The 144,179-nt window shown below is 40.8% G+C and overlaps 5 protein-coding genes and 1 long non-coding RNA gene across 6 annotated transcripts; 3 read left to right on the plus strand and 3 right to left on the minus strand.

The window, feature by feature from the left end:
• The first annotated feature begins 421 nt into the window (after positions 1-421).
• On the plus strand, positions 422-10,682 carry fam83c (family with sequence similarity 83 member C). The gene is made up of 5 exons (XM_079578335.1): positions 422-1,095; positions 2,669-2,836; positions 3,279-3,403; positions 8,192-8,431; positions 8,686-10,682. The coding sequence occupies exons 1-5, from the start codon at positions 586-588 to the stop codon at positions 9,497-9,499; spliced, it is 1,857 nt and encodes a 618-aa protein (XP_079434461.1). The 5' UTR covers positions 422-585; the 3' UTR covers positions 9,500-10,682.
• Positions 10,683-21,092: 10,410 nt separating this feature from the next.
• mmp24 (matrix metallopeptidase 24) lies at positions 21,093-67,357 on the plus strand. The gene is made up of 10 exons (XM_079578336.1): positions 21,093-21,370; positions 39,994-40,142; positions 40,263-40,379; positions 46,002-46,101; positions 46,195-46,399; positions 54,290-54,451; positions 56,005-56,204; positions 61,813-61,951; positions 63,334-63,600; positions 65,698-67,357. Exons 1-10 carry the CDS (start codon positions 21,245-21,247, stop codon positions 66,060-66,062), a joined length of 1,830 nt encoding a protein of 609 aa, XP_079434462.1. The 5' UTR covers positions 21,093-21,244; the 3' UTR covers positions 66,063-67,357.
• Positions 67,358-73,134: 5,777 nt separating this feature from the next.
• LOC306979368 lies at positions 73,135-74,498 on the minus strand. Its single transcript, XR_013793950.1, has 3 exons — positions 73,940-74,498; positions 73,331-73,450; positions 73,135-73,255 (listed from the first exon to the last, which is right to left on the minus strand). It is a non-coding gene; the product is annotated as an uncharacterized lncRNA (long non-coding RNA).
• Positions 74,499-78,159: 3,661 nt separating this feature from the next.
• On the plus strand, positions 78,160-81,605 carry eif6 (eukaryotic translation initiation factor 6). Its single transcript, XM_079578170.1, has 6 exons — positions 78,160-78,319; positions 78,652-78,737; positions 78,878-79,053; positions 79,146-79,322; positions 80,257-80,441; positions 80,838-81,605. The coding sequence occupies exons 1-6, from the start codon at positions 78,213-78,215 to the stop codon at positions 80,845-80,847; spliced, it is 741 nt and encodes a 246-aa protein (XP_079434296.1). The 5' UTR covers positions 78,160-78,212; the 3' UTR covers positions 80,848-81,605.
• A 3,184-nt stretch (positions 81,606-84,789) lies between these two features.
• Positions 84,790-87,332, minus strand: map1lc3a (microtubule-associated protein 1 light chain 3 alpha). The gene is made up of 4 exons (XM_079578346.1): positions 87,161-87,332; positions 85,884-85,939; positions 85,650-85,756; positions 84,790-85,118 (listed from the first exon to the last, which is right to left on the minus strand). Exons 1-4 carry the CDS (start codon positions 87,198-87,200, stop codon positions 84,956-84,958), a joined length of 366 nt encoding a protein of 121 aa, XP_079434472.1. The 5' UTR covers positions 87,201-87,332; the 3' UTR covers positions 84,790-84,955.
• A 1,728-nt stretch (positions 87,333-89,060) lies between these two features.
• Positions 89,061-102,614, minus strand: uqcc1 (ubiquinol-cytochrome c reductase complex assembly factor 1). The gene is made up of 9 exons (XM_079578343.1): positions 102,388-102,614; positions 101,847-101,951; positions 101,452-101,559; positions 97,985-98,057; positions 97,843-97,900; positions 97,645-97,753; positions 92,743-92,820; positions 92,390-92,503; positions 89,061-89,969 (listed from the first exon to the last, which is right to left on the minus strand). Exons 1-9 carry the CDS (start codon positions 102,460-102,462, stop codon positions 89,835-89,837), a joined length of 855 nt encoding a protein of 284 aa, XP_079434469.1. The 5' UTR covers positions 102,463-102,614; the 3' UTR covers positions 89,061-89,834.
• Positions 102,615-144,179: the final 41,565 nt, after the last annotated feature.

Genomic DNA, 144,179 nt, shown 5'->3' on the forward strand with positions numbered 1-144,179 from the left:
GGTGTTCTGTTCCGAGCGGACAGACCAGAATGACAAGAGGAGCAGAGAGGAGGGGGAGGGGGGCACCCAGTGGGCGGGGCTTGTCCTCAGGAGCCAATGGCGTGCAGGTGGCCACAGGTGAGCCTCGCGTTCACTGTGCTCGCGGAGCCACGCAGTGAGAGCTGAGAGGGAAAGAGTTGTCCGCTTGCGCACCGAGGCTCCTGGGATTTCACACAGACGGGCAACTGGAGAAGCCAGTCCCATTACGGCTCACACGGACTCAGGGCTGTTTGTTTTGGATTATTTTCTACATTTCAGCTCGACAGAGCCCAGTTGTTTTTTGTTTTGTTTTTTATCGGAGGAGACGTGAGAGTTTAACTTATTCACATTATCTCGAGCTAAACTTTGGGTTTACTCTGGTCTCTTACTTACAGACTGACTTTTGTAGCGATCGTTTTGAAACAAGTCATCTGCTTTTGTTTCCCACCGCCTCCCAGAATGAAACTTTTACTTTGTTTTTAATGATGTCCTTTCAAGAGGGAGTTTTGTTGCAAGTCTCGGGAGTTCGTTCCTTGATTATTTGGACTTTTTGAACAGTTATTAGCGATGATGATAAGCTCGGAGGGACTGCGGCCGTCTTCCAACGGGCGCAAGCCGCTGGGGAAGCTCGCGTCACGGTTGGAGGAGGTGAAGAACCCCTGGCGCCAGGGCTCCACTCTTGAGCTGAGCCATAATGAAGCAGCGCGCCTGGCCACGGACGCATTGCTGGAGCACGGGGAAAAGGAGTACCGTCGGGTACTGGCCGAGGAGCGCGAGGTTACGTTCCTGTCTCCTCTGGAGATCCGCTACATTTCGCAGCACGCGGCCAAAACATGCTCAGACTCCAACGGCACCGGACCCAACGACCGAGACTTTGGGGATGGGGATGCGGTATCGGAGCTCACCTCCGGGACGTACTTCCCCATGATGTCAGATGAGGAGCCCCCCATGCTCGAGCTGGGCTGGCCCGAGCCACCTGCGCGCTATGGACCGTCCGAGACACAGATCTACTTCCAGAGAGACAAATCTCATAATGTAAAGGACCTAATAAGGTCCCTCATCAACAAGGCAAAAAAGGTAGGAACTGTACCGTGTGTGTCCCACACAGATCAGGTCACTGCCTGCAGACTGTTGCGGTAAACGTCTGTGTTCAGCCCACACCACTGCCCTCCAGACAATAGGTTATTAGAAGTGGCAGACTCTTGCTGAACAGACCGGCCACTATAAATAGCACACGAGACTCAGATTATCTGTGGATGGTTAATGCTGTAGTTGCAGAATTGTGCTGATATCAAGTGTAGCTACTGTACATCACGTGTACACTTGACTTGTGTCATATTGTTGCTTCATGGTTGGAGCTTTGAGATTATTATTTGCTTATTTGAGTGATAGTATGTTGGCACTCAATAAGCAACAAGCAGCAACATCTATGTCATTGACTTTTTCCTTATTATTCTGGTCTAAGAAATCGATATCAGTAAAAAGTCATATTGAAATTACACTGCTTTAATATGTTTATTTCTGTGAAGACTGTGAAGTGGTGTTGATGGAATAAGCAACACAAGTTCTGCATAACAATTTGATACTTTGTCACAGTGGGAATTGGTGTCTCAAGTGGTTTCCACTTGGTTTGCTTACAAACAAATCGATGTTTGACCAGCTCTTATTTGCTCTGACAAGGCCAGCCCTCCCTGTCAGGTCAATGTTGACACTAACTGATGCAGTAAAAACCCAATGATTATCTTCAAACATCACGATAGTGCAGTTTGAACTTGTCTGGGTTGATGAAGCTACAACAGTTAAATAAGAACACAGTTGGTGAATTGGCAGAACGTCCAGCACACACTGTATGAGTCACCTCTTCTCAGACACCTCTCATATATTAATAAATCATCCTGTGGCCAGAGCTGATAAAATAGTCTTACCTTTGAGGACTGAAAACAAATGCAGCTGTATGTGTATTCTGTCAAGCACTTGTGGGCAACTCATTGTGCAGAGTCAGCAGCTGGCACGGTCATGTGACCTATAGGCATACACACCACCGTGGGCTGTATCTCCTGTCCAGTGCACAGTCTGAATGATACTCACTTTACATTAGCATCGTTTCATCTCGTCCCAGTGCTCTCATCAGTATTAATCACTATTCTTGTGCACACTTGTTTGTGCAGCTGTGGACCTGGGCATGTCTGCACCTGTCTGTGTGTATGCATGCATATGCATCCTTGTTATTGATTCTACACTCATGTATTTTACAGCTCACAGTCTTGAGAAAATTCGTCCACAGAACATTTATTTATTTTATGGGCACAAGACCTCACTGAATAGAATGTGCTGAGCACTGAAGTCTGGCTTGGCCTGTTTTTTTTTGTAACTATTAGGCCTATACTTAAATAAAAAACTAAAAAAACTACTGCGTTCAATAAAGCAACATAAATGTTCATAACTGGTTAGCTGTCACTTACTAATTTAATGTAATCAGTCTACCTTATAATTTAAAACATTGTGTGAATAATGGTGTAATTATGTTGCAAGAGAAAATGTTTTTGCATGATGTTTTAACTTATTTCATAATAACCAGGATCTGAAAGCTTCTACTAATCAACATCGTAAAGTGTATGATTGTAATGTGTTGTGGTTTGTGTTGCTGTAGGTGATCGCGCTGGTGATGGACGTGTTCACAGACGTCGACCTGTTGTGTGACCTCATGGAGGCGTCCAACAAGCGAAAGGTGCCGGTGTACATCCTGCTGGATGAAAAGAATCTGAGCTCCTTCACAGACATGTGCTCTGCGCTCGACATCCAGAACTCGCACCTGAATGTAAGTGCACATTCACACTCACACTACAGTGTCCAGTTAAGTCCTGTGCTACCTCCAGAACTTTACTATGAGTGGCAGAAAGAAGTCATGGAGAATCTTGCGTAACTTGTAGCAAAACCCTCCGACTGTGTTTCCAAATGTGGAACAGTAGCTTGTTGTTTAGCAGCCTGAGTGCAAGCCTTGGCAGGCTCACAGTACTTTTTTAACAGTTGCTGTTTTACTCATATAAAAAAGCCCAATGAAGTTAAGAACTTTCTGGTGGTAAATGCACAATGTGCTGTTGCTCATACCTCCCGAAGCAGAGCAAAAGAGAGCACTGAGCCTCGGTACAGACTACTGTTGACCTGTTTTGACAAAATAGTCCAATAAAATGATCAAGCAATTTATTTTAACACTGGTTGAAATGTGACGTTTTTCCTGTTTGTGCTTGTGTGTTGAATAGCACATGAGAATTCGAAGTGTGTGTGGAGACACGTACTGCACCAAAAGTGGAAAGAAATTCACTGGTCAAGTGCTGGAGAAGTTCCTGATCATTGACTGCGAAGAGGTCATTGCAGGCTCATACAGGTATGAAACTCATCTGTTCGCTCTCATGTCCCTACTAGAGCAGTGTGTACAGGCTACATACTTCTGTGCGCTTAGTTGAATCAGCCACACCTCACACATGTTCCGAGGTCTCTCACTTTTACTTCAGAGATTATCATTTACATTCTGCGAATAAGCTACATACTGTATAATTATCTGTTACTGTGAGAAAAATAAGTTGGGACTATAATCTTCAGATGGACAGACTCGGTCTGGTTCTGACACAAACACCATGCCTGGTGTTTGTGTCAGAACTGAATGTGTGAGGACTGTTGGCCCCTTACTTGTGTCACTGTGCAGGCGCAAACCTGTTACCCCCGGCTCTGGCAGAGAATGCACATGAGCTCAGTGGATTTATGCAGTGTTGCTTGGACAACAGGCTGCAGTGCATGGAGGTACTATATCGGCAAGGGGAAAACAAAGGACTTTTTATCTAAACATAACAGTTTTTAAAAAACTACAATAATGTATGTATTGTCTTAACTGTTTAAGCTGTGGCCTTTAACGTGGAGGCTGTTGAATCGGGACAGGCAGGAGGTCACAGTATTTGTTACATATTTGATTATGCACTACAGAATCATACTTAAAAATATCACGTACAATATTCTGCAGAGAAGAAAGCACCATTTTATTCACTGAATGAAAGTTGGTCCTCAATCCTTCTCAGTTTAAGGGCCCTGGTCTTAAGAAACATTGAAATGTTAAGATAAAATCTGTGTTTATATTGATATAGCTATTGAGGAAACATTTTTCTAAAACCTTCCATATATTTTGCTCTCTGGAAGTACTTTCCACATATTGACTGCCACGTACTTTGCAGTCATTTGCATCCAAAACCCACAAACCCAAAAGCCTCACAATGCATATTCCACAGAGAAGTGGAAACAGATGCTGATATGATTTGTTCAGATCCTCATTACCTTTATTTCTTATTATTATTTATTTCTTAAAAATAAAGACAACTGGGACACACTGAATTAAAAGCTTGATCTAAATGATCTTTGCAGTTGCTGAAAAATGAACTTGTCTTGAAAACAAACAGAGGCCAAGTCAGATGTTCTGCAACATTCCTCTGCAGTGGTTTGACTTCGACATTTGGTTTGAATGTGTTCACTGCTGCTGGCTGAATGACAGTGGTGAATTAGAGCTGGAGCAGCCCCGATCTCTGATTTTATAGTCCAACAATGTGCTATGGAAAGCAGCGAGCTGCTCTTCTGGATATACCTGAAACTGAGTATACTTGCCTGCATGATAAAAACAAACAAATCACTTAATTAATTTCAAAGACTTAAAACTGACAAAATGCTGTACCTTGTCCGCTCAATAATTTTGTGAAGAACAAACATGGTTGCCTATATTTCATGCTCTTGCCATAACACTAACCCCCATTATTTCACTGTAAAAACAATTGGCTGTGTTAGACGTTAACAGTGTAATATTTAGAAATCAATCATTTATTTGTTTTATTTATTTGAGCAGTTTATTTTTATTTTTTTAATTACTTTATTGTGTGGTTTTACATTTCAAATGTGTTCATTTTTACATTTCTGTTATTACACACAATATTTAGTCTTTTTTTTTTTCTCCCCTTGTGTAGCAAATAAAATCGACAAACAAAAGGAGCTATTACATACCTGATGCGCTGTGACAGTGGTTCGAATTCATACAAACCGCCAAACCGCCTTTGCTCTGCCCAATCCCGTCAGACCTTGGAAGCTAAGCAGGGAAGGGCCTGGTCGGTACTTGGATGGGAGACCGTTTAGTAACACCAGGAAGCCTAGTGAATGTAGTGAGTGAGTGAGTGAGTGGTTGGTGGTGGTCGGAGGGGCCGATGGCGCAGACTGGTTGCCTCGCTTCCGTCAGTCTACCCCAGGGCAGCTGTGGCTACAATAGTAGCTTACCACCACCGGGTATGGAGTGAATGAATAGTGCAATGTAAAGCGTCTTTGAGTGTCCAGAAAAGCGCTATATAAAACTGATGCATTATTATTATTATTATACATGATAGCTAGAAAGAAAGAAAAAAAACAACAGAAAAAAAAATAATAATAATAATAATTCCTCGTTTTCTATTCTAATATATATATATATATATATATATACACCTACATACACAGTTTACATTCTTAATCTCGCACAGTTACACAGTTATGGAGACTCAAAGGGCTGAAGCAGTAAAGCTCATGGTGATGTTTATTTGTTGTTTGGTACAAAGGCTTTGCTGAATATATTGTTCTGAGAAGTCTGGCCTGACCCTGTGTTCAATGTAAATTACATTTGCATTTCAGAATCTTACAGTTACACATTACATTGACATTAGGTGTAAACCTTTTCTCCTGAGTTTATCAAAACACCCAGCTGCCCAGACTAGTTGACACCTCTGCTGTGATGCGTTAAAAGGCTCTATTCTTCTTCTTTTTCTGTTGATAAGTACATAGTTATCAAATTAGATGCTTCATTCATTCATTTCATATTAAATTTACAAATCACTTGGCTGCAGTGTTGTTTTGTAGTTTGTTCTGTGGCCTTGGGGGACGTGTGTGACAGTGAAGAAGTCACACACAGGCCTGCTGAACTTGAGAAGGATTTTCGCAAGCTCGTGTCACAAGCAGTGCTGTTGAAAATAACTTGTTACTTTGTCATTTTTTTCTTTGTCACGCTTGCTTGCCTCTGATCGCTTTAATCTCCAGTCGGTCTGGTTTTAGGAGTGCTACTAAAAATCACATTCCATATTTTAGAGCTTTCGCTGTTTGAAAGAGAAACTTAATGAAGTAGTGTGAGCTGCAAAGTACACAGCATACTGTCACAGTGTACACGGCTCAATTCATTCATTGTTGTTTATTGAGTGAGTGCTTGTGGCTCTCGTGAATACAGATAAGGGAAGGTCCAAGGTGCAAAGGCTAAGCACAAAGTGGGTTAGTGAGTCCTTTGATAATCCACATCAAATATCCAGGCGTTTCAAGTGCAAAACGCATCAAAGATCGCAATTATGAGTATATGCATAGGCAATATCAGTGACTCATAACTCATTGCATTATGCTTTCACCAGAAAAAGATAAAACATCATACTTTAATACAGAACAGTACCCATAGTAATTTCAGTATGTTGTAACATTTTTAAGAGTGTGATAATAGCTTGTAAGTAAGTAAGCATTTTGTTTATTGTATGTTTGCCGCTTTTCTCATTAAAACATGACTTTGCTTAGTATCTGCTTCTGTTGAATATGTTTTAAAATCCTTAAAAAGTGTTGGAAATGAGCAGTTTTGCTTTTGAACCTAAACCTGTTCATCTGGTTCATTATCATGTTATTGTTACTTACATATCTACTATATCAACATTGTCATATCCACCCACATTATTTGAAGTGGGTAATGGGCACAGGTTGGACTGAGGCCGGTGCTGTGGTCAGGTAGAGCTGTTGTTATGCAGCTATATGATGTGTTAATCGCTTTGAGGGTGGGACTGACAGGCCTCGTGTCTTTATGCTGACGATGGAATGATGGGCGAGGTTCTGGAGCTGTGCCAATTAGTTCAGGCTGGCCAAATATTGTTCTGTCTCTCCTGAATGCTGCTTCACTGCTCATGTACCATCAATATCTGGTAACTCCTACATAACCTGCTTGATATGAACTGTAAAGGCTTTTTAGAAAGAAAATATACATTTTAAACTTGTCACTATATTACTATAAATAAAGATAAATGAAATCAAGCTCCAAACGGACAGTGATTATGATTGTATAAGACATCACTGGGGACTGTCATTCTAACTCAGCGAGCACTGAGTGATTTACTGAAAAAGCGGCTCTGCCGGTCGGAAGAGTTTCTCTGCTGCCTCTGCTGTTCAAATGTCCCTGTCTCTGCGTGTCTCACTCGTAAAACACCTAAATCATGTTAACTTATGTATTCATTGGAACTGCAGTGAAAGCGTCTGTTGGAGCTTGAAGGAGGTTTATCCCAATGAGACTTTGCTGAGTTGCAGATACTTGAAGCAAGTAACTACAGACGCTCCAAAAGGCTCCAGGGCTAACTGCTGCTGTATGTGACATAGGCGTCACTTTATGTAAATAGATACCCAACGGTTGAACTACAGCTGGAAACTTTTCATCGACTTTTACGGGACTTGCCTCACACATGTGCCGTTAATTGTCTAGTTAGTCTAAGGGGAAGTTGGCGTCTTCAAAAGACTGTTGGGAACTTGAGTCTATAGTAAAATGGTGTGTCAAGAAGACTACCTTCAGCCTATAGGTCCATTGCTGATCCAGAGCCAATTATTTAAATCTGAGGGAGCTTTTTAAAGCCGCAAAGCATCTAAGTTCTGAGAACAAAGCTGACCCCAAACTTTGATGTGCTCTCTAAAAAGAGTGCCCGACAAAACAACATTGTTTTCTCTCACGTAAATGAATAATAATAACAGGATACATTTTTGTGTGCAGTTTACACTATTTGTAAACCCACAAACTGCTGTAGAGGGAATGCAAGTGTGCCAGTCACAACATAACAACAGCATTGCAACAGAAACCAAATGAGTGTCATGTACATTATTCATTGTTGTTTTGAATGAAAGATGAATGTGCCAGTGGGCCAGTGTCTGAGATATGAAATACTCAAGTATTGATCAATAAATTGATTACTCAAAACCTTACATTTCTCTTAAGTTGCTATGTTCTGTTACATAATTAACATAATAATTATGTACATATTTTATTTTCTCATGTGGTCAGAAGGAGTTGCTGTTAATGCTAATGTTGTGTTCTTGTGCTCTCCTTCAGTTTCACCTGGCTGTCATCTCAGGTGCACAGTAACATGGTGATGCACTTCTCGGGCCGAATCACCGACAGCTTTGACCGGGAGTTTCGCTGTCTGTACGCAGACTCTCAAGTTGTCGACTGTTTCTTTAACCCAGAGGACGAGGGCATGCCTTACTACCCTGCGTACCAGGCTATGCTCCCTGGCATGGGCATCAACATGGGGCTGGGTCCAGTCATGGGACTCGACCTGCTCTCTGACAGGTAATAAAACTATTCTACTATGACAGGCTTCTTATATAGGCTACACTAGGCACTAGAAGATTTACAGTATGTATATTGCAATGTCTGTTTAAAATGTACTTAATATAGTGGTTAATTCAAATGTAAGAGATTACAACAAGTCTAGATGGTAAACTGGGTAAGCACTTACATGTAAACCAGAACACACAACATTGCTCTGTTCTGTTTTAATGTTCATTTGGTGGTTTTGCTGATCTTCACTGTGTTTGTTGCAGCCGGCAGAGGGACAGGGACAGGGTGTGCTCTGAGAACTCCAGCAGCCAGTCCAGTAACAGTGTGTCCAGTGTGAAGGCTGCACCAGGAATGACCACTAACAACATCTACAAGGTCACACAAAGTCACGACAAGAAGGAATCGAACAGCAACCCCCACTTGAGCCCTGAGCGAAGGAGCGGACAGTCCAGCACTAACCAAACCCCCATTACCCCTGTGTCACGTGTCAATGGTGTGGCCAATCACAACCCTACTCCCGAGAGGCCTTCGGGAGTCTATCAGCCCATGGGCATTGAGTGGAATAAGCCCAGTGCGGTGGACATGATGCGCTCCAACATCGGAGGAGCTTCCTCCAAATTTCAGGCTCTGGGTTTGTACGAGCACAAGCCCCCTTTGTTTCACAACAGCGGCTATGTGCCCAACAACCCCAACACTAATCTGAACTCAAAAACACCTACCCCATCCCCTGTCCCAGACCCAAAACTCAACCCCAAGCACCGCACTTCCTCCAACCAGTTTCTTAATAAACTGTCGGACCTCTTTCTGCCACCCTCCAACAAAGATAAAGACAACTACAACTATCGTAGGTCACCCTCTCCCCTCGGCCCTTCACCCTGGGGTGGCCCAGACCTTTCCCAGACTGAGCCTGAGAGCCAGCAGAGCCCCCCTCCCCCTCCCTCGCCGGGCGTCCTCATGAATCGCCAGGATCAGAAGCGCATGACACTGGGACACAGCAAACTGGACCTGGTCAACCAGTACAATAAGATGAAGTCCAGAAACGTGTACAGTCGCTTTGAGCTAAAGAGCTCCAACTGACCCACTCACACAGGTTCACAGAGAAGCTAAACAGACAGTAGCGCCTTATTTCTGTCAGGATTTCACTGTATTGTATCGCTCTTTTGTGTTAGACCAGAGTCCTGACATACTTTGCAACGTCACAGTCAGTTGAAGTCTTATGTTTACAGAATATGATCTTAGTACTTAAAGTTCATGTATCATCTTGATAAATGACATTTTAGGAAATTCCACTGGTTTTCAAATTAAGGCATTTTCTTTCTGTTGCGTATTAAGCAATATTGTATAGATAATGAAGATTGCTCTATATCCATGGTAGATTAATATTAATCTTTAAATGTCAGTCATTATTAGTGGCTGCTCAGGACAGGATGTAATGTGAGTCATTGTCCTGAATGAACCCAGTCACAAACAGGACAAAGGTGCCCGTGTTTTTTTTAAAGACTTTGTGTAAAATTGTTATATTGTGTATGTTGTGCTCTGTCTGGATGACCCTCAATGTGTGATTAGCTTGACACCACTCAAAGCTCGACTTCTAATAACAATACCTTACCTTTTAAAGTCTTTTAACAATTGGATTTACACTCCAAGAAAAACTCTTCCTAAATCTGTGCCTTTACTCTGCCTTAAGATTCATATCCACAGGTGCACACAGCACATTGTAAATACACTACATTCCCGGTGCTTGTGCTTCCACACACTTGTATGAAATTTGTTGTAAATATGGATATGCCGAGCTCTTTGACACTGGAAGGTCATCTGGGCAAAAGCGGTTTGAATATTGGGAGTCTTGAATGAGACGTATCACTGGTTTGTTGTGATAGTAAGTGTACAGGTTACTGTGATGATAGTTTTACAGTTAAATGTGTATTTACCTGCATTGAACACACAATGGGAGGATACTTCCCGAGTAATTCATATGCAGTTACCAGTTACTGTGGGACTGCAATAACACAAGACAAAGTGTACTTGAGAAGGAGCATTCTCCTCACTTGAGAGAAGCACAAAGATCGTTTGCACTTCAAGCAATAAGCACATTCTGTAGTACCCTTTGGACTTCTGTTTCAATTATATTTTGTCTTTAAAGACAAATGTACTATACAGTGCATATTGTACAATACATGTGGGTTTACAGTATGTCAAAGAACTGTTATATTACCATGAGAGGATGTTGTTCAGTTGAAAATGTGAATGTAAAGTTTAATATTGATGTGTTTGTCCTAACTTTTAGGATAAACTAAGATTATGATTAAAGGTTATACAAACACAAATGGTTTCTTTTTAATACAACTCACTGAATGACAAAGAAGATCTCCCCTGAGCTGACTTCAAAGTAGTTTCGTTCTTGACGTGGGTGTGATGACAAAGGGCTGCGCCTGACCAATAAAAGCTCTTCAGAGGAAATAGGTTGTGTTTTGCATTGATCTATCTTTCAGGGAATCATTTTACAATGTAAATAAGCAAAGAGTTTTGAATATTTTGTCACATCCTTCACCGTTATACTGGCAGTTTACTTGTAAAATGGGCAATGGGACTTTAGAAGACACTTTTCAGAAGTGTGTCGGCCTCGGTCTATATTGTAAAGGTTGCCTCTGCATATAGAACAAAAAAAGAACAAGGGACCTTCCTGTCAGGAAATCCCACCCATACCAAGAGTGCAGTCAAAGAGTCAACAATGTGGCTGAATGAATAACCCCAGGTGCAGACAGTGAAGAATCCCAGAAACAAATCCTAAGAGGATGACAGCAATTGACCTATATGTGTTTGATTGTTAAAAAGAAAATAGTGTCTGAGAGACAAAATATATAATATACAGCGGCTACTACATGTTAGGATATACTGTCATTTTTATCACTGGTGTATACAGTTTACTATCTGCTCCAGGGCCAAGGTACTGTATTGGCCTTTCTGAAATATGCCTATAATATTGTATAGTAGAAAATGCCCCATTTCAAACTGTAATGTGTACTCTAATTGGGAGAGCAAAAGACCAAAGTATTCTAATCCAGAACAATCTCTTTATATTATACAATCTCAATACAGTCTTGGGACATTGTTATCAGAATCTCACTGACCCAATCACGAGGAGATGAGGGTTTGTTTGTTTTTACTCAGGAGGAATCCAGTGGCAGAGTGGTTAGTCCATATGACCCACAGCTGTGTTTCCATAGGTTCAGCACAACATTAACCAGCTAACCAGTTACCCCTGTGTTTGTGCCGTTGTCACAGTAACGGGCCCAGATCCTGACCCCTGTTGGTTTTACAAGCCTGGTTTTGTTGGGCTTTTTTTACCCCCCTTTTCAGACAGTGACGCAGCATTGTTTAAGAGGTTACAGTGGAAAGAGGCACAAGCTTAATCTTATTTCAAAGGCCATACTTTCTTTTGTCAAAATCTAGGTGCGACTGCCGTGCAATCAACAGAGCAGCCATTCGAAGTGTAGTACAGCAAGTGTGGAGTTTTAAATAGACCTAGCACTGGCAAGTTAAAGAGTTTGTCTTCGTCACTCTCTTGTTCCAATAGGTCGGCTAATCTTTGATCCTAAAATAAAGGACAATACTGCCAAATATATACGATTAGGCTGGCTCAGTAGCTGGCTCAGTATCTGTAGCTTCATGATGTCATCACCAGAAATAGTTCTGACATGACCGACTGTTGGAAACCATTTCAGATGACGACCTTATGAAACTCATTAAGAAAATGCCAAGAATAAAGGGTGGCCATTTTGAAGAAATTTAAAGATAAAGCATATTTTGAGTTATTTCACCCTTTTTTGTTTCCCACATAATCCCATGTGTTCATTCAGAATAAGAGCTGGTTTTAATGCCATGGTTATGAGCAGGTTCACAACTAGGAATTTTTTTCAGTCGATTGTGCAACAAGAAACATAAAACATATAACACATAACTTACATAATAAACTATAAAAAAAACATTAAACTATAAGACTATAAGACTTGCATGCTTAAGATTAAATTTAAACTATGATAAAGACAACAACAATTTGACATAGTACAACAGTGTGAGTGTATTTACAGATGTACAGGTGCTTTGAGTGTTCAATGTCTTCATTGAGGATCACACAAAGTAAATAATGTTGAAAATAATAATAATAATAATAATAATAATAATAATAATAATAATAATAACAATAATAATAATAATAATAATAACAATAATAATAATAATAATAACAATAATAATAACAATAATAATAATAATAATAAGAGGCCGATGCATTGAAAATATTTCCAAACTTTTGAGGTACTGTATGTTCCTGTTCCTGTTTTTACAGAATGCACAACATATCTGTGGGCAGGGGTTCAATCACATAACCGGCTCCTGTGTTAGATGCCATTTTGAGTTTTTGGCCATGATTGATTGATTTAAATACTTAACCAAGTAAAGAACCATGTACAAAGTGGGCACATATAGGAAAGAGCCGCATCCTGATGGGCCATGTTGGTTTGTAGGCCAGATAAGGTAACACAAGCCTGACGGTCATGTTTCAGACTTGAACACTGTCGACGGGAGAGGGCCGCTTTCTCAAGTCATTCTGTAACCATCCGCACAGGTAATGGCCCTTTGTGTTTTGACAGAGGTAATAACTAGTTCCATTATTAGGAGTTTAACAGACAACGATACTTCAACAAGCATTGTCTGCAATACACAGGTTAGGGTTAAAAAATTACACATAATATCTATTCTTTTAACCAGCACCATATGAGAGAACCAAAACACTTGATTATTTTTGACTGTCATTAGTGTTTTATACTTGATCAGATCATGACTCTGCAGGTGCACTGTCTCCTCTGTGAAACCTGAGAGCACAAGTGTCCGATTCAGAGTTTCTCCCTCTGCAGCAGGGGCCAGTGTGGTGCAGGAGTGCAGGCCTTCTCACCACTATCGCTGACACAAAGGGAGTCATTTTCTGAAGACTGACAAGGAGAGCTCTGTGAAGACACTGGTGTGGCAGGACTGTATCTTTTGATCTCATATTGTCTGTGGTCTATCGTTGGCTGGGTGCACGATGTGTTAAACTTTATGATCTCTCAACACATCCGCATATCATTACTTTAAAAACAAGTTCTTTCAGCCTGGCCTGCACGGTAACTTTCCGCAGTGTACCGACTGCACTGCATTTTGTGTTGCGTTTCAGCAGTTCTTCATTACTTGTATCCAGATGTTCTGAAAGGAAATGATATAGTTTCTTTCGCAACCCTTTGCCCCATTTGAGAAGAGGTCACCGCATTCTTCTTTTTAATTTCCTCTCATAATAATAATAATCTTCACATCATTATTGTTCTCTAAGCCAATAATAACAGACCTACTTTATGACTGTCAAATCGCGCTGCAGGTTACATGGTTAACTATAGCAATAACATTAAAGACATACAGGTCTACTACTTATGATTTTGTGTAAGCACAGAAAGTCTTATACTTATATGCAAAACAATCTAGTCATGAGAACTAAAACTTTTACTGAGAAAAGCTGAATGGTCGAGCAGTGAGTATATGGCTGAGAAACTGACCTAGTTGAATTGAGATAAGCTTATTGTTGGAGAGACCGGCAAACATACAGAATACTGTTATCTGCAGATAGCAGTGCAAAAGAAAAGAGCCCCTGAACAATGATGGAAGTTTCTACGATTACAGAGTTTGGCTCATACAGAAAATACTTTTCATGATAGACAAAATAATGACTAGAAGCTATCTGGTAAATAAGGCTATAAGGAAAAGGCCACCTCTTTTCCATACTGAGATGTTCTTTCCTGAGTTAGAGGAGTTGATGTGTATCTGTCTGGTCTTTGTGCGTGCGCTCAGTCACGTGAAATGACCTAGGATGTTGTTAGCATTTAGCCTCTCCTCCTCTCCTCTATGGACCTAAACGGGGGTGAAGTTAGAAGCGACCAAGCTCTTCCACGTTTTCCCTATTGAAATACAGTTACGTGAAAGCTTACATGATCCAAGTAGTCACACAAAATTAAACATATTGATTAGTAATAAGGAGGAACGTTTAATTTGGTGTAACTATACCTCGTGTGACCGCTCACGTTACTGTATTTCAGGTGGGAAACTTCATCCCCGTTTGGCCCCATAGAGGAGAGGAGAAGAGGCTAAATGCTCACAACATCTTTGGTCCTTGTGCGTGACTGAGCGCACACACAAAGACCAGACAGGTACGCTATGCATCAACTCGTCTAAGGTCAGGTAAGAACATATCTGGAAGACGGCGGCCTTGTGACTAATGGCAGGTTTACATTCACAAACTAATCTAATACCGGACTTTAGCCTCACCCATACTATTAAAGAAGCTCTGACAGGTCTATTTATTAGGACCACATTGTCCCACATACAGTATGAATGCATCTTTCGTCTCGGAAAGCAGCATTTCCTGTAGCCTCTCGCTGTTAACCATTATCTTCAGGATGCACAGCTCTTCCGGCCAGAGACTATTCTCCGCTGAGACTGTTTAACTGTGTGTAAACTGTAAAAACCTTCAGACTGTCTGGGCCATAATTATGCACATTGTTGTTTTGTTAAAGGTACGTCTGAGACCCAACACATTGTCTTTTCGAAATTATAGCGGGGAGTCAAGGTGCTAGATTGTTTTTGGTATGTTCTGTTTAGTTTTGTATCAGTCTACCAGAAGAAAAACATATTATAGTCTACAGCCACTGTGTTTTTTACGTATGCTTATTATTCTGTGGATGTATCGTATGACTCATAAGTGTCATTCATCACCAAAAGATTTATCAAATACAACTTTTGGCATTTGCTCCAGCCGTCTCACCCGCAAAGCCCTCAGCATTGCATAAACAGCAATTTCACAAACTTCTCGCCAGACCCTCAGGGACAATGAACTCTGACTTGATGTATTTAGTTGAGTTTGATATTTGATATTGATACACCAAATCAAAACCCCTCACGCCTGTTGTTGGATCCTTACTATTTTACAAGAGGCTTATCCAGACCATCTCTATTTGTCTAACCCTAATCCTAACAAACCATAATATCTGAGGCAGGTCCCTATTAGCCACAGACTGAAGCTTCAGCAGAAACAACATCTGTCCACATTCAAGAACAGGTTCCTCTTTCTAAATTGTCATCAGATCAAAACATTGGTCGCACGCACGTCGGAACTACAATTACTCAGCTTTGTGGCATTGATCATTTCACAACATGGAATTTATTTTGAGGTTCCATAGAAATGTCATTTACACTCTGACTATGCGCAGATGTTCAACACACTCAGTTTTGGTGCCAAGGCCTGAATACCTGAACAAGCACAAAGAAGAAGTTTAAAACTACAATATCCCAGTGGCAAAAATGTCAAAATGTTGTTTACTATTATTCAATTATCCGGACTCAAAACACATCTAAAAAAGAGACCAAAAGATATATCCTTATACATTCTCATAGCCTGCTCTAATTTATGTTTTTGTTTCTTGAGCGTCCCCTATACTTTGAGGTCTCATTGTGGATGCACAGACAGAAAAGCTTCACAACAGTTTGAGTGTTAACTTAAAACATTTCTGGCTGTGGTTTGGCAGTAAAAAAAAATAATTTCTTTATTGTGTAACAGGGTAGTTTTCAGGTGTGCTGCATAGTTCAGCAGAAGCTGTGACAGCTTGATGGATAGAGCAGCTGTAAACATTCAGGTGTGTTTATTGTTGATGACACATTGAAAATAAATGGTCAAACTTGAAAGCCCTGGTTGATAAGGTTAATAAGCCCGGGCTATAAACAGCAACAGTGGCTTTTCACGGCAACCAACTGCACCAACAGGAACCAGGAAGTGTTTGGATAAGGAAAGATAAGACTAGTTACCTCGTTAATGTTAAGTGATATTGTTCATTTTAGATGATATTATAACAATAAAGCATCACTAAGACAATCATACAACCTCCTTATAAACAGAATGCTGTATTTGCACGATAGAAGTGAATCATAATATACCACACTGTAAGCAAATTATTGTGAAATATCATAGGACCTTTAAAAACATTTTCTACATGTCATCCGTGTCTACTCTAGCCTACTTTTGTGTCTGCAGGTGTGCTGTTTTGTTCGTGGTACAGACTGTCACAACAGAAGATCGTCTGGTCCACACTCTGTGTCTGTCTGTGTTTATCTGGTCTCTCTCAAATACTTTGTTTCTGTGTTTCCACAAAAACCTAGTGTTCATGACTCATTGTTTGTTCATCTGTCACAGGCAGAGAGCACGTGGCTCGACGTACTTCTTATAAGTGTAACTGCTTGTACTTGAAGAGATGAACCATACAGGAAAATGTTGGACTTGGCTTAACAACATTGCAACAGCCCCCTCGTGTGTTCAGAAAGTGTAGCGCACCAAGAAAGTAACAACTCAGAAAAACGTCACACTAAACAAATAAACTACGCAAATCTCTCTCATGTGAGCATATCGCTTAGGCTATATTGAATTGAATACACATATTCATACACATATATGCCCAGCCCACATGGGCTTAAGACACTATAAACATCATTTGGATGAGGACCATCATAACAATATGTCCAATGCAACAAACCATGAATCCAGATTCTGGATACAAAGCTTTCACACTCATTGTTCATGCTTTCTCTATCTTGCCATGCAACAAAATGTCATTTCTAAATAACTCAACATATCACCTTCTCCTGCCAGCCAAAATAGATTATTACATTCAACTTTCTCACACAAACCAGGTCTTAAATCATTATGCAATGGACAATAGAACACAAAGTGAAATTCATCCTCCACCAAACAGGTCACAAACATTACAGTCCCCTCTCTTCAGAGACCTCTCTGTAACGACCCACCTCCACCTCTAGAGGCAGCACTCCTGCTCTGAGCTGAGCACACAGAGACGTCCGTCCTCTTTTTAAATTATTTAACATAAATCACTGTAGAAAAACATTCTCTAATCTGAATTTAAGTTCTCAATTCCACTTTCCTCTGCTCCATATGTGTCAGTGACAAGCCAAAAATTCTTATGAAATTAAGTTTGAAATATCAGACTTTTCACATTTCTTTGTGTTTAGCGATGAACAGTTCAAGAATAAAACATAAATTACTCTTTAACGTTCCAACAATAACCCAGTCAACTGAAACAGGCTGTCACCAAACATATTTATTGGAATTAGTGTTTGTGCCATTATTTTTAACTTCTAGTGTAACTTATTATTGTCTACTCAATTTAATAAATTACATTTACAGTAAATACTCTGGCTAATCTACATACCGCTATAGATTTTAGTAAGTAAGTAAGTAAGTAAGTAAGTAAGTAAGTAAGTAAGTAAGTAAGTAAGTAAGTAAGTAAGTAAGTAAGTAAGTAAGTAAGTAAGTATTTCTAAAGCGCTTTCACATAAAAACATGTTAATGGCTGCACAGCTGTCCTTTATTGTCCAGGATATATTTATTACATTAGGCCAGACACTCATCTTCCTATTAATCACTTTAAATTAAGCAAAATGTAGTCTATAAAAGATGTACAGTGCTGCCATCTAGTGACTTGAGAAAATATTGCAAAACAAAAGATACATTTGGAGCATCTAGTTGCTGAGTTTCGTACCTGTTCAGAATGTATTTGGTTCAGTGGGGCACCTCTCAGCAGGAGGTATAGCCTTTATGTGCTCAACATCAGGAGCTAACTTTACACTCCCGTGGTTTGTAAGAGACAGGACACCACATTTTTCATGGTCAGAACAGTCTCTGGGGATTCATGTCAGCAGTTTCATGATAGAGCTTATGTTGTGCACAGCTCGATCTAAAAGGCACTCTTTAATAAAATGATCTATAGTTATGTTTAACCAGCAAAGGCAGAGTCAAATGATCAGATCATAACCAGGTAACCAGGAATCTAGACCCTTTCCTTGTGTGCACTCTCTTATCCCATCATCCTGCTATATGCACAGTAAGCTAATCTCCCAGCTGCATGAAGAAGATCCTTTAGAGCGAGTAAAGGATGGACCGAAAATACAGAGGAAATTCCCGTGAGGACAATAAAATGTGTAGCCTCAAAAATACAACAGCTGCCTTCACAATATATAGTGTATGCTCTTATAGATGCCAAGTTTGGAGCAAAGACATCCCAGACGATTCCAAAGGAGATGGATATAAGGTACTGAGGATATGGCTCACTCTTGTTCCCAAGAAAACGACCAAACGACAAAGACCAAGAACACTGATTTAAAAAAATAATATATTTTTTTTAATGATCACTTACATCCCCAATGACACTGATGACTCCGGGAATAAGGGGAACCAAAAGTGGACGGGAATGGAGCGCCAGCTGCCCAAATGTGGGTCATAAACCAGAACGCCAAAGCTGTTATAGCTGAACAGACGGGAGAGGGAGGTGTGAACTGTCTAAGCTGGGAGCAGAGACATTTGTAGGATTCATAAAGATATCAGAGTAAGCTCTCAGTCACCCGACATAGGGCTGCACAATAAATTACAATACAAATCAAAATTGTAGTTTCATAGTTGCAGTAAGCACAATGCAAATACTGCAGGCATTCAGGCATTAAAATATTACGTGAAAGAGCAAAACATTCTCCATTTAGGGTTTGTTTAGTGTTCCTCTCCTTGTGTGATTCTTGTAGTTCTGCAGTTTATTAACAACATGCTGAAAATGTGCACACTGAATTGAATCTTGATTTACAAATGTAGTTGCAATGAAAAAAGAACAATCATTCATTTTTCTAACATCGTGCAGCAACTGCACAAAGAAGTAGTAATACGGACATGGTCATGTTTGAGTTGAAGATATTCACCTTTGTCAAATGACAAACGACAAAACCTCCTGGATGGATGACAAACCTTTTTACTCTTTTCAAAAGTCAGAAACACCATACTTTGTCTGGCACAGACAATAGTAGGATGTGTGAGAAGATGGCTGGATTATTGAGCAGACTGATGATGTACGGGGAATGAAGTGTTGCGAGGGTGGACAGCTGACTGCGAGAGGTGTGGAAAGAAAGGAAGAGGAGGTGGAAAATATGAGAGAAGAAAAATACCATCAATCTGCACAAAGACACATCGATATTACACGTGTGTGATTTTGCCACAGCTCTGATGGCTCCCCACACTTTTGTAATAGTGTTTGTTCAACCATTGCTCTGTATGCAAATGAATTAGAGAGGATTTTGGATAGTTTTAGTTCACACATACAAATAAATAGTCCAGGGTGGTGAGGTTATAAATAGTGAGGATGACATCATTGCATGGTAAGTCCTATAGCAGGTTTATAACCATCTGCACTCACTGAAGTCTCATAGCTTTCCACAACTGCAGTCAAAATAATGAATCTGTTGCAAGCATTCAATAGTAGATAGAAAGAGAACAATACTTGAGATTTATTATGGACCATTAGGCAGTTGTGTCTTCACTTCAGGCTTCTGTCCACAGAGTAACTGCCTATAGTTTATATAAAACTCTGGCGGTCTTTTTTAAAAGGTTAGGGTTAGATCTAGTAGATCTAGGGAATGGATTTGTCACATTGCCATGAAATACAAGGTTATTTCACTTCTCGGAACATGTGCTGTAAAGCGCTGCTGCTTTTAGTGCAAATCTTTTTTTCCCCTGTACCTTACTCTACATTCCCTCATCCGAGTTGTTGAGATTGATGCCGTCAGATGTGAAGATGCGAAAACAAGTGGCTTTGGCGTGACTCACATCCACGTCATGTGACTTTGGGTGGCGCTCTGCAGCTCCAGAGGGTGTCACCGTGATGAGGCCAGACGTGGGTGCAGGTGCCACATCCTCCAGGCTCTGCGCGACTGCAACAAAGAAGAAGAAGAAGAAGAAGAAGAATGTACAGTGTTCATTTAATGTTGACATGCTGCATATTTGAAGACTTGGCGCACAACGATGCATTATGGATAGGAAGGATATGTTATGAGAGATGCTGCGTACAATAAGTGATAATAACTAGCCTGTGCAAAGGAATCACTATCTAGACACATTCCCTATAATGGTTTTCATAGATTCCCAAATGCTTGAACTTTAATGGGACTATTGATACTGATTGACTCTGTGGCAGTGTGACCTTTAGTGACAAAAGTGTGACCTTTAGTGACAAAAGGTCACACTGTCACAGGTTCAATCAGTATCAATAGTCCTGCAAATAAAGGGCCAGTTGTGAGGGAGATCGGTGCATCACTGTTTATTCACTGGGTGCAAGGATCAGCAAGTTGTTTGAGACTGTTTTAAGAGGTACAAGAGTGAGACGACCACGTGGCCTCTAGTGCATGTGCATGCGAATCTCTAAAACAAGTGAGTCTGTTATAGCAACACATACATTAGAGTGATCTCCTCGCTTCTGGTGTGAGAGGACTGATGTTTTCTTATACCCTCATCCTCCTCGGCCCCTCCCCCTTTCCCGCGTTTCCAATGACATTCAATCGCTCTGACCAACCTGCGCGCGGGGTCCATTGTAGCCAGGCATCCCCAGCTGTTCTCCTACCGTACCTTGAAGGAGCGTGCGCAATGGGAGCGTAGCGTAAACCAATCGCGCGTCTTTCCTCGCGCTCTCAGTGACGACACGGGGGCGAGAGACAACACAGACGCGGGGACGAGTGAGGGGGAGGAGAGGAGAGGAGAGGAGAGAGTGAGAGGTACGAGGAGCAGAGATAGCAGTCAGGAGTCCAAGTCCGATCCCGGGATCATGAGAACGTGGTCTCTCCCGTAAACAAAGCGCCGATTCTGGACAACCCCCGGAGCGCAGAGGCGGAGGAGGTGGGGGGATCACGGGGGACGCAGCCATGGCGGGAGGTGGAGGTGGACTGAAGCGCTGGAAGAAAACAGGGCTCCCCGGGTTGTGCTGCTACTTTCCAATTCTGTTCTGGGTGGCATCTGTGTGCGGGGAGGACAAGACTTTTATTGTGGAGGTGAGCGTCTCTAACATCATAACATCCCATGAAGAAGCGCCCCGTTTCCTCCGCACACTTTTACTGTCTCCATCCCTGTATTATTATTTTTTCCCCACTGAACGCACGTTGCGCTAAGTGCTTTTGCTGCTGCTGCTGCTTCTGCTGCTGTTGTTGTTGGTGCGTCTATTATCCTCAAAGTGATACCCAGCATTCCTTGCGATGGGGAGCGAGAAGAAAGAGTGAAGAATCAGGAGTCAGTGAATTGAATAAATGAAACAGTTTGAGTAATAATAGGGCTCTTTTAAGATGGAATTTGCTTGAAGATCATATTTTCTATTTATTTTTTCTTGATGTAATATTTTTCAAGTCGACATATAGCTTTTAGTCAAGTCTATTTGGGACATTCCCCCCCCCCCCCCCCCCTACAGTATTATGATCACCAATTATTGTCTATTTCCACTGGTATTTTTCAAGGGAAGTTTAACAACTACAGCTTGTTTACAAAAAGCACAAAAGCCATTCTCCCTCACTGAGCAATTGAACCAAAGGACAAAGTAGGCAGGGAATAGTAAGTAGGCAGCAATCGATTGGGAGATGTCCATATTCACTCGTCAACACATTTGCACGCACGGTGCAGTGGCAGCTGAATGAACATTTACCATTTATGTTATGTGTGAGCGCGACAAAGCATTAGCAGCATTCATTCTTCTCCCCTTTTACCCAGTCCAAATATAGCCCTCTTCTATAATTGATGGAAATGGCAGGAGTTAGAGCAGGGGAAGGCAGAGGAGAGGTCTGAAGAGGCACAGTGAGGAACGGATTTGGAAACATCTAATAAATCAGAAGCGAATGCCCCTCTTGTTTTGGCAGTGGTGAACAAAGCAGATGCTCAGCCGCCGTGATAAATATTGTGTGGATGTGCCTGATTCATACAGTATATGTGTGATGATAATAACAGGTTTATGGGAAGTGCTTTGTTTTAGCTGCGGGAAATACTGGAAGAAAGCAGTTTCGTACTGTACTCGTAGTAGCCGGGTTATTCTGTGATGTTTTCGTCGCTGGTGACACTTTCATTCAGACAAAGAGAGCGCCTGTGGCTGTGCAGAGCCATGCTGCTCGGGCGCCCATGTCACCGCTCACACGAGGCACCGCTTTTCATACAAAACAGTCGTTTCTGATGCCGCACAGGAGACAGGCTAAACCGGGGGAATATGTTGTTGAGAAAGAAATGCACATTTTTATTGCCATGTGATCTGGGCAGCATCAAAACAAGTGCTCGTGGGTAATCTGTTGCTGAAAGACAAAGGCGTCTGGCACTTTGGCACTGTTTACTCCAAAAACGTTGGTGTTATTTCTGTAAAATATAAGAGTAAGGCATATGTTTATCTTTCTTAGTTCAAAGCTCAAACAAAGGACAAAAGTCTGAGAGTGAATACATGTTACAACACAGATGCAGTTAGTTTATTGTACATATTGATATTTTCGATGTTGCTAAATAAACATATAATATCCTCCAACTAGACGTCTATGAATTCATTTTAATCACTATTACAGCATCAGTTATGGCAGTATGAAAACATGGTAATGAAAATTCCTCGTCCTCAATAAATAAACAAACTGTAAATTCATTAGCAGGGAATTTATCATGAGATTATAATCGTATAAAAAAAAGGTGACATCAAATTTTAATGTATAACTTGTTATTGAAACCTGTTCTTGCTACTTCGAAGATACAATGTTTCATCACTATTTTTGTAATCACAAGCCAAGCTAAGTTGCATAATCCTCCACATTTTCTGAACACAACCATGTGCTGTTACTATGTGAAGTCATATCCAGCCAATCAGATTCTATTGCCAGTGTTTTCTTTGTCTGCTCTTAGCAACTACAGAGGCATCGGAGCTGGCAGTGCACGTCATAAATCACAGATATAGACATAATAATCAATCAGGTATTCTATTTTTACACCCAGGTGACAGGTGCCAATAGAGACGGTTAACATGCGGCTTGTTTTAATTGCTTATAATGGCTGTGTAAAGGCTTAAAAAGTGCCTGCATGCAATACGCCACATGCCATTATCATTTATGTTTTCGTGGTCGCCTTGTCGCCTCATTGAAGACCACGCTCCCCTCTGACATGATTATGTGCCGACACACTGCCAGCTTCGTTTTACGGGCGCTTTGTGGCTCGTATCCGGTGGCAGAGAGAGTGAGCAGACCTTGATGTTTTGTGTGAAGCGGCAGAAATAAAAGGGGTTTTTGATCACAACTCCGCTGTCATTTGAAGCTCGCCGGTGCACGATGTGGGCCAGGCCAAGTTAAGCCGTTTGTGTATCATCAGTAGTGTTTGGGAATGAAGGAGAATGGGGGGAACATATGGGAGGCACTGATATGTCTTTTGCGTTTAGATGACTGTAAATTCACACTACAAAGCATTTTAAGTGTATGTGTCATCTCTAAAAATCACTTGCAGCTTTGAAAAACATAGCAATAGTGTTTCGGAAGGAGTGCGCAGGGCAGTCCCCCAAAGGAAAGTCCGACCTACAGTACCGATGTGCGTTTGTAAAAAAGGCAGGATTTGGGGAAACCTGAGTTGTAAAATGTTTGACATGTTTTTCTGCTCCCGCCATATTTGTGTTCAAGACGCTAACATGACACTGAAAATTAAACACTTAATGAGGAATGTTGGGAATAGAAACGTATGTAACCCATTAATCTGATGCAGTTTGTCCAGTCATGTCGTAAAATGGAGATACTTTCATATATTCAAAGCCCAATGTGTTCTGTGATGTGAAGTATTCAATTACTATTACGCTGTTATAGTTAAGCTCATAGTAATGTCCTTTTTATAGCTCGACATGTTGCAAAAATGTCATCATCATTCCCTTTAATAGACAGACGCTCCACACTGGATGCTTCTTCGCTGCTCTACTCTCTGTCTTCTTTTAATACAAACAAGATGAATCTTTGGCTTCTATTTTTGGAGGAAAGGTCTGTGTTGCACAACAGGACTCCCGGTTCTTGACTGAAAAAGCAGCTTTTACACTACTCCAGTCCCTATTTTATTGGCTTTAGTGTTGCAGTTTATGTTTCCTTTATTCACCAGTGTGTTTAGTTTTGTATGCAAATGATTAAACACATCACACACATTGATAAGGGAAAGGTTCCCTTTAAAGGTAACTGGGCCAAACTCTCCTGACCCAAGTCGTGCTAAACCTCTTCAGTGGGAGCATCACCTGACCTGAACACTCGCCTCTGTAATGTCTGTCCATGAAGATAATGGCAGTGGCTCTTATGGTGTTCGTGACATTGAAGGGAGTGACAGGTTTGACGGCAGTAAGCACTGGAGAGCAGCGGAGGGAGATGAATGTGATGTTACTGGCAGAAGGGATGATTATGATGCATTTTTTTTTTTTTATAAATGGGAGATGTTTTTGACTCCCCCCCCCCCCCCCCCCCAAGAGTGCCACTGAAAAGCTAAGCTGCTGTAAATGACATTACACTCAAGTATGAGGCCAAGCAAGGCCACGCACATGTGGGTGGCAGTGAAGTCAGGACAGACCTGTGCGTCACAGCAGAGGCAGCGGTCACGACTTTTCCCAAATTAAAAACCTCTCCCAGACTCAGCTTGATCTAGCATCCTACTGCACAAGTTCTTTATTTTGTCATTCATCAGTATTTTTTAAGGGGCAAACGAACACAGAGAAGTACAAATATGTATAGTCCTGTCCTAATATTCCATAGCCGTAGGTTAATAGGAGAAACTGGAGCAAGTAAAGTAAGAGGGGATGTTCATGGGCTGATAAAATAGCCTCTGACGATGTAATGTGGAAAATGGATTGTAGATTGTGCTCTCCAGCCTCTGTGATCACTGGTAATGGACTGGAGTACGGTTACAGGCCTCTCAGAGCATCCGAGATGGTCAAGCAATGTTCAGTATATTCTACAAGTAAAGTGTTGTGATGTGTGTTCACTGATACAACGTTTGATTTGCTTTTTTTGTGTTTTATCATGGAAAAATAAGACACGCGGTCCCAAATGTTGTTGTATATATTTCGCATGTGTGCCTGTTTACCCCGAACTGTCAAACAGAGAGACTCGCTTTGCAGAGCTTCACAGGAATTGCTGATTTGATCAAATAGAAGAGATTGAAAAAAAAGTTGATGAGAAATGTCCAACTGTCGACAGTGAAGCAGCAGATGGATAATTGTCCTTAGACCGTCTGTCTTGTTGAGAATTTGTCCCTTTTAAACATGGGGAAAAGAGAAACTTCGGACAACATTGCAGGAGAGATCCACTCCCATGGACGGACAGCCTATCGATGCTAAAATGCAAATGTATAAGGGGAAAGGTTGTCACTTATTATATGATACTGCTGAGTTGGCTGAACTCTGTCTGGTTGTATGGCCATCCTGGAAGCCATCGATCGCATGTCCAGTACATGCTTCACATGTGTGTGTTTTACTGTGCCCCTGATTTGTGGTCATTGTGTCATATGATACTCCAGACATGAGCTCATAGCTGCGCCCCATCTGTCCCACCTGCACCCTCACAAACGCACTCCCCGCCGACAGGATTTCGCTTGTAACCTTTCTGTTGCTCTGAATTGGATTTTTCTTTTCTTTTTTTCTCCGTCACTGCACATTTGAGTTGGTACTTTCAAAATAATCTCAACCACATGCATATGGTTTGATTAATAGCTACGTTTATGAAAGCTTGTTGTGTTCTCCCGGCGCGCATGAATAAATGATTAGTCAACATTGAGAAAGCCCCTTCCTTCCTTTCAGGGGTTACCGTTGTAAATTATTCACACATGGATCTTTGCCATATGCCTTTCCTTACACAATCTCTGCACAATCTTACTTCACTATCTTACTCCTGCACGGTCTGTATTGCCTTTGAGGACTCCCTCATTCCTGCACTAGATCTTCTCGTGGTCAAGGCACTTCACCGATTCAACTGCAGTACATCTGTAGGGTTGGACAATCACGATTTCAATACCTGAACTTACTTACTACATACCTTTTATTCAAACTTTAGCTTGAACAAAACGCTTTCCTCCAGTTTCATTTACACACAAATATCTCAAATTGTCTCATCGAAACTCCAAAACGAGCAGCTGTTTCTGCCAAAGAAACGTCTCTAAACTCATGACGATCATTGAGATTGTACGTGCAATATATTTTAAGGATTTGTTGGGCCCGCGGGTTTTATTTGATGTAGGACAACACAGAGGGGGGGAAGAACTGGGAGAGACATTCAGCAAATTGTCGGAACTGAATATCAAACCCATGATACTTAACCTCTTAACCCCCGCTTTAAACGAGTGCGTTTTCTCCAGTTCAGCTTTTCCCAAATCGAAAAGCTTCTTGACTGGAGTTTACAGCCTATAGACCAGAGTAACGCCTCATTTGAAAGCTACAAAACCTTTCAATCAAAACCTTTTCATTGCATTATTCTTGTTGATTTTTTGTTGATTTTTCATCGCATTGTGTCAATTTTTTTGTTGCTTTGTTGTGGTGTCTTCATCACCCTTTAATCATGTGTTTTAGTCGCTTTGTTAACGCTCCTGGACATGCTTTAAATGTGTGCAGCAAACTCAATCTGGATTTTTCAAACTTAAATCAAAGTACTTGTCACATAAAGCACTTTTTTTCTCTCTTAATGATCATGGCAATATGGCAAATCAAAACAACACACAGCCTCCATCGTGGCCATTTACCCAGTGGAGTCACACATTCTCCTCTGAGTCCTGCTGCTCTCGTCTAAACCCTGTGAAGCCACAAATCAAGCCCACAGCCAGATCCCTCCACACAAGCTCTCACAAACTCCTGACACGCCAGAAACAATCACAGGAGGCCCGACGCGGCCCTAAGATCTGCTTGAGAGAAAGCCTTTGCGAACAACTCTGACAAATGTGTCCCTGCGGCACCATGGGACTTCTGCTGCTGCTGTTGTTGTTGTTGTTGTTGTTGTTGTGGCTTCTGAGAGTTAAAAGCTCAGTGGAGGGAGACGAGCTCGACCAATGCCTTTTTTATCCATCTAGTCAACCAGTGTGCTGCGTTTAGACTAGTGATGTGGCGTTCATGACTCTTTTGAATGGCTCTTTAAAGTGAATGGTTCGAACCGGATCTCAATTGTGAAAAGAGCCCCATCTTTTTTTTCCGTCAATTTTACCCATGAACTCCCCCTGATCGAACACAGGAACCAGCCCAACAATGGAGCGGGCAACAAAAGTGAAAGCTTTTTGCACTAAAAATGATTTGTCAGACAGTTGTAGCCTCCTTTTTTATTAGTTTTGGCACAAGATTTGATTCACAAACATGTTTTTCAAAGCATCCATTTTACATCAATACTGAAAAAAAAATACGATATCGGGTATCGGCTAAATATCCGATACAGAACCAATACCAGTTTTGGCTCTCAACACCTTAAAAACAAGGTTTACCAAGTGAATATGGGCATGCTGCATATCATTTGATAGCTAAGAACTAGAGAATTCAATTGCTGATTTAGTTTTTACCTCCACAAATGTATTTTTGATCGCCGCGCAAAATGCCGCACTAGCAATAGCATGCTAAAGCTAGCGCTGATCCTTGTTAAATGTTTATCCACTAGTTTATCAATAAATAATTGATCTGTAAAATCAAAACAATAAAATATGAGAAAAGAGTAAGTTTTTCACATTTTTCACTCAGAGAAAGTCACTTTTAAGAAAGTCTTGGTATCGGTAAATATGCTGCCCTCACAACACGTGTCTCTGTTGTGTGCTGCTAGACAGCCAGCGAACCATCAACAAAAACTCCAGACAAGGCTTTCTTTTCTTGTTTAGCGTTGTATTTGTTGATATAAATGGTAACTGTAATAAACAGAAAAAATAAAGAGGCCATTACTGACGTTGCGTTTACAATAGCATATTTAGCTAGCCGTATGACACAGTAATAACAAAACATAAAAAAGTGATATAACTTAAATAAAAGTAAGTCTTAATAAGTGTTCTGTACACAAACAGATACTCACAAAGACGGAAATCTTCCCAGGCCCAACATACGGAGCGACACAGCGCGTTCATGACTGGCTTACAGGCTTGTTTTCTGCCGTGTGGGTTAGCTAACGCGCTACGAGAAAAAACATCAAAGACTGACTGTGCGAGAGGAGCACTCACTCTGCACCAACAAAAAAATACGATCCTTACTGGAGACGATTACTTACTTTGTTTTATAATGGCTTTTTAACACTCTTTTTAACATAGATTTTTAGCATGTATTTATTTCTACTAAATGAACTTATTTATGATTTTTAACTAACTTGTAAAACTTATGAAATCATAACTGTCTTTGACCAAAAGACATGACACTCCCCGCTTGATATAAACAAATTATATCACTACAACTACCAAAATAACACAATAAACCTTTCAGTGGCATCAAGGATAGGCTATTACTCAGTCTCTGAAAGTAAGACCACAACCTCTGAGATAGGTCTAAGGAATACTTTAGCAGTCCCATCTTTGACGATCCGCACTTCCACTTTGCGGACTTTCCTGTCGCTGCTGGGTAAAGTCTTTATGACAAGTCCAATGGGCCATTCATTCCTGTTTACTTGGGAATCCTTCAACAGGACGATGTCTCCTTCCTTGACATTTGGTTTGTTGTCAGTCCATTTTGTGCGCTCCTGCAAGGTAGACAAATATTCTCCTTTCCACCTTTTCCAAAATGTATCTGCGAGATGTTGTACTTGTTTCCACTGTTTTCCAAACAACTGTCCTGCAGAGAAGTTTCCAGATGGTGCAGAAACTGTGCTTGACTTTTGTGTAAGTAACGTCGCTGGAGTGAGAATTGCTGGACAGTCTGGGTCGGTAGATATTGGCACCAGAGGCCTGGCATTAATAATAGCCATTACCTCGGCCATAAACGTGCTTAAAACCTCATGAGTGAGACATGTCTGAGCATTTTTCAACAACATTGCATCTAAGATACGCCTAGCCACTCCTATGAGACGTTCCCAGGACCCTCCCATATGCGACGCGTGCGGGAAGTTAAATGTCCAGGAGCACCCCTTTTCAAGGAGGTACTTTCCAACTGGTGAGTTGTCGGTGTCTAGACCCAGTTCCTTGCTAGCTCCTACAAAGTTAGTCCCTCTGTCTGAGCGCAAGAGCTGAGCTGGGCCACGAATAGAGAAGAACCTTCTTAATGCATTTATAAAACTATCTGTGGACATGGTTTCGATCAGTTCAATGTGTACGGCCCTGGTAGACATGCACGTAAAGAGGACAGCCCATCTTTTGCTCTGAGCACTACCCCCTCTAGTACGGCGTGTAACGACAGTCCATGGCCCAAACACATCTAAGCCCACAGTAGTAAAAGGAGGTTCAGGGTTTACACGATCTGCAGGCAGGTCTGCCATTTTCTGAGCTTGCATTTTGCCTCGCAGTTTGCGGCAGGTAACACAGTTATGTATGATTGAAGACACAAGTCGTTTACCTCCAACTATCCAGAAACCAGCACCACGGACAGCTCCTTCCGTAATGTGTCGTCCTTGATGAGCAGAACGTTCGTGGAAATGTCTTACTAGAAGTATGGCGACGTGGCTGGCAGAAGGGATAATCAGAGGGTGCTTTTCATTGTCTGTGAGATCGGCAGAAGAGAGACGTCCACCGACTCGTAACAGTCCATCTTTGTCCACAACTGGACTGAGCTTTTTGAGTGTGTCATTTTTTGAGTTTGTCTGTTTTCCTTCTTTTATCTTTTTAAATGTCTCTTTGTATGCTTCCCGCTGGACTGACTGAATGATGAGATTTTCAGCTTGAGTGAGTTCTTTCACATTCGTACACTCCTTGAAACTTTTCCATCCTTTTTCTCTTTTTGATTTTTTGAAAGAAGCAGCAACATGAACAAGCTTGGCTACTGCTCTACAAAGTGTTGTCCAACTTGAGAATCTTTTGAAGCGATCAGTGCTTAGCTGTGACCCTGTTACTGTAGTGAACAGCGTTTTGACTTCTGGACGTATTTCTTTGTCCTTCTCAGGTTCAACCAAAGTATGCAGATTGTCTTTGTGTGACTCAAGATTATCTGAATACAGGAAGTCTGGGCCTGTGAACCATTTACTGTTTTTAAGTTCAGCGGCTGGAATGACTCTGGTTGCCTGGTCAGCTGGATTTAACTCAGTTGCAATGTAGTGCCATTGGTCAGGTAGTGTGGATAATCTAATGCGTGTGACACGATTGGCTACATACATGTAGAATCTTTTGGAGGAGTTCTGTATGTACCCCAACACAATACGACTGTCAGTGAAAAACTTTACGTTGTCTATTTTTATGTCTAACTCGTCTCTGATTAACTCGTACATTTCAACCGCAAGTACGGCAGCACATAGTTCTAGCCGTGGTACTGTGTGTGCAGGACGAGGAGCGAGTTTAGACTTTCCCATTACAAAGCCTACATGATATTGACCGTTGCTGTCAAGAGAGCGCAAGTAAGCTACCGCTCCAATTGCTACAGTCGAAGCATCAGAAAAGATGCACAATTCATTACTTTTTACAGCGTTTAACGAACCTGGACTGTAGCATCTTTTGATTTGCAGATCTTCAAGAGCTTTTAAGGAGTCTTTCCATGTGACCCATGCCTCCTCTTTTTCTGGAGGAAGAGGTGTGTCCCAGTCTCTCTCTTCAGATGACAGCTCTCTGAGTTGTGCTTTGCCTTGCATGATTATGGGAGCAACGAATCCCAAAGGGTCATACAGGCTGTTGACTGTTGACAGCACTCCCCTGCGTGTGAACGGTTTGGTCTCATTGGATACAAGGTAAGTGAAGCTGTCCTTCTGTAGATTCCAACAGAGTCCCAGGCTCCTCTGAACTGGGAGGGGATCTACTCCGATGTCCAAATCTTTTAAATCCTTTGCGCGGTCCTCCACAGGAAACGCTTCCATGACTTTGTTACAGTTCGATGCCACTTTGTGAAGTCTCAGGTTAGATTCTGCTAACATGTTTTTGGTTCTTGTTAACAGATCGACAGCGTCTTCAGGTGTGGCAACTGATATGAGTCCATCATCAACATAAAACTGTCTCTCAACAAACTGCCTTGCATCAGTGCCATGTTCTTGCTCACCCTCTTGTGCTGCCCGTCTCATGCAGTAAATGGCTACAGCGGGTGACGGGCTGTTGCCAAAAACATGTACTTTCATCCTGTATTCGACTATGCTCTTGGTGATGTCATTGTCCTCAAACCAGAGATAGCGAAGGTAATCTCTGTGTTCTTCGCACACCTCAAAGCAATAAAACATTTGCTGTACGTCTGCTGTCAGGGCTATGGGCTCTTTTCTAAACCTCATTAGCACCCCAATGAGAGAGTTGTTGAGATCAGGTCCACTAAGGAGCACTTGATTGAGGGATATGCCGTCACACTCTGCGCTAGAATCAAAAACGACTCGTATCTGGTCCGGCTTCTGCGGGTGGTATACACCAAATGTTGGCAGATACCAGTGCTCTTTACCTTCAGGCAAAGGTGGGGCCAGTTCAGCCTGATCGTTACCCAGCATTTTCTGCATGAACTGAATGTAGTGATCTTTCATTACTGGTTTCTTTTCCAGAGTTTTCTTGAGTGAGTACAGACGCTTTAGGGCTTGCTCTCTATTGCTTGGGAGCTTCCTTCTTGGGGAGCGGAAAGGCAAGGGAGCAACCCAACTGTTCTCTTTGTTCTGAGTGACTGCATTGTCCATAAGAGTTAGGAAGGTTTTGTCGTCGATAGACAGTGCGACCTTATCATCTGACTCAGTTCTATCAAACACAGAATGACCTAGCTTGTCTGTGTTGTGCGCGAAGTCAATAGTGTCCTTACAATGCGTGTCTTGGTGAGACATGACACCATAGTTTTCTTTTACTGTGATGACGTTAGGACATGGCTCAAAATAGGATGTGCGGCCACTGTCTAACATGTGTGTCTTGTAAACATTTACCTCTGATGTACTGTGAGCTCTTCCTAAGCACACCTCTCCCACAATAACCCAACCCAAGTCCAGTCTTTGTGCATAAGGAGCGTTATTTGGCCCATTTATCTGCTCGCGTACCTTATGTACACTCAGGATGTCCCTTCCTAGGAGTAAAAGGATAGGAGCGTGGTGGTCGACAGGTTGGATCTTGTTCGCAATTGGGAGCAGGTGGGGATGATGCTGAGCAATCTCGGGTGAGGGTATTTCAGTTCTGTCATCCGGCACTGAATCACATTCAATCAAGGGAGGCAGCCGAATATCTGTTTTTCCGTCCATGGATTTTATGAAGAAGTTCACGGCTCTCCTGCCGGTAGTTTGAGCTTTTCCGGAGCAGGTCTTTAGGATGTACGGTGCAGGTGTGGCTTTGATTTCAAACAGGTTGAAAAACTCTGTCCTGGCCAGGGACCTATTGCTTTGTTCGTCGATCACTGCATACATGTTGATTGCTCTATCTTCTTTACCTTCTGGATAGGCCTTCACTAAACAAATCTTAGAGCAGGAGCGTGGGTTGTTACTCTGACCACACACCTCTGTGCACTTGGAGATGACTGAAGGAGAGTTCTCAGTTTGCTCTTTGTCTTGGTTTTGTTCGTCACATTCTGACGGGACGCTTTTGGGAGCAGGAGTAGGACCTGGGTGAAGTGCTGATATGTGCTTGGGACTATTGCACTCACTGCACTTGACTGCGGCTTTACAATCTTTTGCCATATGCTGGACTGAACCACAACATCTGTAGCAAATGCGGTGCTCTTTGAGAAAAGCTTGACGTTCCTCTATAGGTTTATCTCTGAACGTTTTACACTTTTTGAGCGGATGTGGCTTTTTGTGGATCGGGCACTGACGATCCGGCTCCTCAATCTTCTTTGTCTCGGCACCACTTTTCTCTGCAATCTCAGTTTTGTGTACTGACACAGTAGCTTTACGATTGTATGGAGTGAGCCTTTCTGAGCGTGTGGGAGGTTGACTGTTATAGCTAGATGTAGTAAAGCTTGGATCATTCCTCATTTTAGCTTGTTGCTGAACAAACTGCAAAAAAACTGGGAAAGGAGGAAACGACACACTATGAGACTCTTTGTATTGCGTCCCCACAGTTGTCCACCTTTCCTGTAGGTTGAAGGGAAGTTTTTCAACTATTTGTCTTACCCCTCGTGCTGTGTCTAGGTAGGCAAGTCCTGGCAGTGCACCATCTGCTTTAGCACACTGTAATTCCAACAGTAGGTCACCAAGGTCTCGAAGCCTAGCATTGTCTTTATTTGTTAATCTTGGAAAGTCCTCTACCTTTTTCAGCAATGCATCCTCGATGGCCTCTGAAGAACCGTAGCACTCCTCAAGGCGCTGCCAGATCATTTTCACACCTGCAGAGGGATTGAGGGTATGTGCTGCGCGAATTCTTTTAGCCTGTTCTGAGGATTTTGGCCCCAACCATTTAGCAAGCAGGTCAAGTTCTTCTCTAACTGAAAGATTTAAGTCTTTAGTTGCGCTGGCGAAAGAGGCTTTCCATGCCCAATAGTTTTCAGGCTTATCGTCAAAATGCAATAAACCAGCGCTCACTAGTTCTTTGCGGATGAGATACTTAGCAAAATCTTGTGCTCCATTGAACTCAGCTGAAATGTTGTTTGGAGGTTGAAAGGTGTGAGCGAAAGGGTTTAAAAAGCGGGTGTTTGTAGGGCCCTTGATTACCTTTTGTTCTTGTTTTATGCCTGTATTCATTGGAGGAAGCATAAACTGAGTAGCGTTGGTTAGTTGGCCAACTGATTGATTCGTGGCTTGCACTTCTACTGCATCATCTCTCATCTCAAAAGGCCTATGAGATGGGTCAAAGGCCTCTGAAAAGACTGACTCACATTGTTGGGCAACATATTCCCTTGTGCGCTGTACTGTATCAAGAGGCCCAGCGTCGGCTAGCAGCCCTATGCTTCTCTCCCCGCTCTGATTCTCTACTTCTTCATAGGCGGCGGCTTCTGCTTCGGCTGCAGCTACTTCCTTTTGACATTTTAGTACGTGAAGGCTAGCATCTAAATCTGCTTTTTGCTTTAGCATGCTTGCTTCCAAATCTGCCTTTTGTTTCATCATGTTAGCCTCTTCTTCTGCAAAGGCTAGTTGAGCTTTGGCTGCTTGTGCCTTGGCGTAGGCCTTTGTGGCTGAAGACCCTGCAGATGTAGCGTGGGATCGCCTGCTGGCAGCCTTGGACCTGTTGTCGAGTGGTGGAGGTGGCAGCGGTGTGCTCGGCAGTTGATCTGTGGCGTGCGGTGGCTGCTCCACGTCCTCATCTGGTCGCTGCTCTGTGTCTGCATCTTGCTGCAGCTCATAGTTTTTCAAATAACCTTTTCCTGAACGTAAGCTCATGTTTGCTTATGTTGCTCTGTGTAGTTCGACCCGCTGAGAAAACGTCTTCTTGCTTCGGGCGTCTTTATGCGTCTTTTTACTATGCTGCCCTCACAACACGTGTCTCTGTTGTGTGCTGCTAGACAGCCAGCGAACCATCAACAAAAACTCCAGACAAGGCTTTCTTTTCTTGTTTAGCGTTGTATTTGTTGATATAAATGGTAACTGTAATAAACAGAAAAAATAAAGAGGCCATTACTGACGTTGCGTTTACAATAGCATATTTAGCTAGCCGTATGACACAGTAATAACAAAACATAAAAAAGTGATATAACTTAAATAAAAGTAAGTCTTAATAAGTGTTCTGTACACAAACAGATACTCACAAAGACGGAAATCTTCCCAGGCCCAACATACGGAGCGACACAGCGCGTTCATGACTGGCTTACAGGCTTGTTTTCTGCCGTGTGGGTTAGCTAACGCGCTACGAGAAAAAACATCAAAGACTGACTGTGCGAGAGGAGCACTCACTCTGCACCAACAAAAAAATACGATCCTTACTGGAGACGATTACTTACTTTGTTTTATAATGGCTTTTTAACACTCTTTTTAACATAGATTTTTAGCATGTATTTATTTCTACTAAATGAACTTATTTATGATTTTTAACTAACTTGTAAAACTTATGAAATCATAACTGTCTTTGACCAAAAGACATGACAGTAAATATCGGATATCGGCAGATACTCAAAACCCAGTATCGGTATTGGTACCAAAAAAGCTGGATCGCCAATTAAATTTTTTATCCTCTTAGATATTGTGTGTTATCTGGCATGGCGTTATTTATATTTTACATGTAAAAGAGCAGGTCTTTGAAATTATGTTAGTAGAGTCAATTAGTTGAGCATGAGTTGCAGTTTGAAAAGATTGTGCTCTCCATCTCCATCACTGGACTTAATGGGAGCACTCTTTTGTTTGTGCTATTTGTGATTGAAAAATAAAGAAAGAAATGCGTCAAACATTATTTCCAAAGTCTTTTACGTAACTTGTGCTGAGAAAACCCTTCAACCAAGCCTTAAGACTGATTTTGACTGCAACAACTAAAGATAATGAACAAGCTATAAAGCCTCCATCTATGACTTTTACCCCAGACACTTAGCACTCCATTGTGAAGCTTCTGCCATGTATTTTAAGAGTCTTGGTGGTAAATTAGTTGCCAGATGACCAAACACTGCATCGTCTAATGTGTCTGCTCAGAGCCTGGCCTCGGTCCACAGGGGAGTCCTCCTCAGCTAAACCCCGCTGACTCCCTCTCATTTTCTGAACAAATAGAAAAGTGCAGAAGCAGGAGTTCACTCAATGGGAAGCCCTGAATTTAATCTCCGTCACCCCCGCCGGGCAAGCTGACTTGACTTTTACTGACGAAATGTGAAATGTACAGCCTTGGGGAGGACAGGTTGGTTGTAGTTTTGTTTTGTTGTGTCCCATAGATAGATAGATACTTGCCAAATTGCATCAGTGTTACACCCTATTAGATTGCGACTTTGGAAAACGAGAAATAATGCCAATATGGTATATCTTCTTGCCACGGATTTCCCTCTCAGCTGCTGATAATCTGCCTCCCAGTGCTAATGCTGCGTTTCATTTGTCCTCGGAGGTCGAACGCCAAGCTGCGAAAGCTGTTTTTCCGATTTGCTGTGTTCTCGCTGTCAGCTCAGAAAGTTTAATGATAGTGAGGCAATAACTAATAATTTAAGCTGTGACTCTTGTAACAATATGTCCCTAACAAAGTTATTTCATAAGCCCGAACAGCGTGGGTATTTTTATTAAGCTTATAAATAATGCTATAAATCAATGGCAGAGTGCAGTTAGCAGAAACCTAATTCTCTCTTTGTACAGAGGCGTCTTTTGCCTTTTTCTCTGAACTGTGTAATTTTTCAGCACCACATTGTTCCACTGGATACTTTTGTACACCTTTGCCGTGTTTTTGGGAGGTTCAGTGGATTTTTTTTTTACTGCAGAATCCCTATTAGCAATAAAGGACCCATGTTTTTTTTCTAATGTAAACAAACAGCTAGCTTATGAGCTAAAGACATTTGAGACCTACATTTCTTTTTCTGAAACACTGAAGCAGCACCAAGAGCCCCCCCCCCCCCCCCAAGTGTTATCACTTACTTCGAATGCAGGGCACCATCATGTTGTTGTCTGTAACATGACACATGGCATGAGAGATCTCACCCGATCTACCAAGTCGGAAGGATGTTCTTGTGATATTTCTTGGTCTGAACTCGGAAAATCCAACATCCGATATACGAATACGACTGGAATGCAGCATATTGCACATTGCCAATCCATGACATATGAGGACTGTTGCCGTTTCAATTCAAATCAAAATGTGAACGATTCAGAATGGTGTCCATAACAGAAAACAGTCATGTGGCCGAAACCCACCCATCAGCCAACACATGGCTTAGGTGTTTCCTCCAGAAATGGTGTGAGGCCTTTGGAAGTGGCGCAAATGTGGGATACATTGTGGTTGTATCAAAGTAGAAAATGTATAAGCAGAGGAGGGAACTCTTAACAACCTGAAGCATCCTGTCTGTCTGCAGTTCATGACCGTAACAAAAATAACATCAACTGCAATAAGGAAAAGGTCTAGCATTGACCTAGGTGAGAAAGATTTCAAGTGATTCATCGTATAGGACACCATGGGCTATATTCTTTTCATTGTTTAAATTTTGATCAATAATGTTTGTTTCATTATAAATCCATGTCACACTTTACATCAGTCGGCTAATGCAGGCCTAATTTGGATCGGTCTATCACCAAGAAATTATTGCCTCACTGAACTCAGGTTGACAGTCAATAAATTGAAAGAGAAGATACGGTCTATTTACAGGAGCCGACATCTATTGCAGACAGCTATTGTCGAGCTGAGGCACAGGTCGAGTTATGAGAGGAATAAAACGCCGGACAGACATCATGCTGTACACAAGGGCTAGTGTGGTTCTCTATCTGTGGACAAGTTTGTCTTGACTGAGGTAATCAAAAGTATCTGAGGAAGTAGTACATATTCCCTGCAAACTGGAAACTGCGCACTGGAAAATATTATGAACACACTGTGTATATTCCACTGTGACTAAATTAGGGGGGTCACTGGCCATTAAGCTGTTTGGGGGCTACAAGCTCAGAAAATTATCCAGTTATACTATTTACTCGTAGGGTAACCTTTCTAACCAGACTGTGCCACAAAAGTACGCTTTTAAATAATGAGTCACTGAAACTGATACCTCTGTCTATGAGAAAGCATAAACACTGCGTTAAACACTGCTTGTGAGGCTATATTTAAACAAAGCATTAAAAGGTCATTTTATATAACTTGACTTCAGCGTTGTTCACTATAATTGTTATTTGCAACACGGGTGAATTACTATTTCATTACATATTTTTATCATAACATCTCTATCTAACAGACATTGACTGAGCAGATAAATATCATCGGATTGTGGCCTGGAGACTCTGTTTTTATTTGCGTCTGGTGAAAACATCATTCAATTACAAGGATACGATTTATGTTGCGTCGTCACCAAGCAGCAGTGTCGTCTTCACGGCGACATACGGCCTTTAATTGGATTGTACACAGACATTTTTCACTTGGATCACTGGCCGCTGTTTGCTTTTTTTTTTTACCGTTTTATTGATCAGGATCAGGATTAAAACAGATTAGGATCACAGCGTAAACAAGTACGAGATAAACAGCGGAGTTTCAGTGGGTGTTACGCTGAAATTGTTTGCTTTATTACAGGTCAAAGCACCAACATAAAGTGTGAGTATGAGATTGGGATTGTAATCTCGAATCAGCGATAATTTAAAGATACTGACTCCAGAGACACAAGGAAAGAGACAATGCTGAGGGTTCTCCTGTCCTGACCAGATCCTGTCTTCACACATGGTCTTCATTATACTTCTTTCTGCTATTGTCTAGGTCTTCCAGGACTGCCCTATTTCATTCAGTATCTAAAGCCTAATTTTCACAGTTTTTTGTTACTATTGATTTCTGTCAGTTACAGTTACCTTTATTGTCAATTACTACCACACATAAAGCACATAAAGAGAATCAATATTGCCTCACCGTATAAATAACAACAACTCTACATACCGTGAAGTCATATATGGACACTATAGGGAGCAGCAGAGGAAGGGAAGGGAAGGGGGAGACTTCCTGTCAACCAGGAGTAGCTGTAATGGTGGGTGCAGTTGTCCTTCAGTCATTCGGGCCTGGCCTGGATTGAGACTAGAGTCTTACAATGGCAGGACTGAAGAGGTTGTGAGATCTCTACAGTAACCCTGTATGTTGTGATGCAGGAAAGTTGGTCGAACTGTCACTGTCCAGGAAATTGTTGTTGAGCCTTGTCTCCATAAACACCACAGACCAAATCCCAGTTACTCTAATTGTGTGGTTTCCAAAATGCATCTTAAAAATCAAGCAAGTCTTAGAAATCTTGTTTTTTTGTCCAAGTTTCTATTTTCCCAAAGCAAATATGAACAACGGCCCTATTTTCTGAGTGTTAGTATGTGTTGCTTTTCCTCTGCTCAAGGCCTGGTTGGTTGTGGTGCGTCCCCCGGTGTCCGTCATGCTGCTTGCACATGCTGCTATCTCCAGCCGTGGCTGTGAGACGCTGGCACACACTCTGAAATATTAATGAGCGGGTGTAGAGCTGCTCTCCCCTCCCCCTCATAATGTCCACACACCTTCTCTGGCTCTGAGTCCCGGTTTTATCTTTTAACCACTTTCCTCAATCTTCACCCGCCGGTTCTCGGGAGGCTATGCCGGTGTTATGTTAAAGTGAAAAACAGAACTTTACAGAAATCATCTGTGGAGGTTTTTCGATGCATTGAATGCCGAAACATATAAATTGCTGTGGGTTAGAATCTGTTGATATGGAAACTTTTTGAAATCAATTTGAGTAATGCAAAACAGGAAGAAAGTGAGTGCTTTGCAGGGTCCATGAGTAAAAGGCTTGAAACAGGGTCACTTTAAAGACTGGACGCGATACTCTTGAAAAGTTAAGAATTTGACTTGAATTCTGAAGCACTCTGTTGTTGTAAAAAAGTAGATTATTAATATCTTCAGGGTGTACGAAACATTATTTATTAGAATATCTAGAATAGATTATTTACCAAGCCCACACTTACATAAATAATTGTTGAATCAGAAAGAGCACCTTGGGTAAAAGTACCCTGCAGGGCTTAAACTTAAAGCAGCATGTGAGGTTACAGAGTTATAGCGTTCTAGTTTTGACGATGTTCTCTTTGTGTTTCTCGTGCAGACTTGGCTGAAGACCTATGGGTACCTACTGCCCCACGATGTTCGCACGTCAGACCTGCGGCAGGAGAAGGCTATGCAGTCGGCGGTGGCAGCGATGCAGCGCTTCTATGGGATTCCAGTGACAGGGATCCTTGATGAGAGAACCATAGAGTGAGTCCGCATCTCAAACTTAAGGCTTGTTAAATGAAAAGAAATTAAAGATTGTTTTGGCTAATGCTTAAATAAGAGACAGCGCTTGTCCGAAAATCTAAATTTGTGATTTACGTCCAGGTGGATGAGGAGACCTCGCTGTGGCGTACCAGATCACCCTCACCAGAGCCGCAAGCAGAGGAACAAACGCTACGCTCTGACGGGGCAAAAGTGGAGGGACAAGACGATTTCATACAGGTAGACAAGGCTACACTGCAGACCTCCAACATTTTCGTATAATTATGCTTTGAGGATGCTTTGGGACTTAAAGCAGAACTAAGTAACTCATACCCCTAGAGGCCATCAGTGTCACTGCAGGTGTCGTAGCATATTGCATTTTTTTACTCATTAATTGTCTGTGAGAGTAAATACTACGCTGACAGAAAAGACAAAGGGGGAGAGGATATTGTACAATGTACATCCAATAACACAATGGAGACACTTTTTTTTCACTCAAACTTGGCTGTAAATACTGTTTAAGTGGTGCTAGCCCGCAGTTAGCTTTGCCCGCTAGCCTGTTAGCTTCTTCGTGATTCCATTAGTGTGTATTGGTGGCTCCGACCCGGTGCAGGAAAGCTGCAACTGCGGTTTTCTGGCCTGAGACACCATGGGGAGATGAAAGACCCCCCAATCATCCCATTAACACTTGTATTACCCCAGAGGGACTATGAAAAGGGTTTATTAAGGCAAACAAGTGACTTAGTTCTTCTTTAAATGGAATAGTTACTTAGTGAGCACGATCAGTTTCTTCTTAAAACTTTACCAATATTATGCATCATATTCATCAAGCTCATGTAGAAATGTACAAAGCCTTTGCGCGCAGAATAACTGGGAGCTCCTGAACTGCAAGTTGGAGATCCTTGCACCACAAAAAGATCATAGAACATGTCCTCCCCTGAGGCTTTAGTTGTTATCGTATAGACACATTCAGCATGTATACTCCGTTCTCTCCAGCCCTGTCTCTCCCTCTGTGCTTGGCTCAGAGCCTGACGTGAGTCCCTGTGGTCTTGAGCACATCTCCTCCGCATTCATCTGTGTCTCTCTCTTCACTGTACGCCTCTGCCACTGTACTCACTGCAGCCTCACGCTTCCCCCCGGGACACGCCCCTTCTGGTGCTTCTGTACGGCCATTCTGTAATCATCTCGTTTTCCACATACCACTCGTGAGTCAACATCTAAATTGGCAGTGTCAGAGATCAACTGAAAATAAATATTTGGTCAGGACAATAGACAATTTGTTATCACTGCGTTTAGATGCCAAAACTGTAGGATCTCTCTTTAAAATGTAATAGGGAGATCATTATATTTTAGTAAACCTAATAGGTAAAGGAATAGTTCAGAGCACGAGTACAGAAATAATCTCTCGAATTATTTGCTCCTCTTCGTCCACTGCGTTCTGAAGGTCTCATGTACATTTACAGTGCTCCTACTGGACAGTGAAGGCCTCTTGGCACCCGGCATTCCTCCCCTTTCTCCAGTGCGTTACATAAACACTTCTCCTCTTCCCTGTGTACGTGGATGCGTCTTGGCTGCGGCTAATGTTACACCTGCTATCAGCTGTCACATCCTCATGCCTAATCATATTTAAACGGCTTTATTCCTTTTACTGAGCCGCCAGCGCCAGTCTTCAAAGTAGCGCCTGTCCTCGGTGTATACACATGTTTTTCACAGATAAGCAAGATGCAACATACATAATTAAGTTATGTGATTCCTCTCCAGCTCCTGGACAAATTGCCAAGTTATAGAAGGAATTTTGTTTTTACATTTGGTTGACGTGACTGTTTTGTGCACTGGTTACTGTGGCCACAAGCTTAAAGTTCAACCAAGATGTTTACTAGTTTCTTAAAATGGTTGTGACTAATTTTGATAAAAGGAAAGATTATGAATAAAAAGTTGGTTTTGAACTTATGTAGAGGGATCTATCAGTTAATACTATAATATAACCTATATAAAACAGAGACTAAAGTATATTTCTCATAAATATCTCGTATATGGTTGTAAAAAGCAGAACAGTAAAATTCAACTACCTCGAATGTTCAGATGCATAAAACTCAAATGGTCAATGTGAGTAAAAGAGCTGTTCATGTGACATCAAAAAGATAATGAAGTTAATGCTATTCTATCAATTAGTAACATGTTTGACTTCTAAATATAAGGGATTGAAAGCACACTGTGATTGGTCCTGTAGTGTAGAGAATATTCAGTTTTTTATTCCATGTGCTTCATTCCTTTCACACTTGGTGCAGCCTCTCTGTCTTTGGAAATAACTGTGGAGAACAGCAGGGATAGCCATGTTTAATGGTGACCTCGGCCTGTCGAGGGCCACTGAAGCCACTTCGAACTGTCTTTAGTGCCTTGGACTCAACACTTAAGGTGATGTAAAGGGGTGCAGAGGAGTTGTATAGTTCCTGCTTACTATAACTGAACACCAGCTGCTGCTGCTGCTGAAGCGGCAGAATTATGCAAGCAGTATCTTTAAATGAGAACTTCCCCTACTGCCTCGGGACAGGAACATGGCGGCAGAGAAATCAGAAACATTTAACTGGCCGGATAACTCTTTGGAAATATGTTCTGTCCTCTAAGCAAGATCAGAACCACACTACGGAGTCTCATTTCATTATTGCTTTTGTTTCATATGAAAGTTATTCTCTCAGATGTGCCAGACACCACTTGATTCGCTATCTCTTTGTATTAACCTTCTACAGATTAAAACAGTTACCAATAAAGCCTGAGAATATACTTGGTACCTTGGGTGAGTGAGTGGAAGGTATTGGTCAAAGGACTTTAAAAGTCGTGCTTCTGTCAGTCGGGCAGCTGCTGCAACATAACATAGCTCTGCAACATGTAAAAAGTGCTACGCAAACTACTTTACCTTCCCCTATATCAGTATATATATATACTGACTATACGTCACACTTTTTTTTCACAGTTTGGCTTGAAGTGCGACTTATACTCAGGTGCAACTTATATATTAAAATGTATAATCCCAGAGGCGCTAGAGGGCGCTCTAGGCTTGTGTAGCAGTATCTGATGCTCCTATACCGCTGAAGATGTAAAAAAAAACAGTAATTGAGCAGCAGAAAGAAAGTTTGGTGTGAGCGAGAAACTTTTGTGGAACTGTCAAAAAGCAGAGGTTACTCATACTGCAATGAAGAAAACAGCGAAAGCTAATCGTGAGCCAAAAGCTAGATGGCCACAGCTAGAGGAACGGGTTTGCAAATGGGTGCTTGAACAACGTGGTGCCGGGAGAGGCTTGTCAACAGTGCAGTTTTTTTCACAGTCACAGTAGACATTGAATAAGACAAAACAAAAATGACCAAACAATACAAAAAGCACAGTACATTTCACAGAACGATAACTCAACTAAAACAAGACAGGACAAGACAAAGATAAGACAACCAGACACAGAGACAAAACATACAAGACATACAAGACATACAAGTCCTTGACATATTTTCCATCATTTTCCCATTATTTTTTACAGTGGCTCTCAAAGAATGGGCACTCCACCAGTCTTGCTTTGTTCTGTTTATCCTTATACACATTTTTATCTTGTTTGGAGTGTTTTTTGGTTGTTTTATGCAAATTTACCTTGAGATAAACCCCTCCCCCAGAACAGCTGGAGGAGGTGTGCGACTGTGCGTGGATCGGGAAGTGTGGGCATCTCTGCTGAGACTGCTGCCCCCGCAACCCAACCCTGGATAAAGTGGAAGAAAATGGATGGATGGATCTTGAACTTTGAGAATTTTGTCTAATTTTGTAGGAATTGGGAATGGTAGTACTGGTGCAGCTGGTTTGTTGCAGGTTTGATTTTAGAGCCCACACCCGCTTCAAAGTTTGAGAACCACTGAATTAACATAATATATTGTTACATTAGGAAATTCAAAATTTTAGTACACATCAGTCCCATAACATCCCATTGTACTTTTTGTCATGTGAATTTATTTTATTTTTGTTTATTGCTATAATCTTTTTGATTTTATACTGTTGATGTATTTTATTTCTGAAGTGTTCTAGACAAAGATCTGCCTTGGATTTACAATTAAAAATAAGAATTTTACCAACTAGAACAATTGTATTGATTAAATCCATTGGACGGTGCAGTTACACCACTGCCCAGATAGTTGCTGGTTTAGTTGCAAGGCTGGTGCGACTTATACTCCGGATCGACTTATAGTCCTATAATACAGCATTATCGTACTCTGTGCACATTTGTAGCAAGTTGGTGTATTGTTAGTAATACACAATTCGGCTCAACACCCTTTTTCCTCAACTGCAAATGTGAGGCACCCCTCTCTCTCTCCTGTTTTGCTCTCCCTGACTCAAAGTCATGTCTGAGGTTCAAAGAGCTTTTTAAGACACTGCATGAAAGTGAATAGCTTGATGATGTTCACCTCTCACATGCTGCAGCAAAGATATGGATGACGTCTCTTCTGCAATTACTGTCTAATGCCCCATGCCTCGTTTCTCCTCTCTGAGCTGTTAGCCCCGCACTAAAACAGGCTCGACTGCAGAGCTTTGTTCCACTCCAACTTTCCCTTTGCTCTATGCAAGGTTACAGCTTGATGTTGCTGCAATGGCCAAATAGGGCTTTCAAAATGAGTTTTAGTTTAGTGATTTGATTTAGTAAGTTAATCATAGTTAATACAAAATGAAACGCTACGGCCCGCTAAAATCATTTATGAAATATAATGACATTTGGTGAATATTTTATAGATCTATAGAAAATCATGAGAAAACACAAGACAAAATGAGATAAGAACAAATGGTGCTGCTATGTTTATCTCCTGTTGCGTAACACATGAAAGACTTTGAGGAACTGTTAGAAGAGAAATAGAAACATGGCAGACGCTGCTTGAAAAAGCTGTTGTGTTTTTATACGGAAATTACCAAATTATGACTGTTTTACTCCTCCCGGAACCGCCACCTTAACGTGGTGGAGGGGTTTGAGCACCTGAATGATCCTGGGAGCTCTGTTGTCGGGGGCTTCGTGCCCCTGGTAGGGTCTCCCATGGCAAGCAGGTCCTAGGTGACGGGTCAGACAGAGAGCGGTTCAGAAACCTCTTATGAGAGACCAACAGGCCTGAGAATCGAGAGGCCGTCCTCCCGTGGACCCACCACCTGCAGGAGGAGCCATAAGGAGCTGGTGCAATGTGATTTGGGCAACTCCAACAGTTGTTCCCACGTCCCGGCAACGGACAAGTGGAAGAAAATGGATGGATGGATGACTGTTTTACATGCGTAGCGTATATGTCTGTTTGGGTGACTAGACTAGACACTGTATAGAAGCAAAAAAGTCCTTAAAATGTAGTTTTAGTTTTATGTAGAATTTGAACTTGGATATTTCACTTTACATATAGCCTCAAACAGGAGAGATGTAAAGTATCAGGTTGCTTAAGCTTTAATTTCCACCTGTGTCCTTGGATAGGCTGATCTCTATATAACAAAGAGAGATAGCTATTGATACAAGTTGTCTATTGAGCTCGGGGAGCGCGTTGTCGAAACTGCTTAGTATTCCGGGAAAGGCGTATAGTCCATCATAGTAAAGCAACTAAGGATATTTTAAAATGTAACATACTGGGATTTCATATGGACATTTACAAAAAACTGCAAAATGAAAATGAGCAGAAAAATCACTCTTTTTGTAGCATTTTGCTGATGAATGACTTCCTTGATTTTGTAACTTTGCTTATCCTCAATACAGCAGTTTTGATTTAAGGCAATGTACTGCCCATGTCATTTTATCCTGAACTGTACTCCGTAAAGAAGTAAAACCCAGTGTAACTTTAGTGACTTTGTTCTGCTCTCTCCTCTCCACAGCATATCCAACTTCACCCCTAAAGTGGGAGAGAAGGACACGCAGAGAGCCATCCGACAGGCCTTCAACGTGTGGCAGGCCGTCACGCCCCTCTCCTTCCAGGTCTCTCAAACGCACCATTTCCCACCGGCAGCAGACCATATCCACTTCCCCTTCCCTATCTGACCCCCTCTGCTTTGTGAACATGTCCCGCAGGAGGTGCCCTACTCAGAGATCAAAAATGAGGGCAAAGAGGCGGACATCATGATCTTCTTTGCCTCGGGTTTCCATGGTGACAGCTCTCCGTTTGACGGGGAGGGGGGCTTCTTGGCGCACGCCTACTTCCCCGGCGCCGGGATCGGAGGAGACACGCACTTTGACTCGGACGAGCCCTGGACACTGGGGAACGCCAATCACGACGGTAGGACTCTGGTTCTGCATGAGAGCGCTGTCTGTGAAACTCTGTCAGGGACGTTGAACCATCACCAGCTCAGACAGTGGCCTCAGAAAGTATCTCTCTGACGTCTGATACAGAGAATGTTCAAACTGTTCGCTTAAAGGGTTCATCCAGAAAGACATTAGGTATAACAAGGTAGTTTATTATGATCTAATGTCTGATACAGAGAATGTTCAAACTGTTCGCTTAAAGGGTTCATCCAGAAAGACATTAGGTATAACATGGTTGTTTATTATGATCTCATGTCTTTCTAGAAGAACCCTTTAACGTCTCAACCCCCACCTGAACCGAGAGCATTTTCTCCAGTTCAGTTTTACCCAAATCTAAACTCTTCTTGACTGGAGAGCAACAGTGTAATGCCTCATTTGAAAGCTAAGACCTACAAAACGTGATTTGTTGTCGCATTGTCACTGTGTTTTTTTTTCACATTTTGGAAACTTCTTTTTTGTTTCTTTTTTCATGTTTTTGCAGTTTATTGTTACTTTTTTGTTGCTTTTTCTCATATTGCTATTTTATTTTGATGCTTTTTTTTTTTCACGCTTGTAGATTTAGGTAAAGCCAAACTGAAAAAAATGTGCTCGGTTCAGGTGGGTGTTAAGAGGATAAGTGTATTGTAACATAATGACATAATGAGTGTATTAAACGGATGTTCAAATTGACTCTATATTGCCCGGCTAAAAAATAGACACTGCAACTACAAAAAAGGCCACACTCCCTATTAATTCGTACGTTAATTTTTCACCAACATCTTGTATAGATGATGGGAGAGTGTGACCGCTGTGCAAAGCCGTCTTCAGCACATCACAAAGATTCTCAATGGGGTTAAGATCTGGACTCTGTAGTGGCCAATCCATGTGTGAAAATAATGTCTTGTGTTCCCTTGAACCACTCTTTGACAATGTGAGGCCGTTGAATCATTGTCATCTTGGGATAAGCCCGTGCCATCAGGGAAATCCATTGATGGGACAACCTGGTCATTCAGGATGTTCAGGTCGTCTCATCCTTTGGGCTCATAGTGTTGCTGAACCAAGACCTGACCAACGGCAGCGACCCCAGATCACAACACTCACTTAAATCCAGGTGCCGACTTTATTACTTTTTAAATGGTCAGGCAGTGTATATTTAATTTTACACCATGGTCTGGGGGAATACTCAATTCTGATTGGCTAAGTTCGGCAACAGTTATGATGTTCTATACGTTTGTCAAAGGGGCTAGATGCAAGTTGCCAATTTTATACTCACTACTGCCACCTCAGGTCATACATGCAACTGCATCTTCTATATTAAGCTTGTGCATGACGGCACTTCGGACCCAAAGTAACACCTTTTTGAGTGACAGGATTTTAGAGGCAGTTGTGGTGAATAGGTCTGAGCTCATTCTACACATTAGGACATTGCTGGAACATGTAGGGTGAGGAAAATACTTCATGTTAAGTGGTGACGTCACAGCTCTACTTCCGGGTCCGCAGATGTGCGAGAAACTACAAAAAAACTGTTAAATACCATAATCAATATTTCTGAAACTCAACAGAGAGTTACTGAACACACATATTTCTCAGGCCCATTAGCCAAAAAATGCCGTACCTACTGCTATAAAAGTAACATTTACCAAAATCGGTACATCTAGGTTAGCGGAGATAAATGCTAAAGGCGCAGCAGCTACGCTAACCCCGTAAGTAGCGATTTTAGTAAATATTACTTTTCAGCAGTAGGTGTGGCATTTTTGGCTAATGAGTCTGAGAAATAAGTAGGTTCAGTAACTCGCCGTTGAGTTTCAGAAATATTGATGGTTGTTTTTTAGAGTTATTTTCTCGCATGTTTGCCGGTGAAGTCGTGACATCACACTTAACAAACGTATATCACTCCACTGAAGCTGTTTCCATAGTAACGACAACCATTTGAGCTGGAACTAGTTTCAGGTAAAACAGCTTAAAACAAAAAATAACTCCTGCCCTGGACTTAAAAAATAAGCAAACAGGCCACAATGAACAGTTTCAGTTTGTGTGACTAATGGACCAAGCGGATTAAACAACGAGTAGCCGTGCATTGTATAGTTTTAATGCACTTGTGGGGTTCTTGCCTCCACATGGTGCATTAAAACTGTATAATGCTTCATTGTTTAATCATTATATAAAGCAATTACACAAGTACATTAGTTGCAGAATTGTTAGAAATTAAATTATATGCTTTTATTATCAGGCTACTGCACTATATCATGATTAAAAGATGATGAGTCGTCTTATAAGGTTGGCGGTGATGATTGCGCTTAGATTTGCCAATTATTTTTAAGATCAAGATTGAAACTCATCGGCAGCATTAACATTTGAGAGAAGACTGGATTATGAGAACTTCAAAACTAATACTAGAAACATTTGATTTCAGAATATGTTTGTAGAGGGCTTAACTTCAGAGCTTGCAGGTTTTTTACATAATGAGACCCCGTCATGTTATTTACATTAGAATAAGCCGTTTATTCAGGGCTGTCAAATCCAACTAAAAAAACTGCAATTCCCATGGATCACTACCACATCACATTAAAACCGCTATCTGTAAGCTCTGTGCTGTTTCGCCGTCTGAAGAAAAATGAGCGCAAGATCCCGCTTGACTTTGTGGCTTTCCTTTCTTTCTTCCCTCTAAGTTTGACAAATGGCTGGTGCCAGATCGGCTCCCTTTGACAAACGAATGCGTGATCGAGAGAAAGGCGAAGGACAGTGATGGAGCAGGAGGAGAGTCTGCTCACAGAGATTAGACGCTGAAACAATTAGCTAAGACAAAGCTGCACCTATAGCCGCTTTGCCCCCCCCCAGCCCAGCCCGGCTCTTAAATAACAAACTCCCTCCATGGGACCCATTTCTAAATATATTTCGCTAAGAGCACCGTGGAGCCTTATGAATTATACAGCACTTGTATTTTCATCTTCTCCCCATGTTTAATTGCAAATTGGTCAATATATACAGTAGAGACGTATCAGTGAATTAATGATTCATGCCCCCAGCGTGTGAGGATTGCCTGCGTGTATGCAGACTCCAAGCAATTTCTTTTTTATCTCCAAATCCATGCACTCGCTCTCAGACACACGCGCACAGAGTAATTGAAAGATTGGAGATCTGATAGTGAGACAGACTTCTAAAAGTGGCGGTGTGGGCTATGGAAGGGCGTCAGAGGAACTAGGACAGTGTAACTTTCTTGGGCACCTGTGATTAATACTATGCAGTTGTTGGGCTGCACGATCATGGATTTTTTTATTTTTTTTAAATGACATGTCTTGATATTGAGGTGGTGGGGCTGCAATGTTAGGAAAAGATGCAATGGTCTGTTAAAAATAGGACAAAACTGGTTCTGTACAATTAAGAATAGGCTTAGGTCTGAAGCTCGTTCATGCTGCAATTTGTCTGGTTTTTTTAGAGCCAACTCCATTATTTAGAAAAAAAATAGTAGAAGGATAAAATCAGGACGATGTTGTGCATGTTGAGATGAACGTGTGGAAGTAAGAATGAGAAGCTTATGTTCAATGATGCAGAAGGGCAAAAACGTTTAAATGGAAAGTCCATTGGAGCCAGGAACATCCGGCTTTAATGGACAGTTACAGAAAGAAAATGGCTACATTAAGTCCCTTCTTAATTTTCCAGTCTATGGCCAGTATATTCAGAATCGGCTGTGCAATATATGGCAATATGATGCAATGAAGCACTTAATATCAACAAACTAGAAGCCTTCAGTCCGAGATATACAATGTTTTTTTCCACCCTGAATAAAAAGGTTTTGTGACGTTAAAATTTTAAATTATTGTTTTATTAAAGCTACACCACGTAGAATTTTACCCAATACATAAAATTGAAATACAAGCATTTATTTTATGACAGATATTTTCATCATTGAAAAATACCTCATAAATGAACAAACCAACATGAGGCTTTGCTGTGAGCGGCTTACCCCTCCTAAGACATGACTGTAACTGTACCAGGAGTGGGTACGTCTCCAGCTCGTCTCCATGGAGATGTTACTAAAGTTAGATTGGTCCTCATCCAAATCAATTCTTTGATTACTCACTGCAGTGATGGCATTTTCTGTGTCGAGCTGGTCATTAGGAGCATGTTTTGCACTGATGGCAACAGTGTAAGTCCATAATGTTACGCAGTGTACCTTTAAGAAAGGAATATACTTTTTTTATATTAATGTTAATATTTTTTTATTATGAGACATTCCTCTCATAATGTCTCACTGGTCTTTGATATAATTACAATTCTCTTCATCAGCAGTTAATTTCTTACGGCCTCTGAAAATGAACTTTCTCCACACAAGCTGCATGTTATCCTCTGGCTCCAGACTTCTGAGTGAGACGAGCATTTTGTTGGCTTTGTTTCTGCTCATTGTACATGTGAAGTCTATGTAGACAGCCTGACACAGTTTGCACTCTGTCGAGAGACACTGAAGCTCTTAAGAAACAATAGAGAAGACTTTAATGCCGGAGAAAGAGAGAGGGTACTCAGAGGGGTGGGAGCACGCTGACTGCTCTATTGTCTGCTCTCATCCAACTTATTGTCACCGAGTGCTCCCAGATTAAAGAGAAAGCAAGAGGACTACGCCACAAACAAAATACACTTTTCATTTACAGACTAAGAGCCCATCAGGTTTTATGTTTATCCCTCAGGAGTCTTGTCTAAGCACTTTTTGAATGCATTTGCTCTGTATGGGAGAGACATAAACTATTTTGGTAAATTTAGTAGAGGTTTCAATGGTTATTGCTGACAAGGCGTATGCACATAAAAGAACAAAATAACCATATAATGTATTTAGTACCTCCAGCCGCAAATGAAATCTATTCATAAGTAAAGAAAGTTTAGTTGTAATGATTTCAATAACGAATAGCCTGATAAGGGAGAACATTCTGGTAAACTCACTCGGGAGGTGTTTCAGAAGACGCATATCAAACATCCCGGCAGCAGGCGTCTGGAGGGGCGCACACATGAGGGGTGGCCACAGGAGGTCTACTTTCACTACAGACCTCCCAGGAATTCTCCCCAGATCTCAAAACGAAGCACTGTAAAAATGTGAAGAGAGGGAAGAGGGAAAGACAAGTAGGTGGTTAAATGAATGTAGCTTGTGAGGGGTTTCACAGAGGCTTTCCCAGCGATGTGCCAGTGGTGGGGGATAATATTGGAAGTGTAGAATTTGTTCAGAAATGACTGAGAAGACTTTAACTTTGGGCGTCTAGAAAAGAGCCATTTAAGACTATTATTAAGACTATTATCAACCTGCATGTCTATTGATGCATGGTGTGTGTGCATTTCCATATTGTAAAGACATGCAAACTCAACTTATTGTACTCAGTGACAGTTCCTCATTGGATCGAAGCCTTGTTCTTGTGTTTAGTCATGTTATTATTTTTTTTAGCTCTGTGATACTTAGCTCACGATAATTACAATATCGACTTATCGTTCAATAAATAACAGATCAACAATGTATTTTTGGGCTCTGTACACCACCCCTATTTTTTCTTTGTAAAACCTTTGATTTGATTTTTAGCTGAAGCAAATTGAGTTACATTATATTTCATGTTTATTGCAGGCTTGTGTGTGCTAGGATATAATGATATGTCATTTTTATGCCTGAGAGTTGACAGTATCGAGTATCATTAGAGTCAATAATATCGTTTGTCGCAGTACTTTCCTGCCTCAATACATCGAACTTCAAATTTGTTATTGTGACTGACAGACTTATGTGATTCTGCATTATGTGTTGTAGAGTGTTGCTTACTATTCCAAAGAACCGGCGTTTCACAGCCACCCACATATGAAACAATGAGGACACTCAAACAGCGTGTCGTGGTTGTTTTGTAGGTCAGCCAAGCAAACAAAAGTCGTTGTACAAGCCAGTTTACTTCTACAAATGAAGACTAGATTGGTTTTAAAAAAAACACACACACATTAAATGCCAGAGTGCAAAGTTGTCCAACCCGCTGATGTTTATTTTGGGTTCAACAACAGAAAAGCAAAATCACCAGAGATTTTGTTTTCAACCTCTTAATCCCCACCTTAACCAAGCACATTTTCTCCAGTTCTGCAACACCCAAATCTAAAAGCTTCTCGAGTGGAGCTCACCACCTTTAGGCCAGAGTAACACCTCAATTAAAAAGCTACAGAATTGATCTAAACTGATCGTTATCCTTTTTTTTCCGTTTTGTACTTTTTTGTGTGCATTTTCCTCACATTTGTCGTCACTTTTTTGTGCCTTCCTTGTCACTTTTTCCATCGCCTTTTTGTCATGTTTTTGTCTCATTTTTTGTTGTTGTTTTGAGGCCTTTTCCTTTCAAGAAGCTTTTAGATTAGCGTAAAGCCAAACTGGAGAAAATGTGCTCAGTTCAGGTGGGGGTTTAGAAGAGTTTAGAAGCTGTGATTTGAAGGCCATATCCCCTCAGAGCAGCTGTGTATTTTAGAGCAACACATTATTTGATCTCTTTGTTTACAAATCTAGTTCCGAATTTACTCAGTTCTTGTCACTGTTATGAACAAAAATAAAAAGTTGAATGAAGTTCCTAACAATTAAGAATAGAAAATTGTCTCTTTGCTGCAGACCCTTGAGATTGACAATGTAAAAAGGACTGTGTAAGTATTGTTCTTGGAATAGTTTCTGCCTGACGTGTGTTCCTAAGCTCGACTGGCCACCGAGGTTCCCATCGTCCGACAGAAGATAATGATGTTGTCTAATTAGGTTCAGAAAGAGTCAAAGCAATTACAGAACTGATGGAAAGTATTCACTAAAAGCCGTGCGCCTGTGAGTCATGAAGGACTTTACGGCTTTACATTCAGAAACACAATTAGCCCATACTCAAATTAGCGTTTGTTTTATGGAAATCAGGTGTAGTTAATTTAAAGTGGATACAAAAATACAGAAGGCGATTCAACGTTGCACTGACACACAAAGAAAAGCAGTCATGGTCATACGTTTTTTGAATTCAGATTGATACAGCACAGGAGGGTAATAGTGCAATAACATGACAATTATGGTCAATTACAACACACGCCCAATTCATTCCATGGTGATTAGTCATACCATAACTGTTAATTGCCAGGAAACATGGTTTGTATTTTCTTGAAAACAGGGCTGCATCATCTTAATTTCATTTGAATGTTTACTTTATTTATATATTAATAAATGTACCTGTATTTTGGGCCATAGTTGTAGATGAGGCAGACTTGAAAAGCTTTTGACGACAGTATCAGGCGGTGGATTTAATTTGAAAGTCTGTGCCATTTCCTGTGCTCTTGATAAGCCGTCTGAGTGAAAACATCCAAACAATGACTCATCGTATTAAGGGAGTGCACTGGCGTGTTGAAGTGGGAGCCTATTTTTAAAACTCTTCGCGGTCGCTCGTAAATTATTAACTACCAGCCGTACAAGTTTAGAATCTCGTCTCATAAAAGTGTGATTTTTTTTTTTTGCACTTTTTGCCTCTTTGCAGAAATCTTTAAGTGAGCTGCGGCATTTCGACAGGATCAGGCCGGACTTTCAGCCCAAAGCTCAGGATTTTAAGATTCTTTTGATGTGGATTCGTGTGACACTGCTGACGAGAGCTCTGAATCTCCGGCTTTAGCTCGCTCTCTCCGTGCTTCCGATCACACTCCTTTGGTCTTTTTTATTGTGTCTACACTGGGGAACCTCTGTTGTATTTTTGTAAAACTTTGAACAAAAGTGAAGATACCCAGAGCGCGCTTGATGCTGAGTGTTTCCACGGTGACTTCAAACTATGCTCCATTGAAGCATAGCAATAGAACTTTCTGCCTATTAAACTAATATCAACTATATCTTTTGTGAGAAAAGAGAGAACATAATGTTTGTTGTCTTTGCTTTCAGGTAACGATCTGTTCCTCGTGGCCGTACACGAGCTGGGCCATGCTTTAGGTCTGGAGCACTCCAATGACCCCAGTGCCATCATGGCCCCGTTCTACCAGTACATGGACACGCACAACTTCAAACTGCCTTTGGACGACCTGCAGGGCATTCAGAAGATCTACGGTAAGTCACTGGTGGTTTCATTTGCATTAAAGCAAAGCAGATACTGGCAGCGGATATAATTAGGCGCTGTCCACGGTGCTGAAATGAGAGGATGCACTTTCATTTGAGTTTCATTATACTGTAATCCAATGCAATTCAGTTTTTCAATATTTTTTTTATTCTTATTTTATGGGTATGAATAACTATATATAACTATATATACTATATATTTAAAGACTCACTTGAAAATGCATGGAATACACACAGTAAACCTACATTCAGCAAATGTATTGTATTTAATAGTAGCAGACAGAAAGTCTGATTTCAGATTAGACTTTGACCGGAGGAAAACTCTTCAAGTTGGCCATGAAAGTCAAAACTTGTAACAGCTCCAACCAAAACCCTGACTTGTGCATTATTAATTGTAAAACCCAGAGTGAAACTGAATTATGAAACAGTGTGGCCATGCGTGGCCAACCCTGTGCTGTTTGTGTCTGAGGAGGTGATATAGGAGAATAAAGGCGGGTATGTAAGATTTTTTGTTAGATTTTATCCACAAATACAAAACATTTTAGGTTTGAACTGCTGAGTATCCAATTAGAGAACAGAATCAGCCCAACGTTAAGAAATGTCAGATCTTTTGGTTAAAACCTGTTTTTTGGATCAAATCAATGATTTGGTCCTGAGACCTTCATCAGGCAAATATTTATGAACACTGTCATTTTCCTCCTCTCCTACTGATCTGCAAAGATTAAAAATGGACCTAAAGGGACTCTTTGTCCCTCTCAGGTTCTTGGCTTTGAAACGTTCGCTTGTGTCCACTTATTCAGCTTAAGTTCAGTTGTACAGTAGTTGCAGTTTCTTTTACCTACAAACATTACTGTTGGTTAAATTTACGACACAAAAATGTTGCTTGTTTTGTCACTGTTGTTCCAAATCCATCTGGGAGGCTTTGTTCTTCTGCAGAGAGAATCACAAATGTTTGTCATTTTAGTCAACTTTAAAGTGAACAAAGAGCAGTGAAAGCTTGTCAGCCATGTCTAGTCTCTGTTTTTCACAACAGTCTGTGCTATAGTTCAGACAAATAACACAACAGAGAAACAAAACATGTGACTATAGTAAGTATGGTACTTGATCAAATAAATGCAGTAATTGCTTGTTGAGTCCTATATGTACTGACTCTAATAATATGCATCATGTGAGTAAGATTGTACATGAAAACATATCAAACAGCATATCAAAAAATACTCTTTTCAAAGGTGGGGGCGCTGTCCTTGGTGCTGAAATAAGAGCATTACTGAGCAGTACTCTCAGTTTTAGGACTAAGCCCTCTGTTATTATGAGCACAATACAGTGTGTTATTAATATCACTTTTTTATACATTTACTCCTGAAGCAAACAGTGACATAGTTTTCAGGTGGGAAAAGGTTCAGGTTCTTTAATGAAGTTAAAGTGCAGCTATAAGAGAAAAATATACTGTTTTTTTTTTACTTCTTTTACGTTAATGACTATCACAGGGGAGTCATTTGAAACCATTTTCTCATGTGTAAAGTTACTGTCATTGCTCCCCACAGGTGTGCCTACAGCGATGCTGGAGCCCACCCGCCCATTACCCACGCTGCCCTCTCGGCGCACCCACCCCACCTCTGAACGGAAACGTCCAGCCCGTCCCCACGGCGACCGCCCCGCCCTGCCTGGCAATGGCAAGCCAAACATCTGCGACGGCAACTTCAACACTGTGGCCTTCTTCAGACGAGAAATGTTTGTCTTCAAGGTGAGGTCACAGTCCAGCTTTTTTACAGTATTTACACAGTTTTACTTTCTTCACTACCTCTGCTACATTAATCACTATCTAGAATCATAAAGCAAAATAGACCTTGGGATTGCTTTGTCAAAAAACACCATGATTTCAGAGATTCCTGCCCCAACTCCATAATAATATATTTGAAAATGTAAAATACTGTGTTAGTCACATAAAAGCATCTTTTTATTGTGTTTTCATCCAATGAACAGTCCTTGCTTGTACCCTTAACACAGCGGATTTATATGGTAATGTTCAGTTTATTATGTAACTGTTTCAAGACCCACAAAGCATCCAAACTAGGCAAGAGAGATTTCTCACTGCCTGTTTATTCTTCTTTTTTTTTAAACAATATCATTAGTAACAGCTGCAGCTACACCCAACGGGATATTATTATTTTTTAGCTTTTCGTTATGTGTACACCACACTATTTATTTATGTATTGATTTATTTGTTTTGTTCTTTTAAAAATCTACATCTAAATCTAAAAAAAATATCCAAAATATTGTGCAATATTGTTGAAAAGGGAGATATTGAAGAACATTATCAGTAACCTCCCATACCGATTTTAAGTGGCTAAAACAAACCCAAAGCCTTTGCCTGTGAGAGCGGTGTGAGATGTGTGTGCAGTTAGCGGGCGATTGCCCTTACAGACAGTGACTCATGCGGCTGTGGGCTGCCATATAAAACGCAGCACACCGGGGGATGGAGATAAGCCTTAATTGAACATTAAGTGGAGGACGAGGCTGTGAGTGCTGTGAGAGGGAACATGACAGTCGCTCGCCGCCGCTTCAGCACTGCAGGACATGTCCACCTTGAACATCTGTGCTTTTAGAGCCACATAAAACATAATACAAATCATTGACAATACAAAACGTCTGACTGCAAATAGCTTTGGAATTTGGAGCTATGAATGTGAGTTACAGTGAGCATTTTGAGCGTGGTCAGCTTAATGGTCTTTTTATATATATTCTTTCATTCTCTTTTTTCACCCTCTCAAAATAGTCCACCGCACCACTGCATCTAGACACAACATCAGTCTTTAACGTGGAGGTTAAAGTGCATAGTTTTAGCACAATTATATTAAGCACAATTATATTAAGATTTTGCTCAAGATTGTACCCAGTTTTCTTTAGTTTGGCCGTTTATAGTTTCACTTCCTTATTGGACATTGACAGGAAGTGACACAGATGAAGGCAAGCAATTTTAAACTGTTGCCGCGCCGACCATTTTAAGTCAATACTTTGTTAAGTGGTGACGTCACAGCTCTACTTTCGGATCCACAGATGTGCGAGAAACTACAAAAAACTCTTTAATACCTTCAACAGAGAGTTACTGATCATCTTTATGTATCAGGCCCATTAACCAAAAATGCTTTGCCTACTGCTATAAAAGTAATATTTACCGGTACATCCGGGTTAGCGGAGAAAAATGCTACGGGCGCAGCAGCTACGCTAACCCCGGAAGTAGTGACTTTAGTAAATAATACTTTTTCACCAGGCATTTTTGGCTAATGAGTCTGAGAAATAAGTAAGTTCAGTAACTCTACGCTGAGTTTCAGAAATATTGATGGTTGTTTTTAAGAGTTTTTTATGTTTTTTTCTCGCATATTTGCTGCTAGTACCCTCTGCTAGCGGAAGTTGTGACGTCACACTTAACAAATGTATGAGAAATTGACTCTGTGCTTACCTTCAAATCATAACAACGTCGCCCAAGAAGTGACTTCCTGTTTCGATCCAGCACGCCAAAATAAAAGCACACAGCTCGTCTCATTGATTAGTTCAGCAGGTGCTTGCAACATTACAGGATTATGTTGTTATGATTGGAACTTATGCACAGAGTCAATTAGTGAGTCAAACTTTATCTTCTTCCATGTCACTTCCTGTCAGCAGCTGCAACTGATGTTATCCATCTAAATAAGTCATATATTCAAAAGCATTAAAACCTGTCATATGTACTTTAAGCGTCTAGTCTCTTATCAGCCGCATCTCTCTCTGTGGCAGTCAGACTCAGCCCTGCTTTGCTTATACCGGAAACATCCATGTCATCATTGGGACGTGCAGGGAGGGGTCGTGACAGCAGCTAACTGTTCATACCCAGCTATTTCTGATGGTGTAAAAATACTTTCAGATGATCACTTTACTCGTCTAGACAATTGCACATACAATGAAAATAAACTAAAGCCGCAAGAAGATGTTGACAAGCTCCTCCAATAAATATCAGGCGGTCTGTGTGGACAGTGTTGGATGATGGTGGAACAGGCTGAAAAATCCATGGTGATGCCTGTGATCTTTAAAACTGAATGTTAGAAAAGGTCAGAGCGCGTCTGTCTCTCTGCACGGCCTCCTGTCTGTGTGGTCGGTCTGTTCACACTGATGTGGCACCAAACTACGCAAACATGATAACATGTTATTATATTCTATTTGTAAAAAAAAAAGTGCATTTTTTTTGGGGGGGGGAAATATGATTATGTTGGATGATAAGAAAGTATTATTTCATGAATTTGCAGTTTAGCACAAAGACTACACTGTCTATTTGTAGAAAAGGTTTTGAAGGGTTTATCTGGTCCGGCTAGTATTGGGTTGTTTTTTATTTGAAAACATATTGCCTCTCATCCAAGAAGCTTTCTCGGCTTTCCAGTTCTTCAGGTCGCAAACTGTTCGAGCTATTTTGTGTTGTGTGTAATTTTGACTTAAGTTTATTTATAGGCTAATTTCTTTCCTTTTTTGCTAAAGTTAATTTGCTTGATTTTGCATTCATGCTTATTATTTTCTTGTTTATTATTTCCACAAATTTCAATTTTTATTTTATGTTATTGTTTATTGGTCGCTGGTAGGGGCTAATTTACATAAGTAGGTCAGGTGGTTGGGACGGCAGGCTGTTTTTCCAGTGACAGAGAGTTTGCTTCAATGTGTAAAAAACGCTTTTCTAAGCAATCTTCAAATGAATCCTCAATAGGCTGGACGTACACTTGTATTGGGCTTTACAAGCCTGTCTGTGTAAGCTCTCAGTCGTATAGGAGTTGTCATCTCAGATTTACAAGCCTGTGTTACCAGGTCTCTCAAAGTGCAGTCATTATTATGCAGTCATTATTCATTCACGCCAAAGAATGATGCAAGCGAGACTCTCATTCATTCTGGCCTATTGTACATGTTTTTAGTGGTAGGGGAACCCAGAGTGGAACATGGGGAGAACATGCAAACTCCACACAGAAATGCATCGTCCGGCCGGAGATTGAACCCGGGACCGTCTAGCTGTGCAGCACGAGCGCTAACCGCTGCGCCACCGCGCTGCCTTTTGACCTGGTTTTAGGCAATTGTGACTCGACTTGGACTTGCAGACTTGCACAAGGATTTAATGAACACATCGTATGACTCAAACCTCCCCACATGAACAAACGACTCAGCTTGATTTGAATGCCACAATACGCTAATCTGCTTCTCAGTGTGAACGCAATTTCCCCAGAGCCCCTGCCTTGTCTAGAGTTTATAATGTTCCAGGTACATCTGCAGCAGTTTATTCTCAAGCTGTGCCAAATCTATAAATGTGTCTCTTAATGCTTGTACATGAAGTGCATTAGTATCCCCAGCAGATGCACAGCGATGGTCTCTGAAGTAAGTCTTAAGTGTTTGCATTTGTGAGACATTTACTAAATTGCACTTTACACTAACATACAGTCGGGCTGGGAGAAGCAGCAGCTGTGCTTGTTTGGCCATTTGGGATTTTTACAAAGATAATTCAATCCTACTTGCGCTATACATTTGTGTAGAAGTTGTGCTTTAAAGTAGGGCACTGCCTCCCGAGAAACATGCATGTTGCCTTCAAAGCAGTTTTATTTATATATGTTCCAACACTTACGACAACAATGTGTGTATTGCACACAATACATAACTACTACGCTTGAAAATCCTAGTTTGAAAGTGTCACTGTTGTCTTAACAAGAAATCCGTTGTACTTTACTTTACAGCATAATGTCATGGTAATACAATGGATATGTAGCAAACAAGCTGCTTGTATGTCTTCATACAAGGTTGGGGTCATGGATGATCATATTGCCAAGAAATAGAGCTGACAGATGTGTCCTGTTCTATGAGTAATGATCATAATTATACTTTTACTCACCATGCTTTCCCATCCTATTATCATGTTATTACTGTGCTGCAAAATGCTACAAAAATATCTGGTTTCCACCTTCCTTCTGACATGCAAAAACAAACTCAGTCCTTTCAGTTGAGGCCAAGGTTGTGTCGAGACATAGAAAGGTGCTTAGAGCCAGTGGACTTCTTAAAAGAGCCACTCATTATGGGATGTTTCCTCTCAGAGGAACACTCCAGTCTTCTATGAGTCATCACTGAATTTTTTTCTGCTCTGGTTCAGACAGACATTAGCGGTCTGTGAATTGTGCTTGATAATTGCTAATGAAAAACATTTAATTTCTTTGTGTTGGCGACACTGAAATGGTGCTATCCACTGTATAAAGCAAACCAGTTCATTTAGGGATGACAACCTGCCGACCTTATTTTCTAAATAAGAGGTTGGTTTGAGGTTACAGAAATCCTTACTGTTCTGTCACAGTAAGCGACAATAAGCATATCTGATTAAATTATGTTACTTTTCTTCATTTATTAGTTTGGGACAGAGCATGTAGATGATCACAAATTGGACATGCATGTAAACACTCCGCGCCATAAACTTGTGTTGGTGTTGTGATGACAGGGAGTCTTTTGTTTGCTCAAAGAGATGTGTGCTTTTAATAAGGTACTACTTCAAAGACAAGTGAGCGGACATGGACACTGCTGACTTGCTGCACACTGACGTTATCATTACTGTAGTAAGTTATTTGGAGCTGGTGGACTAAAATAATGCACAGACTAAAAATAATGCACAGGACTTAGTGTATGAGTTATTTGTGTCTGTCTGTGTGTGTCTTTGCACCTGTTTGGGAGCGCTGTATAATGGCGTGTATTCAGTGGGGACGATGCTTGGCTGTGTCCTAGATTCACTGAAGCCAAATGATAATGAGGGAAGATTGATGCTTGCCTTGCGCTCCTCCCTCCTCTGCCTCTGCCCCAGACACAGTCACACCCTTTTTGTCCTTCATTTAACATGCATCATCACTCTTCTTCTTATCGCTGCCTCTGCTCAGGGCCCAGTGCTGCTCGGGTGCTCCTGTACCCTCATTTGTTTGGGTTCTTTACGCCCACCCCACTTTTCTCCTTTTGAGTAAACAACACAGAACATCTACGGCTACACTTGTGATCGCACTCAAACTTGAATGGCTACAACTTCCATAATTAATATTAGCCAAATTATTTCATTTCCGTGGATTCTTATGTAAAAGAAACTTCGAACTGTGCTAAAATAACTTAACATAAAGAAATGAGTAAAGGATGTAATGATAATGTTTACAGTACACCTCAGCATACTTTCATTCGTACCTTTGAGCATGCTTCAGCTGAGGCTGCTTTTCTTTACCAGAAACCAGGAATAGCTCCTGCACATCAGTCATAAAATAACAATGCTGCTACAAAGGGATCCAGGTGTATTTTAAAACTATAACTGCATTATAACTTCCTCTCAGGACCGATGGTTTTGGCGTCTCAGAAACAACAAGGTGCAGGAAGGTTACCCAATGCAGATCGACCAGTTCTGGAAGGGCCTACCACCTCGCATTGATGCTGCATATGAGAGATCGGATGGAAAATTTGTCTTCTTTAAAGGTAATAAACCATTGCACCAGTAATTAGTCGCTTCAAGAAAATGGGGCTAAACATTGAGCAGTAAACAGTGTGTGAACAGATGGAAGAAGGTGCTACACATGAGTAACAGGCTGCGTCATGTACACAGAGAAGAACATTAGTCTTCATTGTGCGAGAGGCGCACGGCTATCACCTCAGCGCCTCTCCAAATGTTTCTATTGAGTCACGCCGCCTGAGAACAATGATGCTCTTTTAACTTCAGTACAGTGCAGCACATTTTTATTGTTGGAGCTTTTGTTGTTAGCTTGACTGTAGGGCCTTACCGCAAGGATCTGATTTTTCATTTACCCAGACAGATCCGCACAGGCTGCAAATGCTCACCAATTTATGAGCACCACAGTGACATTTCAGACCTATAACGAACAAGTCCTGGGTTTATTTTTGTGTAGTTTCAGATTTCTCCATTGTTTAAATGGAGCAAGAATCAGAACTGGGGGCGGTCGAAGGCAGGTGCCTCGACGTCCCGGTCCCGATAATTAAATTAAACAATGTGGAATTGTGTGTATTTGATTATTTCTTTCAATGATGTGCAAAGTAGATACAGAGAAAATGATGAGTTCTAGAGACAGAGGAATATAGTTAGTTTCAACAATATAACTAACCTATTATGTCATCATGCTTCAATATTCATATTAAAGCACATGCCTCATTTTTAATGAAGTAATTGTTTCCTCACTTTCTCACTGATGATATTTGCTAAGGTCTGCAAAGCTATTAAAGTCTTCCATCTGCTCAAATGTTATGAGAGTGTTCTTACTCGCACTAGCCACTCCCTGTCTTCAAATGATATTTAATTAAGTGTGAAATAGAGAATGGCAAGGCAGCGGGGGGCAGCCAGGCTCGCACATCTACAGAGCTGGTTTATCCCCAGCGTGTTGAAGACATGGATGTGTTTTTGTAACTACTGCCACTAATAATGTTACTTCTCACATAGTAGTAGTATACATATTAGTGTGAAGCCCATAACTCTAGCCAGTTATTGTCAAAGCTCCAACTATTTCATGAAAATCAGACCGCATTTATGATAAAAGATGGTTGAATCCATGTATTTTTTAAAAGCTATGTTATTCTGACAGTGTATTGAGGTGTTCAGTTTAGCTCTGGCAGCCAGCAGACTTTTGCAAATCCTGTGAACAATTCTTTCAAAGACTGGCAGAAAAATCAGCCTTGGGCCACAGAACACTTTTGATAAGACTTTTGCATGATTTAAACATTAACCACAATATAATCTCTCATAAATAATCCAAGGTAAGAATCACTTGAGGGCTTGTTTGAAGGCAAAGTTAGTGAGTAACTTCAAGAGCTTGTTTCAAAAGTTTTTCTTCTGTTGCTTTCCCCCCCAGGTGATAAGTACTGGGTTTTTAAGGAGGTCACAGCGGAGCCAGGATACCCCCACAGCCTGGTGGAGTTGGGCAGCTGTCTCCCCAAAGATGGCATTGATACCGCCCTGCGGTGGGAACCAGTGGGCAAAACCTACTTCTTTAAAGGAGACCAGTACTGGCGCTACAATGAGGAGAAGAGAACTGCAGACCCAGGGTACCCCAAACCAATCACAGTGTGGAAGGGGATACCCAGCTCACCACAAGGAGCCTTCATCAGCAAGGAAGGATGTAAGCACTCTCTTTGTGTAGAACATTGAAAAGGGGTTTTGTCTTTGTGAGCCCGAACGCGTGCCAGTACATTTGACCTATCCTTTAATGCCATTCGGGCAATCTTTCTGCTGCAATGGAGAAAGGTTTCCAGAGTGCCTACTGCCATGAAACCAGAGGGCTCAGAGAAAACTCAACCAGACATGGAGAAACCCAGCCAAGACCTTTTTGATGTCTTTTGTACCTGCACATGTATTTCCACAATTACTTTAAGAGGTTCTTTCAGTGGCTCTGAAAGAACCTGAAAGAAATTTTCATTTCCAACAGCAAAATCATTTCAAAGAAACATCTGTCTGCTATATATCCACAGTCGTATTATTACTACTGCTGAAATTAAAGCTTGTTTATCACAAGTGTACAGTACCAGACCTGATAGCACATAATTTTCAAACTGTAGAATAGGTGCCACTCAGGAGTCTCACTTTCATTTAGTTTAGTGTTTTTCCCCTCATTACTTTGTTGGACTTTTGTGTTTTTCTTCAAAACGCTCTGGGCAAAGCCACTGCAGTGTCATCACTCTCCATCATCACTTGTGCTTGTCGCTCTTTGACCTCTACAACTTGTGGCTGGCTCTGAGGGTGCCACTAACGCCTGCCCTCCATCACCATGTGTGCATTCGTGTCCGTGTGCGTTTATGTGCACGGGCCTGCGTGTATGTGGTGACATGGGCACTGAGGCGTGCTGGTATTTTGGTGTGAGATGAGAAGTTTCCCTTTAGGGAGTTTGGAAGCGCCAGACGAATGTGTGTTGTTAGTGAGCTGCTGTGGAGGTGATGGAGCAAACATAAACGCAGACATTGGAATGGCATCATGGGGCTGCGCACTGTGTGTCACAAATACTGGTTTGTGTGTCGGCAAGCTGTTTGCGCATGATATTTTAAAACTCTTGGTGGCTGTCAGTGCTCTACAAATGTATGTGTGTCACAGTGGAAAAAGGCTGACTGCCAGCTCCTCAAGGTTCAGACGAAGTTCACATTCCTATTAGCAAACCAAAATGTCGAGTGATTATTAATTAAAATATTACTTAACCTCTTAACCCCCGCCTGAACCAAGGACGTTTAGTTTGGCAGGACACAATTTTAAAAGCTTCTTGAAACATGTGACAAAATAACAAGGATGAAAAAGCGACAAAAAAAGAGTAAAAAAAGCGATGAAAGAGTGACAAAAACGTGCCGGAAAAGCAACAATAGCAAAGTAAAAAAGCGACGAAAACGTGATGAAAACATGACAGAAAAGCAAAGGAAAAAAGTGACGAAAAAGCCACAAAAGAGTGACAAAAACACAACAAAAAAGTGACAAAGAAGCAGCACAGAAGCAATATAAGAGCGACAAAAGCATGCCTGTAATGGCAGTATACACCACGCATACTGACACTGTGGCTGCTAAAATGAAAGGTTCCCAGACACGTGTTCCATTTCTATAAACGTATTTATTTGGCTCAAAAACCCAATATCCACATCCACATGTGACACGGCACCTGGTTACATAAGACCACGCCTTATATAGGCCCAGGGAGGAAAAAGAGACACAGTGCCATATAGAGGCAGGGGGTAAAATAACAGTGACAAATCATAAATAGCTCCTACAATGAGAAAAGCAGCAATAGCACAATCAAAAAGTGACAGAAGAGAAGCAACAAAAAACCCAGACAAAAACGCTTTAAAAATGTGACAAAAACCTGGCGTCAAAGCGAAAAAAAAAAAGTTAGGATCACTTTTGTAGGCCTTAGCTTTCAAATGAGGTGTTACACTGTTGCTCTCCAGTCAAGAAGCTTTTAGATTTGGGTAAAGCTGAACTGGAGGTAACGCACTTGGTTAAGGTGGGGGTTGATAGACACATTGAGTTGCCTTGGGTACAGTATGAAAGGCGCTTGGTGTAAATAAACACGCCTTGCCTAATATGTCAAATCTTTCCAACATCATGTGTGCTAACTTTCATCATACTATCTAACAATAGACTTGATAAATACAATATGTTTGCTGATGTTTCACTGACAGGAAATATTTATATATCGATTTTGTTTTTAAACTAAACGATTCCCTGTTTTTTCTCCCCCCAGACTACACTTACTTCTACAAAGGCAAAGACTACTGGAAGTTTGACAACCAGAAGCTCACAGTGGAGCCTGGATACCCCAAGTCCATTTTGCGGGACTGGATGGGCTGCGACCAGTCGGATATTGAGCGCTCGGGGGGGAGTGGCAACCGCGGAGACCGGCAACTGCCTCTGGATGATGTGGACATTATGGTAACCATCAACGACGTCCCGACAACAGTCAATGCCATCGCCGTGGTGATCCCCTGCATCCTGTCCCTGTGCATCTTGGTCCTGGTTTACACCATCTTTCAGTTCAAAAACAAAGGCGTCCAACAGAACACGATGACACCGCAGTACTACAAGTATCCAGTGCAGGAGTGGGTATGACAGGCCACCGCTCTTCCCTGTGATGCGCTGACCAAAATAAAGGTGGTTGTCTTGGGTTTTTTGCCAGCTGAATTTGGCTAGAAGGCAGAAAACGCAAGCTTATACAATGGAACCTCAAAGCTTAAACACACTACTGTTACTAGTGGTAAACGTTAAAAGAACTTGTGCCTGTTTTGTGCCACAAAGAAACTTTGCTTTTGCCAGGATTTCCATTATCCCTGGTCAGATACACAGACAGCGATTAGTTGAACAGTGCGAGAGTTTGGGGACAATGTTACAAAAAGAAAAGAAAAAGGAGTCCAAAACTGTTTTTATTTTCTATGCTGGACAATGACGATTTCTTCTGGGACCTACAACATGTGACTTTTCTTCTCAGTGAAAAATACAAAAAAGCAAAATCAAGCCAGACACCTTCAAGTTTGTCTAACTAATGCTTGTGTGCGCGAGCTACTAAAATAATATTCTAAATCTTTTTTGAAACACTAAACTTGAAAATAAATAGTAGGTAGAAAGGCCATAACTGAACAAACAATGCAGGGGTCTTTTGGATCAGACATTTAAGTTAGTCAAAGAGGACCTTTTCCGCTCTCTTTCACACACATTACCTTCATATGAACAAATGAATGGAAAATCTTGTCAAAACAGTTGAAACTAAACATACTTGCCTTACCTTATTTTGTCAATAATTTTACCAGTCACTAGTCTTGTGTATACAGTATTACTAGAAGCGGACCTGATAGGTGTGCAGTGAAATAGGTTTTGAAGCAAGATTTCGAAGTGTTTAAAGGCCTTGTACAATAACTTTTAGAGAACATGGAGTTGAGACTGCGCGACACAAGAGACTGAATAAGGTGAGAGGAGTATGTACATCGACTCTGTATTAGTATTCTGGCAACGCTACAACATCGACGTCGCTTAATGAAGTACCTCTGTTCACAAGGCTCTAATAGGCACCACTCTGGCCTGCACATCCTTCTGCTGTAATTCCAGTGTCCCCCTTTTGTTTGTTCTTTTTCTTTTCAATTTATCTGGCCCTCCCTCTCCCATATGTACCAGGTCTGCTGAGCCCTTATCCTCTGTCTTTTATCTTAAAGTCTGCTGATCAGCCTCCTGTCTTTCGAAGCCAACAGCCACCGTTTGTGTATGCTTTACTTAAACACAAAAAAAGGCTCAACTGTAAAGTGGATAAGGTCAGAGTGTAGCAGATTTTGATTTATTTATGTATTTATTTGTTGTTAATTTGGTCGGGACAGTGCATGTTAATGAACACACATGATTCTCGTGCATGTAAACATGCCACGCCGCATTGTAGCCACGGGCTAATTTCCATCTGCTGTCCCCCGCTCAAACACACTCTCACTCAACCTGGGCTATTGTGCATGTGTTGCAGTTAGCTACTTGTGTTCTTGCTCCATTAACAGTGTGTGAACTAGGGACTGTGTTTGGTCCTTCATTGTCCATGTCTTAAAGGGAGTTATGCTAAATCTTTTAAATATGTTACAATGTATGTTGAGTTGTGTTTTGAGCCACTTGCGCATGTTTCACTAATCTTTGAATCTTCCACAGTGACTATTACTAACGCAGCAGTGGCAGGAGAGGGCGTACAGTTCCCCTCCCGTTTAGCCCGAGCCTGTAACCAGGAAGTGTTACAATCTCTGGCAAAGCTTGTCCCCACATTGCAGAGCACCTACAGGCAAAAGTCTCTGCCGAAGCTTTACTACTACTAAGCTACACGGAGCAGCCTACAATAAATGCGTAGTGAAGGAGGGCAAGGGGAGCAGGAAGTGTAACATAGCGATCAAGATTTATTTGAAATTATTACCAAAAACCTGTGAAAAGCATAATGCCTCCTCTTTAGAAATTGCTGTGACTGGTCACTCAAAGTGAATTGAATAATGTGGACCGTTGCCATAACATTTGAGGGGGAAAAAACAATATTCTATCTTTTCAAGAGTGCTTAAAATGCCCTGTGTCATTTTTCTGACAAGCTGTCAATTACAACAGGTCATAAAAGTTCTTCTGGAAAAGTGCTTGCAAAACAGCAGCATGATTGGAGCATAAAGAGTGCTTTGTTTAAACACACTGGCTCCTCATTTAAATCTCATTAACTCACAAATGACTCATAATGGTTCATTTGCCGGCCATTTAACCACCCAGAAGCGTGTTGGATTTTCCCATTTATGACCCCACACCCCGGGCTAAAAATCACAGTTTTTAGGAATATTCCCTGCAACTGAGTCACTTCCTGTTAAGATCTTCAGTAATGATATTCAAGCAAAGCAATGGCACTGCAATTTCTTACTTACTATGTTTAAAGTAATTTGTTCCAGTCCTACTTACTACATAATTATACTGTCTTTCCAAGTTCACTTTATTCATATAAGAGTCCAAAGTAGCTCTCTGCATCTCTTCCTCCAATTGTCCCCAGTCCCATTCACTCTACTTTGAACCTTATTCACTGAGCGCCCTGTCCTGCAGTAATTGAATGTGTTCTTGGCGCATATCCGTGCAATTACTTGCCGCTGTCATGAGCCGTTCAGCGCACGCAGCATTCAGCACAAATCGATGCCGTTCAATATCCTGCAGCGCTATTTGGACACGGTGGAAAAACGCGCATTTGTTCTTTGAGGCAGGGCAATAAACACAAAACAAGACATTGCACTCTGGGTACTTTTGTGAAAATCCACAGTTCAGAGTATTGTAAAGAAGTTTAGGCTTCGCTTATGAATGCATGAATAACATTAATCTAAAACCTATTGGAAGCTACAGTCATGTTTGCTCAGCGTGTTTGTGGGCAGGGCATAGATCAATACAAGTGAATTGGACATTACCAATCACCCACAAGGACAAGGGCAGTTTTTGCTTATTGGCATGCGGTAGAGTAAGGACTTAACTTAGTATAAGACAGTGAATGAAGGACACACACCAAATAGATCGACACAAAATTATGGCACATTTTGCCTGCAGTTGATTGGCTGAAGCCATGATGGAAGGGAGATTCCAAAGGAGACTTTCATCTGTTTGTCAATCTTTACTTTGCACTAATGTCATAAGTTTGTGATGGAACATTACTTGAATGGCCATCATAAGGTTGTGCAGTTGTGGCTAAAATAAGCCAATATAGTCCATGGCCACTGTGTTATTATTTACAGTCTTCCCTAATATTTACTAGAACTTAGTTCTACTCAATTTGTGAATCCAGTTAGGTGCCCTTTGTACTAAAGGTTGTTCTTATTTAGCAGAAGACGGTGGCAATTATAACCTTTACTTGTTCAGTTGTCAGCGGTATAATTGCAATATTTTCTAGGTAGGACTAGAGCCTGTGTCTGTAATGAAGTGTTTCAAGTTGGCTGTCAGTCCTGTGTTCTGTTGTGCTGTAAATTAAGAGGAGGGAGAGTGGAGTTTGCCCAAGAGGTCACTGAGCTAAGAGAGTGGCCAACCCACTAAAACATGCACGGCACACCTAATGATAAGAACATATCATAACATTCATATTCATGTTGTTGCTCTTCAGCAAACATTGAGAAGGAAATCTCTTACCGCTGAGTCACACCAGAATTTATGGAAATTAACTTTCAACAAAAGAATGCAAAACGTTACTTTGGCCAATGTAAGACACAATTAGGATGTGGTCATTTTCAGTTAGTATAGGAATATAAAAATTAATTATAAGAAACGTTATTATTATAAGAGACGTTATTGTTGCTAACCAATGATGTTATTGGTTTTGTGTTCATTTATGCATAAACATGGAGAAAAGTGCCTAGCTACTGTACTTCATTCAAATGTTTATCCAAAGTGTGGTATTGTGGCTTCTTCTTTTTGTTCACATTGCTGTTACTATCACAACAACGGATGAATTGTGGATAATATTAAGAGGAACTGATAGACTAATTGAAAGAAACAGTACAAAATAGTACCTTCCTGTCATTTAATGAACTGAAAGGTTGTATATATAGTATTTACTGAGTATAACAGTGAAACAACAGTTTACAAGCTGTGCATTTAAGCAGATGTATAGGCTTATGTGTGAAATGGAAGAAAGCTACTAGAAGTAAACATGGCATTACTCATATCATATAACACCAAATCCTTCCTTTTTACGGTGATCAACCGTAAAAAGGAAGGATTTTATAATCAACTCAGACAATTAACAATGATTTCCAGGAATGTCCAGGAAGCATCTTTGCCAGAAAAAAACACACAAAAAACAAGGCAAAACTCATGGATACTTTAAGGCCCACCTACAGTGATTATCTTAGCTGGAGAATGGCCTATTTTTCATTTATTTCTTTATTTATGGCTATTGAGTGCAAAAGGTCCTCTGTAAATATACCTCTTCTAATGATTGTTCACTGACCTGGCACTGAGTTTTCAACACGGTCAGATTCATGTGTTTTTTTCTTTTATTGTTTAAATTCCTCCCAATAGTCATTCTTCGGTCATTGGGATGAAGACACTGGACAGGTGCTGGTACCTCTGCTTTATACTGGGTCTGCTGACGGCGTGTAGTGACTTTGGACAACAGTGAGATGCCTTTAAGGGTAGACTTAGTTATTTGTATTTCCACTCTCGAACCGGAGGACGCTGCCCGAGATGATGCTTGTCAATGGAGAAGAAGCGAGAGGCTCATTAAGATTTAGTTCCAAAATGTTTACAAGCACATGTGGATGAATGACCATATGTATAAACTTAAATGGGGGGACGCGGTGACGTTTATAGGCTACACAAACATGCTTTTATTGTGAACAAACGTGCTGTCCCATCTCTGGCAAAGTTCACTGTGAGTTTGGGGTTCTGTGGCTAAGTCTTCCTTTAACTTGCCTGTTGTTGCCTTTCGTTTCTAATCCTCTCTTTTCATAAGCAAAAGAATTACATAGTAACCTGTTGGTGATTAAAACATATCAAAAGGTAGTCTGGTTCGATTTTTTGAAATAACAGATTTACTGAAGTCCTTCGGGGAATATCATGACTATGGCTAGTACTTTTAGAAGACTTTATCTGCTATAGCTTTAAGATAATCCTTTTTTTCTGTAAATACAGTTTGGATTTTGACCGTTTTTGGATTAAATGAGTTGATTATAAAATTTGAAAAATAGACATATAAAAAAAAAATACTGAATTGATCCATGACACTCTGCAAAATGATGCACTTTTTTGTTTTTATGTTTATGTTTTTTAGATTTCTCATGCTAATATTGAGAACAAATTGAATATTTTTTATTTGTGCTGTATTCAGTCTTATTTACCATTTCTTCTTTGCACATGTTTTTATGACAAAGCTTATGACAGAGGCATGTTTACGTTCATAACTTGAAAACATATTTTATTGCAGTTTTAAATATACAATGTTTTACTATTTAAATGCTAATGAGAAAAACGTTTATATATTTTGTTTGGTTTGTCCCACACCAATTATTTACAGATAACACTATGTTCTGTTAACAATGAAATGTCAATAAAAGTGAAAACTTCCTTGTCGTACAATACTGCTGTCTTTATTTCACTCAGCTCCTCTTAAAGTAAAGGGACTATACAGAGTTTAAAAATGTTAAAACTAAGTATTTTCCTCCCCTACATGTTCCAGCAATGTCCTAATGTGTAGAATGAGCTCAGACCTGTTCACCACAACTGCCTCTAAAATCCTGCACTGTCACTCAAAAAGGTGTTAATTTGGGTCCGAAGTGCAGTCATGCACCAGCTTAATATAGAACCTGCAGTTACGCATACGACCTGAGGTGGCAGTAGTGAGTATAAAATAACCAACTTGCATCTAGCCCAGCGTTGTCAAACATACAGAGATGATTCAAACCGGCCCCTGCCCTGTAGAGCATAAATTCCAGAGTATGTCAAAAAAAAAAAAGGAAGCCCATTCCTGTGCGGAGTTATGATTTTTTAAAGAATGACCATAATGCTCATTCTAGCCACTAGGGGGCATTACATTTTAAAAAAAAGGAAAGAGTTCCACACGTGTCCAGCAGAGGGCACTGACATAATAAGAGATCAGGATATGAACGACACATTATATAGCCACGTGGTAAGATAAGATAAGATAAGATGGTACTTTATTGATCTCACAGATGGAGAAATGGACAGTCTGCCCCAGGGCGGCTGTGGCTTTAATAACAGCATACCACCACTGAGTGTGGCGTGAATGAATAATGGCTACTATGTAGTACTTTGAGGAACTTGTGACACAGGCTTGTAAAGTGCAATACAAGTGTAAGACGTTGTTATTAATGAAGCTATAGTCAAGTTGGGGCTTTGACCAAATCACAGCTTATTATTATTATTCATTTATTGGAAACATGCAGCCCGCGACCCGCCGTGGGAGCTGAATTTCGGCCCGCAACCCAAAATGAGTTTGACACCCCTGATCTAGCCCCTTTAAGCACTGTATTTGGCACGTTTACATTGGACAATATGCCATACAGAGATGCAGTATTTGACTCCATAACTCTCCACGACCATTTCCAGGTTGGGCTGCATGTGCGAGATTATGGGCAGTATAAATCCAGGAGACATGCCTAATAAATCTGCCTGGCGATCTGCTGCAATAACCCTTTAGGGATATACAACTCCTCCGCTGCTGATGCGCAATATGTTCATCCAGCTGCTCAATCACACCTTTATCGTTTCAGGGGCATTTTCTGTGTCCATTTAAATGTTCAATATAGTTGAACAGATCACTAGGTCATGCTCATTTAATCACATGGCTAAATTGCTACTGTGTTTCTGGTTTGCACTACCACAACAAAATGTTCATGGTATTTTGCGCTTTATAATTGATTTGTGACTAAAAGGATCAATAAATGATTTTCTTGATTATAAGTTATAAGTCATGGGTTTACTTAAATCAAGAATCCATACTTGCTAACGGTATTTCATCAGTTGTATGATGATGATGACACAATATGGCGACTGCATCGAAGCTTTGAGAGGCCATGCTATACTGTTAATTGAATCTTTCACTTCAGTTTACTCCAAACAATAAGCACAATAAGCACAACAATAAACTCATTACCCGTTACATACATGGCTGTGAGTCTTATTATAATAGAAGAATAAAAGTAGAAAGTCCATCTCGTCTACAATTCCATGCTTCAGTACCAGTTTGTGCATGTAATCATGAAGCTCATATTGTCCACCTTCTTGTTTCCCATCTTGCACTGGGACAGATCTCCACAGCATGTCTCTGCTAGAAGAAAGGTTCTGATTTCAAGTTCTTCATACTTTCATTGTTCAGTAAAGAATGTGCCGCTCCACACGTGCATACCTTCAGCAGGCTGTGTACTGTCAGCGCTGTCAAGCTTCTCAGGACTTTCTTCCTTCTTCTCCTTGTCTTTGTTCTCAACAATCTGGTTTTCTTCCATCATCAAAACAGAGTCCTGCAAATACAGGCAAAACATTCAGCATACCTAGAGATTGGATAAGAGAGACAACTTTAAATTTGTCCATAAAGGATCTCCCTTTAGATTCAACTCAACTCTATTCTGGACTCAAAGTCCATTATCGACAGAGGAACACAATAAAATTCATCCATTATGTGATTTTTTTTTTTTAAACCATAAAATTAAAACACATTAATACTCGATACATAAACTAATCAACATAATGACCACATACAGGTAATATACATAAAATCAACAGGAGCGCAAATGGGTTAAACTCATTTTCCCCACAGTTTTAATTATAACTCTGCAACTTTAGCAACTGGAAATGCTGTATATATATATTTTATGTAGCACGTGAACCATTATCGTGTGTGTGTGCGTACTTGTGATGTGTGTCTGGGTGTGCGTGTGTGGAACATAGCGATACGGAGCAGAAAATGAGAAGAGATGGGACAGAGGGAGAGAGGATGGTATCAGCCCCGCCTCTGACTATCTGGTCGGACATCTTTAATCCTGTCCAGACTGATGCGTCTGGGACACCAATCCAATCAGACAATACACTATCACCTTAGTGGAGATGAGCCATGGGATCAACGTACACCTTATAGTTGCCTGTAACTCATAGCTTTCTTATGGACAGTAATGCACACTGAACAGCGGCCTATGGTTTCCAGTGTTTTGGTTACATTTCCAAATGCATGCATCTGAATTAAGCTATTAATAAACTAATGTAAATATATCTTGCTTTTCAGCAAGTATTTTATTCAATGGTTTCTTCAGACAAAACCCACAGAGAAACAGGAAGAGTTTCCTTTCTCCGAGGACACCATGAGACCTGGTATGACCCGACTGTGCACCGGCAGGCTCCAATGCTCCTTCAACCCCATTACTCCCTCCATCCCTGTCCTGCTCCTGTGAGAATGGACATCAAGAATGAAGCTTTTCATTCCTATTTAGAAATCCACATAAATGAAACTTCAAGTGGATATAAATCAGGCACGAAATTACTTTGCAAATTGGGTGTTAATGAACAGGTTTCAAGTTTGAAACCAATGTGAACACACATGCGTCATGAGTGCAGCTAATAATCTTCCTTGGCGAGACCATTGCATAGTAGAGCTAAATGTAGTGGTTGTGGGATAATTATAGCGTAAAAACATGAAAGCAGACTTAATAGGAAAAACACAATCAAATTGATTGTCAGATTAACTTCAATATTATTATGCAAAATGTATGGTTAAAGAAGATGAACAGCATAGATGGTGCATGTATATAATGACACCTTTAGGAAGCTATTGGACATTTCTAAAGTGGTGCAACAGCGCAACCAACCAAACATGCAAATCTGTATTACCCGACAAGTGCGAGTACTGCATTCATACAGTTTAATTCGCTACATCACTGTAATAGCCTACCTACCTACATACATACAGTACATGTACAGATGAGTGAACCATAGGGCGAATATAATATAATCAATAGTCTTCGGACAGGCCGATAAATATGGATGATGTTGGGAACAACATTTTAGGCTCACTGCTGCTGACCCAGGATTTCTAGAAAGCAGTTTTGTAGAACATGGACATGGACAAAGTTCACTTCTCCGTGGTCACTGAGTCTGGCTGAAACAGTAGACACTACACACTTGCATATTAAATCAACATTCCACCTACGGAGCCACTGAGCACATGAGAGAATTTAATTTTAGCCCACCTAGTCGACCTGAGTCGACCCCACTTAACCTAAACGAGACCCAACCGTCTCTCGGCTGCTGGTTCCGAAGCAAAGCGGAAAAGGATCATGGCTGACTTGAAAGATTATTAAAGCCCATGCAGAATAAGAGGAGTCACTTTGTGGGCCTATCCCATAGATCTAATACAAAAGTATATAAACCTATCCAGTAGTCTGGGCAAGCGAGAGATACTTCTTGTTTCCTGAGCCTATCTTTGGTTGCCCCTCACAGCTCCTCCTTCTGAGCAGACGTCAAGTGGGCGGAGCTACAAATTGTCAACAAAAATGACGTCATAGGAGAGTTCGCTGTGATTGGCTCAGAGTGAGAATCCAGCAGGAGGACAGAGGGCAGGGTGTCTGCAGTTGCTATGCAGGCTCTTCAATAAAACAGAGGACAGATTGATTTTCGTTTTGTTTTTCCTCATGTGTTTTGGCAGTTTAGGTTCATTTATTTATTTTTATTTCATTAGTTTCATTTTTATTTTGAAATTGCAGGGGGCCATATTCAGCATCAGGCGAATTCAGCTCTGACAAAACCAATCAGATGCGTTCCTGTTGTGTTTTTACTAAAGTACAGCATAGTTTCCATCAGTGAGAGTTTGAGAGATGGACATGAATCTCCCCCATCAACGGCCAAGAGTCTGAAATAGTTGACTGGCTGCAACAAGTAAAATCTTTTGCGATACATTGTGAAACCCTTATAGACAAATGGTTGGCTGTCAGCTGAAGATATTTATGGGAGAGACGAACAGGAGGACATTGAGTAAACACATCCTGCCCACCCACTGGATTGTGAGGTAGAGGGGTTAATTCTCCCCTCTGTTAATTAAACAGACTCATAATGGTCCATTGTCACAGTGACCGGTACAGCAAATCCATACCATGTTCAACACAGCTGTGCAACAACTGCCTCACTCAGAGATAGATTGTCAGTTGCTTGGGCAGGCTACACTAGAGTACATAAGCTTCATGGGTTTCACTTGCACATGTATTTCACTTGTTCAACAATGCTTGTGTTGAATGATCATCTCAATCCTCTCTAACTGACTGGGCGTACTCTGCCCATATTACACAATCCTCAAACCGCTAACGCTTTGCCATAAAAAAAAAAAAAGTAACTCACATGAGTCCATTAAAAGGTTAGAAAACCTCTAATTTAGATACACACTTATTACGAAATATTGCAACATTCCTTTGTAAGACATATCTTATCTTTACCCAGCCTATCAGAATCAGAATAGGTTATATTTCTATTGTAATGGAACAGGTTCACAAACTAGGAATTTTCTTTGGTGCAATTGTGCAGCATGAAACAAAAAATGCAACATGAAACATTTAGTCTAAATCAGTGGTTTCCAACCTTTTTTGTCCCACATACCCCTTGAGGCATTAATTTATACTCCGAGAACCCCATAACTCAAGGATCCTGCCAAAATTTGAGCAAAGTGAGCAACTAAACATGAATTATTCAGCATTTAGAGTGTTACATTCAAAATATGGCTAAAACACTCTTAAAGTCAAACCTTTTAAAACATAATTAAAACCAAGGGTCCTTGAAAGCAAATTGACATTCTACTCAGTTTCACTTTCTTTTTAAAATCTAAGGTCATTCCAAGTACCCCCTGCCAAGTGCTCAAGGTCCCCAGGGGTCCAGTACCCCTGGTTAGGAAACACTGGTCTATATTATAATAATAATAATAATAATATTAATGCATCGGTTTTATATAGCGCTTTTCTGGACACTCAAAGACGCTTTACATTGCATTATTCATTCACTCCATACCCGGTGGTGGTAAGCTACTATTGTAGCCACAGCTGCCCTGGGGTAGACTGACGGAAGCGAGGCAACCAGTCTGCGCCATCAGCCCCTCTGACCACCACCAACCACTCACTCGCTACATTCGCTAGGCTTCCTGGTGTTACTAAACGGTCTCCCATCCAAGTACCGACCAGGCCCTGCTTAGCTTCCAAGGTCTGACGGGATTGGGCATCACAAAGGCAATATTACCCTTATGAATATTCTGTAAATGTGTGCCACCAATACAAATATCTATATTGGTACCCATCAATCTTTATATCAAAGTATTTTATTCATATTTCATTATTATTCTATTGCTGCTTGGAATAGGAGAATATTATTTTTATTTCTTATTTTTTTCCCCAAAAAACACTGGATCTTTATTTATTTATTATTAACCTATATTCTGTCCAAATTCAATGCAAATATAGTAAGCAGAAGGCCCATTTTAATCTCCCCTGGCATATGCTTTACTTTGTTTTTTGTACACTGTTGTATAGAAAAACATATATAATAAATATATATAAAAAGATCTTTTTGTCCTCTTTGCCTGTTTTTGTTGATTGCTAATGAGGGAAGGAAAATCAGAGACCCCGAAGAACCAAACCGATACTATGCAAACTTCACTCAGAAAGAACAGACAACGGGACCTTCTTGCTGTAAAGCAAGTATTAACTGTAGCACCATAATAACGCAAGATGCCCCAAACAATCCACATGTAGCCCCCTATTTATATTTGTTTACATGCTTGCGTGAGTTTAGCAACAAGTACTGTTATTTGTCAAGTACTTGACAAATAATAAAAAAGGCAAAATAACTACGTCTGACGTTCTACGTCATCACGTCATCCCTGACGCGGAAGTGAACACGTGTGGAAGTTGCGCACATTTGGAGGCTAGAAGTAACATTCAGGTATTTTAAATGTTATCCAATATGACAAATCAACCAGTTATGTGCGTATATTATAAATTACTTTATACTAAATTGATTAAGAGTTGTGCGGTGCGGATTTGAGCTCGGTGGATTTTGAGACAACAAACTTAAGTTCTGAAAATTTAGCAGTTAGCACAGCTAGCTAGCAAATCCGCACTTCTGGTATGATATTTATTACTGCTAGTGAGCTACCATTTTACGTGTTGCGATAGCTGGTAGGATATCGATCCTTTTACTGTGTGTATCAACTGTGTTTCCCCTTTTAGAAACAGAGGCTGTAATCCCGTTTTTGCCATGGCTGTCCGAGTAGCGTTTGAGAAAAACAATGAAATCGGCTGCTTTGCGAAACTGACAAACACATACTGTCTGGTGGCTATTGGTGGAGCTGAAACCTTTTACAGGTATGTATATATATATATATATATATATATATGTATATATGTATATATATATATATATATATATGTTAATGGTATTACTCAAAATATATGATTATGAAGAGTAATTGAAAACCTCATATAATTTTGTTCTGATGTAATAATCGTGTAACCTCCCTGTGGCTCATGCTGTTTATATCTGTCCGACATATTATACTATACTACCCATAACGTATTCGTCTTCTCAGATATTTTCTTTTGACGTTCACATTTCTGTTACTTTTAAATGTGTTCATTCACCAGATTGTTAGACTGTAAAGAACTGAAATACATTGTCTTATTTTTCTTGTGGACAGTGTGTTTGAAGGTGAACTGTCAGAAACCATCCCAGTAGTACATGCTTCTATAGGAGGTTGTCGTATCATTGGCAGAATGTGTGTAGGTATGTTTTTTGAATCACCTTTTGTCTACTTTTACTTTTGGATACTTTTTTTTCGAGTGTCTATATCTTTTTATTTAATGTACATAAGTAGTCATAAAGTATAATATAATTAATATATGTTGATTACTTTTTTTTTGAAGGAAACCGCCATGGCCTTCTTTTGCCTAATATCACCACAGACCAGGAGCTCCAGCACATTCGAAACTGCCTCCCAGACCCAGTTAGGATTCAAAGAGTTGAGGAAAGGTTGTCTGCTCTTGGAAATGTCATAGCCTGCAACGACTACGTGGCACTGGTTCATCCCGACCTTGACCGAGTCAGAAATAATTCTTACATTAAAACTTGCACTGTATATCCAATGGAAATGCCTATCCTTACCAAGCAGGTGTTTTGTTTTTGTGTGTGCAGGAAACAGAAGAAATACTTGCAGATACGTTGAAGGTTGAGGTTTTCCGGCAAACCGTGGCCGAGCAGGTACTAGTCGGCTCTTACTGCGCGTTCAGTAACCAAGGAGGTCTAGTCCATCCCAAGACATCCATAGAAGACCAGGATGAGCTGTCCTCATTACTTCAAGTTCCTCTTGTGGTTAGTAGCAAATTGAATTGCTTAAGCAGTAGTACATTTCCAGTTTGGAGCACTGGTTGGTATAAAAAATGTAAAACTCGGTGTGTATTGTTAATTATGCCCACAAATGCAGCCAGCCTGAAGTGAAACGACTTGAATGCGATTGAAATTACTGTAATGACAGATCTTATTCCAGTTCCTTCATGTTTGTGTGCATTCCCGTGTGCAAACGGTATCTATTTCTGTCCCCAAACCAGTGGCAAATGCGAGCAAGACAGTCAACTGTTTTTGGAGAGATTGGACCCTGCAATCTACTAAGTTTGCACGGGCGATCTAGCCTGGCTAACGCCAGACTAAAAACACAAGTGATATTTAGTCTTGGGACCACCAATTCATTTTCTCATAGGAGAGGTGTGGTTTACGATTGTCCATAGCTGTTTATTGGGCGCTACAAATGTCGGTCATTCGTCTGCACGTAGCCATAGCCAATCGTATCCGATGACGTATGACGTACCCGCTGTAAACTTTCGAGCTAAACTATTTAGAACACGGTCTAAAGCTTGATCGAAAATTGCGTTGCTTTTACTGCTGTCATGCTGGATCCTTTTTAAAAAATCTGTAAATAAACTACAAGCTTCCGTATATCGAATAGCGCGTCATCGTCTTGCCGTCCCTCCTCGTTCTGTGATTGGTTCCCAAATCCATGTGAACATTTCTGCTGTGCAGTTCGAAATAATTCGAGCGCACACAGCAGTCTGGCGTTAGCCAGGCAACGGGCGATCCACTGATTGCTTGCAATTTAACCAATGGGCACTCCTGATTTAGTTTGTTGCTTTTCACTAAAATATTGTTATAAACTGGAACTAAGATATGTATGGTAGGATGAAAAGTGCAAATTGGTATGCAACACTAACCTAGCTACCTTTTGTAAAACTTTCCAATGTCTTCATTTTAGGCAGGTACAGTGAACCGGGGAAGTGAAGTGATTGCTGGTGGAATGGTAGTAAACGATTGGTGTGCGTTCTGTGGGCTGGACACCACAAGCACAGAACTGTCTGTCATTGAGAGCGTCTTCAGACTGAGTGACACAGCACAGCCGTCAGCCATCGCCACCAGCATGAGAGACTCACTGATTGACAGGTAAAATCCAGTGTTAAATTGGTAACATAAGTATAAATGATCTATGTTGATTATGAATGAGATGGGGAGTCCATACTATGCCGCTACAATTACTTTGTACAGTTCACACAATGACTTTGGATAACATGAACATTATGTTAACGCTTGCAGATACAGTTTAATGGCACATCTAACAGGCAGCTTGTTCAAGTTTACATATTGTGTTTTTAAATTGGAAAACAATGTTGGGTATTGTGCACCTCATTTAGTTGTGCCACAGGTGCATGTCAGCCTGAAACTGTTAGAACTCTTTTTGTGAGCATTCCATCCAACAAGGGTGAATGATACACAAGTCGATTGTATTTTAGGTGTGAAATATTTACTGATTGGGTGTGTATTTATCTTTTTCCTTTTTAGTATGGCATAAGCTAGGACATGAAGTAATCCAAGATCTTTGCTCTTGTGCTGCCTGCCAACACTTTCAACCTCTCGACGTCACAGCTGCCGTATGTGGACCTAGTTTTCACTGTTAAGTCTATTCACAAGAAGAATCCAGATAATCAGTCATTTAAATTAAACTTGGCTCTTATGTGTTAAAAATGAACAAAACAAATGAGAATACTAATTGTAAAGAAAGTCAGGATAAATGCTGATTGAATTGTATGAAGTTGTTTGTACTGTCGTCTCTGTCACTGCATGTAAATCAGGAGGCGTTATGATCTGTAAAGAAAGCAGACATGTATATGCTTTATTGTAATTGTGTAACATGGATATTCCTCTTGTTTGTATTGCATTGTGACAGGAAACTTCTACAATTAAAAACAAATAAACAATAAAGCTGATTTTATAAGAGTCAGGAATGAAGGTTTCAGTCAGCAGTATGCTTCACCGCATTATGAAAACTGTCATGACAGCTGGAAGTACCTTTCATGTTGCTTTCTCTTTGTCAAGTCTCCATTGTAAACAAATTAGGGATTTCAAAATTAACTCTATAATAAAATTTCATATTTTCTATCTGTTGGGCCAGTTTTTCCATTGCACCATTGCATTTCAAAGAGATCCCTGTGTGAGACGCAGTACATCCGGCTGCCAAAACTGGTTAATTGAGATAAAGGTTATAAAAGAAAACATAAGCTTTTATCATGGTATAATGGTCTCTGGTGAACAAAATAAAATGAACTCAAAACACCTAGTATTGTGGTGCTCCCTGTTGAGTCTGGACCTGTTTCAATCAAATTACCTCGACTGGTTTAATATACAGTGTGCTCAAATGTCTACATACCTGGGCAGATTTTAGGATGTATTTTTCAGAGATTATGAATAACACACAAAAAGGTTTTTTTTTTTTCACTCAGTGGTTGTGTGAAGCCATTTATGATGAAACAACTAAGTTTGCCCTTTTTAAATCATAATGACAAAAGAAATTACCATGATCAAAAGTTTACATACCCTGGTGATCTTGGCCTGATAAAATACAAGTTGACACAACCGGGTTTGAATGGCTACTAAAGGTAAGCATCCTCACCTCTGACCGGTGTTTTGTGTATTTGTGTGTGTATCAAAGGTTAGTGATTTTTTGGGGGCTCCTGACAGACCCTTGCATCTTTCATTCAGTGCTGCACCGGTGTCTCTGGTTTCTGAGTCATGAGGAAAGCAAAAGAATTGAAACAGGAAAAGGTAGTTGAAAGGGAAAGGGATATAAAAAAGATATCCGAGGTCTGAGAGTATCAAACCTAATCATAGTCGGGTCGACAAACAAAAAACCCCAGCAATAACTGACAGAAAAATTGTGGATGAAAAGAAAAACCAAGAAAAAAGTTCAGCTGAAATACAGGACTCAAAAAAAATGTTTAAAAAAAATTGTGTAGCTGCTTCAAGATGCACAAAAAGGAGGCACAAGTCTTAACATTTCTGAAACAATGTCATTTGGAATGATGAAACCAAAATGGGACTTTTTGGTCATAACCATAAACATTACATTTGGCGTCAAGGCCTGTGATTAACGGCGCACCATTCTACAGTGAAACACGGAGCTGGATCACTGATGTTTTGGGGATGTGTGAGCTACAGGGAACTTGATCAAAATAGATTTCAGGATGAATGCAGCATGTTATTAAAGAATACTGGAGGAAAAGTGTCACTCATCAGCCTGGAAGTTGCACATTGGACACTTGGACGTTCCAACATAACAACAATCCAAAGCACAAGGCCATGTCGACCTCTCATTGGCTACAGTAGAATAAAGTGAAGGCTCTGGAGTGACCATCTCAGTCTCCTGACCTCAATATCACTGAGCCACTCTGGGGAGATCTCAGACGAGCAGTTCATGCAAGACAGCCCAGGAATTTACAGGAAATGGACATTATTTTTGCCAAAAAAGAATGTCCAGTTTTATCGTCCGAGGAAATAAAAAGGAACTAAGAACTGGGGTATGTAGACTTTGTTTGACCATTTGGCTTTCCCCAAATCCAAAAGCTTCTTATAAAAAAAAAGTGTCAAAATAGCAACAAAAACAAGACAAAAACAAGGATGAAAACGCAACAAAAGAGCGAAAAAACATAACAAAAAAGCGAGTAAAAAGGGACAAAAATGTATGTCTTAGCTTTCAAATGAGGTGTTAAGACTGGTATATAGGCTGTGACCTTTTGGATTTGGGTAAAGCTGAATAGGAGAAAATGCACTCGGTTAACAGTTTCACTCCCCTCTTTGCCAGGGCAGAATTACTATCGCTTTGTGTGACTTTCACAAATAAAAATAAACCAAATGGCTGTAAAGTCTGAGGCAATTTCAAAAGTGATGCAAGTAGACCTGCTCAAACCACTGACTGAGGAGTAACAAATGTCACTACCCTGGCAGCAAAGTTTGTAATAGAGCTACAGTAAATCTCAAAAGGATTATTTAATAACAGAAAACATTTTAAAGGCAACTTTTTTTTTATTGGCAAATGCTTCGAGTAAGGTAGCGATACATCTACTGTACATAAAGAACACTCTTCCATAGAGTGATGTAAGAAGCCTAAAAGAAAAGCACACGTATACAGGTTGATTAAAGGATCCTTTACATTTCAAACACACAGTACATCTGTTTTTGGTATGCAAAACATCTATAAAAACTCAATAAAACAGTCTATAGCATACATTTTGTTGATAAAACATGCAAGGTTTCTAGTGCGTCGCAACCTGCTCTTTTCAAACAAAGGTAGAAGCGGTAAATGTACAGAAGAGGAGCAAAGAGAAGCTGATCAGAAAAACATTTTAATTTTGATAATGTTAAGTCTAAAAAACTAAACAAAAATCATGTCAACCATTTCTCATTAATTTATGTGCAAAAGAAGCTCATTCATTTTCTACATTTAATACATTGTAATATGTCTAATGTTCTATGCTATCAGGACACACACGTAGCAATCGTACAGGCTCTCAAACACATGGGAGATGTGGGGCTCACAGTGCAAGGAGAAGATTTTAAAGGACCTCTACTCAGCTGGACAGCTTCACTAAAATGAAGGACATCACTAATGAACAAATTTCTCTGTGTTCAACTCATGTTACCGCACCACCTAAGCCTGCTGGACTAACGAGAAAAGTATTTTCCTTGTAGCAAGTAGTTGCTTGTGACCCTCCATATTTTTTATTGTATAGCTGAGCATAAAAACTAACTTCTATGACTGAAATGAGTAATGGTGGTATGTGCATGTATGCCAATAAATGACAATAAGGTGATTTGTGCTCAAAAGGCAATTAACACATGAACTGTGTGATCATTCAGTGTAGCAGCATTAGGCTAAAGGCGCTAATCATCCCTTTATTATGACCGAACAGTTTTCAATCCGTTACATTTTAAGTGACATTGGACAGGTCAGTAATTAAGAGACATTAAGAAATGTCTTTCAACGTGATGTGACCTGTTGAGGTGTGTGAGGACAATTATTGCACTCAGAAATTACTGCAAATTCGACAGGATTACAGTAATTCTTTCTAAGCCTGATTGTCAGCGAGAAGTGAAGCCAGTATTAGACTTCAGGCTGACAGTGTTAAATTATGTTGAAAACAAAAGAACAAGCTCAAACTAAACAAACACAACTAAAGCTACAGCAACTCAAAGATCAGAAGACATGTTTAAAGTATAAAAACAATAACACAAATAACTACAGATCTCGTCTGGAATCACAATCATGATAAGAAAAAATGTCACTTAATCGTTAAGCACTTCAAAATGTGTTGATTACCAAGTTTTGACATACTTAATCCCGAAACTTGCTGTGTAAGTTGTGTTTTAATATTGTTTAGGTTTTTTTTGCCTTGTACTCAAATTTAGTGACCTGGAGAAGTGAGTACAGGACAAAACTAAATGAAAGAATACTTCAAACTTTGAGAGTCCTCTGGCCAAGTGTTGTACTTACTGACCAGCACAAAGTGGGTTGTCCGGTTAAAACTCAATGGGGGCCTGAAATGCGATGGTGTGGGCACAATCACAACATGGGGTGGTTTTATGCCCTCACACAAAGCTCCTGACGTCTCCTCGGGAGCTCCTCTCTAGCAGCCGAAGGTCTCCTGGGAAGCGTAGACCATGTAGAGGAAGCCGTCCTCATCCCGCTCCTGCTCGTAAATCTCAGAGATAGGGGTGGACACAGACACCATGCTGTGCTGGTTAACCAACAAGAAAAAGGCCTGGGTGGGATTCAGCTGCAAGCGGCGTCTAGTAGAGAGACAGGTAACAAGGTTCAGTCAGGTACAAATCAACTCGTCAAAGCTCAGGTAAGAACATATCTCAGTATGGAAAAACGGTGGCCTATTCCTTTAAGTTACCCAAAGCTTTAATAAGTGTAAACAGACACTTATTCTTGAATGATCAAGGTACTGTTTGACTCTTTATTTAAGTCAGATTGGTCCAGACCAGGTACAGATGTAACTGGGGCTTGACATTACAATTAATGCTAAATAATTACAAATAATAATAATGAGAACCACAGTTAACGTAATAATTTACATACTGTCCACAAAATTTCACTTAAGTCATTCATCCTATTTTTTTATTATTATTTTTTTACTTCTAAGGACTTTGTTTTGTATGTCGGTCTTTGCTTGTAAACTCACGAGGCGATTGACTGTAACACTATCTGCAAACAGCTTTAAATACGCACATTGCACACATTGAAAAACAGCCAAATGACCTCCAGTCAAGTCACACAGTCACAGAGCACACTACTTTACAATCCGTGTAAAGTACCTGATGATTTTGACGAGCTCACTCATGTTGACATGGTCTGGCACTAAAAACTTTGTCTTGTCCAGAACAGGAAGCTGCTTCTCCCCCTTATATCTCTCAATAATTACCTGTGAAAGTCACAAGGAAAATGGATTAACTACTAAGACATAATACGTGTGTTACAAACTGTGATTGATTGTAAACACTCTACAAATTAGAGCAAAGTCACAAATAGTATTTGAGAATATTACTTACAGGGATCTTGTTGGGATGCTGCTCTCGGATCTGCTGGACCTCTTTGCACCTGTCAGCTGCAGGTGACAATGAGCAAAACACTTGTGTAACCATAAACATATCAACACAAGATACAAAAATGAAATGCTTTAAAACGTGGGACATAAAACACTGGAGTTACCAAATAAACCAATTCTCCATTGTGACATCAATAAAGGATTATCTCATCTTATCTTAATTGGACATTTGGTTCTATGTAGAGGTTGACTTACACAGTATACTATTTCCCTAATTAGGAAAAAACAAACTAAATCAGACTAATTCTAAACACTAAACACTGAGGTTCAAAGATCGGAGAGCACTGAGGGGGAAGAAAAACTATGAATGAGGTCTTTGTTTAGTAGGGCTGTTCTTTTCTGTTTGTACTCTAGCTAATATTTTAGCTTCGGTGGAAACAGATTTGCAAAATCCACTATTAAGGTGGCATACGAACGCAAAGACACCCTAACGTGGAAAATAAATGCTCTATCAGATAGTGGGATTATTGTTCCAAAGTAGCTCATTTGGTCTAATGATAATATTTTCTATTAGACCAGAGTGGTTTTCATACCTAACTGGTCTGATAGAAAAGAGGGGGAAAGTTGGGTTAGTGTCTGCAGCCCTGAGTGTACAGTGCAGCCAGTGCAGCAGACATTTGACTTTCTGTCCCCGGAGTAGCCAGACCATAGACTGTATTATATAAAGGACTCCTCCCTCCTTTAGGGCTTCATTGGCGTCAAATTACAACATAATTCACTGAGCACGTGCACTGGGCTAACTATCTGCACATGTTGTTTTCTCAAAACAACACTCAAAAACACTCAAATTGTTATTATCATATTTACTGGACAAATCGGCGTCTATAAAATCATAGTCCATAATAGCTGTATAAACAACCTACGTACTCAGGCCTGCCTAGTTTATAAAGTACCCATGAACACATTTTGTGGAGAAAAACAATGTCTACTTTTGACAGTCAGTGGACTTAATTTTAGACGATTTTTTTGAATTGTCATTTTGGCAAAACAGGTCTCTAAAGCTCAGTTTACCATATAGGCTAATAATTCTTCAGACAGATAACCCACACTTTCCGGGGTAAAACATTTAGTCTGTATGCAATTTAGTGCTTAGAATAACCATAACGATGATTGAATGTAGTAACGCTGTTATCGAGTTTCAGGCTAGCAGGCCGGCTAAGTGCTAGCACAGACAGCTGCTGTTTATGCACTGACGACCCTCGGCTCTTGTTGACTTCTTACCAAATGTCCTCCTTTGTTTGAACGGTCTGTCGGACGGCATCGTTACCTGTGTAATAACACCGTAATAAATAACTGTATTACGAATGACCGAAAACACAGGATAGCGCGGAAGGTCTGTATCCCTGTTCCTCCGCTCGTCGGTCAGTCTCTCTCTTAACCTAAACAGCTTTGGACAAACAAAGCAAGTAAATCCAGCCCTGACGTCATGCTGCTCTTTAAAGGCGACGTGCACCAGTGTAATTACGAAGTGTGCTTTTTGAGATGTTACAAAAATGAATAAACTATATAATGTATACAGTGTTCATTTTGACATATTTTAATTTAGTTTTAGTCTTAGTCTTTTGACGAAAACGTAATTTCATTTTAGTCGAGATTTAGTAAAAAAAAAAAAAAAAGAAAAAAATCTTGAATTTTAGTTTTAGTCGACAAAAATTGCAAGTAAATTTAGTCGACTAAATTTAAGACAAATTTAGTCGACTTTGCATTTATAATATTCATTATAATCATATTTAATCTTGTTCCTCTGCTTCATGGAGCTGCTCCACATGAACACAGCTCAGAGCTGCTCCTTTGGCAGAGAAATTACATGATATGAGGCTCTTTCAGACGGTCAACAGAAGTTTGGATGATTTTAGTCTCTCCTTTTCATTTTTATTTAGTCTTATTTTGGTCGACTAAAATATCTGGACATTTTAGTCTCATGAAAAACTATTGAAAAACATGAAAGACTATTAATTTCGTTTTAGTATATATATATACACAGAAAAGTCAAGGCAGGCAGGGAAAGGGGTTTGTTGCAATCACGCAATCAGAAATTGCATCAAACATCAAATATGTTGCTGCACCAAATTGCATGTATTTTATGTAGCCTACACACATACGAACTGTGCGTTGTGTTTTTCACATGTTAAAAATGATTCATTTTTTTCATTCAACTGTCCAATCTAACTACTGTTAAAGCCGCTGCAGGCTCCCACTGGTGGAGCCATTTGGGGGCGCTCTGGTGCTCTGGCTCATGTGCCGTCTTACTAAAATGCATGTAAAAAGAAAAACATATTGAAGGCGCATTGAGTTGCCTTGTGTACGAAATGCACGGTATAAATAAACATGCCTTGCCTAGAAAATTAATACATTCTAGCCTTTGCTCTGCCCGATCCCGTCAGCAGATCTCTAAAGCTGGACAGGGAAGGGCCTGGTTGCACGCGCGCGCACACGAACGCACGCACACGGACACAGTTATAGTGTGATTCAGTGCTCCTCCTTTTAACAAAGCTTTATGCTCAACAAAAATTCCTCCGATCTCCTCCTATTGGTCAGCCTCAGAGTGTAACATGCTGATTTAACCAATCACAGTGAAGTGTGAACTTTCAGAAGCAGCAGGTGGCTCAGTGGTTCCAAACCTGGGGGCGGCCTACACAGGGCTTCGAGGAAAAAGCGTTGGGAACCTCAGGTTAAGTTACCTCTTAAAGACAAAAGCAGAATGGAATAACCTGCCATGAATCAGATTGATAATGTAGATAATACATTAGCATTAGCACTGGAATATCTTTCAAGAATCTCTCTCCTTAAACAAACTTTTAGCAGCATAACTTATTTTAGTAAATCACAGCTCAAAATAAAGTCTCAAAACAAACTTACACAAGCCATATTTAGTTTTAACAATTGTTTGTTTTTATATGTAGCAGCATCCCTTATGTTTTCCCCATATGGTTCTGTTGTGAAAGTATCAATAAAAAGATAAAAGCGAAAATGTGAAGCTTGTCAACTTATGGTAATACTGGTACATAATTGCCTCAATCATTCAAAAGCATAGATGCATCTACCAAGATTACAATTAAATTGTGTACATTATGTCTCTCACAGCATGCTGTTGACAAAGAATAAATACTCTACAGCATAGTACACATCCAGAGACCATTTTATTTTATTTAAAAAATTGATTCAATGTTCAATACAGTGATGGTTGGCTTCTACAAATCCATCCTGTGTGGGTCTGAGAGCATCATGGACAAACGTTTAGACAAGTAAAAATGAAAATATAACAGGACTGAAACAGTATAGCAAAAGGTTCAAGTACAGACGTTTGATAAAAAATAACCATAAAATTTGCACCAAGAAATTTGGTGTCAAATTCACAGTGCGAGAGCAGTGACAGACGTCTGAAGCCCAAACCTTTGCTGGAGCAGAGTGTAAACATGAGGTAATAGAAATAACATCATAAATAGTAGTTTTATAAATAAAAAGTTTTGTTTGCCTCAGAGTTCTCGCGCCACACTTTGTTCTCACAGAGTCAGTGGAAGCTCTCAGAACCAACAGGATGAAGATGTTGCTGAATGGCATTTCCTGCTTTAGGAAAGTTTATGTCACTGACAGTTGCAGATGAATGTGTGAATGTCTGTCTGAAACAGGAAAAAAAATGCAATCCCTGACTGAGTTTTCTGCATATGGGCACCCCCAGAGGCCTAGCACTGGTGGGGAACATTTAGGAAAGAGCCAAGAAACAAAAACAGCATATGAAAAGTGACAGTCAGCAGATGGGGGAATGAAAAAAGCAAAAGGCTACGCTGAAAAGCTGAGAATTTAACAATACAGTGACGCAGCAGATTAAAGATGCAAAACAAATGAAGACTACAGAAGAGGCCACTTGTATCTGCCTTGAGTCTGCCTCTATGTTTCACAGGCCAGCGTCGTTGTACGTTGGCGTCGTCACCTTCAGGATACTCTGAGCATTTTCCTCCACTAGAGGGCGCCACTTGACTTCTCCAGTGAGAAGCAAGTCGTCTCCAGCCAACGCGTCAATGAACTGCATCTGCACAGAGTTTAACATGGACAGTTATTGACGACACTGTTGCAGAGTCCAGGAACACCTTAAACGAACAGCTAATGCCCCTCCGATAATGCATAATGTGTCTGTCTCCAACAACAATAATAATAATAGCTTACATTTGAATTGTCCTTTGCAAGCTTAAGTTGCAAAGTTGCAAACTGTAATCTTTATTCACTTCATACATGGTGGTGTTACTATGGAGGGCAAAACAAAATGCAGCAGTGGGAGCCAGGATTCAAACAACTGACCTTTGGATTTGTGGATGAACGCTCCACTACAGACTGTTTTACCAAACATGATTCTTTCTACCCATTCTCTGTAATGTCTGCAGATGAAATTAATTTTTTGACATCATCTGCACACAAGACGAGAAGTGAGGCTTCAACAACAAACAACAAATACATACTAACTGCGCTGGCTGACAAGAAACTACTAACACCTCCTTACAAGGCACAGCCCCAGACTCGATTCAAATGCAGTTTGGAAGTCGTGTAAAACTGGCTGTATTTTTGTAACTCGCACCTTCTCGCGCTGGACTCATTTCTGTGGATGTAATGTCAGCTGAAGGTGTCAGCTTAATGTCTGAATAAACACCCTGGTCATTTTGCTAAAACATATAAACCTTGAGAGCAACTTTGCAAACTTCTGGAAACCACAGAACAGCACTTACTTGGACACTTCAGTTATTTGCTGATATAGGTCCACATTATTTTCCCCAAGCAGCTTGTCGAATGATTTTTGATACTCCATATCATTAAGGCATTTAGCAAAGTATCAGGTGCTGCATGGCGTCGTGACAAATCAAAGAGACTCTTTGTTCTATAAACTACACACTTCTTAGTGAACTGCAAACTTAACAATTACACAAAAAAGGTGTTTTTTTTTATGATAATGTGAAGTTGGTCAGTAACGTCCATTAGCACTTTGTAAGAAATTATGCATCTTCGTGTGAATAATGAATAGGTGACATGTTTTTGGAAGAGGAGCCAGCTTCTTTACCCATTTCTGTTTGCTTGGGCACCAAGTAAATGGCACAGAGGCACTGCACCTGACAAGCTGTTTGCCTTGCCTGTGCAGAGGAGCAAGAGGCGCTTACCCACCGAGCTGGAATTACCTACAAAATTTACAAAATCAACTACAAAAATGAAAGTTGACTCCGTTGAAAATACTACCTCGCCCGATGACTGGATGGGTGTGATCATATTGCACATTAAAAAATCTCAGAAACATGTGGTTCACTCATGTCAAAACGATCATGGTTTATAAGATCACCAAGATATATATTATTTTAAATCAGAACAAATAAAAATTGCACAGGACAGAGAGACACTGAAGACAAGAGGAGGACTAAATGCTTTTCAAATGTCTGTTCTGAATAGATATATGTTAGGATAAATTATCGTCCACTTTAGAGATGTATTACAAATAACTGCTGTGACTGGTTCAACATTAAACTAGTGAGAGAATTAATCCAATCCAGATCCTGTACAAGTCAAGTAGGAGCTCGCTGCTGCTCAGAGGTCTCTTGGTTTGACAGATATGGCTGGATTTACATCTACCAACATAGTGTGCCATATCTTACCATTAACCCTCGAATTAAGGCATATTTCCACGCAAGAAGAGTGTAGCATAGATTGTCTGGCATTTGTCCTCAATTTGTAAATAACCTTTGTGAAAATAAATGCTCCCATTACATATTTCAGTTCAGAAAGTAACACACTTTGGGTGCCACATGCCGCACAACACCTTGCCTTGATGTTTTGAGGAGGTTTGAGTTGGGGAGTGGGACCAACATGATTAGGACCACTGGGGGCTGGCGTACACATGTGTCAAGTGTGTCATTTGTTTGGTTTCTGACGCAACACTCAAAGTGCCTGTGCAGCTGGATTGTGTGTACCCACACAAGAGGAGACTCTTGGCTGAGTCAGTGCTTCAAAGACCTTTGACCCACCTGCAGCTACGTGTGTAAGAGCATCAGTCAAAACTGGTTTGTCTAAGATTACAACGGCAAACAGAGTTCAATAAACAGTGTTGAGACGAATACATGAATTTGATTTAAAACACACAGAAAGCAACCCGGAGGTGAATAGCAAAGCGGTCAATGCAGCAGATGGAGGCCTGCAGGTGTTTCCAAAACCAGGAGTGTTTTCAATCACACAGAGGCAAAGAAAACATACAGCAAAGTGCAAGGAGGGGGTAGATAGGTTTGGGGTTTTGAAAATGGGCTCTGTGGGGGTGGGTGAAGAGGAAAAGGGTAAAAGTGAAGGTCAAATTGGTTCCTCTTGCAGAAAACTGCTGACACCACTAACATTATTTTCAAGATTCCGAAAGCAAACCCGTCACATGAAGTCTTCACAAGGAGAATTCAAAGTTTGAAATTGTAACACGATATTGGCACACACCTGTTTGCGAACATATTCCACCATGAGCTCGAGCTGTTCGGGGTCCTCACACTGACAGTTGAACAGGTTCCTCCACAGAGCTGCAGCCAATACACTGTCGTCAGAGAGAATTCCCTGTGGAAATACAGGCACATGCCCATTAGTCTTCCACTTGATGCATCATCTATCAAACCCTAGTGACAGTGTTTTGTTTCAGTTTGATGAAGACAACTGGCTCCAACCCATAAAACTGACCTGAAAGGAGTATTTCTACTATCTGACAAATATTAAGTCTCGTATGAAATTTAATGCACATAATAAATCTGCTTCATACACTATAAGGAAGATGTCAGCACTCTAGATGCAACTCCCACCTCATCATATCCAAATATTGCCGCGTAGAAGGTCTCTGTCATCGCTTTTGTTGCTTCTTTTCTTTGGCTGGCATCAATCTGCAGCAAAACAAGACTGTGGCATTAATTGTTTGTTCATTTCAGAAACGGGCTGCTTAAACAGTAGTTTTTGCAGTTTAAAGATTATATTCATAGTTTCTCAGTCAGTAAATGTCTATAAATGTTGCCTTGTGAGATATTTCTAAGAGTATAGTGTGAATGTAAATTGTCCTACATGAAAAGCTGTCTGTGATCATGTCTGTGTGTGAAAGGCACTATACAAATATAGTATTTTCTTTCCCTTAATTTACCATCAACTCTTCTGAAAGGGATTGAAGAGTTTCCGCCACTTCAAAGAGGAGTCATTAAAATGGCTACTACAGCGTTCATACTCACAAACAATTAACGCATACAATATTTCTAATTTTAATAATTTTGCAACTTTCGTCATTGATAAAGCACAGTGGGTTTAAATTACTTTACCACTAGCATCAACAGGACACATGTTTTGAAAAACACCAAAATAATTTAGAAACAAATAAGCCTTTCCTGCTCCATCAATTCCCATCAATCCCTAAAGATTATACTAATAGGATTACCAATCATCTAAAAATGCAGTAAATTTGAAATGAACTACATTGTCATGAATGTTGTGAGACATGTACCAGTTGTGGGTGAGGACTGAAGTCAAGACATGTTTTTTCACAGCTACTTTCCACAATTATCATGAAACCTGAGAGCAAGTCCAATCACTGGTGTTGCTTGTGACTTGTACAAATATAAGAGCTGCTGATGCTGGGTTCCAGCCTGAACATTGTGTGGACACTGTGCCCGTTTAAACTGCACAAGAAGGAAAACACAACACGACTCCTTCAGAAAACATTTACGTGTGCTTTTCACAACCTGCTCTTCCAGAAAGCAATTAGCATTAAGCATATCCTGCCATGAACCGTCTGCATGACACGCTTCATGAGGCAAGTCCTCAACAGAAGCTGCACAGTTTACTGAAACAGCATGTTCCACAGCCACAAGCAACAAATGCACCTTCCCTGCTCCACAATCACATAAATCAAACAAATAATCATGAGTTTTTTTCTGAGTTATTTGCAGCAGTAATGCACTTAAATTTAAACAGAGACGGGAAGCATAGCTAAACAATTTACTCAAGTAAGAGTCTTTACTTTAACAGAATATTAGTCAAGACGTAAAAAATGTAGTGTCCAAAAAAATTACTCAAGAGCAAAAAGTACCTGTGGAAAATGCAACTGTGGATGAGGTCGTTGTGACTTTGAGCAGACAGACGGTTGTTGATGACGTCGAGCAGACAGACGGTTGTGGATGAGGTCGTTGTGACTTTGAGCAGACAGACGGTTGTGGTTGAGGTCGTTGTGACTTTGAGCAGACAGACGGTTGTGGTTGAGGTCGTTGTGACTTTGAGCAGACAGACGGTTGTGGATGAGGTCGTTGTGATTTTGAGCAGACAGACGGTTGTGGTTGAGGTCGTTGTGACTTTGAGCAGACAGGCGGTTGTGGTTGAGGTCGTTGTGACTTTGAGCAGACAGACGGTTGTGGATGAGGTCGTTGTGATTTTGAGCAGACAGACGGTTGTGGTTGAGGTCGTTGTGACTTTGAGCAGACAGACGGTTGTGGTTGAGGTCGTTGTGACTTTGAGCAGACAGGCGGTTGTGGTTGAGGTCGTTGTGACTTTGAGCAGACAGACGGTTGTGGTTGAGGTCGTTGTGATTTTGAGCAGACAGACGGTTGTTGCTGAGGTCATTGTGACTTTGAGCAGACAGACGGTTGTGGATGAGGTCGAGCAGACAGACGGTTGTGGTTGAGGTCGTTGTGATTTTGAGCAGACAGACGGTTGTGGTTGAGGTCGTTGTGATTTTGAGCAGACAGACGGTTGTTGCTGAGGCCATTGTGACTTTGAGCAGACAGACGGTTGTGGATGAGGTCGAGCAGACAGACGGTTGTGGTTGAGGTCGTTGTGATTTTGAGCAGACAGACGGTTGTGGTTGAGGTCGTTGTGATTTTGAGCAGACAGACGGTTGTTGCTGAGGTCATTGTGACTTGGAGCAGACAGACGGTTGTTGATGAGGTCGTTGTGACTTTGAGCAGACAGACAGTTGAGGTCGTGACTTTGAGCACAGACGGTTGAGGTCGTGACTTTGAGCAGACAGACAGTTGTTGCTGAGGTCTTTGTGACTTTGAGCAGACAGACGGTTGAGGTTGTTGTGACTTTGAGCAGAGAGACAGTTGAGGTCGTGACTTTGAGCAGACAGACGGTTGTTGCTGACATCAAGCAGACAGGCGGTTTTGACGACGTGACTTTGAGCAGATAGACGGTTGAGGTCGTGACTTTGAGCAGACAGACGGTTGTTGCTGAGGTCGTTGTGACTTTGAGCAGACAGGCAGTTGTTGATGACGTCAAGCAGACAGACGGTTTTGACGACGTGACTTTGAGCAGACAGACGGTTGTGGATGAGGTAGTTGTGACTGAGCAGACAGACGGTTGTGGATGAGGTCGTTGTGACTGAGCAGACAGACGGTTGTGGATGAGGTCATTGTGACTGAGCAGACAGACGGTTGTGGATGAGGTTGTTGTGACTTTGAGCAGACAGACGGTTGAGGTCGTTGTGACTGAGCAGACAGACGGTTGTGGATGAGGTCGTTGTGACTGAGCAGACAGACGGTTGTGGATGAGGTTGTTGTGACTTTGAGCAGACAGACGGTTGAGGTCGTTGTGACTGAGCAGACAGACGGTTGTGGATGAGGTCGTTGTGACTTTGAGCAGACAGACGGTTGAGGTCGTTGTGACTGAGCAGACAGACGGTTGTGGATGACGTTGTTGTGATCATAATTGAGCTTTCAGTTTAAATTATTTGAATGGGGATTCTAACAATTTGTCACATTTGTGAGCTTGTGCCAGTCATGCAAAAATGCATAAAATATACCCAAGAACACTGACAAAGTTCACATGAGCAGCTGTGAAAACACCTGCACCACAAGTCCCTTACTGCACCTCCCTGCTCCGCCCAGAGCAAACGTGCGCACACACAGCAGTGAGCTCACAAAGTAACGCTGTCATTTCTCATCTCTGACCTCCTTCTGTCACACAACACCAAAAGAGCAAAACTAAAGAACTCATTCTGAAACGCATGTTTAACCCTGGTTCCAGCTCAACCTTCCTGCCATGTTAAAAGGACAAAAGGAACATTCACAGTGACCACATTAACAACTGAACATAAACTGACTGGCTGAAGGCTGTGAACTAGGGATGTCCATGATCAATCAGTTAATCAATTCATCCTCATCATGGGCTTAATCGATTAAAAATTATGTTAACAATTAATCATTATGCTGTATGTTAGGGGAAAATACAGTATAATCAAAGTGCAAATGAGCATAAATTGTGGCATTTGTTCAAGTTTAAAAACCTATTATTTGTATTTTGGTTAATATTGATACTTTATTCATCCCCATAGGGAAATTCTGCATTTAACTCATCATCGATGCCGCTGGGGCGACCTGTAGGAGCAGTGAACAGCCAGCCAGGCTAATGGTCAGAAACACCTGGCCGGAGGATTCACCCACTGTACATGTTTTAGTGGTAGGGGAAACCGGAGTACCCGGAGGAAACCTACGCAGACATGGAAAACATGCAAAGTCCACAGAGAAAGGCCCCGTCCAGGTGGGAATCAAACACAGTATTTTCTAGCTGTGAAGCACAAGAGCTTCACCGCTGCGCCACTGTGCCGCCCAATAATAATTCAACTTTTTAACAATGTTTTATGATTATTACTGGGAGAAAAAACATTCATGGTGAACATAGACTCATCACACTGACTGAAAGTCATGTGCAATGAAAGTATGAACTCAATGAGTTGTATCTTTAGATAAAGGAAGCAAATATGTCTTTGTTTAATCAGTTTTGAAGATAAACCTCTACTTTGGCCATAGTAATTTTAGTTATATCCAGTTAACATACTTCCTAGTTTGACCCTCTTCTTTCTGGTTATGTAAAAGAGCAGTGTGTACGGATATTTGCACAGTGTTGGCTATGGCTGCTTGTATGTGACGTCAATGACATGACTTTGTGAGCTTTAGTGCAGATTGACTCGTGGTATTTTTCCCCCCATTATATGGATTTATAGTACCTGCTATTTTAATAGCCAGGCAAGTGTACTGGCTCATTAAAGTAGTGTTTGTCCTCAACAATTAAATGTCAGGAATCCACTAATGTTTTTCTAACTAATCAGCTTCGGTTAATTCCAAATTTAAGTATGACAAAATGTTTTTAAAGGTCAAATGCAGCAAAGTGAAAAAGTAAGTCAGTGCTGCTCCAATGACAGAGAATAGAGGCACGGTCTTGTGGCCACAGGCTGCAGCCCGGCCAACCCTCAGGGGACTTGGCTACACTTTTGGCTTGAGAACTGCTGGCACAATTACAGTGAGGCAAAACCTTAAACATACAAAGTCTGCATCCTATGTGGCATGAAACAGCACAAATCTAACCCAATGTATTTCTGTGGCGCACAAACAAGTAAAATATAGCTTCTTGCACATCAAACATGAATTTAGACCTGAAACATGTTGTCAAACTGCCTTTTTTTTCTCAAGGATTTGTACATGATGTAATAATGCATAATAATCCCATTATGTTTGTTTTATGAAGTAGATTCCTGATATCGATAATCAGCAGAATAATTATTGGTTCAAATAAACCAGGATTATGTTACGACCTACACACAATTTAAGTTAAAAGGTTTATTGTTTTGTAGAGTGTATGGCTTATATAAATATGGCAAGACAGCAGCATTTTTACATGGACAAAGGAAAAAGTTAATGTTTTCTTTAAACTCACTTAAAAACAGAACTTACCCCCATAATTTTGCTCCTCTGCTCAACATCTTCCCACATTGAGTGAACGACATAACGGCACATGTACTTCCCCTCTCTGCCCTCCTGACGCATTCGCACCAAACACATCCTGATGCCCAGAGAACACATGACACAAATCAATTGTTTAACACCGTCGACCATCAGGGGGGAGGAAAAGGGCGCTCATGTGTAACGTACCATACATGTAACTGCGCTACCAAGAACCAGGAGTTGAGTGTGTCGGGAAGGGAACATTCTGAAACACAAAACAGCATTTAAAACCACAGAAACAAGTCTCTACCCCTGAGCCTAAACCATGGATACTGTATTTTTTTCTTACTTTCAAAGAACTCATCATAATTGATTCTCTCTACACAGCATGTGTACATGCGCAGGGCTGCAATCTTGATTTTCTGTCAAATAAAAAACAATTCATATGGTTCTCTTGGTAAGAACAATTACAGCTGGGGAAATAAATCACCGGAATTAATACACATTTCATCCAATTAATATCCTTTACTGTTCATTTTCATGGTCCTTCTCAGGTCAGCTGCTTTGTCTAGGACCTTAAGTGCACACATTGTCAATACAAAGCCCGGATGAGAAACAGGGCATGAGGTCAGTCATGTAGAAGAACTCTTAGTACAATTCTTTAATGACACAATGATCAGCATTCCTGTGGGCGCAGACGTAGCTTCTGTTTAAAATGCAGCCATGACCTCGTGTTGTCACAAAGAGTGTGACGCAAAACTTATGTCGGGAATTGACATAAAAGGGAGATTTATTTCTCTGATGAGGAATATGTAAGGGACGAGATTTCTGATAATGGACACCTCGCTGGGGCCTGTTTGCTTATTTTTCTAAGTCTTGGGCAGGAGTTATTTCACGTTTTAATCTGTTTTACCTGAAGCTAGTTCCAGCTCAATTGTTTAGCGTTACTATGGAAACAGCTGCAGCGGAGTGATACAGAACGTGATTAAACTGTTGCTGGACTAGCTGTACATTATCACTTTTTAACAGACAGTGTCCAGCCAATCAGAATCGAGTATTCACCCAGACCATGGTATAAAAATAAATATTAACATTATTTTAGATAAATGCATTTGTCTTTTCACATCATTTCGGATATATATTCCGTGGGCGCCGACATGCATTGTGCCCGCCCCTTCACTCGTATTAGTTTACATAGGACTGGAGAAGTCAAGAGAAAATTAGTTGCTACACGAACACAAAGCCGATTTTAGGCTGCGCAGAGAAACAGTGCGGTGATGACTTGTTGGTGCAAATGAACATCGGACATTTTACACAAATCAATCTACGAAACATCAGATTTTAGCGGTGAACATTCTCCCTCGTTCTCCGCTTAATGAACGGACTTCACGCTCTACCGTCAATACAATGGAAGTGGTGATCCGAGGCGAAAGTGTCCGGGGCGAAATAAGGTGAATAGAAGAAAGAATGTCAACGTTTGTCTGGCTTGGCCTTAAATGCTCGTTAGAACAGCGATTATTCATTGTCTTGTTAGGCCTCACAACAGCATAGCTCTGGAGTCACCCCCTGTGAACATGCTGTGATGCACTCCACTGACTGCAGGGGGGACATTACAGGATGACAGGCCATGATTTAAGCCACCGAGAGTCCACCTCCGCTGTCCAGTGCAGCACAACTCTGGAGTCACATAAATGTCCTCTCACTGGCTGGCAAAGGCAGGTAGTTTTTGAGTCATATCTTTATTCTTTTATCTGATTTTTATGGCGTATTCTTTGGAAATATTTGAATTCCTACGTTATTTATTTATTGAAGTAGTAAATTCACCATGTACTGTCCTTCTAACCTTTATTTGAGCAATTTGGGTCTGAACTTATTACTTCAGCGTACGCAAAATGATTTCAATGTTATGTTACTCTTATGTGAGTAAAAAATATGGATACTCTGCCAAGGTCTGCTGGTTGGGGAACAGCCCTCAAGACAGAATATTTTAAATGCACAAAACAGGATCCAATTCTCTTAAAACATTGTGACGTTTCCCTTAAAGGAATAGGCCACCGTTTTTACATACTAAAATATGTTCTTACCTCACTATAGTCGAGTTAATATATCCCCGTCTGGTCTTTGTCCGTGCGCTCTGTCACGCAAACGGAGCACATACGCAGCCTCTCCCACATGTCACATAGCTCCGAAAAAGCTCACGATAGAAGCTACCAAGCTCTTCCACGTGTTCCCTATTTAAATAAAGTTACGTGAAGTGTTTTCATGCGAAGTATATTTACACAGAAATGTAACATGTCGATTTTATAAGCAAATAAAGAGGGGGACTATATTGTGAGGCGTAATGATACGAGGAGCAAAACGTCCGCGCAGTAACTCCTAAAGGTTATTGACGGAAGTGAGCGGGGGAAGTCTTTAGGAGTTACTGCGCGGACGCTGTGCTCCTCGTATCATTACGCCTCACAATATAGTCCCCCTTTTTATTTGCTTATAAAATCGACACGTTACATTTCTGTGTAAATATACTTCGCATGAAAACACTTCACGTAACTTTATTTAAATAGGGAACACGTGGAAGAGCTTGGTAGCTTCTATCGTGAGCTTTTTCGGAGCTATGTGACATGTGGGAGAGGCTGCGTATGTGCTCCGTTTGCCTGGCAGAGCGCACGGACAAAGACCAGACGGGGATATATTAACACGTCTAAAGTGAGGTAAGAACATATCTTAGTATGTAAAAACGGTGGCCTATTCCTTTAAGGTGCTCTTGTGTTGGAACTCCACCTTGAGGTTAAATAAGGATAATGATGCAGCAGTTAACCTTTGCATTCTAGCCGTATAAGCAGCAATCTAGTACTGCATTTTTTGGATACAAAAAGGGTGCGCTGCAAGCAGAACTGACAGCAGCGCGCGCTTACTGCTTCCCCTTCGTTCGCCTCATCTTTACATTAACATCGCACGCAGCCTCATGTACTTCATTTAGCATTTAGGCTACATCCTTTTTAAGTTCTCACAGGACAAACTACAAACTTGATTTAACACGGCCATGTCCCATGAGAAAGAGATATAGCGCTGCCCTCACTCTAGTATTGAAGGGCACATGGTTCTCAACGCCGCAGAAACAAATAAGAGTAGCAAAGAGATCAAAATCCTCCCGGTCCATGGAAAATATTCAGGTTTGGTCTGTTGGAGGAAAAAACACTATTGTACATATCACCGCAAGGATTTTTGTATCTGACAATAACAAATGGATTTGAACCCTCTGGGATATAAATGAATGAATGAAGCATTTTCACCTCCTTTAAGCAGGTGGTCGGCCTAATTATTGTGGGACATTGAGGGTGAATAGAGAGAAAAACCATCAAATATCCAAAATGACACTGTAGATGGGCAGCACGGTGGCCGAGTGGTTGGCTTTCTGTGTGGAGTTTGCATGTTTGCCCCGTGTCTGCGTAGGTTTCCTCTGGGTACTCCGATTTCCTCTACCACAGAGTGGCAGTGGTTCAGTACTAACCCTACATCTGCTCTACACAATTTAGTTTTAAATTGGATTATAAGAAATAAAGCTTTTTTCCTGCTTCTTCAACTGATATAAATCTCTTCTAACCTCGGACACAGAACAATGACTGGCGCCCTTGGATCATGACAGATTTATTACACGGCTCTCAGTTCATTAGTTAAAAGTGATATTATACATCGCAAGAAACAAGTAATGTTAAAAACTGAGCTAAAACTGAAAGCTTAATCTTGAAATAATGAGCAGAGATAAACAAACACCGTCTTGTGTTTCTGTCTGTGCGAGTGTTACATTACAATACTTACCCATTTGTTGTACTTCAGAGCACCAGTGAAGCCCATGGCTTCAATGAGCTTTGTAAAGGCCCCGACCTCTTCCTCTGTGTGTTGGGGAGTTTGTTTTACATGAAGGAGCTGAAAAACAAAACAAGAAAAAGCTTCACCTGAATGGAACTGCACTGTAACCCAATTTACAAAAAAAAAGAAGCCCAATCACAAGACCACACACCTGGACACTGTGGCCTTTACTTGCCGAGTGCAGCTGCTCATATTAATATAGTGACCCATTCAAGGCTATGTTTTCATTAGTTGACAGACATTACTGCAACTTTAGAAGTTCTATATTAGCATTTATATTACTATTATTACTAAATAATGGAAGGCCATACAAGGATCTTCTGTCATGTCTTTTCTTGTCATACCTGTGAGGAGCTGTGCAGTGTCCGACATGGTGTTAAGCAGGGAGGGCTGACTTTGAGGGGTTGGTATGCGACAAAGGCTCGGGATAAACAGCCTTCTTCTAACACCTGAAAGCAACATTATACAACCATTAGGAAAGACATAAGTAAGAAACATATCAGGAGATTTGACCATTAGTTAAAGACTATGTGAGTACATCGTGTTTCTCCTTGGGGAAAAACAAAACATTTGTCTTGGTATGCAAAGCACCTGGCTGGCACACTCGTGTATTAACACAGAGGAGGTCACAGTCCTGTTCACACAGAGCAGCCCATAGGAAGGCAATCTCATCATTAGGGACTAGAAGTGAACATACAATAATAGACAAATAAGGCCGAAGTGTTTACAGAACAGTATTTTCGTGTTCTTTCTTCATTGACACATGCTTAACAAAGCATCATGCTGCTTTTCTCGGTGAATGTTTCTTGTGAACCATCAAGTTCATCGCGTTGACTTAACCTACTTAAATCCACTTAGCAGCAGAGCTAATGTTAGCTCCATTACCTTTCCGTAGGCGCCTCTGGACGCAGTCACATTGAAAATACTTTTCACTGCAGACTGCAGTGGTCGCCGATACATGACTACAAGATTACTAGAGACTAAAGCTAAACAGCGGGTTGCCACAATCCCGCGGCTTCCCCTGTAAATCCTGTAGGTTTAATAACGAGTCCTTTGCACCCCTCCTCCTCCTCCTGCAATGTCAACGGAATCTGTCCGCCGCCGATAGGGGCCCGTGTAGAAACAAGGCTCTGCAGACCGAGGGCTCACTGCGTTTCATAACCAGAGAAATATATACAACAAAACAGCCAAACAATTCATTATGAGCGACTACACGAACGCCTCATATCAACATATTTGCTTCAACAATAGACCTTCACTGGTCTGACTGAAGTGGCATTTATAAGGGAAACACTGAAAGAATTAGTGCACTTTCTGCAAGAGTAAACCATGAAACCACTTTTGGGCAAACTTTCTACTTCTGCTCCACAAGTAGAATCAGATTTTTTTTTTTTTTCATTTACTTTAGTTTCACGAACTAGGAATTTTCTTCAATGCAACATGAAACATAGACTAGCAGAAGAGCATGCAATAAAAAGTGAACTAAGCTAAAAAGAACATAAAATAAAAAGAACAAAACAAGATATAAACAGGAAGAAAAATTGCTAGACTCGGAAAAAACATTCTATACTATTCTAGGATACACCAAAGCTGAAGTGTGTGTGTTCATCAAGTTTTTTTTTTCAACAGAGGTGGTAACTTTTTGTTTTTTTGATAGAGTACTTTTTACTTCTACTTTAATAATGTTAAAATGAAGTATCTGTACTCTTGAGTAAAAAAAAAGTAACTCGTGCCACAATGACAAAATCTTTGAGTGGCAAATCTTCATTTTGACACTTAAAATAGATGCATTTTGTTCACTTAATTCTTCATAATGATTCGCTTTTATTTGTTTTTATGGGATTTTCTCTGAAATATTACATAGAATTTTTGATGATTTCATGTTTTGTTTCTAATAATTTATGTCACTGCTGAAACATGAATCAAACTTTTACTCTAATAGTTACTCAGTACCCACAGTGCTCACTTTCCACAAGTACTTTTTTTCTTACTCTTAATTGAGTAAATATTTGGGCCACTACTTTTTACTTCTACTTCAGTAAAATTATTTTTAAGTAACAATACTCGAGTACAATTTCTGGTGTGCCACCAGAAATTGATACTGAAATCCCTGATTGGAATTTAATTAGAGGGAAAAAAACAGGATAAATTAACTTTGCAGATTCAACTCAGTATTTCAGACACATTCAACTTTTTACATTTTGCCGAACTCACAGGCCCAGATCCACAGGGGTGCAAAAGGGTGCATTGCACCTTCAGTTTTAGTTTCATCACAATTTTAGTTGACACATCACGATGTATTTTGATGAAGGAGGATCTCTATTGCACCTTTTTGAAACTCTGACGCACCTTCAGTCAGTTGGTTCTGGTCGGCCCATATATAATTATAGCCTTTCACCTGGTCTGAAGGTTATCCTGAGCTGTAGACAGTCACCTAGAGGGTGATGGATTTCTTTTTACAAATAGCTTACAAACAAAGCCTTCATCATAGCGTACATTGCCATAATACAAAACTTCAGAAAGCCTTTTCCCATAGACCTCGCTGTGTGAGACACCTCACTACCCCCTTTAAGGGGAACATGTGTTGAGGTAATGTTTTGGTTACCCCCTTGGACAACGCTCTTTTAAAGTGAGTGACTCAGAAAGAGTCTGTAACATTGAGTTTCCTTATGTCAAACTCAGGAAGGTAACCATCATTAGTAGAATATTGGTATCAACAGTCTAGTAAATTACACCTAGAAAATAACAATATTCACAAATGGAACATAAAACCCAAGTTTATACCTTTCTTTTTTTCTTCTGCCTTATAGGAAAAAAATTATATTATACCGGTGCTCCTGGATTAACATTGACAGAACACAAAGTTAGTATCTGAAACATTTAGCCAACACTTCTATGCAGATGCTTCAATTTTAAATATTTTTCATATACATACGCAAAATAATGAAAAATAATACAGATGAAAGATTTAATGAGTGAATGACAAAGCAAAGGTCAACAGGAGTTTTCTATAGCAACGATTTATTCCAAATCTCAAAGTGTACATTGAGAGAAATGTGACAACGCTTACAATAATACTTCAGCGGTGAGTTATGGGTCGCGGCTGAGAGGGGTAACGTCAGGTCTAGCCAGTGCTATTTCCTCGGCTTGACTCCCTGTAGTGACCTCACCTGACACACACGCACACACCAAGTACATACTCTCATCGGCGTCCTTGATCTCCTCCTTTATCTGCCGGCATATCACCAAGGAAGCAGGCCACAACCTTTTGCCTTTCATTGTTTCATTCTTAACACATGTCCAGGGTCAGCTAAACATGGTGGGTTTGTAGCCAACTTAGAGTCATGTTACTTTAAAATGATTGTACTAAAATACACAGACAAAGTATACATACTGAAGTAGAACTGAGAATGAATGTGGACATAAAAGTCTGATATTTCCGAGGTGAATGAAAAGAAGAGTATAGTGAGAGTACAAGTAAAAAGAACTGTGTGATGAAATTACTCCAAGTACTGTTATTTCCAAAAGTCACCAAACCTGAACCTGAAAACCTTCACCCAGGTTTGAAACTGAAGTTACACTGTATGAAACCACTAATGACCAGACTGTGCTGCTTTGCATACAGAGGATCCCCCTGCTCCAAACCTTACAGTGGCAGTACTGTCAATATTGAGATTATGGCCTGCATGCCCAAATGGTGTCCGCCTCCGCCCCGACTCCTCATGCTGAATTGATTGTCTTAACATATGTGGTCAGTTAGGAAGGGAAAGTGTTATTTTCTTCAGGAGGCGGCAACCTTAAGCGACTTGCATCTGCTCTGACATGAAAAGCTGACTTGCATTATAGCTCTACGCTCTGGATTGTCTATTCATGTCATTAGTCCAAGTTTATACGTTTTTTATCCTCAACTTTACCACAGTGTCTTTGTCAATACTGCATCCCGAAGTTTAACAATGCTTTTCATGCATTTCCATATACACTTGCAAATGCATATGCTTCGATCATCGCTGAACTGGGGAGAAGAACATTTTATGACCTTTTATGACTGGCAGTCTATGTTGGGAGCTACAATTGGACTACCAGTGCACAAATGGGTTGATCTAATGCCGTCTAAAACTTTTCAGAAAAAATGATTGATAGAAGGAACCAGTGAAACATAGGTAAAAACAGTGCACTTCTGCTTCATCTTGATTGTCGTGAACATCTAATCTGCAACTACAGAAAAGCAGTTACAGCTGCAAAAGAAGGATCAGCACAATATATTTGATACAAGTTGAGTTATTTATTCACATGCTGTTGTGAATGTCTCAGGTTTTTCTGAAAAATATCATGATAAACTTGTGAATTCATTTTGTCATTGATGATAGCACGTTGTCCAGGCCCTGAGGCAACCAAACAGCCTCACACCATGATTCTCCCTGCATCATACATTCTCAACATGCATGTAATAAGTAAGTGAACCCTTGTATTAAATAGCTGGCTGACTCTTCTTTTGCAGCAATAACTGCTCACGATCAGGATGAATCTTGGACCATTCCTCTTTACAAAACTGCTGCAGTTCAGTGAGATTCAGGGGGTGTACTTACTTATTCCACGCTCTCCTGTGAATGTTTGCATGTTATGGCCAATAAAAATATGATCAAATGTAAATGTTTGGGTGGTATTAGTTCAAGCAGACACTGTTTATTCATTCCTGTGATTTTGATAAAGATCAGACCACATTTAGTGACCACTGTATATTTCATATTGCCCCTGACCTTTTTTGTCATAAGTTGGATCATTGCGACCTGCTTTATCTTTCAACTTCCCCACCAACAATAGTGTGGGGATATAATTTTGGCATAGGATGTTGTAGTTCGATATACCCTGACAGTCCAGAATAAAATGGTGGGAATTTTAGCATCAGAGTTAGTCACACACCGACTCTGAAGTACGCACATGTATGACTTGGTGCTCAAAGTAAAATCTATGGCTGTACATGTAGTTGGTTGTTTTTGTATTAATAACGAGAGAGGCTCAGAGGAAGTGGTGAATTCCTGCAAGGCTTCAGTTCCTGTGAGAAACCTGGCTAAAGAAAGCAGACATAAATAACAGCTGCCACCCCACCATCCTGGTCAATACTGAACCGAGCGTGACCACTCATATATGTGTGTGGGTTTGCTTTTAACACTATCCCCACGGAGAGAAAGAGCACAAAGAAAAACAGAGACCCAGGATGTAATTTTACCGACTTCCAAAACCCAACAAAGAGACACTGCGTCTGCTCAGAGACACGTTGTAAAGTGGTAAATGTGCAGGGTTCTTTGTCTGCTGCTCAAACTTACGCTCAACAATGTTTTTCGATGTTAAACAAATTCAGGAGAGTTTGATTTGAATTTTAACGCAGAGGGATCAATATAGTGGAGAGTGGTGAGGACGTGAAGAACATGAAGACCTTTATGCATGGGTTAAACACTCTTTAGACATCCAAAATAAACAAAAGGTCAAAGATCAGAATCAGAGCTCAGATCACCTGGAGCCTTTGACATGAAGCCAGGAACCAAGCTGAAATGAAAGTTACTGCCCGTTATCAAATGCACAGGACGCTTTTATACTTTTATTTGTCTTGTGTCATCTGTTGTACACAGACTTTTCACTCTTCACTTCAACAACACACAGTTTAGAAGAAGAAAAAGAAGTAGTCACAGAAATGGTGATGGGGTGTGGGGTGACAGAACGCTCTCCTGCTAAGGCGTACATTTCCTGAGTGTCTTTGGTGGGGCTGAAACAACAGTACAGATGACTGGTAAAGCCCTGGATTTTGCTAACACTCAGTGCTTTCGTTCTTTCCATCCCACTACTCTTTCAATCACTAGCTCTTCCTTCCTTTGGACCTCTGGCTAATGTTAACACTAACAGACTGTGACACGAAACAGGGTGCCAGCCTGCTGTAACAATGCATGATCTAACCTCCACCTGCTCTGGTGCTGCAGTTCTAGGAGCCAGCATGTTTGTTAGATCTTGAATGTTTTTTTGTGTGAAATTTCCTCAGTAAATCATGTTGTTTTCGCAGGCAAACTTTACCTAGTGCTACAAACAAGTGTTGAGGATCTGGAGGGTTCATGGTTAGGTCTAGGCACGGTGGCACAGCGGTTAGTGCTTGTGCTTCACAGCTAGAAGGTCTGGGTTTGATTCCCACCAAGGACAGGGCCTTTCTGTGTGGAGTTTACATGTTCTTCCCGTGTCTGCGTAGGCTACAATAAACAATAAACAAACAATATTAGGGGTCTTCCATTTCTCACAGTTTAACCCCACATGGTTTATAATGTGGTTTGCTGCTTGACTCTACTTTGTACCTGTAGAGCTTCAATTACAAGCAGCACTTTGAAGTAAAAGGCCGTTTGTACAGAGGGAACACAATAAACGTGGCATGGTCATATAAGGCAGCTATAAGAAAATCAGGAAAGTCTGTGGGCACTGTGGACAAATACAGATTTCTGAAAGTGTATTATTGTTTAAGGGGAGACACTACAGACAAAACACATATTTTTCAGTTTTCTGGTTTGGGGCCAAATTGGTCTCTGAACATACAAGCTTTCACATCATTACAAAAACATGCATAAATAGTGCACTGATTCAATGTTTCTCCATAGATCTGCATCAGAAATCAGAATTTCAGGGGCCATTCTCTCAAAATGCATTTTTCTCTCATTCTGGAGACAATATCTCCACATCAGAAGCTCCGACAGACTTTTCCAGCCTTGGACTAAACAATATTTTAAAGATTTTTTTCAGAGGGATTTTTTTGATATATAATTCCTTGCCTTAATTACATATTAATTCAGGGTAGGAATTATTGAGTTTTGAATGTCAAAATACAAGGTGAAAGTTCAATTGATATAGATTTTTCCACAAAAAAAAATGCTTATTTTAAAACTAATTCTGACTCATTGAGTCAGTCCGTTATTCAGATTTCGCCGCATTAAACGCCTCATTTTTAAATGAAAACATAAAATGACAGAAAACTTGCAATACATTTTTGTTCATATTTGTGTCTGTAATGTTCAGCAAAAGTTTTAAATTAATATCTTTAAATTTACACATTTTCCCTATTCACCTGCAGTGTCTCGCCTTAAATGCATGAAATTATTCGGATGTGTCAAGCGAAGAATAAACAAAAAAACTGCAACATTTGGTCTTCCTCAAGCAAATGGGACCCCTTTAGTGAAATATTAAATCACATACTTAATTTTTCTTATAAATCAGTACATTTTCTGGTTGCAAGTTTGGGAATCACTGAGAATTATCAAAATACTGATAACAGTCTTCACACCTGGAATGAACAAAACACTCGACGTTATCGTCCACCTAAGCCTCCAGCGAACATTTTTTCATTGAAATACATTTCCATCAGATTGACTTGGCCTTTGTGTAGCAATAATATTTTACATTGGTGAGACAATGCCAGCTGTTGATTACGATAATGGTTAATGCAGAGCGGGGAAGCAGAATTTCCTCCTGAGCAGAGGTCAAACTCTTGTACAGCCTGTCATCACTTCAGTCTGCCTCTCAAAACACAATACCAGCAGGAACACGGATTAGCATATTAATGTTTCTAAAGCCTCATTCATTTGAAATCACTATAGCAAGCGCTGTGTGCAAAATCCATTGTCTTTCATAATTTGTTCAACGTTTTCAAGCCACTTTGACCCGAGGCTAAGTGGATATTATTTCTGTATCAACTCTATAATTTCCATCTCACTACGGTAAGACAAATAAAAGACATGTACACATTCTAGAGACCTTTAATCACAGACATTTGAAACCTCATGTTAATGGGTACAGTATAAAAGCCAGTAGGCTGTGGTATGGGCAGCAGTGGCTGAATGGCAGAGCGCTTGTCCACCAAACCAAAGATCATTATTGGATTCCAACTTACTGTATCAATATACAGTGTGTATTGGCAAGAAAGTTCACCAGCCTTGCTTTCACAGCCAGAAGGTCCGGGTTCAATCCCCAGCTGGACGGGGCCTTTCTGTGTGAACTTTTCATGTTCTCCCCGTGGTTTCCTTTGGCTACTCCAGTTTCCCTACCGCTAAAAACATGTACAATAGGCCTGAATGAACGTAGTGAGTGAGTGCTTAACATTAAGCACGTGTATGGTGTCTGGCTTCTGTGCTGCTCCCTTTAAGAATGAGTTAATTGTACGGCACTGCGCTGTGACACATCAGATACTAAATAATACTGGCAAAGACACAGATCATGACTAGGTAGCTTGTATGAAAGCCGGGACTTGTCAAACATGCCGTCAGGGCCACTGGAGACTAGTCAAAAATAACACACAAATAATTGTACAAGGAAAGTGTAGGCATCAGTCCGCTTCGGTAACTCCAACAAGGACAGGAAAAAATAACATCCGAGGTGACCTTTGTTGTAAACTAAACAAGTGGAAAAACGTAGAGCACTTGATGTGGACGTGGACGCGTGTTTTGTCACTGTCGCCATGGGAACGGAGATGGTTGCAAAGGTTGTTGTAATGGATGACTTTGCAAAATGAAAACATTGTAAAGCATGACCTCGAGGCTGCATGTTTTAATTTGATTCTTGGAAAAACTTTGTGACCTGGCCGCAGGAGGAATGTGTAATATGATTTGGTGTCTTACTCCTGACAGATCAATGGAGGAATGTTTTTAACTTGATAAAATCCTTTGCCATGTATTTGGCGTAGATTGATATTACTTTTGGCTGGAGCGCACAGGGCCACACAACTGCTGTGTGCCAGCTCATAATCATTACAGCTTTAAGGAGCAGATCTGTGTAACCACACTCCAAAAGTCTTATAAGGTGGAAACATTTCCTTTTTAATAATTCCTTCTCACAAAGAATTTATACAAATTAGAAACATAAGCTACAATATTCAGAGAATCACACACTATTTGCACCATATAGCTTGTCATATAATTTCAATATTTAGTCAAGTCAGCGTCACCCAGGTTTGTATATAAAAGCTGGAAATAGCCCACAAATTTAAAAAACAAACATAAAATATATTTATTTGTTCTGTAAAGACATTGTGTGATGATGAATACTTGAGCAACAGAGAGTTTTGTTCCTGCTACATTAAAACACAATTTGTGGGTATAAAATATGAATTTTTGACCCATACTTGGCTCAGTAATTGATACCAACATAATTAAACATGACGTGTGATTTTTTGTGTTTTCATTGGTACATGCGTCAGTAGAAACTCTTCCACGATGAGGGTCAATGTACCATGTAATCCCTTTAACCAAATTAGAAAATTGACAGATGAGTGACTCAATGAGGTAACAGAACAAACAACAATAAAAAGTATGGGTGAATATAATGAGAGGTGGGACACCGGTGACAGGCCAAGCTGACCAGTGCAGTGTTGATATTGGACTCTCATTAGTGCAGCCACTAACATGCGAGTCGAGTGGAGGTGAGCTCACTTGTGTGTTTGTGCTAACATATAATCACCCGCCTAAGTGCCAGAGACCTAATACTGGCCTCCAGGCGCTGTGAGCCCTGTACACTCTAGGCAGGGATGGAACATGCTCTGTTGCACTGCAGACTTGCCTTATTCAGCAATCTGTCACTTCCAGCTTAAAGCATTATTGTAAATTTACTTAAAGTGTTAATGGGATGATCCTCCGGGTCAGAGGTGCAATACACACCAATAGAATCACAATGAAGAAGCTAACAAGCTAACGGGCTAGCACCACTTTAGCAGTGTTTACAACCAAGTTTAAGTGCAATTTTTTTTAATCTCCATTGTGTAATTGGATGTACAATATCCCCCTCTCCCTTTGTCTTTCTGTCAGCGTAGTATTTACTCTCACGGACAATTAATGAGTAAAGAAACGCAACATGTTACGCCACCTGCAGTGGCGCTTATGGCCATAGGGGCATGAGTTACTTAATTCTGTTTTAAGTAAGAGTACCAACATGTGTACTTGTACTTTTACTTTTCACATTGTTACTCCCACAAGTAAAAAGCATAAAATTCATAACAAAAAATAAATAAATAAACAAATCATATACTTTCGTACACCTTTCATGTTTTATAATGTACTGGCCTTATAACTATAATTTAATACAAAAACAAGCAATAGCCATTCAACTCTGTTCACAAAACATAACTGTTGCCAACAAAAGCATGGACTGGACTGAGACAGTTTGAATTAAGCTAAAACAATAAATTTACTTTATATTGAAGGCAATGAAGCAACCCTGAAGCATAAAGGAAAGTTCTGTAGACGTTAAAAACACAGTCATGAAACCTTGATGTAGAGACAGATTGAATATGCAAGTTTACTCAAACTCATGATACTTTTTTCATGAGGGGCCCATAAATTTCTCAATAATGGGCCGTTCTGAGATGGGCTAAATACAGAGGGCCATGAGGTACTCATCTCATGAAAGCCTGCGAACACTGAGCTAACTATTTCTCTTCCTGCTTGGCATGGACTCACACACTCTCCTCACTTTTCAAATGTCTGACACTTTGTCCGCAGCTGTTGTTGTTGTTGTTTTGCCTCGAGAGACAGCTCTAAATCAACATATAAAGCATCTTTTCTGTCAAACTGCAGATCAGGACACTGCCCCGACAAACACACAAACAATGGTGTTGTTTTAGGTTTTCACGGTGGGCTGGACATCCCTGCCGTAAGTCCTACCTGAGTTTATGTGTGTGCATGTGAGGTGATGTCAGGCCTCAGTGCCTTGTTTGGCTGGCAGTTTATTGCTGCAACCTGGTTTTCATTGATAGTCCCATCAGAGTCTTAACACTGAGCAGCCCTCAAGCCTTGTTCTAAACCACCCATAATTCAACTGCGGTGGCTTACACTGGATCCAGAGGTTTTGAAATCTGCAGACTCTTGACAATTGCAGAACAACAACAAAACAAGGGTAGGGGCTCTGTTCAGGCAATGGCTCTATCTCACCATAGTAAAAGAAAAATAGATATTCCAAACAGCAGCATTATGGAATTGATGAGAAAAGCAAACAAACAAAACTATAGAGTAATCATGCAAATCAGGACAACTGTGAAGTATCTGTAAAAAACCCACAGCATACAGAGCAACTGGAAACTCCAGCCTGAGAGAGATTCAAACCCAACCTGTACAATCTGGTTAATTGTTGAGTTGCGCTGAACTTGCTTCATGATGTAATGTTGAAGCTAGCACATTGAGGTTTTCAAGCCTGAAAAATGTGTTTATGTAACTGTAAAATGTCTCGGTTAAAACGTTTTAACAATGGATGGACACACTGGGTATATTACAAGTGAAGCTGGTCTCTGCTCCTCTCTGACCTTGTTTGTCTGATGCTTAGCTCAAATACACATGTGAACATTCAATGGAGCCTTGGACTTTAAATGACAGATTAGCAACTCAGTATGTCTTGGCTTGTTTAGCTCTGTGGTGGAAAATGTTAACGAGAACTGGCCCGAATCACTGAATAATCTATGTCCTGCAAAATAATTACACAGACGGAATATGTTTCTGAGAAGTTTGCTCCCGTCATGTACAGAATATTATGGGCCATGTGCAGGCTCAAATTTTCCACGTGCTGCAGTTGTGGAGCAAATAATCTGTTTAAGTAACACGGACATGAAGTGGCACCCAAAAAACACAAGTGTTTGAGTAATTTACAGGTGGTGTTAAGTATGACGAATGGTGTCGTTTGTTTTGCTGTCATACTGTTTCCCTGCAATGCTGTGGAAATAGCTGCATGCAGCTAACAGAGCTGATAATGACTTCATCACTCATTGCTGCGCTGAGCCTGTGTGTGCAAGAAGTTCAGAGTTTGTTTGTCCAGCAATAAAAGTAAAAGGTGCATGGTTCAAATTCAAAGTAGAAGCACGATAAAAATGTTGGGAAAACAATAATATACTTTTAGTGCCAATGGATTCAGTGGCAAAAACATTTTATGAATTAAATTGAGACCAACAGATATTGTAGCCACAGCTGCCCTGGGGTAGACTGACGGAAGCGAGGCAACTCACTCACTCACTCACTCACTCACTCACTCACTCACTCACTCACTCCTGGAGACTACCTGGAGTAATTCTGTGTACCCCATGGGTTGCCTGCACCACACTGTTCATCAAAATGTTTCCCCCTTCCTTCCATGGCGCTTGGGCAGCCTGTGAGGATCCGTCTGGACCCATCTCAGAATGTCGAGCCAGACATGCGGAGAACATACAAACTCTACACAGACATGCCCACACGGTCTGGGAATAGAACCCGAGACCTTCTTGTGGTGTAGCAAGGCCGCTAACCACTCAGCCATGTGTCGGGGCACCAACATATCAATAAATAAATACGTTAACATGGTTAAATTGAATTTCCGATTCAAAGAAATTAGCTTCATTTGTAATCCTTTTTAACTGGATTATGCTCACACACCCTGCTGTATGCATATTTATAAGGTTGTATTCCCTGTTGCAAAGCTTTCCTCACAGCTGTAGAAGATGAATAAATTCCCTTGTCAGGCCAGCCCAGCGTAGTCTATGGATATTACACATTAAGAATCATTACTAGCCATCGGTCAAAGGAGTGCTCCTCCATGGCTGCATGATTAGAGAGGGCTTTGGCTGCAAACACAAGCCTCAACTCCCATTTGCTCAATAAATATGACACTTTCCCCCCATTCATTTTAGGTTTCGTAGCAACCAATTCAGTTTGAAATGAATGTATTCTCGAGAATGGGAGTGTTAGCGACATAAAGATGACGTGTTGATGCTTGTGTGTGTGTTGACCACATCCAGGAGCTGAGGAAACAGTAGGTGGCAGCTATAATATGTAGCGGAGCAAAGAGGTTAGGCCGGTCACATGAGGGGAAAAAGTGTGAGTGAGAGAAAAGAGAAACTCCATCCACTGTATTGTAGAGCGCCTGTCAGGATTTATTAGGCTAGGTAAGCACAGCAAGCCCCTGGACTGTCATAAAGAACACTAGTCGTCTGCATTTAAAAGCACACACACACATCCACACACACGTTTGAGTCATAAAGTGGCTCGAGATAACTTGCGCTCAGAGTTGGGGTTCGATGACATCATGACAGCTATTAGGGAAACGCTGTTTTTTTTAAATGTTTTCCTTGTCCAGAGTGAGAGCTTATAACCTTTGAAACCACGAAGCTCAAAGAGAGAGAGAAAACTTAACGAATACACGGATCAGCTACGGATTTTTAGTTGTTGGACACATAGGCGGAGCCTGTAGTTTGTTTGAAAGCTAATCCCAATAATGACACTATTATTTTTGCTGATTCATACCAATAGCTGTTAAACCACCCTGCATATGCATATAATGGCCATAAACTGTATAGGAATCTAGGTATTCATTTTCAAAATGCAGTGCAGGTGATCCATATCCATATTGGCTGCCAGTCCATTCTCGTATTGCTACGATTAAATGCAATTTCAAGGCGAGACAAACAGGTGCAAAGTGAACCAATTATAGAAATGTGACGTGTGAACCTGTTTCATTCAGTGCAAATGGAGTCATTATTCCAAATCTAGTAACAAACCCATTCACACTGTCATTCATACACCAGTGTATGGCAGGGGCGGGTGAAATGTCTTGCTCAAGGACACCGCGACAGTGTGCACCTGTGGGAGCCGGGATTCGAATCCCCGACCTTCCGATCATAAGACTCTACCATCTGCGTCACCGTCATACCACTGAACGGGTTTTATGTCTGACATCCAATGGGGCAGTACCAGACTGACTTATACGTGGAGTAAGTCAAGCAGCTGCTCAGGCTCATCCCACAGGCTGTATACAACAGCCACAAACAATATCTACTTTCAAAATTAAACGTTAATGATTGACATAAATGATTCCTGGTTGCTGCTTGAGGATGACAGCTGATCCGGAGTCACAATAATGACATTCTACTCTCTGAGAGCTCTTAAGATTTTGGGCCAAGTCAATTAAACTGAATAGACTTAAACAATAACAATGAGTTCCTCAAAGCGCTACACCATAGTCATTATTTATTCACTCCATCCACAGTGGTGGTGAGCTACTATTGTAGCCACAGCTGCCCTGGGGCAGACTAATGGAAGCGAGGCCACCAGTTCCCTCCGACCACCACCAACCACTCACCCACTACATTCATTCTGGTCTATTGTACATGTTTTAGTGGTTGGGGAAACCTACGCAGACACAGGGAGAACATGCAAACTCTGCACCGTTTCAGAGGGTCAGAGGAGACTGAAGGCAGTCAGCCAGGTTTCCCTGACCTCCGGGTCAGATCGGCCCACAATGGCAGCGTGGCTCAGTCGCAGTGGCCCAGGACTAACACGTGAACACTGTTTCGTTGTACGCTCGTACAATGACAAATAATGCACATACTTACTTAAAGTATAAATTCATTACAAATGTCATGTCTAAAGCACATGAGGCAAGCTCTTAATTTATTTATTTATCTATTTTACTTTTCTATACTTGGGACCTGCACACAGAAAACTGGCCCTTGTTTTGCTTCTGCTATATTTGTAACTAGCACTAAAGTCATGCTGAATCGACATTAGTGGTTGTCAGTAAAAGAAAGATTATTGCATTCGTTACCGTCATTCTTCAAAAATATGAGAGCATCAAAGCGGGCTAAAATTCTTTACCAGAGACTCAATATTAGTAATGATAAACACAGCTATCCTCCGAGACACGCCACAGTGGGGAAATTTGTTTTACCAAAGTATAATCAAACAAATCAAACAGTGCTATGGGAATGTTTAAGCACAGAGTAACGCATGCATGGAACGTGCAACCAGAAAATCTAACTGGTAGTAAACACAAAAACACTTACATCGGTACAGAAACAATTTCTATTAAGTAAAACTGAACTAAAGATATATTAACTCTGGCTTGAGATTTGATACATAATTGTTGTATTATGCCAAGAATGTATTGATGATATATTGTGATACATTGTCTTTATGTAACTTAATGTATGTTTTATACGTGGACCCCAGGAAGAATAGTGACAGCCCTGCTGTGATAATAAGGATCCCATCAATAAACATAACACATCATGCAACAGAATGAAACCCCATAATAGTGAATAAATGAGAGGCACACGCAGATTGAGAGCAGTTGAAATGAGACAGACAGAACAGGCTCATATCATTTTATTGACGCTGAATACAAGCCCCCACAGTTTGTCCAAGCGTAATGAGCCGTCATGTCCCCAGCAGCTGTCAGCACGGGGCTCAAGTGAACACCATCACCTCTCTGGACACTTCCCCGGGGCGCCGCACACGGGCTATTGTACAGTGGGCTGGAGAGGGGTAAGTGAATATTGGCCCTGTGCTTTCACGCTGCTGCTTTGCAAGACTGGACCATTGAGGAGCCATTTTACAGCTATTAGTCCAGTGAGGTGTTGACATTACAGCCGCGATGACAAGGTGGCACAAGAGGCGTCACTGGGGCTGGACGCAGTATTCATGATGTCTTTGCACCGTTTTATGTGTTAGAGGGTAATTGTAGAGCAGCAACTCAGTGAACCATGGTTATAAACATTGAATAATTGATGCTTGAAGCCAGTAAAAAGTTCCAATAGTGAAGCAAAATCAAAATCAGATCAATGTTTAAAAAAATCCCCAAATACACCAGGCAAAAACCCAAGGAAAATCTGTAAAATGGACAAAAGTCTTGAGATGTGAAGATGGACAGATCACCACCGGATTCTTCTGGATTTAATTCAATCATAGACTACAGTATGTTTCTGGGAAGTAATAGAGGCTCAAACTGAGGGCTAGGCTCTATCAGAGCAGAGGTGCAGGTTTGGGAAGGGTGGCCTGCTATACCTGTCAGACACAGAACACAACACGCTTCTCTCAGCTGTAACCATGTTTGGCAGCTCAACCAGATTACACAACAGCTGTCTCTCTTGGCATCTCTATCTCATTATAATATTATAATATTATGACACTGTTATCAAAACAGTGGAACAAGTCCATGCATGAGATAACCTACAAATGTGCACCATCAGCTCCACCTCTTTGATTCTTGGAAAGTGATTAAATGTGAAATGCAATCCTGAATTTAATCAGTTTAGATTACCAGTGGACCAAACCCCCGAGACAGACTCAGATCTAGATCTGGGGTTAGTAAGTCAGGTGATGGTCTAGGTTCAGCAACATTTTGCAACCAAAGAACGAGGTCATACCTGAACATCCTAAATGACCAGGTGATTCCATCAATCCAATCCAATCCAATCCACTTTATTTGTATAGCACATTTAACCAACAAAATGTTTCCAAAGTGCTGCACATGAGATCTTAAAAACAGATACAATACTTATAAGCTCTACCACAAAATAAATAAATAAAAATACCTAAAACCTGCATAAAACAAAACAATAAAATAGATAAAACAATAAAATAATTAAAAACATTGAATAAAAATAAAAAATAAAAAAAATAAAAAAAATAAAAAAAAATAAAATCAACAAGATAAAATAAATAAAAGACACGGGGACCATACAACTCACGCGGTGTTAAAAGCCTGAGAATAAAAATGGGTCTTAAGACGAGATTTAAAAGACTCCACTGTGGGGGCCGTTCGAACGTGGAGGGGCAGAGCGTTCCACAGCTTAGGGCCGACAACGGAGAACGCTCTGTCCCCTCTGGTTTTCCGCTTTATTTTAGGAACCACAAGCTGTAGCTGGGCCTCAGACCTCAGAGCGCGCGCCGGAGTATAGATTCGGATGAGGTCTACAATATACTGAGGGGCCAGTCCATTCAAAGCTTTAAAAACAAACAACAAAATTTTAAAATCAATTCTAAAACGTACAGGTAGCCAGTGCAAAGAAGCTAAAATAGGGGTGATGTGCTCGCGTTTTCTGGCTCCTGTTAAAAGTCGTGCTGCTGAGTTCTGGACTAACTGCAATCTAGAAAGTGCAATCAATACATGGTTTTCTTTCCTAATTGCAACTCTAGACGCAGTGTTAATTTTCTTTCAGTTTTAGCCTTTTGGCAAAAGTGTTTTTCTTAAAGGAATAGGCCACCGTTTTTACACACTGAGATATGTTCTTACCTTAGCTTTGACGAGTTCTTTAGGACCTGTCTGGTCTTCCCCCGTGCCTTCAGTCACGTAAACACAGCGCAGACGGCGTTAGCATTTAGCCTCTCCCTCTCTCCACTATAGCTCCAAAACAGGTCAAGATAGAAGCTACCAAGCTCTTCCACGTTTTCCCTATTTAAATATGGTTACGTGAAGTGTTACACTACAAAGTATAATTACACAAAATTAAACAATGTGGATTTTTTAAGCGGATAAAAGGGGGAACTATATTGTAAGGCGTAATAATACCAGGAGTAATTTGGCATCCGCACAGTAAAGTGAAGATTACTGCGCAGTAAAGTGAAGATTACTGCACGGATTTCGAGTAACCAACCCGTGCTCCTCAGCAGAACCCCCTCCCCACTGATGCCACAGACAGCGTGTGGAGGGGGCGTGTCGGAAAGGGTCAGAGGTTCTTAAAGAGACAGAGGCCTATTTCAAGACATTCGCTACAGCCATTTTGAAAGAGCAATTTTATACAAGGCAGTTATTCTAATTTACTGCATTTACAGACCAACAGAAGGTTTCGTCATCATTGTAGTGTGCTATAGACTGGTGCTATGTGATTGAAAAAAGCGTAATACCCCCTCTTTAATTATTTAGTGGAGGCGCCACAATGCACCGTGCCATGATGCACCACGGGGCAAAACATATAACAATATGCATCGTACTTAATGAACAGTGCAAGTTGTAGTCTATATTTCTTCATATTTAAGCTCTGTGGTGCGTGTCATGTGTGTCCTGCGTGTGTATATGCACCCAAACAGAGCGCATGGGTGTCATCATCACTTACCGCTTAACTGAAGGCTGCAGACCAGATTGCAGAAAATGATAGATCCAATGCGCCAGACAAATGTGTGAGATCCAATCTTGGTCATAAAGCGCCTCATAAACATTGTTTCCCAAAAAAGCCTCAAATCAAATGCGCTGCTCTGTGCTGTTTTAGGTGCCGTGTATGGAAAGCGAAACTGAAACTTCACTTATCACTTAACGAGCACATGGCCTACACTGTGCTGCCTTTTCTTTTTCTTTACTTTAGAGGACTACAGTTTTGTTTTCTATTTTGTTTTGCACTGTGAGCCCAGGGACACATTTTAAAGCAGCTTTGAAAATTAGAAAGCATTGCCAGTTTTATTCTGAGACTATAAATACTGCCTATTTTATTTCAAGATCTAGCAAAAAAAACCAATACACACACAGATCCCATTAATCTCAATCAACGTGCTGGATCAAAAACTACAACATAATAAAAACAAAAGACAGATCCGCACAGGCTGTAAATGCTATGGTTTTACTTTATTTTATTTCAAAAGCAACTTATTTTTGAGTCTATTTTTTTTTGTATAAAATGTCATGTGAATGTGGTGTAATACATCGCACAATTCCACACTGGAATGTTGAGTTGCCATTATCTTGGTCATATCTGCTTGCCTGCACATTCAGTTACTACCTCCTTCCTTCAGAAGGAGATTTGCAGTACATTTCTGACTGTTTGGATTTTATTTATTTTTTTAGTTTGTACAAACATTTGTGAAAGGAGCAACATGGAAAACATCCAAGACACCTTCTCCAATGTTACAGACGGTGCTGAAGTCCTTCAGGAGAAAGAAAGGCTTTTCAGAGAGCAGATACATGCACTTTGTGACAGAGCAAGTCAGTGGAGAGAGAAGAGAGAAGTTCTTCAGAGAGCGAGAGAGACGGTAGGCGGAGAAGTGCCAGGAGTGTCAGAGAAAGACAGTGGTCAGAGGTTTGAGAATAAAACACGGTGATGACTGGAAAATCCCATTTGACCAGCAGTTAAAATGCCGCAAAAGAGTCTGATGTGCAGGAGGAGCTGAAAGATTGAAATTTTGAAGAACTTTGTTTCATGACTTGAGTAAAAATACAGATTTACTACTGGAATACAATTCAGTCAAATGATTTCTTAAGTTAAACACACAGAACCAGCACTGCACATAATTTTAAATGAGTGTTTAAAAGGGTTAGGGTTATCCCTAACCCTAACCCTAACTCTAAGTACTACTTCTCAGGACTAGACAAACATTTATTTTGTCCTGACCACCTCTGTGCATTTGTCTTAACATTCCTAAACTCTGTGTGACGGGACAGTGCAGGATAGGACAGCATGGGACAAAATAGCATGTGGTAGGACAGCGTGGGGCAAAGTAGCGCAGCATGGGACAGCGCGGGACATGACAGGGGATGAAGGGACAGCGGCAGCTCATGGTTGGACAGCGTGTGATTGCACGTGACAGACCGGGCAGCGACAAATTAGCTTCTCTGAGTTCAATTCTGCCATGTGTCACCAAGCCGCCCCAATGTGCAGGAACTGGAGGCAGGGGCTCCAGGCGCAGCGGTAGAGTAGGCTACCTTGTTCTGTGGCTGCTGTCGCGAGCAGCTCTGTACCTGTATTTAGGTTGTTTCTTCAGCTCAACGGTCTAGGCCTCAGTCTCCTGTGCCGCTTGTTGCCTCAATGCTCCATCCTGCAGAGGGAATTTGCTTTAAATCCCAATTTTACAATAGCTTTTTAAAAATACTGTGTATGATAGCAAGTTTATGTAGCCTTATTGTTTAAATAAAAAGCATTGCACACATAAAATAGGCTATAGTCTATTTTTTCATTCATTGAAAAGAGAATAGAATCGATTCCGAACCGGATTGATAAGAGAAATTATCACGGGCATTGATGTCGATAAAAACCTATCAACAATCCATACAGCATTTCCATCCTTTGTCATTCATTCATACAAATCAATTCATTTGGGCCGCTGGAACATTAAAACATGATTTATTCCTTGAAATAAATTGATCTAAGACGTGTTTAATAATTCCTGGGTCTCATGAGGGGGGTGAGCTTAATTGTAATTTATTAAGGCTATAAACAGGGGGGGGGGGGGGGGAACAGTGTAGTGTTAGCGTTAGCATTAGCAGAGCCAGCAGCTGTGTGAGCCACACATTCCTATTTCATCTCCTCACATTACTTCAGTCTGGAAATAAGTACATTACATATCCAGAAGAACTATTTGAACAGCCCTACAGACACACGATAATCATAATTTTAAGGCAAACGTACAAAAAAAGATCTGAAAAGTGCCTGATCACAACAAACCACTGGCTTCCCTACAGACGTGTCATGTGATTTAAAGGCTCAGGGTGCCCAGTTTTATATTTTTTAAGAAAAACGGTAATGTGAAGTTTTAAAATTAATTTGATCTTGCTTTGGAAATGAGAAAATTTAAACTAAATGAATAGGCTCTGGTATATGTACTTCAAGGCGGTTCATCAACATTGAAGTGTTAGAGTGTGAGCTTGTTGTTGTTTTGGTGGTGACTTTCCTCCAGTAAGGGACAGTCTGCTTTTTTTTTTTGGATCAGGCAGTTTTTTATACAAATAACCAGGACATTACCATTTAAACCATTTGATGTTTAAAGAAGTTATTATCTTGGGTGCCGTTATAGGGTTTGTAAAACTGAACCAAATGAGAAATAGCAGGATCTGTTGAAATCCCTGATGTGTTTTTATCAAGTATCTTTTGGATGAAGCCATGTGTGTAGCTTTGTTTATACATTGGTGATCTTTTGTTGGACACTTGAAAATATTCCCAGCTGTTGTTGCTCGATTGATCTCAATCAGGGCAAAAAAAAATAAAAAAATCTTCATCTGTCTTCTGGACTGGCGGGAGAACTATATCAACGTGTCTGGATACTATTCATTCAAAGAAAATGACCGAATACTTGTTCCTGCTTTTAAAGTAGAAAAAGAAAAGCTAATTAATTGAATGACGCCAGATGAAGCTATTGCACCTTCGTGAGGAGCCACCAAACCTTTCCTCTGTTTAGTTCATATTATTTTGGTGGCAAAAGATTAAACATTTATGAAGTGGAAGCAGGGCACTGATGTCACCGATGGGTTAAACAAGACCCATTCATTCAGCATTAGTCATGATTTAATCTGCTATGTTTGTCAGCGTAGGAAGCCAAGTCGCTCATTGCTATAGACATGGATGTTAAACAAATCAGACACACAAATCAGAAAGTCATTTATATCATTCTTATGTCAAGGAAACATGTGGATATCATGTGGATATATATCGCAAACATTAATTTCTTCCGCTCCTGCATGGAAGTAGATAAACAGTGGTACATTTCCATGGTGGCCAAATCAGTGCCAACATGATTGAATTTACAAAAATCAACGACAAACTGCAGGAGGAAGTGGGGCAGTCTGTATCATCAGCAGTTAAGATAAAATGCATCAAACCAAATCCTCAGAGTAAATGCAAAATATATTTTAAAAAACATTGCCGATATTTAAGGTATCTAATGGCGACATTCGAGGATTCCATGCGGCGGTTGTCGAAAAGAAGTCAATTTTTGTCAGACACCGGGCGGCCCTATCCAAACAGGGATGTGCGCATGTGAGAGAGTCAAACATAGGCTGCCAGCAAACTCGCACTGATGTAGCTAATGTTAATAAAACAGTGAAACAGTGAGACATGTCCATGGAGGAATTTACCAGAGGATCACAGAGAATATTTGAGCACAGGGACAACAAGAGATTCTTTCTGAAGGGAAAACATATGTTCTGTTTTATTTGGATTATACAGTGTTACAAGAACAGGGGCAGAGAGGAGAAAGCCTGGAGTGAGATCTGGGAGTGAATAGTGAGTGCATGTGAGTACAGTATGCTTTGCCATTTCATATTGCAGAGACTGTTGGGTAGATATAGAGGTCTGTTCATAAGGAGGTACAATGGTGCAATCAACCTGAACCTCAAAAAAAATACAGACAAAATGGTTGTTACTGGCCACTGCCCTTTTCATCCTCCCGTGCTTCTTTTTGAGGCAACTTTTGTTTGTTTTATATAAGACCCGTCTTCCCATTGGACCGCTCCCCATCCTCCTCTCTCTGGTTTGTGTGTTGGTTGGCTGTCGCTCTTCTGGTCCTCCAATCCAGCCTTCCCATCTGTCCTATAAGACCCTCCAATCCTGCGCAGCCGTCCACCTGCAATGCCACGCCTGATAAAAGTAAAAAGAGTTTTAAGGCTGGGCTCAATTTGACTCAGCTTGCTAAACTGCTCGCTTTTGATGTGCCTTCCATTTTTGTTTCACCCTGGATACATTATGTTAGTTAATCTATTGTGAGACACATTAGTTTGTTAATTGTGGATTCTCCATTTAGAAGCTAAATTAATCTGTTTTCTTTACTACTTTATGCATCTTATCCTTACTTTTTGTTAACTTCAAATTTTTATTTTTGTTAGATGTATTTTTTGGTCTCCCTGTTTTCAGTTGTATCCTATTTGTCCTAAATAAATGTACAGTTTTAGTTTTTACAATCTTTTGTTACTTGTTGCACCCCTAGCACAGGCAGGTTGTAGCAATCATGATGAGGGTGTTGGCAAGATGGCCGAACAACAATCGGGTAAAATGCCCTATTAAAAGCATTCCTTACTCCTGAGGTCTCCTAAGTTGTTCATTTGGTCGCAGACATTATTAGATTGTAGTTATCTTTAGTGTTGGACCATCCACCAACTATTGTGTAAGTTACGATGGTCCCAAATTAGTAGGAAACAGGTTGCTGGCATAAAAGCAAAGCACATTGTATTTTACACTGAACGTCCTGAGCTATGCTTAGACTCTGCGCCTGATAAAATTGCCTTTACGTGCTTAATAGCTTTCAGGGTGGGGGCTGGAACCCATCGGAACGTGGGTTATACGAAAGATGAACCTTCCTGAGCAGATTGTGTATCAAAGGATAATTAGGCGCGTTTACACATCTCACACCAGCATACACTCAACAACAAACTGAGCAGACTGCTGAACTGGTAAACCCCAGTGACCCCCGTCTCGATTATGGGGTTTATTATTCACCAGTGTTGTGTACACAGCTATACGCTACATATCCACATCTACTGTACGCATTTTTGCATACTGAAGTATACAAAAATAGCTCTGAAAACTGAACTTTTGACAACTCTACTGTGGGCCCAGTACTATGTGGACAACAAGTCAAGATTTGGTTGAAATTCAGCCCAGACTTGTGATTTAGGGAACGTGAACAGACCTGAAAGTCAAACAGCCAGAAGAGCAGGGATAGAGCCACATGTGGCTCTGAAGCCATAGGTCACCCCTGATGGAGGGCGTGGTGACCAGATCTCTGTAGAGCTGTGTTAAATACAAATGGAATAACTTTAAATACGTGTTTTGCCAGTTTTCATAATGTGAACATGTTTATGGAAATATGAATAGAGTACGGGGAAAACACACCTGCAAACAAGCGTGTTCACATGCACACATCTGCAGTGTGTTAGAGGAACAAACAAGCCGTCCAGCCCTCAGCCCTGTTTTAGCTCTCAGCCTGCAACTTGTCAAAGCCCTCAACAAAGAGACGCACAAATGGGGATGGGTCGTTAAGATTTGTTGATACTGTACGACTGTTTTTGATACTGCTTATTGAGCTGGTCCTTTAACAGTAGACCGTCAATTGTCCGTACTTTGAAAGCACAAAGTCTGCAGGTTATTCAAGGTTAAGGTGAACTTTGATGTCCCCGTAGGGAGATTTCTCAGTATTGATTAAATTACGTAACGTGTGCTGGGGAGATTAGCCTAAATGAAAATCGTGAAAAGTGAAAGAGCCACATCCGGTTTCACTCAAAGCTTATGTCTGGTGTTGGGTGTTTGGATGCACCGCTGACTGAAATCAGCTGACGTCAATGAGCGGCATGGCTGCAGAGTAATGTAGACTTCTTTTGAAACTTTTGGCTGTAGACAAGAGTGCATGTTTAGTGCGACTCCTCCAGAGCTGATTCAAGGACCATTATAGCTAGAGCCCCAATGATACCAATTTCCGGTAGCCATGCCCCATCATAAGCCTTACTATGAAGTATTTTTTCAATTGTGCTTTCCACACCCTTTTTCAGTGTCGCTGTTTACACTGAAATACCAAGAGCTGTGAGATGCACCACATACGAGGCAGCTGAAATATTTGCGACTTGGCTGGGGCTGTGTTTGCCCAGCACCTTGCAGAGGCAGAAACCCCTGTTTTCTTAACGACAAGCAAAACAGCAAGCTCAACCTTTAAAAACATCAGTGGGGTTAAGATTGCATGGAGGCCCATACACTTATCGTAAAAGTGGACACATGAGAAGGTTAAAAAGATGCAATAAACAAATGTTAATTACGGGGATCAGCGAGAGACTTCTTGTCCTTGGAAGATGTTTGTTTATAAGTGTTTATTTTTTCTGTTACATTGGGTCAAATGACATCTATAAGTACTGGAGATGTAAGATTTCAACCCTAACCCTAAACTTGAATCACAATCCTGATCATTACTTCCAAACAGAATAGCGTTATATAAAACACTTTCTTGATGTTTCCCAATGTCATGCATTATTCATTCACTCTCCACAAAGGTGATGCCAAGTTACTGTAGCCACAGACGACCTGACGGGGGCGTGGCTGCACCTACAACCCCAACAACCTCGACCAATCATACACTCACAAACCACATTCAAATATGCCAGAGGATACAGAAGGATGCACCCCACCGTCTGCCCAGCTTCGGGCTTTGAGGCGAGAGCTTGTTGCTTGTTAGTTCGCAAATGCTCTAACATTGAGCCACTGATGCCCCATACTACTCATACACTCATCTCAAATCAGCTTGGAACATCAGAAGCATCAGAGTGTTAGTTAGGTGTTTGCATTTGGCAAGTCATAAATAGTAAACCCATTGTGGTTTCACTCTCCTCAAAGTCAGATAAACAGCAACCTCTTAATAGGTAATAATGCCACAAACAGGTAAGACAATGAAACCAGTCAAAACTCAGATGTGTGCGCGTGGAGTTCACTGGAAGGCCATCATTGTCATCAAAAACATAGACTTTATTCGGCCGACTGCAGAGCTTAAAACAAAGTACACTCTGTTCAGGTGACGTGAAACTCTCAGAAAGTCCCTGGAAACATTTCTGGAAAACTGGAAATGTTCACTCCTGTGTTTAAAAATCAGAAATAATCTAGTTTGTAAAAGCACTAAGTGGGAGCAGGTGCAACATTGTGCTCACCTCATGTTTAATTTTGCAAATGTAACTCGAAGGCACTTTATCCTAAACTCCTGAAAATTCGACCATGATGTTGGAGGTCTGGATCCAACAATACAACACTGTGAGGGAACCGGGTCTAACAACAAGGAGAGGTTGTCAAATGGAGGGGATAAAGCGTTCTTTGTTGGGGCAAACCTCTGAGGAACACCGTCTCAAGCCAAGGTTGAGATGAGGAGATAAAAACACACTTTAGGGGTACTTACCCTGCACTTTAACGGTTACCCCCTGTTGGTTGGGTCGAGGTCCATTGCTGAGGTCTTCCTTTCATAATAACAGCCATTTCACTACAGCGTACGACTGCAGTGCTCTGCTAGGGTTCACTGCAGGTTCTCGAGGTCTAGTGAAGGCAGCAAGACCCAATCTCTGGTAAAAGGGAGTTGGTTATGCAGCAGCAAAAGAAAACATGTTGCAAAAAAAGTTAATCAAGGACAATGATAATAACCCACTTTTAACACTCTGATGTACGGTCTTTTCTGTGTGATGATAATGTAATACTCCAGTATAATGTGTAATGTCCAGTAATAGATGCTTTTGGAAACAGAAGAGCACATTGTAAACATTTTCATAGAGTAAAGTTATAATGACTTGTATTAGACACACACCTGGGCTGCTCTCAAAGCTGCATCTAATTTACGAAATATGTGGTCTGGATATACAGGGCATGTATATATAACACATGTCTGCTGTATTAATATGTGTATTCATCATTATGTGCACGGGAGTCTATACATGTGTTTTTGAACTCGCACTGACAGCGGGGGATGTTTCTTGATTACAAGGTGGAACTGCAGTGTGGGGAGACCTCTTGCACAATGATTACCCATGTTGGTGTGTTGAGAACATATGCAACCCAGTATCTGTAATTATAAGTGTCTATGTATGATATGTGATAGTTTTTTTTCCACGCATACCTCTATAAAAGCAGGTTTCTCGTAGGGTAATTAATGAAGACGATGTGGGAAAAGTCCAGAACTATGTGCGATGCAGATGTTTCAACGTACGGCACTATACGAGGTCTCATGCATTATCTGTGCCCAGCTCCAGCCCTTTGACATTAAAGAGACTTTACAAAAGATGTGGAGAATGTGAAAAAACAATGCATGCATCAGCCTTCAAAAAGCCCAGTCCAGTGGGGATATGGCTGGCAATTCTTGCAGACCAGGTGAGAAAAATTATGAGCAATAAAGTGTTACATTTCTTCAGGTAACATAAGAGCGACATTTTACTTTCACTCTTGGACAAACTGGACCAAGAAATGCATGAGGATGGACATAGAAAACAAGTAAGTAAGTAAGGAACAAGTCACCCATTCGCACTCTCATTCATACATCAATGTACGCAGACACTGGCGGCAAGGTGCCCAAGGACACAACAACAGTGTGCATTTGTAGGAGCTGGGATTCGAACCCACGACCTTCCGGTCACGAGACGACCGGTAGGGCGGTGACACTGTATCTCCCATTACAGTGTTGGAGATTCTTTCTTCATTCACTCTACACACTGTGGTGGTAAGTTACCTACAGTATCTAGCTGAAGCGCCTACGATCCCTCTGACCACCGCCATTCATTCATTCACGCATACACATAATTCATCCTGGCCTGTTGTACATGTTTTTAGTGGAGAGGAAACCTACGCATACATGGGGAGAACGTGTAAACTCCCCTCCTCTGGGGATCAAACACAGGATCTTAATGCTGTGAAGCACGAGCTCTAACCACTGCGCCAGACTATACATGTATTCCATTTCATTTTATTATCCATTTCATTTATTGGAATCTTTATTAGAGATAGTCAAATAACGTCTCATCTAACCCCCTCCTCAGAGTCACATGCAGTTTCTGGTTGTAATCAGAGTAAGGCAGTAATTACATTTTCCAAACTTGCACGGATTTCCTGACCACTGTTTCCTTAAAGTTTCAATGACAATTACCTCAGAGAAAAATAAACCTTTTCCTGGAGCTTTGAGGGCACCGCCGATTACAAATGAAGAAGTGACACTTGGAGGCATTTTCTAAAATCAAAATACATTATCAACCGTTTGCAGCCTTCAGGAAGCTCTTTACTAAACCTGTATTTTGTGCAGTTAAGGCTTTCTGCGTGTGCAATTTGTCTCGTTTCCTTGTTTATGTTTTTCAAAAAAGTGACTACAGGAATCATGCCAGCTTCTTGTAAATACAAGTTTGTCTTTGGTCACTCAGTGAATATAGACCTTTTACTTTTATGCTTTTATAAATCATGAAAATAAATTATACCTTGGCTCTTAAAAGCTTCTGGTGTTTCCTTTCGCCAGAGTTCATTCAGTTTAAGTATCACTCAGCCCAATCTGAATTACAGTTGCCCGATTGGTTCTGGTGTACACAGTCCCACTTACACATGTGTTCACTTTGGGGTGTCTATACTGTGCAAACCTAGCTCAGCACAGTTGTTTCCTTTACGGCTCGCTTGTGCTGAACTTTTCCCCCTGAGCTGCTTCCTGACATGTTTTAAAAGCCATTGTAGCTGCAGTAAAAGACCTGTTAAATTTTAGGTACACAGCGGCCAAGTGGAGAACGTTCATCAATATTTCGTTGGCTGAGGTGAACTGTGGGATGGGGAGGGCATGTGGGCACGTTATTGCAGGAAGTGACATAAGAGTGTACATGAGCCATTGGCAGCTTTTTCAGCCATTAACGGAGGTTATTGTTGAAAACGGTGAAAGCCTGTATTTACACATCAGGCTTAGGTTTCACGCGGGGTCCACTTGCAATAAAATTTAAACAAAACATACCTGTATACTGTCGAAGTCCCAATATGAGTTCATTGGAGAAGTGATACGGCTGCAAGTGCTCCCTGAGGATGGCACTGTGTTGCTTTTTGTGGCTCTCTGTGCCCGCTCAAATACAGGAAGCCATTGCGTTAAAGCCACAACCCACTCTTGTGTTTCACGCAGCTCCCCTCGGGTGTTGGCTGATCCCCAGTGACTTATTAGAGGAGTCAAAGGAGAATTTACTACCATTAATAATTTAATTAGGTACAGCAAAATGCAAACACTCAATGCAAGCAAGAAGCATAAGGTCCCAGGTTTGGTTCCCAGACTGTGAGAAGCCTGTGTTTGCCATGCGTGGTGCTCTGGTTTTCATTATCAACCTAAAACATCCTCCAGCCATTATCCTTCAGCCATGCCGGAGTCCAAACTTAGCTCAAGATATAGTCCCTACGCACTGCTCTTGCCAAAGCTGCCAATAATCCATCACCAGACCTGCTCTGAGAATTTCTCAGCTCAGTGTGTTTGCTGCCTTCAGAGGGAGCTCTAGGCAGAATCCTGACCACAGTTTCCGGCCCTGAATGTTGAGTACCCCAGTGTTAACTCTTTGTCATGATGAACAATGGGGTATTCCTCTACATATGCATACAGTATATTGTATACCAGGGGTGGGGAACCTCTGTTGTGCCCGCCCCTTTTCTCTGATCAGTTAACATAGGGCTGGAGAAGTTAAGATAAAATCAGTTACTATACAAAAACAAAGACAATTTTAGGCTGCGCAGAGAAGCGGTGCAGGGTTGACATGTTGGTGCAAGTAAACATTGGACATTTTACACAAATCAATCGATTTGTTTAAATGATGCTTTACAGGAAGTGTCAATACAACGGAAGTGCCGAGACAATAAAACTTTTTTTTTTTTAAGTTCAGATCCAACATGACAGCAGCGACTCCATATTTATATATAAAGCTTTAGACCATGTTCTAAATAGTTTAGATGGAAAGTTGACAGCGGGTACGTCATACGTCATCTGATACGATGATACGACTGGCTGTGGCTACGTGCAGACGCATATGATAGACATTTGTAGCACCAAATAAACAGCTATGGACAATCGTAAACAACACCTCTGCTACGAGAAAATGAATTGTTGGTCCCCAGACTAAATATAATTGTGATATTTTGTCTGCCGATAGCCAGGCTACGTGCCTAGTATGTGGCGAGGCGCTGGCAGTGATGAAGAAGGCAAATCTCGAGCGCCATTACGCCCGGAGTTTGGGGACCCAGCAAGCAGCTTTCACAAGACTGACCCAAACTTGGAAAACCAGCTTCGAGTAGCATCATTATCACTCCCAGATGACGTCACACGCCTCAACAAAGATAAAACAATTCAGTGAGTCTGACATAGAAATGATGATCCTCCATACTATCAGTCCTACCTCAGTGTTGTATGAACTCTAGAATGTTTGTTGCTTGATTGTAAAGCCCTTGGGGTACTTTGGGGTAAAATTTGATGTGAAAAAGGTTCCCTACCCCTGTTGTATACTGGCATATTGCAGCTTGGTGATAATATTAGTTTGTTTCCGTATCGGGGGCAAAAAAGCCATTACAAGGCACCAATTCTTTACAGACTTGCAGCCTGGTTGACATTGCGCGTGATGGAAGCAGACATCCAGACAGGCAGTAATAATACACAGAGAGATATAAGTATGGCTCTCCAGGGGCACCAGCACTTTTTATGTCGCCTGACTTTGAGTTTGGCGGTTTGGGAAGTTTGAGGGAATGAAGAGGATACAGACTATGTGGTCAGAAAACAAAGACGGAAAGAATTATAATGAAATCATATTATCAAGCAGTGGTGAAGTTACTGCGGAAAAGAACAATAGAGCTGCAGTTTATTTATATAAAACAGAGATCTGCTGCTTTAATGAGGGCAAAGGTTAGGCAACCAAAAACCATATGTGATCAAATTACAGAGGCTGGCCTTCATTGTAATCACTGCTAGATGTTACCGAATGTGAGAATGAAACACATTTACTAGTTGGCCTGTAAATCTTTCAGTAAATAATGTGTCCAGTGCCACACGCTAAACTGTTTCACAGTCCTGCCTCTGACTACAGACAGCAGGTTTTTTGTCTGCTATATGTGAACGCCATAGGAAACATATGGCCGGCCTGATAGCAGTGTGCAATGGTTTTCAAAAAAACTGTGTCTCAAAAGTGTCCAAATTAGAAAAGGTACCAACTGAAATGCTAACTATAGCATGAATTAGATTGAATAATAAAGCACAAACTCTAAGGCCTCCTTCAGTGGCCTCTTTTCACCTTGTGTTGTCCTGTTGAATGAAACCGAGGGACCAAAGTTCATCAAAAGAAAGAAAACATTTCATAACTCGATGTCAGTATCTTTTATAATCTAAAGTAAAACAATGGGTAAACTATCTCGCTTGGCAGACAAAAACAAGAAATCTGACATGCTTTAGAATAATAGTGAACCTACACAGATGAGAGAGTATTTACTGTCTGTAGAAGGTGAACATGTAGCAACAAGCCCAGTCCGAGTCGTATAAAAACGCCAGGATTCGGACACGGCTTTTTGATGTGAATGCACACTCCACTGCCATGGTTAAACAAAGGCGCTCTCTGAGGTAAACTGTGGGAGACTGCGGGACAGTTAGACATGGCCTACTCTCCAGACGACTGAACTGCTCTCAATATAGAAGGTCAAATTATACCTCTGACTGGACACTATTGAAAAAGTGGGGTCAACAGTGACTCAGCAGTTTATGAGGCATGTCATGTACGTCACGCGGTCAGGTTTTTGTTTGCATGCTAATAATTAAGATTCCTTTAATTTTCTGTCTCGGAAAATCAAAAATAGATGGCTGACCATTTCAGTCTATGGCCAGCAGGTCTAAGGTGTCGTGGCATTAAAGCAGTACTAAGTAACTTGTTTGCCTTAATAAATCCTTTTCATAGTCTCTCTGGGGGTAATACAAGAGTTCATGGGATGATTGAGGGGGTCTTTCATCTCCCCCCTAGTGTCTCTGGCCAGATAACCACTCTTGCAGCTGTCCCGGCTCCGACCCGGAGGCCCCAATACAATAACAGAATCACGAAGAAGAGGCTAACAGGCTAACAGGCAAAGCTAACTGCGGGCTAGCGCCACTTAAACAGTATTTACAGCCAAGTTTGAGAGAAAAAAATTATCTCCATTATGTACTTGGATGTACAATATCCCTCTCTCCCTTTGTCTGTTCTGTTAGCGTAGTATTTACTCTCACGGACAATTAATGAGGGGCATGAGTTACTTAGTACTGCTTTAAATGTGTCAGAGTGATTAAGTCCATTGATGTTGTAAAGTGGTTGTTGAGCTACAGCAAGACTTATGGAAGAATGGAGTTCCTCTGACATAGAAATGTGAAACATTAATCATATTTAAACCATTTTCATTATGAATATCATCACGTTTCATGCCTGTTTTACAATAACGTTGTCTTTGGGGACAATAATGAAACCATGATGGTGAAATCATATCAATAATAATAGGTTTTCTCTCACATCCACTGACACAGAGCTATAGAGGTGACCACCCGGGGGAGATGTTTATTTGTCTGCTTATGTGGTTAGCAGTATGGATGTCTGCTCCACATGGTTTTTCACTGAGTAAAAGTGAGGACTGAGGATACGTGTGGGCGACAGAAGCTAAATTTTGTCCATAGCTGACTGTGTGGGTGTTCAGAGTCTGTGTTTGGGTATGGAATAATAGTGCTTTGTGCTGGCAGTCCGTCTTTTTGGCAGTTGTACAAAAATGCATTCATAGCCATCGGACAAAAGCAATATTACACACACTACCCTCAGTTCCAGTATTGGCAACTCCATTTTGTACTATTCTTTAATTGCATTGCCATTGACAACCATCATTGGCAAATAGTCGGGGAAACCATTTATGTGACAACCAACCCCTTAGTCCATGGGACAACATCCCCAAAGGAAAACATGACAAACACTAGAGCTCACATGGCTTAAGCTTGAAAACTTAAAGACAGGAGACAATTCATGACTCTAAGTCTTGGGCTATTGATATATATTCGGTATTTCAGAAACGAATCACCAACAAAGTTACAAAACAAAAACATCAGACACTTGAAAAATTGGTCAGATCCATCAAAGAAACCTTATCTCCTCACATCAATGTTTTTTTTAAATTAATGAAAACATATTATAGCAGAAGCAGAATGTTCATCAGGTTACAGCGCCCCCTAGTGTGGCTGTAAAAAGCAATAAGACAAGCCCTAGTCCTCCTTGCTCTATGGTCAAGTTTTGGGATAAAATCTATTGAACTAATACTAATACTCTGACAAAACCCGACTTAGTACATTTTCTTCCATCGCAAAGAATAAAATATAATCTAAATATCTGAGTGAATGTAGTTAACTGCTCTCTAATTTAAGCACATTATATGGGTTTATAGATGTTGGTGCATGTTTCCTGATCTCAGTGGCTTCTCTGATCCATCGACATGGATGACCAGGTGACGCTTCTGAGGAAGATCAAGTGATTGAAACTATAAAACAGGTAAACAAACCTTCTGTCTTACTAAAAGAACAATCTTCCACAGGCTAAATATTTATTGATTACAATTGTCACGTAGGACATCATTTGGGTAAAACGTCTACTATTCCTGTGACTGTAGACAGACTTACAAATGCAACAAGTTCACTCTAACAAGGTACTGTTTGAGTGAAATGCTTGAAATGCGTAAGTGGACACCAAACGGACTTGGTGCTTGAAACACATGAGCTTTAAAGAGATGGATGACTCCAGAAATGTGGGGGCATTGTATCCTGAGTAGGCAAGAGAGGAGCGCCTGTTTTTTTGCACATCTTTGGGAGATGCCGTGTGTTGGTGTGTTTCTGTACTGTTTCTGCAGGTGTTGGCCATATTGAGAAAGAAAAGACAAAGAGGGAAAGCAAAGCAGAGGCGACAGGTACTTGGCAGCTCATGGGTCGAGTAATGCCGCTTAAATAGGCCTTTCCCACACGCACGGACCCACTCTCATAGCCAGGCGGTGCAGGACACACAACAAACACCACTGAAACTTGTAAAGACACGGGGCTGATGAATTGGTGCTAGGTTAATTGGGGTTAGCTAAGCAGCCACAATCCGTTCAGTTGTCCAACATTTTCTTTAAAGCCACCACATTGTACTTAATGTAACACTGCCCGTTTTCAGTGAGTTCGAATGAGTCACTCTTCTCCACCATTTTCCAGAGGTGATATCATGCCTCTAAGTGACTACAGCCTATTGGCATTGTAAATTATTACTGTTCACTTTAACGTGTCCTTTGGTATTATTGTTACTAATATTATGTATTTTTTTTGCAAGTGGGGGATTAGCCACTGTACCTGTTTATGAAAATGGTCAACTGTCCAATAGACATCATAAGACCTATAGTCCATTTAACTCATGCTCCTCCTTTGGTTCACTTCAGTTTCTCGTCTCACCACTGTGATCTCAGTGCAAAAAGGTCCTGGGTTCAATTCCTGGGCAGGGTGTGTTCTCTCCTCCAGGTGCCACTATAATAGGTCATGGCATATCTCCAGACTGCCTCTTTATGCTGGGTGTCGTTTTTTTTACGTTTCCTTTATTTATTTGAATTAGCACAGTGCACATTTATTAACACGTCAGCATCAAGCCTCAATGTAAATGTACCAGAATTAGCATAATAGCTAAATTACATCCGTTGTCCTAAGGCAGGTAAAGACACATTCATTGACTGAAGAGAAACACAGACATAGTACTCCAAGTACTATGACATGATACAGAACAAAGTTGCAGTCACAGAGGTCAGTTACAAGGACAGCCACAGGTGAGATAAACACGCCCAAGAGGTTACATTGATAATCTGAGTGCACGATACGTTTTTTAAGACCTTTTTAAAAAGGCATGGTAATTGTTTAAAGTTTACTGCTTTACATCTTGTTCTATTATTTGTGTTAGCGTCACAGCGCCTCACACTGGAAGATGAATTTTGCCGTTTTCACAGACCTGAGTCAACCCATGTGGACGCACACATTTACTAAGCTGGCTTCGGGCTTACAAAGAAACTTTCTGAAAACATAAGCGTTTTGTCTTTGTGTGATTTCCCAAACACACTTTTAGCTACCAGCTTACATTCAAGTATATTCTGGCTCTCAGATTTCGATGAGCACCTGTTTCTCCTGCCTACAGTGGTGATCTAGCAAGCGCTCACAACTCCCTTCCTTATAATATTGAAATACTGTTCAGTTTCACGTTTTTAGATAGGAAAAGTGACGCAATCAGATACTGCATGTTTGTGAACAGCGGGCCTCAGTTCGACATTTAGGTTATATACATTACACACATGTAGCAAAGAACAACTGAAGAGCCAGGGTCTCCATTGAGATTTAACAACCACAACATATGCATTGAAATACACACCCACACAAACACAAAAACATTTCTACGCATCTACTTCATTCACAACACAGCAAACCGGCTGTCCAAACGCAAACAGGAGGAAACAGACAAATTATCTGTTTCTCCTGGAATGCCTTGATGGAGAAGAGTGTCGGCCAACTCCTGTGACTGGAGACAGTGAAAGAATGCACATCGCTCGTGCTCTTAGCGCACTCAGGACATGTAAAATAACTTCTCTATAAAAAATAGCAAGTATTGGTCTGTGTGTGTGCAATACCGACTCGCCTTTAGTCCGAAATGTGCTGACTAGGATAAACAGATGACCAACACTATGTAACAGTGTAGTTTTTAATCTTGTTTGCTGTGAGGGTGTGGCGGTGGGTGTGTCCATTCAAGGTACCAATGAACTCCAAAAGGGAAGGAGCTCTAAACCCATTTAACTGCAGACTAACCTTACACACCGTGTCTCAAAATATGTCCAGATAAACACAACTTTTACTTTGACTCTGAATTTGGTGAGCAGTTTGTATAGCAGTTTGTTAAAATAAACAACTTTGGTGTTCCTGCTCTGTCTTCTGCCAATGTGCGCCGGTGTGGAAATCATAGCCAAAGAAGTGAATTGAACTGATCTGACCAGTCTTCGAACTCCTGCACCGAAACAGACCAAAGGAGACCAGGCCAAATTATTAAAAACAACAGACCTCACCTGTAATGTCAAACAACTGCAAACTCTATCAGCCTGTTCAGGTAATGCACACCAGCATTTTTGAAAAATCTCTCTAAAATCCTAAATTATTCAGAACAAACTTTTTTTTTTTAATCACTTTTCTCACCTATAATTAAGAGTTTAGTGCCTTGCTAGGACATCGCTCACTCTGAGTTCACAAACCTTTGAGGTGTGACATTTGCAAACTCACATATCTTGCAACTCAACAATTCTTGCAAGGTTTGTGAGTTTACAAAAATATTATCTTGTGCAGTTCTGTACAGCTGCCTAGATGATCAGGGAACAAAATGATCCATTCATTCCCTGTGCTGGCTGGCAACCGGAAAGCGGCCGGAAATACACAGGAGAGCGGCGCGATACAGGCAATCAGAGCGGCGACGGCATTCATCTAGCGCTGAAATCAATTCAACTCTTTGCAAATAATGCGTAATTGGCTAATGCACTTCCGCTGCATCTCAAACCCCACCTCCACGTGCTCCTGGATAAGGACGCAAGTCTCAAAAGTGCGACCATTTTTGTGCGCCTAAAAATTTCCAACTTCTCCCTTGCTCCTCTGCGTTCATATTTTTTAAGATAAGATGTAAAAACACAAAATGACAACATCATGGGAACAATATGTGAATGGAAAATAACTTGCAAGAGAGAGACTGAAGGAGCTTTCTGTTTCAAGAAGAGACCCCAAAGCAAATATCCACGATGCTGCTGCCTCTGTGCCAACGTCTGATCGAAAGTGAAAGTTCCTCTTGGTCTCGAAGTGATCCCAGAGAGCCGATCACAGATTGGTAAACTATAGCTAATATACTTTTGGAAAACCTTTAGGCTACAGATCAATTTCCCCTTATTTTAAAATAATTTGTCTGAACACTGAATAAACAACAAACACACTGTTAATGTGAAGATGGTGTGAAAAAAAATAACACAATGGACATTATGCGTTTTAAATAGATTTTAAATGGACATATGCATCATTGTGGCGTATAAACATAAAATATTAGTGCACCTCAACGTTTAAGAGTTTATAAACTGAAATCTTGCAGCTGCGGTGGAAAAAAAACAAAAGTATCACCTTTGTTTGTTGGGCCATTGAGAAACAGGATCCACAGGTGTAGTTGCGTGTTAAGGTCTATTAACTACACATCCTCCACCTCCAAGCTATATTCATCTTTTGACATTTTTACGAAAGTGAAAAATTGGTTGGGATTATATTGAGCCAAAGCGCACAGGTGGTCAAAATGTTTTACATCCAAAAAAAGGTCTCCTGGCAACTTGCAGTACATATGAGGGGAGGAGTGGTGATTGATGAGTCACTAGCAATGATATCTCTTGTTTTCAACACCTGGTAATGATAATGGTTCACAGAGAAGGACCGAGTGTGTGAGAGCCTCCTGTATTTATCAGGCTCTGTGTGTGGTCAGAGGAGAGGGAGGGCATACTCTCTTTTGCTGGAACATAATGTTCATTTTTGGCATACTTTTTTTTTTGTCTTGTATAATGTGAATTTAAAGACCAAGAAAATACTTAAGGGCATTTTAATGCCAAAAGATTTAATTCATATTTTGTAATTAAAAGTATTTTATCAATGATAAACATTGTGTTCTACACAAACACAATGAGTCACATTGGAGTGGCTTTCATTCTTATCTCAAAACAAGTAGATTCTTGATCTGATTCCTTTACAGGATGGGGCCAGTCTTCAGATTTCCCCTTGTGAAAAAACATGCACAGTAAGGTACTTCTCCAGCTCGATACAGTAGTCCTGAGTCTGACCAAGTTCCTGACCCAAGATTTAGTCCCTTGGTGATGTAACGCAGTCACCCACAGTTCCACAAAGTTTATCCAAAGACCAATGATTAAAGGATGGGTCAAATGCAGAAAATTTCCTTAAACAGGGATCAAAATGGCCACAAGCACAACAAATCTCCAGCTTTGTGACCAGCAGCTCCTTAGTCAAAGCCCAAAGAGAAGAAGAGAACAAAAGAACAACTCTTTGGTCTTATTTACACAGTAACTCTGTGTGTTTGAGACTACAGTAATCAGTGCACTTTCTAAAGTATGCCAATACTTACAATCACAGATTTTTACAACAACAGTTCTCAGATAATATGCAAATGGTCGACCACTTAGCGTCACACACATAAACACATGCTTCCACACTAAAAGCATGCTGGGAAAAATTCACTCACACAGCTGTGAATGTAGGTGTCATGCAAATCGCGCCAAATATAACGGCTCTGTTTTTCTAACAGCAGCTATTGGCGCAGCCACATGATAAAATTCCTCTCCAACATCTGTCAAGAAAAAGTGCGACTACATTCACTAAAAAGTAATGTGGCAGCGGCCAAAGCCAGATCTGATAGCAATAAAAAAGAAACATCTTGGATAGAGATTTAATAGCACAATGGGAAAGAAAGAAAGGGTTGGATGAAGACCTGACCTTAATTCTTTTTTTTTTTGAGTCTGTTACTTTTTTGTGTCCCTTAAGAAAATTTGGAATAAAAACAAACAACTGATTTTATGTGTTTTTTTTTGTATCACCTGATACATGATGAGGCTGCCAGGGCCTTTAGGTAAGGAGCTATAGTCACATGTAAAACAGTTTGGATTAATCAGTTTGGACTTGGGTTTCTGGCCTAGATGGGGCCTGTTTGTGAGTTTGCATGGTCTCTTTGTCGTTCCTCCTAATGCTCCCGTTTCCCACCAAAAACATGTACAATATGCCAGAATGAATCACTTTGTTTGTGAGTTTCAGTGTGGGAAAATGGATGTAAATTAGCTCAATCCAGATTGCGCTGACATTCATGAGTCGTGTGTTCAGAAGTAAACCTGTCCAACCAAATAAACAAATAAAACAAATAAGAAATCAAGTTCTATCTATCTTAAACAGCTCGTGGAAAAAGATTCTCTGCTCTTATCATTTAACTCAAAGCCTAAAACTTGACCTGGAGTTTTGCACAATAGACTTCAACAAAACAGAAGGTACGACTTTTAGTGATAACATTATTAATGCAATGTTTAACATCATAACTTGGCAAAAGTGGGATTGATATTACAATGCACATCAAATTTGCACTGTAATGTTAACCTGGCTCTTGCTGACAAAAGGCTGACTAAAGAGGACCTGAATTTGCTGCTGATTGGATCAATTGCATTTTCAGATGCCCAGACTTCCCTGTCCATGCACACTCTCTCCAGCTCTGGGGGCTCCTGAAGCATTCCCAGGCCAGTTTAGAGACATAGGGGGTCATTCACTAAGCCATGTGCTAAATAGCGAGTGCTATTTTCTGAGCGTGTTGCACTTGATTTACTATCAGAAATTGTGCGTGTTATTAGTGCCACAAATGTGATATGCAAATGTGTTTACAGCACGAGCACATGCAGGCTGAGCTAAACTTCTGCTTTTATTCCTGACTGAGCGTCTTTGAGGGAACATTTACAAAGTTATGATGTATAAATGACATATGTCCACAATCAATGATTTATTGTCACTTTAATTAAAAAATGAATAATCCTTATTATAGCAAAACAATCCTCTTCGCCTTAAAGAAATAGTCTATAGATACTCTCTGTGATTTGTCATATCTGGGATGGAAACTATAACTAGCAGGAAAGAGCTGAGCGCTGCTGGATGTTTGTCTAAAGATTATGAGGTTTGTATCATAGACTGATCAAAAGCAGAGAATATTGATCCAGCAGGCATACACACAGGCCCAGATACAAACATTTGAAAACGTTTAGAACACCACATTTACACCTTCTTCCCATTGTACTTATTTCTTGCGCAGCTTTACTTCACATAATTGAAATAAATATGTCAGCACGTGCTAAACGCAATCATTTGCATTTTTCCCGTCTCAAATTTTGCACATCGTGCCTTTGCCTTTGTTTGCATATCCATGCGCTAACTTTGCACTGCAGCCTTTGCCGTTTTTTAGAAATGCAAATATCAACTGCTCCTGCTTTTTGCTCCACTTTGGTACACTCTACCATGTTAGTGTTAAAATGCTTAGTAAATGACCCCCATAGTCCCTCCAGCATGTATAGGTTTTCCCTGGAGCTGCCACCAATGGTTGGAGCCCAGTGAGAAGCAGCGGATCCCTTTAAACTGCTACCTTATTTGTGGTCAGGTTGTTTGAGTGCCCAAATGATCCTAGGACCAATGCTGTCTAGTGTTTTATACCCTTGGTCTCCCATGGCAAACAGGTCCTATAGGTGAAGGGCCAGACTAACAGCTCAGCCTGAATTGTGGGCCTGTCCCACTGTGGACTCACTATCTGCAGAGGGAGCTGTAAGGGCCGGGTGCAGAGAGGACTGGGTCAAAGGCGCCTCAACGGTCCAGTCCACACTCAGAGCATCTGGCTCTGGAAGTGAAATGTCACCTCGCTGTTGTTAATTTGTATCAATAAAAGTGCTTGTGGTTGTCTGGAAATGCTACACCCACTCACTTACGGCAATATGACCACGTGATTGGCTCGTATCACTGGTGGAGCAGAGTAGACTGTGACGGAATCAGCCGAAGATGGATTTTCATGAGTTTGTGAACTCAAAAACAATACAGCATTCAGCACAAGGTAAATAAACTCATGTGTTCAGAGAACTTATGATCACCAGAGAGGCTTTTCAGGCCTACAGGCCTCAGAACACTCACCTTCTGGGTATTTGCTTCACTCCTGAGGCATGCTCACAGACATTCCCGAAACATCATTGTTAAATGTGTAACGGGGGCAACGATTAAAGTTGTGTTCAATGAAGTTAAGCCCTGTTAAACAAGCCTCCCTTTTCAGCATTGAAGATGGAAGACATATGTTCCTGATTACACACAAGCCAGGAAATACAATAGGCCTCGTTTACCAGGTTCTTGATCCTGTACGCCAGGACTCAGCCTGACACTTTGCCACAACTCCAAACCACAAACAGTGACATGGAAATGTGAAACCAGTAAACAATTCATGTTTTTGCTTTACTACACATTTCTGGGTTGGGTTGGAGCTGTAAACTACAGAGTTGACCAAAGGTGAACTGCTTATGGTTCACTGTGCACGAGGCCATGATAACTTTGATAACATACAGAAATACAAGACATTGCCCTGTCAAATGTCCACATAGTTAGGCTGAAACAACAAAGTCTCATATTTACAGTATTCCCCCAATAATGTAATAGCTGCATTACATCTCTTTGGGGACGGTGGTGATGAAACTACTTTATTTCAGCCAGTGAGAATGTGGTTTTTAAGTGAGTGAAAGTTCGGTAGTCGGAAAGACTATAAATCACTTAGGGGGTAATTTAGGTTAGGTTTCTTTATTCATACCCGTAGGTAAATTAGAGTGCAGTGCAAGAGGTTTCACCAAGTGTTACCAAGCGTTAAAAGAACACTTTGCCAAGTGTTTGCCCGTGAGCAAAACAAGTAGCACGTGCAAAAGTGGATGAGCGACAGAATCAGTCACCCATTTTTTACACATCAGATTTGAGGCTCTAAAAAACTGACTACATGCGATTTCAAATGGTAAAAAAGATGCAACATGACTCACTCACTATTTAGCATCTGTGCTGCTAAAGGACCTCATTGTGTCTTGCACTGTGTGCTGTTAAGTGCGACGGCATTAAAGCCGTCTTGCCTTTGTAGTGGTGGTTGATGTAAAAAAAAAAAAAAACTGTAGCATCAATGTGGCTACCACAGGGCAGCTGCCCCAAATACCTTTTTACTTCCAATCATTCTCTCCTACACCACATTCAACTAGACTAAGTAGACAGTAATACATACAACTGTTTTGCTCATGGACACAATGACAGAAGTTTGATGCATTATTTTTATTAAGTTGGAGCAAGGATTGAACCGTCCAGTTACAAGAGGACAATTCTACCTGTTGCCCTTTTTCACTATTTTAGGAGCAAACTAGCCATTATGGAGTCGTTATATTTCCATACAGCAGTACTTTACTTTATGGTGTAAATGATGCCTTGGAGACGAAACAGGATATTCATTAATTGTGAAAGAAGGCTTTTTCACAATTGTGTTGTTCCCACTCACCTGCAGCATCAGCTTCATGATAGCCGGGAATGTATAGAAGAAAAATGCAGTCCGTTTCACAATTACACCTCATTTCCTGTCTAACAAATACACTTTTTTCAGCTTCATAAATCATAGGAAATATCAGTCACCGTAAATCTTAGACGGGGATTTAAATCAGCTGTTTGCAGAATGTTCTGCCCCAGCCTCAGATGGACTAATGTGTGGAAATGTGTGATAATTAAACCCAGGTGTTCTCTCTGTGGGGAATACGGTTTCCCAATATCCGTTAACACAACTAAGAACTCACTTCTGCTCATTTCAGCGCATACCTGCCGTGGCTTTGATGATTGTGTGATTGCTTCCCTTCGATGGCTGCTTCAAGACACATCTGATGAGTTTTGTTATCCAATGCAGCAATAATAGCAATATTATTTGTATATTTGTATTTGTTTTGTATATTTGCATATTTCAACAAGGCATATCAAAAGCCTTATGCTAAAGTGGGTGAAAGAGCTATTTCATGTAGCATCATTGTCTGGGATAGCAGCATGAGTAACTAACTTTCCATACAATATCAATCAACACCGTGATTGTTCCCATAACCATACCTCATTGCAAAAGCCATGAATGCCTTCAAGCACCAGAAAGTCTTTGAATAGTGGATAACCACAGTATCAATTGTGGTGATAAATCTCAGCGACCAATAACATGTTATCAAAAAAAGTGTACACTTCCTCACCCCACCCAAAAAAGCAAACAAACACATTTGCTTCTGTCCATAAAGTTTCAACAAGTGTTCTCAGAACCTGTGCATCCGGTGCCCACAAGCAGTGGAAATTATATTCCCAAGGCGCTGTCTTTGTAGTTTGTCAGCATACATTTAACCACAGGCTAAACGCCGCGTTCATGTCGTCTATAATGTTAGAAATATCCTGTAATGTCAAGAATATCCTGCCTGCAGTCCTGTTCAGGCTCTCCCACATTTTCCTTGTCAGTTCAGGTTTTGGGAGAGGGGCAATACTACTGGCATGCCTCAGCATTGATTAAAGGAAATGCTTACATCACAATGACTCCAAGAGAAACAAGCCATTTGCTCTCACAGATGGCTTTATCCAATAGTGGAGGGGCTTTAAAGTGGAAAATGGACAGGTGTGCTGGCTGCTTAGTGTGTAAAATGCACAGCTAGGAAACTGTTGCATGTGTTTCATAGCAACACTGGAGATGTTGCTGTCTATAAAACTTTACAAGTTGTCAGGTCTTTAAACCGTCTGGTGAAAGGTGATGTATTAAGGTGGGTTGTAAGGTTTTCTATAAGGGTTATGCTTGTCGAAGAGGGAAAGAGATTGAATCGCAATTGTGTCGGCTTAACATCAAGAGCTACCGGATAAAGGATGTATATCACATATCTCCCACATTGGGCTTTGGAGTGATATATTAATGCCTCCTTATCACATGTCAAGCGACTGTAACATCCTTCTGTATCTGTCTTCTATAGAATCAGACGCTTTCGATGACTGACAACGCCGGCCTTATGCAAAGAAAACAACTCATGAATTCACAGTGGAACCTAAGTGATAAGTGAT

This window comes from Gobius niger (genome assembly GCF_951799975.1).
Source record: "Gobius niger genome assembly, chromosome: 20".
Taxonomy (NCBI): domain Eukaryota; kingdom Metazoa; phylum Chordata; class Actinopteri; order Gobiiformes; family Gobiidae; genus Gobius; species Gobius niger.

What these genes read in the sequence shown, in the direction of transcription:
- eif6 (XM_079578170.1), top strand. Translation starts at nt 78,213, where the DNA reads ATGGCTGTCCGAGTAGCGTTTGAGAAAAACAATGAAATCGGCTGCTTT. An exon ending in TTCATCCCGACCTTGACCGA is followed by an intron (nt 79,054 to 79,145) that starts GTCAGAAATAAT and finishes TTGTGTGTGCAG; the next exon opens with GAAACAGAAGAAATACTTGC. An exon ending in TACTTCAAGTTCCTCTTGTG is followed by an intron (nt 79,323 to 80,256) that starts GTTAGTAGCAAA and finishes TCTTCATTTTAG; the next exon opens with GCAGGTACAGTGAACCGGGG.
- map1lc3a (XM_079578346.1), bottom strand. Translation starts at nt 87,200, where the DNA reads ATGCCGTCCGACAGACCGTTCAAACAAAGGAGGACATTTG. An exon ending in CAAACAAAGGAGGACATTTG is followed by an intron (nt 85,940 to 87,160) that starts GTAAGAAGTCAA and finishes TGTCACCTGCAG; the next exon opens with CTGACAGGTGCAAAGAGGTC. An exon ending in AGCATCCCAACAAGATCCCT is followed by an intron (nt 85,757 to 85,883) that starts GTAAGTAATATT and finishes TGACTTTCACAG; the next exon opens with GTAATTATTGAGAGATATAA.
- uqcc1 (XM_079578343.1), bottom strand. Translation starts at nt 102,462, where the DNA reads ATGTATCGGCGACCACTGCAGTCTGCAGTGAAAAGTATTTTCAATGTG. An exon ending in GTAGCGCAGTTACATGTATG is followed by an intron (nt 97,754 to 97,842) that starts GTACGTTACACA and finishes TCTGGGCATCAG; the next exon opens with GATGTGTTTGGTGCGAATGC. An exon ending in CAATATTTGGATATGATGAG is followed by an intron (nt 92,504 to 92,742) that starts GTGGGAGTTGCA and finishes GTATTTCCACAG; the next exon opens with GGAATTCTCTCTGACGACAG.
- mmp24 (XM_079578336.1), top strand. Translation starts at nt 21,245, where the DNA reads ATGGCGGGAGGTGGAGGTGGACTGAAGCGCTGGAAGAAAACAGGGCTC. An exon ending in AAAATTTGTCTTCTTTAAAG is followed by an intron (nt 61,952 to 63,333) that starts GTAATAAACCAT and finishes TTTCCCCCCCAG; the next exon opens with GTGATAAGTACTGGGTTTTT. An exon ending in CTTCATCAGCAAGGAAGGAT is followed by an intron (nt 63,601 to 65,697) that starts GTAAGCACTCTC and finishes TTCTCCCCCCAG; the next exon opens with ACTACACTTACTTCTACAAA.
- fam83c (XM_079578335.1), top strand. Translation starts at nt 586, where the DNA reads ATGATGATAAGCTCGGAGGGACTGCGGCCGTCTTCCAACGGGCGCAAG. An exon ending in TCCAGAACTCGCACCTGAAT is followed by an intron (nt 2,837 to 3,278) that starts GTAAGTGCACAT and finishes TGTGTTGAATAG; the next exon opens with CACATGAGAATTCGAAGTGT. An exon ending in CTCGACCTGCTCTCTGACAG is followed by an intron (nt 8,432 to 8,685) that starts GTAATAAAACTA and finishes TGTTTGTTGCAG; the next exon opens with CCGGCAGAGGGACAGGGACA.